The 144,179-nt window shown below is 48.3% G+C and overlaps 3 protein-coding genes across 3 annotated transcripts; all 3 read left to right on the forward strand.

Annotated features, from left to right (window-relative positions):
* Nucleotides 1–19,278: 19,278 nt before the first annotated feature.
* Nucleotides 19,279–56,856, forward strand: LOC122391336 (GATA-binding factor 3-like). Its single transcript, XM_043385139.1, has 6 exons — nt 19,279–19,387; nt 45,498–45,598; nt 46,214–46,315; nt 51,069–51,283; nt 56,467–56,703; nt 56,851–56,856. The coding sequence occupies exons 2-6, from the start codon at nt 45,520–45,522 to the stop codon at nt 56,854–56,856; spliced, it is 639 nt and encodes a 212-aa protein (XP_043241074.1). The 5' UTR covers nt 19,279–19,387; nt 45,498–45,519.
* A 477-nt stretch (nt 56,857–57,333) lies between these two features.
* LOC122391320 (sulfated surface glycoprotein 185-like) lies at nt 57,334–60,438 on the forward strand. The gene is made up of 2 exons (XM_043385116.1): nt 57,334–57,899; nt 58,238–60,438. Exons 1-2 carry the CDS (start codon nt 57,815–57,817, stop codon nt 58,675–58,677), a joined length of 525 nt encoding a protein of 174 aa, XP_043241051.1. The 5' UTR covers nt 57,334–57,814; the 3' UTR covers nt 58,678–60,438.
* A 17,618-nt stretch (nt 60,439–78,056) lies between these two features.
* LOC122391321 (box A-binding factor-like) lies at nt 78,057–118,090 on the forward strand. Its single transcript, XM_043385117.1, has 7 exons — nt 78,057–78,227; nt 85,533–87,103; nt 87,814–87,983; nt 110,564–110,698; nt 115,402–115,501; nt 115,800–116,016; nt 116,717–118,090. Exons 2-7 carry the CDS (start codon nt 85,537–85,539, stop codon nt 116,799–116,801), a joined length of 2,274 nt encoding a protein of 757 aa, XP_043241052.1. The 5' UTR covers nt 78,057–78,227; nt 85,533–85,536; the 3' UTR covers nt 116,802–118,090.
* Nucleotides 118,091–144,179: the final 26,089 nt, after the last annotated feature.

Genomic DNA, 144,179 nt, shown 5'->3' on the forward strand with positions numbered 1-144,179 from the left:
CCGCTGCTCCCGAGGGAGCGCACCCCGTAGCCGGGTGCAGTGAGTGCCTTGGGGCTGGGTGGCCTGTCCTCTGGACGGGCTCAGCCCCGGTGACTCATCACTCACTAGGGTGCCTGCCCAGACCAATCTCTCCCCCTAATTCCTATCATCCTGCCGGCTCTGAAATGTTCTCGTTAGACTGAAAGGGCCTAACCCAACAAAACAAAACAAAACAAAACAAAACAAAACAAAACAAAACAAACAAACAAAATGAAGTGGGGTCTTCGATGCCAGTTCGCTGCTGAGCCTGAGTGCGCTGCTCCGAGGCCCCTCCGACCGCTGCTGGCTTGGTCTCAACTAAGGTACGGTCCCTGGGCACTGGGAAGATGCGGGCTCAAAGGTCTTCCTATATATAGGTTTGGAGCTGGGGAGGCGGGTAACTTTATATTGCGAATTACGTTAGGTTATGATAGGTTATGTATCGTGTCAGACATTGTGATATTTATTCACTTTCGATGATAACACAAAAGCAAATATTCTAAATTGCCAGACGTTTCGGCCTCAGGGTGCCTTCGTCAGTGACAATACCGAGATACTCATACATTAATAAATTAATCAATATAATCTTTTACACCTTCAAAATACACATGACCTGGACATTTTTCAAAATGTCGGAGCCAAAATGGCGTTAAAGAAAACTAAGAAAACGTAGAAAGGAAAACGAAAAGGAGAAGAAAAAAGAAGAAAAAAATGAAACATTTAAGAATGAATCTCGAAAGGAAGAATACGACTGAACGACATCTGATAACAGTTATGCCCGACAATTGTGCTGTGTATGTTTGTATAAGAGAAAAAGAAGTGTAGCATATCAATTATCATCTTATCGAAAGGTCATGCTTTAAAAGTTGAACGCGTCAAAAATGTATATTTAGTTTTTTATAATCTCGAGTCTCATGTGCAGAATGGTTGAAAAATGTCCAGGTCATGTGTATTTTGAAAGTGCAAAAGATTATATTGATTAATTTATTAATGTATTAGTATCTCGGTATTGTCTCTGACGAAGGCATCCTGAGGCCGAAACGTCTGGCTATTTAAAATATTTGCTTTTGTGTTATCATCGAAAGTGAATAAATATCACATATGATAGGTTAGTTAATCAGGGCCTCCTCTAAGGATTTTTCACTGGGTGGGCAAAATTTTCGCTACTCCCCTGCCCAAGGGTGGATCCAGCCACTGTTTTGGGGTTCAACCAATTTCATAACCTGTTACCGGGGGGGGGGGGGGCGGGGGTGAGGCGAAATAAGCAGTGCCGTTATTGGAAATAAGATGATAGTTTGCAAAGTTAACGTTTGTCGTATGTTTTATGGTTAGCAATGCTCGAGCGATTCGTTCCAGAGTTACATGTACAGCCCTCTGCAAACTGCGTGGTAGGTAGGTATTCTTATTCGGTATTCTTGCTATTTTGACAATGCACCAGTTTTTGTGACCTTGTGACCTGACCTCGGGTCACTGGAACCTAAAACTCCAAGGCCAAGTGACAAACAGATGCTCCAAGTCGTGTCTTAAATTTGGTAGCGCTACGTGCTATAGAACTCACGCTATCAACGAAAAACTCTGGCATTCGGTTGCCGCTAAACTGTTAGTCCAATTTTCCCCTGACCTTGTACCGGGTTTGTGACCTGGTGACCTGTCCTGAAAAGACTAGAGACCTGAAATTGTCAGGACAAGTGCCAAAAGGTTGCCCCAGGGCCCAGAGGGTATGCGAAATTTGAGCGCCGCCGTTTTTACGTTATTTGTGAAAAACCTTAGGGGGTGCATCAACCCCCCTCATCGGGCGAGGGCTAACTAACATAATACATTGTAGTAAAGGCTACCCGAACCGGTAATGATTCTTGCTTATTTGTTCAGCTCAGCCGTATTTAGAGATTTAGCTGGCTTTGTCCATGAATAACAATATCGGCAGGGGCGTAGCCAAGGGGGAGGGGCCACGGGGGCAATGGCCCCCTCCCTTGAGCGCAAAACGCGCCATGGGAGAGCCCCTCAGGCCCTGGGATATTTTTTCAAACACTGGATAAAACGTCTTTTACTCGGAAGAAAATTGATATCGAAGTTTCATTTCTCTGACCTTCTGATGACCCAATGGGCCCCTGCACTCATCCGATGACCCCCGGTTTTCTGGGGCCCCTGGTCGCCTAGGGGGCCCCGGTCGCTTGAGGGCTAGTCGCCTGGGGGCCCCTGGTCGCCTGGGGGCCTGGTCGCCTGGCCCCTGCCCCCTGGTCGCCTGGAAGAACGTTTGTCACCTGCAGTGGCATAGCCAAGGAGGGGGCCAAAGGGACCATGCCAAGGGGGAGAAGGCCCTGGAAGCCAGGGGTCCTTATTCTATAGGGGCCCCTGGCTGACACAGTGGGCCCTTGGCGACGCAAAGGCCCCTGCGGCAGATCCTTTGACACAGCTGAGTAGTTATACTTTGGCCAAGAGAGCCCCAATTTTAGAGCCTTGGGGCCCTATTGAAACCAGGGGGCCAGTTGGATGGGATGGGTCCAACTTGGGTCCAACGGTGTGTAAACAGAATCAATGCGTTCCGACTGTTGGTCTGACCCTATATCGGTTTGAGGGAGCTCGGATCGGATCCACTGTCGATTTGAGGGGGCCCTATCGGTTTGAGGAAGCCCTCAAATGCCCTGAACGGGTCCTTAGTTTGTCTAAGAGAGCCCTCCGTCGGCATGACTGGGCCTCTGCAAGTGCAAGGAGGGCTTTTGTCGGTCTTAGTGGCCCTTAGGCGGCTTATATGACCCTCAGACGGCTTACGAGGCTCTTATGCGCTGTAGGGGCCTCTGACGGTCTGAAGAACCCTCATCCGACCTACGGGCCCTCAGACCGCCCTCAAAACCGACTGGCGACTCTATGAAGCTATTCGTGGGCCTATCTAACAGGGCCCATGGACTGCTTACCCCCTAAGTTCTAATATTTTTGTTAATAAATATTTTTTTCCTATTTATTTGGGCCCCCTCCAAAAAATATTGGATGCAACCAGATGGCTTTTTGGATTTTGAGGGGGTTATCTTGGGCCCCTGTGCGTTTGGCCCCCTCCTTGAGGAAATCCTGGCTACGCCCCTGAATATCGGGCAACCAGAAAACTTTTTTTGACCTTCAAACAGCATCCAGTTTGCTTAAGACCAGAAAGGTAGTACCGGACGTCCGGCCGGACCAGAATTTTTGCAATTTGCTTCTGGGTGGGCAAATCGACGCCACTGGGTGGGCAATTGTGGTGACTGGGTGGGCATTTGCCCACCCAGTGGGTATGTTAGAGGAGGCCCTGGACTTAGTTTGCGCGTATTTTGGCGGCTTTATTGATGTGTTCTTATTGATCGCAGTCCGCTACTATTTTGGTGTGAATACATAGGGGCGAAATCGATAAAACTTTTCATGGAGGTATACGAGAAAGAGGAATGAAAGAGTGGAAGCATTTTTATGTCGGTACTTTAGTTTTGCCAGTTAAATTTAGTTGGCTAGGTGTTTTGTGCTCGTTAGATTAGTATACCCATCGGCACGCTAACCACCGCGTGGCTACCAAATGGCGGGCATTCACCACTGAACCACTCGAGTAAACGGCCCCACCGTATACATAGATGCAATGCACATGTACGAGTAGAATGACAGTGGCCCGGGTGGCAGACGGGTTAACGGCACAAGGGAGACGTCCCTGCCAACCACTTGTTATACAGGGTGATCCCCAAAAAAATTGGAACCCCTAACTTAAAATGTCTATAAGTCAGAAAATTTTCACTTTGTTGATAAATTGCAAACACCATTAGAAAGAGCGTTCAATTCTCTATAAAACCAAGTTGATTGTACTTACTTATTATTATAAATATTGCCCTAGACATATGTCTATAAAATTTGTGTCACGAAACTCAGTGAAACGGTTTTGAACATACTATGCGCAAATCAGTGATTGACGGTTTGCTGTTCTGACCATGTCGCTTGTTGGAGGTTCATGAATAAAAATAGCTCATTCACGTGCTATTGTAAGGAAAGAAAAGACTGACGGCCTGCTGGGACCAGGGCCCTGTTTCACCGGTGATAGCAGCACGCTACTATCAAATTGCGCGAGCTGACGTAATGTGATGGGGTCACACTAATGACGTTTCATTATAGTCCGTGAGCTGCGTTTGGAACAGAGTTGCTGTCTCGTTGAATTGCGTTTGATACACTTGTTTGATCGCACGGCCGTGAAGATGTTAGCAGCAATATTTGATGACATCACACAGATTGACGGCGTCATGGCTTGTTGATGTTTCCATGGAAACCCAATTTGACACGTGTGATAGCAGCATGCTGCTATCACCGGTGAAACAGAGCCCAGTTTCCCAGAGACTGCTGGCCCGCGCAGTCGGAGCTGTCCCCAAGCAATTGCAGGCCTGCGTGACGGCCCCCGGAGCTCGCGTTGAGCACATGCTGTGATGAACAGCGGAAGCTAGGACCACGCTAGGACGCGTGTATCTGTTCTACTGTGTGCTTCTGTGTTAACTTTTATGAAATAAAATTGAATTTGGATGTGGTGTTATTCGCAAAAAGACAACAGATAGAGTGCTAACGGATTTCAGCGCATTGTTAAAGGGACAGTATCATCGAAAAAAAATCAATGTATGGAGCTGATTTTTTTTTTTTACTAGCATTTCTTATTTTTCTGAATCAGAAAAACATAGTTTGAGGACCGAACTTGGTGAAAAATATTGCAACCACATTTCATTTTCATGATTCATTTTCATGAGCGAACCACCACTCTATGAGCATGGTCGCCAGTTTGGAAGCATGCAAAATTACTACAGAACTGGCGCAGATAATACATTATTGACGCTACGCTTACGCGGTCGTTCTTCTGATTGAGTTGTCCTTAGGGAGAGGTAGCCTTAGGTATTGCCTATAAAAATATCACGTGACAATTGGAGGGAGTGACAATTGGTCGTGACAATTGACACTGGGATAAAATATCACGTGACAATCACGTGATAAACGTCATACATTGGAGGGAGATTGTGATTCAAGCTGGAGGAATTCTTTTGTTGAGCCGCTAGAATCCGAAGGAAACAGCGGAAATTGCCTACGACTATTTAATGAATTTAACGGTGATGAATAAGTGCGAAAAACGTTTTGGCTTTATAAAATTTGATGAAATGACCAGGGTAAAAGTTTTATTACTGGCGGTCAATTCAAAACGGCGCAAACATTTAAACAGTGAAGATAGTGAAGCACGATTCAAAGTGTAGTACACCTTTCGTACTTTGAGCGGCGATAGCGGGATAACGGTGTGGAGCTTCGAGGATCGGTCTTCAGTTCCCGGACCAGAAAGGTGGGGCCTATGCAATGTCAAATTTCATCAAAATGGTGATACTGTCCCTTTAACCCGCGCCCCACTGGGGGGGGGCTATTTATAGCCCCCCCCTCCCGTTTTTCTGCAATAACGTCCAAACCGCTTGACTTATCAACGCCAAACTTTCAGTACCTTAGGCTGCATCAATTTGACACCTTGTGTCAAAATTTGAACTTCGTACCTACTATAGGTCGGCCGGAAATGACGTCAGAGTGACGTCATGTTCGGCCGATTTCGACGCAAAACATTGAACCACGGCAATCGCTCCCAAGAGCTCAGTTCTTAAGCTAGATCTAATTTCTTTGCATGAAAGGACTCAGAATAGACTGCGCTATCAAACTGCTATCTCGGATTTTCGAAATTTTGAAAGTTTTGAAAATTTTATATAATAACATCCAAAATTTATATTTTTGCGTTTTTTTCAAAAAGTTTTTGACTTTTCGAAAAAAACGGAATATATGTGATAGAACGCATTATTATAACTAACTCTAGCAAGTTTTAGCTAAATATCTTCAAAAATGGCCAAGTTTTACGCATTATTGCAAAAAATTCACAATTATTAATTTTTCAAATCAATTTTTCAGCACGTATTTGATATCGTACGCCAATATAAATAGCACCATCGTGTTCCTGAGCTCAAACTGCATCCCATAGACACCTTTTTTGTTGAAAAATTTTAACCCTAGAACGCCTAGGGGGGGGGGGGGTTGTATCAACCCCCCCTGAGGTTTTTTCGAAGTGCACGCTTAACGGCTTGTCGTAGCGGGCTGAAATTTTCAATACCCTCTGGGGCAACCTTTGCGCATCTTTTGCCGAAAAAAAATTGATCGGGTCATGTCAGGTCACGGAGTTATGACGTCATAAGAGGTACAGCCTCCGGCCGGATTTTCACAAACTGAGTGCCAACGCCCGAAGTTTCCTGTCGGTGGTACGGACATAGGTTGATGGATCGTGATGAAACTTCCCATGCATGTTGGGGCAAGTATTGGCTATCATATGGTATAAAAAATTTGACCGGGTCAGGTCAGGTCACGGAGCTATGACGTCACAAGAGGAACAGCGTCCGGTACTATTTTTGAAAAGCGCCCGAACCACTATTTTGCTAATTCTTGTCACCTCAATGGGAATATGCAGCAATATTAGCTTCTATAGGGAGCAAATGGACCTCCCAAATCCAAAAATACAATCAGATTTCAAAAATTTAAATTTTGATTTTTCGAATTTCTGCCGCCGACTGTGACCTTGCCGACTTCCGGCGCTCCCAACGCGCCATTTTTAGAGCTAGGGAAACGAAATACATACCAAACGATAGAGAATTGATCAAGGAACACGATAGTGAAGGTTTCAAGTCGATATCTCCCACCGTTTTGCCGCAATCGCCGCCGAAAGTTGAAAAAAACTATTTTTCCGAAAATTTGACCTTTGACCGGTCAAAAGTAGGTCAAATGTTGACCTAGGACCAAAAAATCTACCACCAATCGCGAGATCTCGTTGAGAGCAATCCGTTGGTTTTTTCCGCTAAGCTCTACCACCTTCCGTTTCGAAACGCCAGGGGGGGGTCGTAACAACCCCCCTCCTGGTCGTTCGTGTTATGAGAAATGGCCTGGTCGTGCGAGGGTTAACTTCAAAATTTGACCTTTTTTGACCTGAAAGTGACTTAACATAAGCTAAATTCGACTCAAAATGACCTCGAATGACATAGACGACATCAAATTCGAAATCTCTGACCTAAATGGACCATAAAACATGTGTCACGTGACCGACGCATGATTTAATATTTTCGTGACCTGTGATGACCTGACCTTGACCTGAAAATCAAAGTACAAGTTTGGTACCCTCAGGGTAACTAGAGCATCTGTTCCCGAGTGTGTGATCCAAAAATGAGCCTGATCTGACTTGTAAGAAGGCGGCCAGAGCCCAAAACGTGAACAAGCCAAAGTGCTAATAATTTTTACTTTGACCTGACCTGTGACGTCATCGGTGACCTCGAGGTCAATGAAATTAGGTTTCGATCGACAGTTTTTCCGGGGCTATCAGAGGCCGTTTGAATTTTGACGATCGGCCCAGTAGTTTCGGAGTTAGGAGGGGGGGGGCTATGAATAGCCCCCCCCCCCCAGTAGGGCGTGTTATACGCAGACCCCAGTGGGGCGCGGGTTAACATTTGGCGATTTCGTTTGACTTAGTTTTCTGACGTTCATTCCAAAAGCTAATAGTGTGCCAATGCTTTACAACATACATACATTCACCAATTTGACGTGATTTTATAGAGGATTTAATGCTCTTTCTAATTGTGCTCGCAATTTGTCAATAAAGTGAATACTTTCGGACTTGACATTTTAAGTTAGGGGTTCCAATTTTTTTTGGATCACCCTGTATGTATGTAGAGTAAAGTAGCTGATAAGGGGAGATAGCGACAGACCCACAGGACCGGGCTCGAGTCTCTACCCCTACACTAAGTGTCGACCTCCGTCCAGCCAAAGCGCCATGGGAGGGGCAAACCGCAAAACATTACAATTTAGTGGTTCCTTCCACGCACCGTGCATAGGCGTAATGTTAAAAATTGTGCCGTTGGAGAGGGGCAATTGCCCTAATCCCCTGGATCCGCCACTGATCCAAGGAGTTTTTGGATTTTAGAGGGACTACCTATTTGTGTGGTAGGCATGCCTCATGCAAGGTTATTTATCAGCAACTGGGTCTTCAGTTTCCATTTAAACGCAAGATAATAGAACAATTTTCCTTTCGTTTCCATTGAAACAGAAGCCAGAAGCGCCAGCCAATCTAGACTACCTAAACGGTGGTTTGCACTTTGAAACGGCCGGCCCGAGCACCAATTAAGCATTTGAGGTAGGTGTAGGTACTTATCTAATTGGAGTGGGGTTGAGGGGCAGGGGCAGGGGGCAATCCTGAGCGATGCCACTGATGGCTGGCTGGGACTAGGAGCTGTGGTTGGGAGGAGAAGCATTAGTTGTGGTGACCGCTGGTGGCTGGCTGGGACTAGGAGCTGTGGTTGGGACTTGGGAGGAGGAGAAGCATTAGTTGTGGTGACCGCTGGTGGCTCGGTTCTGCCGGTGCTGCTGGTGGTGACCTCTGGTGCGCGGTATCTTGGTGTCGGTTGTAGCTGCTAGTGATGCTGGTGAGTGGTAATGCCATCTGGTGGCTCATTGCCAGTAGTGCCATGGGTGCTAACTGCTAACTCCTAATTAGGATGTCAATTGTCAGTACTGTACCTACGAAATGTTTGGCATTGGAATGCCAGCCTAACCCGCGGTAAATTGGCCGCTTGGGTACCTAATTAGACCGACTCTACCTGTAACTGACACAGGCACTCCAAATGATTCGTGAAAGAAGGCCGTTTGAATCGAAGCCCGACATCAAGTCAGTAAGCATAAGAAATACGCGTAGAAAACTCGCTTTGATGACGGAGCGTACTCGGTGTCATCGGATGCATGATCCCTCCCTTCCTCCAGCAGCAGATAGCGCAATGCACAATGCCGTTTGGCCGGAAGTCTCAGTATGGCAGCATCCAGTCACCAGTGTTTGTGGCTGCATCAGCAGACATCCAGATTGTCCGAGTGTGTGGCGCAAAGGACCGGGACGCTCGGGCACCTCCCTTCGGTCTCATGGGGGGCTTTCGGACTCACCTGGCCGCGTGCTGCGCTGTACTGCTGGGCAGCGTGGCTGCCAACCAGTGGAAGAACCACTTGGTGATCGGATGTGACTTCGAGCCTCACTTCGACACGGCCGTCAGCATGCGGTGCAACTTCTCCTCATCGGATGCATGATCCCTCCCTTCCTCCAGCAGCAGATAGCGCAATGCACAATGCCGTTTGGCCGGAAGTCTCAGTATGGCAGCATCCAGTCACCAGTGTTTGTGGCTGCATCAGCAGACATCCAGATTGTCCGAGTGTGTGGCGCAAAGGACCGGGACGCTCGGGCACCTCCCTTCGGTCTCATGGGGGGCTTTCGGACTCACCTGGCCGCGTGCTGCGCTGTACTGCTGGGCAGCGTGGCTGCCAACCAGTGGAAGAACCACTTGGTGATCGGATGTGACTTCGAGCCTCACTTCGACACGGCCGTCAGCATGCGGTGCAACTTCTCCTCATTTGGTGCGGTAAGACTGCACGAATACTCGTCATCTCTGCTAATGTCTTCCAACTTCCCTATAGACGGATGCAACTGAAAAAACTCTCCTTTTTCTGGACGGTTTATTAGCAATACTATTTTGTCATCCATTTGAACCTAGTCCTAATTAAATCGAATTAAGCGTTTCTCTTTTATAGTAAGTAACCTAATCAATTGATTTGCAGCTTGCATCGCGTAAGTCATACCTCAAACTTGTAAACTTTTAGGTTAACTGAACATCAAGTTGACATTTGACCCACCTTAAAAGCTTAACCCTCGCCCGTAAACGGCGATCTGCCACCTTCGCCCATGCAGGGGGGGGGGGGTTGGTGCGACCCCCCCTTGGCGTTTGAAAACGGAGCGTTGTAGAGCTTAGCGGAAAAGACCAACGGATTGCTCTCGCCGAGATCTCGCGATTGGTGGTATATTTTTTGGTCCTAGGTCAACATTTGACCTACTTTTGACCGGTCAAAGGTCAAATTTTCGGAAAAATAGACTTTTTTTCAACTTTCCGCGGCGATTGCGGCAAAACGGTGGGAGATATCGACTTGAAACCTTCTCTATTGTGTTCCTTGATTAATTCTCTATCGTTTGGTATGTATTTCGTTTCCCTAGCTCTAAAAATGGCGCGTTGGGAGCGCCGGAAGTCGGCAAGGTCACAGTCGGCGGCAGAAATTCGAAAAATCAAAATTTAAATTTTTGAAATCTGATTGTATTTTTGGATTTGGGAGGTCCATTTGCTCCCTATAGAAGCTAATATTGCTGCATATTCTCATTGAGGTGACAAGAATTAGCAAAATAGTGGTTCGGGCGCTTTTCAAAAATAGTACCGGACGCTGTTCCTCTTGTGACGTCATAGCTCCGTGACCTGACCTGACCCGGTCAAGTTTCTTATACCATATGATAGCCAATACTTGCCCCAACATGCATGGGAAGTTTCATCACGATCCATCAACCGGTGTCCGTACCACCGGCAGGAAACCTCGGGCGTTGGCACTCAGTTTGTGAAAATCCGGCCGGAGGCTGTTCCTTTTGTGACGTCATAACTCCGTGACCTGACATGACCCGGTCAATTTTTTTTTATCAAAAGATGCGCAAGGTTTGCCCCATAAGGTACCCAAAATTTGGCGGCGCTGCGCGCCGCCGTTTTTGCACTATTTCCGAAAAGCCTCAGGGGGGGGGGGTTGCACCAACCCCCCCCCCTACATGGGCGAGGGTTAATACGATGTGCATTGACCTACTTAAAATGGGCGCTTTTGCAGATATTTTGCTCTTTGTTTATTAGGACTTCAGTAGGTAGGTACCTAAATTACAGAAAAACAAAACAAAACAAAACAAAACTCATTGAACGACACTAGCAAAGAGCAAGCTTAACAATTTCTGAATCGTGTACCTATCCCCTAATAATCATCATAAAGTTAGTCAAAATGGCTTGAGAATGAGAACTCCGGAAATACCATATCCCACACAATATGGGTGTTCTCAGAATAAGATACGATACGATTTATAGCCAATCGTTTAATGCTCATATCATAGACCTCTGTAAACCTCTGTTTACAGAGGTCTATGCTCATATATCCAACACCCTGCCCTAAGTCGTCCACACGATCGAGAGACGTTCTGATGGTCGCTCGAATTAATTGTGTAGGCTTATGGTGCTGATTAATACAGTCACTCTATTTGAATGACCACTGAGAGGATTATACTAAATATGATAACGTTTTTGTTGCAGGTCTCGATTTCTTCTGAAGATCTTCCATCATCTCTGCATCACGTCCACATCACCGATTGTGATTCTATGAAAATATCCGATGATGCCTTTTCGCGACTTCCGGATTTGCGGAGCATCCGTCTGGAAAACATGGGCTTCCTCAGGATCGCCGAGCACAACTGGATGTTCAACAAGTGGCCTGCGGTCGTGAAGATTGCCATGAGCCGCATCTCCATCCTCCATCTGGACACTGGCGCTCTCTCCGGCTGGCGCCATCCCGGCCCCAGAATCGCCATCAGTCGGGTCAACACGTGCATCATTGCCGGCCACCTAATGGACTCAAACTCCACCATCCAGAGCCTGACCCTACGCCACGTGGACAACCTGACCATGAGCACTGAGACGCTTCTGGGGAACATCAACCAGCTGACCTTTGTGAACGTCTCGGTGGGCTCGAGCTGCACGAGCGTAGCGCTCGGTGGTCGCATCGGCGACGTGTTGTTGGACTCGGTCAGCTTTGCGGTGGTGAGCAGTGGATGCATGTATGCTGGCAAAGGCTGGGGTAGTCTAACGATCCGCTCAAGCTTTCTAGGGAGAGTCCGAGCCTTTGGCATCAACGGCAAGATCAGGGATGTGGTTATCGAGGACAGTGACATCGGCCTCATCGATCCACTCGGGATTCTGCTGGATGTAGGCTGCTTCATGATTAATTCGACACGGGTGAATGAGTTGGAATCCACGTCACTTGATGTTCGCTTTGAGCAAGCTGCAATTTTGCTTCTTACCAGTGTTAGCCTTCTTCGGGAAAATGCCTTCGTTAATCTGGTGGTAGATGATCGTTACAACGGAACACTTACAATCGTTCAGCTGAGTATAGATACGGCAGAAAACGGATCTCTGGCGTTTTCTGAGCAAACACAGATCCTCTTACTGGACGTTGCGCTCGGCAAGCCATGTCAATGCGACAGCTACCAGAGAGCTCTGCGTTTGGTGGTTGGAGATCCCAGCGACCGCCACCATTCTGACGCCCAGCTGGATGTCGTGAGTCAGGTCGCTGGCCAAGTGCGATGCAAGTCTGCGGGAGAGCTCCTCTGCCGAGAGTGTAACACTCGCCGAGACAACGGCTCGATGGCGTGCCCGCTTCCCCCGGAGACTCGTCGCACCGACATCTTCTGGAGGGCGGGTGTCGGTACCTCGGCGCTGATACTGGCGATGCTGCTGCTGGCAGCAGGCACTGCCGTGATTCTGACTGTCAGAGGACGTAGCCGCGGGGCTCTTCAGGCGCACACATCACGCAGACGGAGTGGAAAGCGTCTGAGTAAATCACACACCTCCCGAAACTCGGCCACAGAGCCAGAGTACCACGAGCTTCGCCGATTCAGTGAAACTCTCGGGGGTGTCCAGACAAGTGGAAGGTACACCTCATGGATGTCTCATCCTCGCTCACGCCCTGACCGCCATCAGGCTCTCGAGTCAAGCTCAGAATACAGCGAAATTCTTCCACGACCCTCATCGCCCATGTACTGTGAAATGGCGCCCCACGTAGTACCTGGCCTGCCACTCGTTCCGGACAACAGACGTGATCGAGGACGCCCATCGACACCGGAAGGTGGACAGCCTTCCAACAGAAGTTCTGCTGTGCTTCATCCAGAGCATGAGTACAGCGTCATCTTACCGCGCCCTCCTTCAACGATGGACTGGGAAATGACGTCGCTGTAGCATTTTACTTGTTTGAAGGATGTCTTTATATCATGAAGCCTCTATATAGACAAGTGTGTCTTGATCATAAGTAATTTTCGGATGGTGAGATAAATGTCGAATATCGATTAACTATAACGCTTAGCTTCACGTCAAATGTCGATTTTCCGATCATTTCAAGCGTTCTGTTTGCCAACGATTCCGTAGAACGTAATAAATGAAACCACCATAAATAAAGCCGTGGCTTTGCAGAAGTTGATTGCGCTAGAACAGACCCATAGTTTTCTTATTGGTTTTAGGACACTATTTTCACCTGTTTTACCGATCAGAAATAAAACAAAGCAAAAACATTTGCAAAAAAGTAAGAATTTGTTCCGTCCTCAGCTGATTCTAGCAATCACTCTTCTTGGTAACGCGAAACAGTCTAAATTCCGAACCGACTGTCGTAGAAAAAGCGGAAAACGACTCTTAAAAGCTCTCAACAAGACGGACCTTTGAGCAGAAATTACTTTAGTAGGTCAGAGGATAGCTTAAGGTCAGGTGAAGGGAAAATAATGCAAATTTCTACATTACCAGCATTGGACCGCAGTTGACGAAGAATGGATTGAGATTTATTATACAAAACGCGCTCTTAGGCTATCAAGACAAGACACATTGCATACAAAGCTATGCAAAAATCAAGGTCAAGATCAGGTCAGGTCACCGTAGATAAACTATAGAATAAGACATGTGCGACACATGTTTTATGGATCATTTTATTCTTTAAAACTCAATGGGCATACTCAATTGGTGATATGGACTATATCTGGATGAATTTCAGGACCAGGTCAGGTCAAGGTTAGGATCCATGGTTAGGTCAAGTGAGTTCAGATCTTAATGTTGATTGTTAACCCTCGCCCGCACATGGGGGGGGGGGGTGGTTGCCACCCCCCTCAGGTAGTCTTTCTGCTCTGCACTCAACATTTTTAGAGCTAGAAGGCTGATTTTTCGTATAGCTGCTTATCTATCCTTTTTCGAGGTCCACTGAAAATTTCAAGTTTCTGTGGTTTTTGGTTTCGGAGATATGACCTTGTTTTTCAGGTCATGTCATGACCCAAATGGCCAATTCTCAACATCTTGCGTTGGCTATGGGCCTTGTGAGCTTTTGACACCTTGATTTCGGCCTTTTTTGCCAGTCTTACCTCCCACCTATCATGGAACATGTTGTTCGACGATGTACAGGTGTCAAGGTCAGGGTCAAGGTCAACCTAGGTCATCTAAGATAATTGCGTTTTAGGCAAGTTGAATTTACTTTTTGTGAAGTTTTTTGACTGCATTTTTGGTAAAAGCTTCTCAGATCATGATTTCATGTAATATGGACACAAAAACAATCGGTGCACACATCAGTATACACACAGACACACACAGACATACAAACACATTTAATTGACCTTGACCTAACTTGACCTGAAATGACCTCAGCAGCAAAAATCTGGTCGGGTAGTGTGACAAAGAGGTTCTAGCTGGCTTGGCAACAGAAAACAGCATCGTCATCGGTATATGATAGGCAGCGCACTTGATATCCAACGGTGACCCAAAAACGCAACATTTTTTAGTTTGACCTGACCTGGAAGGTCAATGACTGACCTGAGAAGGTAAAACTGGGTATCATTGGATTCGTCTCTTCCCAAAAAATCTTTTTGGTCTTTACAGCTAAGCTCTATCTCCAACAGGAACGAAATGGCGCGGGGGGTGGCAACCCCCCCCCCATGTGCGTTCTAGGATGGGAAAATGGCATGTGCGGGCGAGGGTTTGTCTGATGCAGTTTTTTCGGGACGAATCGTAGGTATGGTGATCAGTAGCGGCGGAACACCTTCAATTAAGGAGGGGGGGGGGGGCACTGCCGACTTTTGGTCCCATTCTTTCCATGCAACGCCCATAGGCGTAATATTAAAATGCCAAAATCAAAGGGGGGGGGGGCACGGTGCCCCGGTGCCCTCCCCGTTCCGCCGCCTATGAATTTATGATATTTTCTTTTTCTACAATACGTATCTATAACTTTCAAATCATGTTCGAACATAATTACCCTTGCCGGCACAGGCCATTTTGCGTCCTTCGACGGCACAAGGGGGTTGGGGGGTTGGTACGAACCCCCCCTCGCATTTGGCCCCTGATCGAGCTAGAGCTTCGCAGAAAAAAACGAGCGTGCTGCCCGTCACAGAGGAAGTCGATGATATCCAATTTTAAGGTCCTAGGTCATCGGGTGACTTTCCAGGTCAGGTCAATGACCCAAAAATCGGGAAAATCGCGGGACCTTGTAAAAAGTCGTAAAGTGTGGCTGCCATAGGGTTTTCCGGGGTGCTGATCACGAATATCGTGTTAGTTTTGGTCAGGGATGATGTCTTTAAGCATTTAGCCCAGGTCGGGTCAGGTCAGGTCAGGTCAACCGGTAGGGGTCGTGACGGGCATTTATAATGCGTGTCAACCGCCTCTGACAAATTCGTAATATGTTACGAAGGCACCAAAACTACTTCGTAATTGTTCAAATGGCTGCTAAATTCGAAATCAGCTCCAAAAACTAGCCTAGAAATATGTAAAACTCGAAAAAGTGAACCAAGGTCACCAAAGGTCAATGACCTGACCTGACCTTCAGGTGACCTTGACATCCACCCTAATGCATGGGAGCAACATCAAATTACATGTTTGAACGTTTGAAACCACGAAAAGCTTGCAAATGCGCGGCTAATGCGAGCCGACATACGCCGAATCGCGATTCCGGCCAAACATGGTCTCGAAAAGTGGGTCATAGGTCAAAGGTTATTTGGGTCAGGGTCATGAAATTTTCTGGGTAGGTGTAAAATTAATCAATGCGAGGGTACTGAAAGTTTCGTTGCGATCGGCCGCTTTTTACGCGAGGTATTCGCGAGAAACCTTAGGGGGGGGGGATTGCATCACCCCCTGTGCCGGCGAGGGTTAAAGAAGGGGGCATAGCGCAGGGTCTCCCTGAATTATTCCGTGGCCTTAGAGGCTCCAGCGCGCCTTCGGCGCTCAGAGAGGGGGAGGGGCATGACCCCTTGGTTACGTCACTAAAAACACGTTGGCTTCATTTACTGAAACTATTAACCCGCGAGTTGCTGGGGGGGGGGGGGGGGTAAATGCCCCCACTTTTTTCGCCGCGCTATAAAATTTAGGTTCCTGTAGGGAGTTGATTGAAGTTTATTGTGACAAAGTTTCAAAAAAAATCGGTCGGAATTTCTTGAGATATCCAGGCCCAGTAAACATGCCGACGTCGGTCCGACGTCGGCCGACGTCGGGGTGACGTCGGCAACTCGGCATCGGCATGCCGACGTCGGCCCAACCTCGGCACGACGTCGGCTGGATGTCGGATATGCCCGCATGTACCGACGTCCAGCCGAGGTCCAGCCGTCGTCGGGCCGACGTCGGACCGACATCAATTGCTGAGGTCCAGCCGACGTCGGGCCGACGTCGGGGCGACGTCGGACCGACATCGGCCGCTGTTTTGACCGTTAAAAATAAAATAAAATACATGTTTCATGGTTCATAAAGAGCTTCTGTATTCAAAATATCCTCAGGAAACTCAAATCTTCCTCCACGCCGCAACCCCCTGATCCGGACTGGACGGGAAACTTTATCCCATTTGGGATTGCCCGTAAGCCGAGCTCGCCCGTAGCCGGCTGCGGTGAGTGCTTGGGGGCTGCTCGGCCTATCCTTTAGTCAGGCTCAGCCCCGGCAACTCACCAGTTTGTTTGTTTGTTTTGTTGGGTTAGGCCCTTTCGGTCCAATTAGACCATTTCAGAGCCGGAAGGATATTAGGAATTAGGGGGAGACATTGGTCTGGGCAGGCACCCTAGTGAGTCACCGGGGCTGAGCCCATCCCGAGCGACAGACCGACCAGCCCCAAGGTACTCACTGCACCCGGCTACGGGGTGCGCTCCCTCGGGAGCAGCGGTGCCGCTCCAAGGGAGCAGCCCTCATGAGATTAAGTTGCCTGTCCAGGCCGGAGGGGAGTCGCGGCGTGGAGGAGAAGGATTTCAGTATCCTGAGGATAGAAGCACGGAACGGTTGAACTCACCAGGGCCGGGCCCAGTTCATATAGAAAGGCCAGTCGGCAAGTGTCACTTTGCCAAAGTGCCACTTATCAAAGGGACACTTTGGGAAACGTTGGTGCAGGTGTGTAAGAGTGGCTATATGAATCCATTGTGGGGTCGCCCTTTCCAATAAGTGTCATGTAACAGCAATGGGACCAGGGACTCTATATGAACTGGACCCAGGGTGCTCGCCAAGAAGACCAATGTCTCCATCCTATCATCCTTCCGGCTCTGAAATGGTCTTGTCAGACCGAAAGGGCATAGGCCAACAAAACAAACTAAACTCGCTGTCTGGCTGCGTGGTGTAGTGGTTAGCGCAATGACCTAGCGTTCAAATGACACGTGTTTCGAATCCCATCGCCGGCTGATGCTTTTGGCGTGTTGTCCCAGTAAACATGCCGACGTCGGCGACTGGGGGGCTCGAATCCCGCCGCCGGTTGATATTTTTGGCGCGTTGTCCCAATAAACATGCCGACGTCGGCCCCGTCGGTCCAACGACAAACGATCTCGTCAACCTCGTCAAACGACCTCGGCCCGACGTCGGCTCGACGTCGGCTGGACTTCGGCTGGACGTCGGAACATGCGGGCATATCCGACGTCCAGCCGATGTCGGGCCGAGGTTGAACCGACGTTGGGCCGACGTCGGCATGTTTACTGGGGGTTTTAGTGACGTCATGATTTCTGAGTTTTCAGCAAAAAACGGCATATGTTCAAAAAATCATATAAAATCACGGAATAGACATACAGACATGCCGTAAATGCCATTTGACTGCCAATACCATGAACAATCAAATGGCCATCTTCCATTTTCGATTATCGTTCCGCATTTTCCAAAATCTTGAACTGAATCTTGGCAATTTCTCGTGACTACTTAACGACCATTTCTTAAATTGGACTTTTTGAACCAAACACGTACAAATATGATAAAATGAATGTCACCATCGTGTTCTACGCCCCAAAATTACCCATAAATCATGTGTCACAGGCTACGAATATCAGTTCTGATTTTCGGGGATATGTGCCTACCTGGTTGATCTGACCTTGACCCTGACCTATGTTTGACTGACCCTTTCATGGATCTTCCTCTTGTAGGCCTTATATGAAAGATTGTGCACCGTTTTGACAGAGTTGATGACGAGAGGCGCCCATTGCAAGGTTCTGAAGTCCATGCTATTGAAAGCCCGATTTCAGGTGTTTGACCTGACATTGACCAGACCTGTGACCTCAAAATTAAACTGTTAAGTACCTATCTGAAGCGTCTCGTCGCGTTCTTTCGTTTGCCGCCTCGTGCGTTTCGCTGCGCCTATTGGTTCTTGAGTTATCGACTGGGGGGGGGGGGGGCGTTTAACGCCCCCCCCCCAGCAAACGGCGCGTGGCAAAATACCTCAGCAACTGCCGGGTTAAACGCAACGGTACAGATCGATTGATAGGTGGGTATGCAACATTATCAGTGCAACTTTGCAACTTTCCAGTGATGCCAAGACCGTAACGTAATTCCGAATAGCCTTCTTTTTACGGGTCTCCGACTAAGGCAGCTCCTCCGGCGGATGTGTCCTCGTTCCGCCCTTGATCCTGACTTTGTCCACAGTCCGGACGTCAGTAGTCGTTTTCACGACGGCCATCTGGTACACATTTGGTGCACATCTGGTGCAGATTAGGTGCAGATTTGGTCAAATTAGATTCAGTGTGTCTCTTAGTAGCTATCAGCTAGGGCTGCACTAATTGCTTATATGCCTGCTTTGTCATATTATCAGAGAGTATCATCGATTAAAACACTGAAATAAATTCATAAAATAAAGATATTTGCTGTAAAAGAGATTAAGTGCAGATTTGGTCAAATTAGGTGCACTCGCCGGATAGCCCGTCGTGAAAACGGCTAGTATGAACCAGGTGAAATCTGTAGAGTGTAGATGCTCTGCTCTAGTAGATAATCAGTTCCAGTCCTTATCCACACAATTTTAGTTGCTATATGTGTGTCTCGTATCTGACACAATCAGCGAGTCTGAATCAGTCCCCTTTGCTGACTTCGCGGCGTCCTCCGCCGCCGCCGCTGCGCCGCCGCCGCCGCCACCGCCGCTCCGCCGCCACCGCCGCCCGCCACCGCCGCCGCGCCGCTGCCGCCGCCGTCGCCGCCGCCCGCCGCCGCGCCGCCGCGCTGCCGCCGCCACCGCCGCCGCCGCCGCCGCCGCCCGTCGCGCTCGGTCACCGGCGCCCAGCGATGACCGCTGAGGTGAGGCTCCGCCCCTTGGCGGAGGCCCCGCCCCGGCCGCGGCGCGACGCAGCCAGCTGTCGACAGCGATAGTGAGCCAGAAACCGCGGCCCGATACGGCCGGCCAGCTGCCGATACAGCCGGGTCGCCCCCGCCCCGCCGCCGCCGCCGCCGCCGCCGCAGCCCTATCGGATCGAGAGGTCAAGGTAAGAGAGTCAGTTGTAGACGAAGTCGTCTGTGGGTTATGGGTTGTGTTACTAGACGATGGACCGCGGAACACTCAGGCTGAGGTCCCAGTGCTTCCAGAGGTGTGAGACGTAGCGTTTTCTTCCTTTGCATTGAAACACTGCGGTACGTATTGTGGTGGTCTGCTCTTTGTTTGGCTCTTGCTTACTCAATAGCGATGACAAGTTAGAATATCATGAGAAAATTATGTCAACACTTTTACTGACCACGGACTGACAACGGCTTACACAGAAGTACGGCAGGGCGCATAGCATGTTTCAGCTCAGACAGGGGTGGATTGCGTCGAGCCCGGCAGCGTCGATATAGGATCGGGGAGATCGATCGTGACTCGACAGAAATGAAGGGAGAAGGAAACTACTGATCTTTATCTCGACTTTGGGCTCGATGGGTATTGCGAACCCCTCTCGTTGTCCAAGTGTTTGTTGCTTGCTCGGCTGATGCTAACCTCTGTGTCCTTCACGCATCTCCTCATGAACGTCCCTTCTTCCCTGTGTTTTTAAGTGCATGCTGATAAGAATTAAGGCAATCACGAGTGGAAGGCAAAACAAAAAGATTTACTTTGCTGATCACTAAGATAGTCAAGCTTTATCTATAAGCTTCTAAAGCAGTAAAATAATAAGTACTTTTTTAGCAGCAGCCGCGTAGCGCACTATTTTCAGCGGACGATGCGGAGACATCCACCAATCATGTTCAAACGGGCTAGCCACGTCCGCTCATCGGCTGATTCGGCAATCACTTAGCCTCTCTTACGGATGACCGTGAACCTTGAGGAATAGGCGTCATCCCGTTGCAAGTTCCAAGCCTTATATCTTTGGCTAGGGCTTGAGACTTTCTACCGTGCATCCCACCTGATAGAATCCTCACTGAACTGTGAGTTATTGAAATGGTCTTGTGAATTCTGAGTCAAACCTAAAAGCCTACCTTATTTACACAATTTGGTGAAGTACCACTATGCACTATCCTTCCACTATCCTTATCAATGTTATCTGTAACAAGCAGATAAGCTATCACATTTGCTTATCACGTATTTCTTATCGGTATAAACAGTTATAGGAGTTTTATGCGTGACGTGATAGCACGACTATCTGACCGAGCCCAATGTGTTTGCATAATCTATCGTTGAACTATCCTTAGAGTTTAGTTATTTTCAATAGCATTTGTGCTTTCATCTATATTTCATGCATGAACAAATTATCATAGGCAAGCCGTATTTTGTTGTGACTATCTAATTTTTAAAACAATGAAAAAAAAAAACATTAGGTAACTTAAATGCTCCTGAAGGCAAAATTTTCATGGATTGATCGCACGGACCTGTGGAAACGCGACTCTTTGAAAAGAAACAAGAAACGTACAGCCTTTGTGGTACTGTGGTTAGTTGCCAACATCGCAATAAGCGATCTGTATTGATGAATAAGTCTAAATACTGTTAGCGAGTATTTCCGAGGTGTCTGCGAGAAGCCTCTTCTCACTTTTAAATCAATTTCACTCTAGTTTTAGGGCCTTGATTTCACTGATGTTTGTATTAATCAAAGTTATCATTCCAACTAAACTCACCGCCTGATCATGGCACTTGGATTTAGTCCCTCACTCAGCAATGCTGCAACTGCCATTTATCCAAGTTATTTGGCAAGACGATGCCAGTCGCCAACTAAATCTAGAATTATGTCCAAATTCTGTGATATATGACGACAGTCGACGTAACTTTTAACTGGCAAACTAACAAATGTAGCCGCATAACTTCTAACTTATAGATATCATAGTTTCTGGAATGCTACACCTAAAGCAGATAACTACGAGTATCTTGAGATGCATTGGTTAGACTAATTTTCCCTAGAGAAGTAAAATGTAAGTTCTATCTATGTGAAAAAAGTAATTAAGTCACTGAAATCATCCGTTTTTCAGTGCTAAGTAGGTAGTACTAATCGGTGCAAACGTAGTCAAATTAGGTCAGTTTGGGTTCAAATGAAAGCCTTATTGTTTTACGGTAGCTGTTCAGCCTGGGCTAGAATTATCTGCAGTTCGTTATACCGAGCGAGCTTCCCAACTTTTTTTGCATACCATCGTCAGCGTTCGTGTCGCTATTCTAAATCGAGTCGTTACGAACTTCCGAACAATTTGTTACAATAGACGATTGATGAGTTTGCTGACAATGGCATGCAAGTAAGTGTACAGAGCTACCGAAAGGTCACGATATAAAAACCTTCGACCATGTGCACTTGCACTATGTGCAAAATAAAACCTTCTTCGTTATTTTGAAACCCACAAGATGCCAAAGTCAAGCGTGAATATTTATAGACGGAAGTCCCCATTGTTTAATCGAATTCCAATATCTTACTGTTTAACTACACCCAGTTTGGACTTTGATGGGGTGTAATGAGTTACCGTAGCTTGCTGTGGCTATTTGGTGGGTTTGCTCAAGCCTGTGGAAACTAACAACCGAATAATGACCATAGCCACTAAAGGCTATTTTCGCATTTGTATGCCCGCCTTTGAATGTAAGAACGATATCTATATCATTTCACCCTGATTTATGTTTGATTTTACGCAATGAACATCTTCGGCCACAGCCTGTTTAGTGTTCATGTCACTGGTGTCGACGGGTTGTTGTGACAACGCTTATGCGTCTTAGTAGCCGTTTTCACGACGAATATTAAATGCACCAAACGTGACCAAATCTTCACCAAATCTCTTACAGCTAATATCTTCATATCTTAATTCATTTTAGTGTTGTTATCGAAAATGATGCCTGCTAATTTGAAAAAAAATCGGTATAAAAGCAACTGTGCAACCCAAGCTGATAACCCAAGCTGAAGCACATTGAACCTAATTTGACCATCTCTGCACCAACTCTGCACCAAATTTGCACCACCAAATGTGTACCAGATAGCCGCCGTGAAAACGGCTGTTATTTGCATGTCCTGGTATCCAAGGAGACTTTTGATATCAATACATACATACATACAACTCCTTTTCTGTGCTGCACTGCCATAAGTTAAAAAAGTAACGTTCAGCGCTGTGCGAACGACGCCTTCGCAGATCGTCCGGAAAAGATCATGTAGCCGGGTTCTCCTTCCAGCCATGATATAAACCATGGTACATAGGTAACGCTGGACAAATTCAGCATTCGGTGACGGTTCCTTACTCCGTTTCTTGTTGAGATCACACGCCATCCGGTACCCATGTTCGAGAGTCCCACGAAAGGGACATGCGCAGGCATGCGTAACCTTATTAATGTTCCTGAGTTTGTGGAGAAGCTGCAAATTATTATGTATGTACATTTTGAATATAAGAGGGCCCGCTCGAAATAGTCTCGCAAAAACATAAGATCTCAGGTTATTTGTTACAACAAATATTTGTTACCTGCATCTGGCTAAACAGGCCGTTTCTGAAAAAAATATTAGTGATTGTCTCAGATCGCTTATTTTGAGAGAGAGAGAGAGAGAGAGAGAGAGAGAGAGAGAGAGAGAGAGAGAGAGAGAGAGAGAGAGAGAGAGAGAGAGAGAGAGAGAGAGAGAGAGAGAGAGAGAGAGAGAGAGAGAGAGAGAGAGAGAGAGAGAGAGAGAGAGAGAGAGAGATCACTTTATTAACAGACACGAAGTCCATAACTAAAAGGGGTGTTCAACAGTCACCCCGGTCCATGGTAGCGTCTACCATCCATATAACGCTCGAGACCACACCCTCCTAATAGATGAAGAGCATTTTAGGTCATTGTTGTACAGTGCAGATATTATACGATTTTCAGACATGGATAAGCGTGACATAAAGTTATATACAGCTTTGCGATACAGTGCATCATAACCATCTATATGCTCTTGAGCAAACATATCAGAAGCACTACAGAACCGTTCGTAGCCGAAAAACATCCTAGCGGCGTTGTTAAAACAGACCTTGAACTTTCTCAGATCAGACAAGTGATAAGAATGCCACAAGTGTACATAGCTGACATTTGAGCAGTAAGCATTGTAAAGACACTTCTTCACACTGTGCGTGCACATCGCAAATTTGCGGATGAGCGAGTTGGCTCTACAGCACAATGCTCGATATTGCTGGCGGATTTCTAGATCATCTGCTCTGGAGAAATCATTAGACACTTGATACCCAAGATATTTATACGTACCATAGATAACATGAACTACCTGGATTGGACACTCGTTTTTGGCGCCAAAAATAAGAGGCCACTTTGGCCTCTTATTTTTAAAGACGGCCTGTAACACTTTTGAGAGGCTGATATCTCAGCAACCACTGGGCCGATTAGCCTGCGGTCTTTTTTGTTCGGTAGCCCCATCCCTTCTGCCCCATAATTGACTTCTCATGATGCGTCTAGGTGACTGCCGTAGCACGTGCCACGTGAAAAGTCAGGGGTGTTCACTGTTCAGGGTATTTTGCATAAGTAGCGCTTTTGCGAGGCTTATATCTCAGCAACCACTTGACCGATGTACATGCGGTAATTTTTGTAGGGTAGCTTCATTCATTTTACCAAGTATTGGACTGTTCCCGATGCATGTGGGTGACCCCTTATGCACGTGCCACGTGCAATACGAAGAAGTGTCAGTTTTGTAACAATTGCAATATCTCGGTAACTACTCGGCCGATTGCGCTGAAACTTGGCATACAAATACGCACCCACCGGCAATGTATATCCATGTGCCAGAAATGGGGTGCTGCTGCACGTGCGCACGTGCAGGGCAGGGGTCGTTTCCAGATCTCGAGAACGGCTGGACCGATGGCGCTCAAATTTGGTACACGGCTAGGGACCAGTTAGAAGGGTGCCGTGCACAAGTCAGTTGGGACCCATATTGCACGTGCGCACGTGCAGGGTGCCGCTTCCAGATCTCGAGAACGGCTGGACCGATGGCGCTCAAATTTGGTACACGGTTAGGGACCAGTTAGAAGGGTGCCGTGCACAAGGCAGTTGGGACCCATATTGCACGTGCGCACGTGCAGGGTGCCGCTTCCAGATCTCGAGAACGGCTGGACCGATGGCGCTCAAATTTGGTACACGATTAGGGACCAGTTAGAAGGGTGCCGTGCACAAGTCAGTTGGGACCCATATTGCACGTGCGCACGTGCAGGGTGCCGCTTCCAGATCTCGAGAACGGCTGGACCGATGGCGCTCAAATTTGGTACACGGTTAGGGACCAGTTAGAAGGGTGCCGTGCACAAGGCAGTTGGGACCCATATTGCACGTGCGCACGTGCAGGGTGCCGCTTCCAGATCTCGAGAACGGCTGGACCGATGGCGCTCAAATTTGGTACACGGTTAGGGACCAGTTAGTAGGGTGCCGTGCACAAGGCAGTTGGGACCCATATTGCACGTGCGCACGTGCAAGGTGTCGCTTCCACATCTCAAGAACGGCTGGGCCGATTGCACTCATATTTGGCACATCGCTATAGACCGGTTAGTAGGGTGCCGTGCACCGAGAAAGTTGTGGCTCTGCGCGTGCTCACGCGCGCACGTGCACACCCCTCCGTCATATCTCGGGAACGGACTGACCGACTGCAATGAAATTTGGTGTGTGGCTGGATGCTGACCGTGTATGAGTTTTTCTCAGTCGACGAAGGTGAGGTAATGCACGTTCGCACGTGCACATCCCATAGTTCCAGCTAAAAATGGGACACGCCGCCTTCAATAAAAAGCTGGTGTGCGATTGAAGGATAACAAAGTGTCGTGACTGTGTGCCTCAGAAGGGTGTGAATATGCACGTGCCACGTGCACACCTCATAATAACGGCTTAATAACGAGCAGGCCCGATATTGATCGAAGTTGGCTTACGATTAGGGGATAAACCCCCTGAGGTTTTTTCGAAGTGCACGCTAAACGGCTTGTCGTAGCGGGCTGAAATTTTCAATACCCTCTGGGGCAACCTTTGCGCATCTTTTGCCGAAAAAAATTGATCAACCGAAATTGATCAAAAATTGGGAGCAACTACTGGGCCAGTGTACGTCAGTTCATGGAGGGCGAAACGGTCATCCGCGTCAGCAGTCTTATCTGGTGGTCTGGAGTAAAGGTCTCCGAACTACCGACCAGAATGGCACTTTCGCAGAAGACCAGAGCCCAAGGTGACTCAGCAGCCGTACTCAAGCTGAGAGAAGCTGTCGAAGAATCAGAAGACGCTGAACAAGACCAGCCGTCTGATTCAGAAAAGGCAGCACTGGGGCATATCGCCGGATACCTGGCTCGGTCAGCAACAAAAAACGGGCAGTGCAAGGAGTGCTCCGACGTTCTGGTCTCAAGAGAGCATGGCAGCATACCCATTCAAGTGAACAATGAGGACCAGGAGGACAGCATCGTCCAGTCTTTCACGAAGATGTTGGATCGAGGGCGACTCATCGTGCCGTCCTCGCTCGCCATAGAAACCACGATGCTTATCCTTAGAATCTGGAAAGAACTCGTGCGAAAAGAGGCATCAAAAAGACTTCTTTTTGAATGCTTTAGTCCCAGAGAGGCATTTGTCGACGTGGTAAAAGCAGTCACGACACGAAGCTCCATCGTCAGAGATACAAGCTGCCCCAAGGGGCATGGATTCGCCCAAAGCTTGGAACGTATGTCAAGGGCCTTGTTTAACCTGTTTGCAGGCAACATGGTGAGGGACATCAACAGCGCGATCCATGCCAAACGTGGAAACTGTGCAGCGAAGAAAGCAACAGACGATAAGAGGCGTAAGCTATCCGGCATCAAGAAGAGCTAGAGCCTAGAGGTACTAGCGCACACACGAAGAGGCGTGTGCGATCTCGCACATGTTGTCGAGAACTCAACTGAACTGTGGTAGTGCTTTCGTGCCTCGCCCTTTACCTATCCGGGCTAACTCTGGAGATAGCCTACGGACTCCCATGGACTGTGGAAACTGTCATACGGCGCCGTCCCAGTCTGGCCGACCGGGCGTACCGTAGTCCCACATGCGTGAGCGTGAGGAGTGTGGTGACCCACAATTGTGTTAAGTGCTCTTATCTTATGCCGTTGTTTTTTATACATAGGCTTAGTTTGTACAAGACGCTGGCGAAGAGGTTGGCATCGTGGGACTCTCCTCGGTTGGATGGGCATTCTTACTTTTCCTCGGGTTTGGGGTGGTCATCTAAAAAACTCTTGCCTGTTTTGGTCAAGCAGGCCAAAACGACTTTTATTTATGTGTTGTGCACCGTGCTCATACTGCGATGAAATGTGCTTTTCAAAACATGTATGTGGAAACCAGTTATATTTGGTGATTTTCGAAGAAATATAAATAAGGTGTGCATGTGCGCACGTGCATTACTTTACCTTCGTCGACTGAGAAAAATTCATACACGGTCAGCATCATGGTCACACAACAAAAGCAACAAACAGCCACACACCAAATTTCATTGCAATCGGTCAGTCCGTTCCCGAGATATGACGGAGGGGTGTGCACGTGCGCGCGTGAGCACGCGCAGAGCCACAACTTTCTCGGTGCACGGCACCCTACTAACCGGTCTATAGCGATGTGCCAAATATGAGTGCAATCGGTCCAGCCGTTCTCGAGATCTGGAAGCGGCACCCTGCACGTGCGCACGTGCAATATGGGTCCCAACTGCCTTGTGCACGGCACCCTTCTAACTGGTCCCTAACCGTGTACCAAATTTGAGCGCCATCGGTCAAGCCGTTCTCGAGATCTGGAAGCGGCACCCTGCACGTGCGCACGTGCAATATGGGTCCCAACTGACTTGTGCACGGCACCCTTCTAACTGGTCCCTAACCGTGTACCAAATTTGAGCGCCATCGGTCCAGCCGTTCTCGAGATCTGGAAGCGGCACCCTGCACGTGCGCACGTGCAATATGGGTCCCAACTGACTTGTGCACGGCACCCTTCTAACTGGTCCCTAATCGTGTACCAAATTTGAGCGCCATCGGTCCAGCCGTTCTCGAGATCTGGAAGCGGCACCCTGCACGTGCGCACGTGCAATATGGGTCCCAACTGCCTTGTGCACGGCACCCTTCTAACTGGTCCCTAACCGTGTACCAAATTTGAGCGCCATCGGTCCAGCCGTTCTCGAGATCTGGAAGCGGCACCCTGCACGTGCGCACGTGCAATATGGGTCCCAACTGACTTGTGCACGGCACCCTTCTAACTGGTCCCTAGCCGTGTACCAAATTTGAGCGCCATCGGTCCAGCCGTTCTCGAGATCTGGAAACGACCCCTGCCCTGCACGTGCGCACGTGCAGCAGCACCCCATTTCTGGCACATGGATATACATTGCCGGTGGGTGCGTATTTGTATGCCAAGTTTCAGCGCAATCGGCCGAGTAGTTACCGAGATATTGCAATTGTTACAAAACTGACACTTCTTCGTATTGCACGTGGCACGTGCATAAGGGGTCACCCACATGCATCGGGAACAGTCCAATACTTGGTAAAATGAATGAAGCTACCCTACAAAAATTACCGCATGTACATCGGTCAAGTGGTTGCTGAGATATAAGCCTCGCAAAAGCGCTACTTATGCAAAATACCCTGAACAGTGAACACCCCTGACTTTTCACGTGGCACGTGCTACGGCAGTCACCTAGACGCATCATGAGAAGTCAATTATGGGGCAGAAGGGATAGGGCTACCGAACAAAAAAGACCGCAGTCTAATCGGCCCAGTGGTTGCTGAGATATCAGCTTCTCAAAAGTGTTACAGGCCGTCTTTAAAAATAAGAGGCCAAAGTGGCCTCTTATTTTTGGCGCCAAAAACGAGTGTCCAATCCAGGTAGTTCATGTTATCTATGTACGTACTAACAAAACTCAGCATATGTCCACAGAGCAATATCGTAGGTACATGCATGTCACCGAATCTCTTTGGAAGCATGGCCATACAGACTGTCTTAGTGGAGTTAAACAAAATATCATGGTCTTTTGCATACCTCTCACATACGTGCAGCATTTGCTGCAGGCCAAAGGGAGTCGGAGAAAGTAAGACCATATCGTCTGCATAATACAGATGATTTACGCTACCAAGATAATGACACCCATAACCACATCGATTAAGCATATCGGAGAGGTCATCAGTATATACATTGAACAAAAATGGAGACAAAATACCACCTTGTCTGACACCATTTGACACATTGAAACCCGCCGATACAGAACTTCCCCATCGTACATGAAAACGTTGAGACTTATACCAGAACGCTATAAGTTTTACCAGTCGGGAGTTCATACCTCTACACAGCAACTTATCCAACAATTTCCAATGATTAACACGGTCAAATGCTTTACTAGCATCCAAATAGCAAATGAACACCGGACTATCATTGCGCAAATAATAATCTGTGATCTCCTTTAGAGCATATATCGCCATATCAGTTGAGTGACGCTCCTTGAATCCAAATTGGTGGTGACCAGTACTAAGTTGTACAGAAGAGCGGTTGAGAACACTGGCGGATCCAGGCTTGCGTTTTGGGGGGGGGCCAACTCATGCAGGAGCCAAACCTAGGGTACCCCCAAATCCTGTTTTCTCATCGGATTTAGGCCACTTATTTTTCGTCACAGCCCTGACACTATGAATTTTTTTAACTAAAAAGAAAAATATATAAATGGTAGCCCACCCGACCCATGCCTTTATATTACTTTGTAAACACTTACCATTGTTTTTATCGACCAGTTAAAGGGACCCTCCCACCTTAGCATTAGATTTGAGCTGAGATAGCCAAAATGGGGTCCCTGGCTCACAATTACCGGTTTCGGCACGCACTCACAACATCGAGAAATGCCTTAAATCGGAAATATTGAATTTCAAAATTGCAGCATTTTGATTCAGAGGGGCTAATGCTTTTGGATACCCCTCTGAATGTGTGACGTCAGCGGAGATCTAATGATTTTTTAATATTTTACTAAAACGTTTGGTAGCATGCGGTGGTATAGGCTGCTTTGCGCGCAACAAATGCCGCACTTTCAAATAAAGTCGCTAGGAACAGCAGCGGATATCCCAAAAAGTAAACAAAAATAAAAGTATAATCTCTTGAAAACCGGTGAATATTTTTCGATAAAATTTGGTAGATATTCGTTTTCGCCCTTTCTGAACCTAGCGACATCACTTTCATGCCAATTCATTAACTTTTTTGAAGGTGGGAGGGTCTCTTTAACCCGCTTCGAGTCAGTGCTTGGGTCCCTTTGCGGGCCGGGAGGTGGTAAAACAGCCCTGTCTAACTCGGCTCCTGGGCCACGCCCTGATTGAACTATGTTTCATTATCGTTTGGGGGAGGGGGAAAACGGGCCACTTTAGGCCTCTGGGAAGGGGGCATGGCCCTAAATGCCCCCTCCCTGGATCCGCCAGTGTAAGAAGAGACCATTGGAGCTGCAGTTGGGTACCTCAAACATCAGGGTACGCCCTCAGATGTATGTATAGGACTCGCATGGAGATCTCTTATGCTATAGTGTACTGAAAGGACCCAAAGGAGCCTGTCTATATGGGCTCCCGGAGATAGACGTGGGCCCTCAGGAGCCCGCCAGAGCCCCAATGAGGGATAAGTGAGGGATACCAAGTGCCTGCAATTGCATATTGCATAAGCCATAACGCCTTTACAAATCAATATATTATGCATCAGTGGCAGATCCAAGGGGGGCCACATGGGTCATGACCCCCTTGGTGCCCGGGGGCACCACAGGCCTGTCAGGGGCACCACCGGCCTAGTAGGGGCACCACCAGCCCGCCAGGGGCACCACAGGCCTAGCAAGGGCACCACGGGCCTGTGAGGGGCCCCACAGGCTTGTCAGGGGCACCCCAGGTCTGTCAGGGACACCAGAGACCTGCCAGGGGCGCCGCCGGCCTCGCAGGGGCACCATGGGCCTGTCAGGGACACCAGAGGCCTAGCAGGGGTACCACAGGCCTTACAGGGGCACCACCGGCCTTGCAGGGGCACCTTGGGCCTGTCAGGGACACCACAGTCCTGTCAGGGCCCAGGGGCACCAGCGGCCTAGCAGGGGCACCACAGGCCTGCCAGGGGCACCACCGGTCTAGCAGGGGCACCATGGGCGTGTCAGGGGCCCCACCGGCCTCGCAGGGGGCACCACCGGCCTCGCAGGCATCACGGCATCACGCAGGGGCACCTTGGGCCTGTCGGGGGCATCACGGGCCTGTTGGGGGCACTTTAGGCTTGTTAGGGGCACCACAGTCCTGTCAGGTCCCAGGGGTATCAGCAGCCTAGCAGGGGCACCCTAGGCCCGCCAGAGGTACAGGGACCCGCAGTTGCTACTGTACACATATATTACCAATTTAGAATTGCGCTATTATTTGCTAAGTGCTGGCCATTGGAGAAATGAAATGTAGCGCAAAGTATGGAGGAATAACACATGTTTGCTCCTGGGACGTTTGTTTTGTATAATTCCTCTTACCGCAACAGATATTCTTCCAAAACTACAATCGTGCTATTTTTCCGCGCCGGTTGCCTCCCCAGAGCCCGTCCTTGGTATCGCCTATAGCTTCCGTTCCCGCTACGTGAATGAAAGTCACGTGACTACTACAGGTTTACGCTCAGTACTAACACACCTAGCCCGAGGGCCGGTCCGTAGCGGGGAGGGGTAGAACGCCAGAGCTCCAGCGCAGTGGAGGTGGTGGTGGCCCGTATCATAAAGAGGCAACCGTAAGCAGAACTACAATTGCCGCAGTATAAGATTATGATCAAGTTTTCTTTAGATGTATTGATTGACAAGAAAGTGCAATGCTTATCCGATATAATAAAACGGTGTCCAAGGCCTTGGAAGAACTATAAAACATATTCAGCAACGTATAAATTTATGATACAGGCCATGACCTTTCACCTTGCCTCCGGGGAGGACCGCTCAGGAAGCCACATACCGATCGAATCGAGGCCTTGCAGCGCGGCGGCAGAGGAGAGTGGATAAACCATCGCCAGATCTTTCGTTTACTTATGTTTCCAGAAGAAGGGGGGTGGAGGGTGAGGGCTGTTTTCAACCCACTCACCAATCCTTTCCTTATTAACTTATAGCTTACCGAAAAATGCAACACAATGGTGGCCGTCACGAGATGTAGCGAAGAGTGCCTCAGCCACACCGGCTTTGAGTAAACTTTAAGCATTGGAATTCGGGCCAGTGATCCTGAAGCGATATCTTTTTTTGGTCGTGCATAAGCTGGGATGACGTCGTCCAAGTTAATTGCGAAGAAACGGTTTTAGTTTCAGAACATTTATGAGGCTAGTCGCGCCAAATAGTATACGTTTGTTGCAAAATGTCAAATAGTGATACCACAGAGTTGACGTGCTATCGTCAACAAGTGGCATCGTTAGTCATCCTGCATACCTATAAATCGATTCGTCACCGTGGTTCGAGCTCAATAGTTCTTTTCGCGGATGATCGGTTTCGTTTTCTTTCCTTTTTTGGGGGGGGGGGCGGGGGCGGTTAATGAGCAAGTAACCACCCTCCCCAGTCCCCTAAACAACAATTGTTGACAAATACTGTGATGGCCTAAAAAAATGCCCTCAATTGTGTCACGTAGGGGAGAATGAGGTAAGTTGAGCCGTTTTTTTCGTAAGCTACAGGCTAACTTACTGATCATTTTTCTGCGTTTACGGGTTGGACGGACTTTTGGAAGGACTTTTGGTCATTTGCGCATGTAATGGTGGCCAGAAATGTTTCATACCGCTTATTTTTGTACTGAAAGGCTGCGTCAAAAATCATCTTGCACGTTGCTCATCTTACCCCATGGGCGGGGTAAGTTGAGACACGTCGTGGGGAAAGTTGAGCATGGATAGAAAAAGCGAACCTCTTCTTTTCCCGGGCGCGGCGAAGAGTGGGCTCTTTTATTTACTCCATGGCATACATACTTATGGCAACGTTTTTTCCTCCATCAAAAAGTAACTGTTTAAAGCCTCCCAATAACTCGTCAAGTTTTCTATCAAGGAAGAAATCATATTATCCTTCAGATAATCTGCAAATCACTTACAACTTGTGTAATCAACAAAGAAAAAACAATTTCCTACCATTTTTATTCAGCAGAAACAAGCGCAGCTCAGTTTGGTTTTCGACAGCGGAGACAACAATGGCTTATCTGGCTCATCTTACCCCAGGTGAAAATGGCTCATCTTACCCCACCCGTGGTCATTTTCGATTAATGGCTGACACCTGCTAAGGAAAATAACCATGCACCACAGATAACAACCATCTCATTTTAAAGGCAAAACATGTCTTAGTTATTAGGGGTGATACTGCACATGTTACCGGGGCTGAGCGCGAGAACGTTGCCGTCTCACGTGAAAGACGTGAAAGACGTGAACATCGTAAGCAAACGGCACATGGAAGCTCAAGTCAATTAGCGCCATAGGAGCTGAGAAACATGGGGTGGCTAAAATTGCCCCTTGGCTCATCTTACCTCACTCTCCCCTATTTGGGGCTCTCAACTTTGATTTGTTAAAGTTTTTGTCTGTTCATTATAAAAGCTGTGAAATTTGCCGTATCATTAAACTTTTATTGAGTTTGTATATTTCACACTTATCTAAAATGAACAATTTTGTCACTGGCTTCTTTTATGAATGGAATTGGATGGTCGCATGAATGAACGAATGAATAGCTCCATTTGAGCATCAGCTGAAATCAATCCTAAAATTTAATCTACCAGTCTGCAACGAAAAGGTTTAAAATTCAGTGCAAGTTAGGTGCAGTTTCTAATCTATGCCGTTTTTTATTAAGTGTCTCATAGCTCCTTAATCTTGAGCCGCAATTCTCTTACGATTCATTTTATGTGGTGCTTACATTGTTCAAGAAGTTATAGTATTTGAGCTCGTTGGTCTTAAAAACTGCTATCGAAGTAAATTAAAGTGTTTCGGGCTTCGGCACTTAAAAACCAATCGATATTTAACCCTCACCCACTTAGGCATTTCTTTTCAGCGTCTTACATGTAGCGGAGGGGCGTAGAAACCCTCAGCCATTCGGCCCTTGATAAAAATAGCCAGAGCTTCGCTGAAAAATAAAAAAGAGCGAGCTGCTCGTGACGAGAGAAATCCGATGATTTGAGGGTCCTGGTCATCGCTAACGAGAGAAAGCCAATTATTTTTATGTCCCGGTCAATGCTGAGATCCTAGGTTACTGGATGCTCCCAACGCATCATTTTTAGAGTTATGACATCGAAATACACACCAAACGATAGAGAATTGATCAAGAATCACGATAGTGAAAGTTTCAAGTCGATACCTCTTACCGTTTTGCCGCAATCGGCGCGGAAATCTGAAAAAGTTAGATTTTTCCGAAAATTTGACCTTTGACCGGTCATAAGTAGGTCAAATGTTGACCTAGGACCAAAAAATATACCACCAATCGCGAGATCTCGTTGAGAGCAATCCGTTGGTCTTTTCCGCTAAGCTCTACGACGCTCCATTTTCAAACGCCAGGGGGGGGGGGTCGCACCAACCTGCATGGGCGAAGGTGGCAAAACACCGTTTACGGGCGAGGGTTAAAGGTAATTTGGTTCAAAGATTTAAAATTCTCAGACAAGATGGACAAATAATAAGGGCTATTTAATTTTCTGGAAAGTTGTAAAATTGATTAACTCCAGGGCACCAAAGAATCGTCGCAATCCTTCGCTTTGCCGCGATTTATTGGTGAAAAACAGGGGGCGCGGTCTACTTACATCTACTTATATGTGTGGTGAGGGCTAATATTCATTTTATCTGTGTTGATGAATATGCAACAATTTCTACATGAACTGAGACCAGTCCATAAGAGTATGTTTTTCTCACGGACAATGACAATATTGGAGAAAAATAAGTGTATAGGTTTAACATCGATGAGAACTATATGCGGCACCGTCTCGGTCTGGCCAGCCGGGTTGCCGATAAAATACACAAATGTTTATAAGCTTCCATGATGCGCTTAAAAGACTGCTAAAAGATTTAAAAAATAAAGATAACTACTTCATCGATTTTAGCGAAAGAAAACATGTATGCCTAATTACTTATTTCTTGCCACTGACGGAGGCACTTTTTTGTGCGAAACGTCTGGTTTTATTCGTATTGTTATTGTATTGTCATTCCCTGTGAGAAAAAAGGATAACTCTTCAGTTAGTAACCGTAACAGCGAAACGGCTCAATGTAACACAATTCACTGTGTATACGAAACCTATAATTGTCCCTAAGAATAATCCTATTTACAACTTTTAAAAAGATACAGCCTATACAGCTTGGGCATACATTTTTTTCTGCATTAAGATAATATTCATTTATCTCCACAGAATATGGTAAATTAGTGCTGCTGAAGTTCGCTTTCGAAGCGTCTCCTCCAGGCATTCCACAGCTCTCGTGCCATTTTGGATCACGGAACATGGCTGGGCGCAGGACAGGCCGTCTGCGAGCTTGGACGGACCACGTGACCACCTCCTCCCCTCCCCCTCACTCCCGTCCCCTTCCCCAGCAGGGCGTCCGATCTAACCGCGCCCCAGGCAGTCGGCTCGGTCCGACCCTCCCCTGGTCGAGCCACGGCCCGGTGCCGCCTGAGTTTGTGCCGGGTGCAAAACTGGAGCAGTAACTAGCGCCGGAACTAGTAGTCAGCACGACCATCGTCAGATGGCAGGAGTAAATGGAATAAGCGGTTCCAGGTTTCAGAAGGAATGGGGCAGGAAAAAGCGCTGAAAACAATGTTTTGCTGATATAGCCATTAAAAGTTCACTGAATTAGGAGAGCAGCACATCATTTTAAAGCCCTTCAGATGGTGGTTTTAATAAGCACACAATAATTTCCCAATTCGCCTCCAACGGTGTCACAGGCAAAGAATACGCTGAAATACTAGTGTGTACAGAAGCAACTGCGGGTCCCTGTACAGCCCACCGCTAAAGTAATGTAGGGTTTTACCAAACTCAACGGTTGGCTTTGACTGGCGATTGTTTAATGCGAAGTGATTGAAAAGAAGATGTCAATAGCTAAAGTTGCAGCTGCAAGGGTGACGATACATATAAGCTACATTCAAAGTTTCATTGTAGTCTGGCTAATCGTTCCTAAGCTTCAGAAGCAGAACATACCCATGACTGAAACCCCACATTACTTCTACTGTGGACTGTACCACAGGCCTGCCAGGGTCCAGGGGCACCACAGGCCTAGCAAGGGCACCACGGGCCTGTCAGGGGCACCTCAGGCTCCCGTGCCCCCCTCCCCCCCCCCAGATCCGCCAGTGATGCCACACCACGCGAAACACCGCCAACTACCAGCTGCCGCGCCATAAACACGTGCCAACAACAGTCTTTTTTTTTAGGTCGACTCCGCTCGCGCAACTTTTGACTGACCCTCACTGCTACTATATTGCTTCCATATTATGCTGTGGAAAGCTTTACTTCACCAAGTGGCTAAAAACCTCCATCAAGGTATATTTTCTTAGCAATTTTTCTAGCGTTTTGGGGGGGGGGGCCAAACAGGCCACTTTAGGCCTTTGGGGGGGGGCCATGGCCCCCGTGGCCCCCCCTGGATCCGCCAGTGGTTGAGAATAATTCTCTCCAAAATCTTAGAACATACACTGGCAATTGCAATCGGTCTGTAGTTGTTTTTCTCAGTTAGTTTTCCATTTTTTATCCTTCACAATGGGTACCAAAACAACCTTAGTTAACGAAGGTGGCAAAAACTCATGTCTAACCATCAGCGTGAGACACAGGGACAAATGCACAGCACATAAATTACCAGCATATTTGAAATGTTCAGCACAAAGATGATCATTGCCGCCTGAACGGCCTGAGGACAACTCCTTAATGGCTTTAGTCACTTCACATACTGAAAAAGGAAGCAATTCACAGTCATCTAATGAAAGCTTATGCAATACAGACACCTTACAACTAGGATTGTCAACACTGTTCAATATCCCAGAGAAATGTTCTTTCCACATATCGGCAATATTCGACTCGCCCGTAACACCATTAATCGAGGGAGCTAGAGGAGGACTACAGTTCAGTCTCCTTACTTCCTTCCAAAACACAGCCATGCTACAAGGAGCCCGCACGAGCTTGTCTGCTAAAGATTTGGCACGAAGCTCTTTCTCATTACGCAGGCAAAATCGTAAGGCATATTTAAAACGTGACCGAGCCAGTCGAAGCTGATCAAAAATATATCCACATTTAGGCTTACCCACGAATGACCATAACGCGTATAAATCATTGAGAAGAATCATTGTCTTCAACCAATTCATTCCAGCCGGGAACAACCTTCCGTGATATACCTCCCACCTTCCTACCTATGGTTTTCTCCGATGCGTTCCTAATGCGAGTAACTATTTGGTCGTAATAAGTTTCAATAACATTAGTATGGTCAAGCGATGCGCAGCCCACGCAAGTAAGCAAGTCGTCCGGTATAACAATGCTGCGCAAGTTATCGCTGACGGCCGATTCAAAGGCCTGCAAGTCACCTGAACCTAATAAACCCCAGTCCACAACCCACCTATCATCCATACATGTCGCATGAGTATCACATTTGATTTCACAGCCCTGCACATCTACATTGATAGACACGGGAAAGTGATCGGAACTTAAAATGGAATAATCTATCTCCACAGCATTAATGACCTCAGTGAAACCTTTGGTGCAGACGACGTGGTCAATCCAAGACTCCGTGCCATGTCCATCATTTACATGCGTCATCGAACTAGGAGGAAGATTCATGACATCAACGACAAATAGTTGAGATGAGTTACAGAATGACTGAAGCTCGTTGCCAAATTCAGTCCCTTTTCCAATATCGGCATTGAAGTCACCTAACACACATACATAAGGAGAACTAAAGTCATCAATGATTGTTTTCAATTTAGCTAGGTAGTACACAAAGCTGTCAAAATTCTGGTGGGAACAGCATGGCAAGTAAACACTCATGAAAAGCATCCTAGCTCCATCTTTGTTATATTCTAATCCTATAATACGGTCATCATCGTAAGTTACCGGCTTCACATATGAGGACAGGGCTTTGCGCCACAGAACTCCCACACCACCAAATGGTCTACCTATAGTTAAACCTGACGATGCATCCATTGAAGAAATGGCGAACGAAATGAAATCATCGTGAACATTATTGAGTGAGGGGAGGTCCTCCGGATACAGCCAGTGTTCTTGAAGGAAAACCAAATCTGAGTCATCGCATAACTTTTGAATGCCTCCAGTATTGCGCTTGGAGGATTGACAATTATAAGAGCTAATTTTGGTCATGGTAAGAAGAAAAAAAACAATACGGCGCAGAAGACACACAAGTCAGTACAATTCATCCCGTCCCACGAGCAGCTACCCCAGAAGTGAGTGATGTAGCTCCCCGCCTCTGGAAGAACCGCCTGACGATCAGTCCTTCAGCCCATAGCTGCGGATCGAGAATGTCCAGGTCTGCCGGCGAATTGACGATGTCGAGGCGGTAGGACTCGTAGCTGTCGAAACGAGTCGGCAGCTTCACCGCTGTCACCGCCTCCGCACCAGTCTGCTCCCGGACGTAGGAGCTGACTGCCTCCTCACCAGTGCCTGGCGGGAGTCGCGACATGAACATGGAGTAACGCCTGGACGTGGCCACAGCCCTGATTGTGCCATGTTTCTTTGCACCTATCACAGTTTTCCGGGGCGGTGGGTTCATGCGACCCGGGGCAGGAGGCACTGTAGCAGACGCCTGCGCCGCTGCCCCAGACACACCAGCACCAGAAGGCGCAGCACGAGGAACGGCACCACCATACGGTTCAGCACGAGGAGTGGCACCACCAGAATGTTCAGCACGAGGAGTGGCACCACCAGACGACATGATGCGAGGAGTGGCACCACCAGAGGGTGCGATCCGAGGAGAGGCACCACCAGAAGATACCGCACCAGCAGCCGCGGTACCAGGATCTGACAGTCCAGGAGATGCAGGATCAGGTGCAGGCGCAGCTCTGGGCGCAGGCGGCTTGCCCTTCTTGGCACTGTTGGCAACCCGCCACTCACCGTCCGCCGCGCCGATAGCGAGGTCCTGCACTACATCGGCATACGACTTCCTGATCGGCTGGCCTGAAGACTCACTCTGTGACACAGTGGCGAGTGAGGGCCTACACGCAGCAGCCTCCTCAACTTTCTTCGAAGTATCTGCCGTAACCTTGAGTATGTCTTGGATCATGTCCTTCATGGTACTCAGCTCTATGTCCATCACCTGCTGCTTTCGCATCAAATCACTCACATCTATGCAGTCGGCAGTGATTGGAGGCAGCTTCTTCAAGTTGAGGGCAACAAACTTCGGCAGCTGACTTCGGTCACACTCGATCATCATCTTCGCGATGTCTTCCAAGTTCATCTTCGTCTTGTTCATACCACGGCGATTACCAGCCTTGATAGACTGATCAACATGATCACACAGGATACTCTTGGCAGTTTCAATTTCTTCATCACTAAAATTTTCGCCAATCAGCTTCACAAGTACTCCAACAGGAATACTGTCAATTTTGCATACAACATAGCATAACAGCTCATTGATGATTATCGCCATGGCGAGGCGCGCCGAGAGCAAGATAGCGTGCAGGTTGCGAGTGCCCCAGTGACAACGTCACGTTCTTCCGGAGCGAAGCGAAATGTCAAGTCGGCAATCCTGATCTTGACGGCAACCAGAGAGCATCAAAAATGAAAATCTCTTCAAAATTCACACATTTTTCAGAGGATAAGAAAAGTGACTTACTGTATCTGAGAGGTTCCGATCTTCAGCTCTCACAGCAATTGGACCATCGCGGATCTCCTGAAGTCAAAAATATATCTTGACACGCCGAAAAACAACTTTAAAATCAAACGAAACGCAGAGCCACTGCAAAACCGTCTGAACGTCAGCTGGCTAGCCAGCTGACTTGACTTTTGGATATCTACCACAGTCATTCTTCCCATGCAACGCCATAGGTTAAATGTTGTAATAAAATACCGCAATTATTGGTAGGGCTCGAGCCCTAGCAGGCCTTTATATCACGGCACCCATTTCTTTTTCATCCTGAGTGTTCTTGGCACTCGTGACACATTATCGGGGAGTCCCGTGACCCGTGGTCTTTGGGCGCTACAAGGCTAACGCCTCACCACGCGCTCGCCCAGCGTCGAGTAATGTTGACTGGCTGTGCGTCAGTTTTCGTCACGGCGGCGCCACCGGCGTCATGGCCGCCGCGGTGCGCCGCTTTCGTCACACCCTGATAACGGATATCATTGGAATGCCAATACGACGGTGATCGTCTGATGATAAGGCACAAAGCACTGGCTCAGAGCCGCCTGCAAGATCCGTGTTCGTTGATCTTGGCTGAATTCGTGGTCTCCATTGTTAGCATCCTTTACGTGGTTTTTAGAGGAACACTTCTGAACTTCAAGTTATCCTTGTAAGGCAAGTAACTCGTACATACTACTGAATATTCCATTATTTTGTTTTCTTCGGAGGGCGTCAGTCTTCTTTCTGTACCTATTCCGTTTTTTTTGTGTTTCTTCTCAATGCTTTTGATGAAATGAAAATTGTCTTCATTTGAAGACAATTTCAATGTAACTTTTTATTGTCACTAGACGGCAAGATATTTTCTTATGCAAATTGCAAACCATAATATTCATTAAAAAATCGTATTTTCAACTTGCGCTGCCTGCCTTGACCAGCTCGTTTCGCTCTCCACCATGACCCCACCGACCGGGGTACGTTCGTTCGTTTCTCGGCCGTCGCGTCCGGCCCAGTTCCTTCCGCGGCGCGCCCTGTGGACTGTTTGAGCCTGCTCGCCCGGCCAGCCATGCGTTGAGCGACGTCACAGGGCAAATACGGATACCGCCGCCGCCCACCGCCGCCGCCGCCGCCGCCGCCGCCGCCGCGCGCTGCTCCCGCCGCCGCGCCGGCCGGAAGCCCCGTGCGACTCTGTTCCGGAGTCACAGGTGACGTCGATGTCGCGCGGACCGGTGTGGCCAGCACTTCCGGCGTGTAGCGGTGACTCGTGCTCTGTGCACCTTGTGGGCGCCTCCACCACCCAAAGCGTAAAGACCAGCCGCCACCGTCGCCCGAAACCAAAAGCCAAAGTTCGACCATCGCCGCCGTTGCTGTTGCTGGATCCGATGTTGCACCCACTAGCGACAGAGGCAACAGTAGCCGTTTTCACGACGGGCTATCCGGCGAGTGCACCTAATTTGACCAAATCTGCACCTAATCTCTTTTACAGCAAATATCTTTATTTTATGAATTTATTTCAGTGTTTTAATCGATGATGCTCTCTGTTAACATGACAAAGCAGGCATACCTAAACAATTAGTGCAACCCTAGCTGATAGCTACTAAGAGACACACTGAGCCTAATTTGACCAAATCTGCACCTAATCTGCACCAGATGTGCACCAAATGTGTACCAGATGGCCGTCGTGAAAACGGCTAGTGTGAACTTGCCGATAATGAAAATCTACACACCACTTTCACATTCCACAACCTTTAACGAATATTGGTATAAACGTGCATCTTGGCATGTGGAATGACCGTTGGTTTGCCCCCTGTGCGATGGAGGTCATCAAATGCCGCTCAGGTGGGGGTGAAAACGGGGCGGCGGCAGGGTAACGGGTGACGGTGACGGTAACGGGTGACGGTGACGGTAACGGGTGACGGTGACGCCGCGGTCTCCCTCGCGACTCGGCGGAGCCTAGCAGCGGATGTTGGCGGCACGTGGCGGCCGACCGACTGCCGGTCGTTTGCTCACCGTTTTTAGGCCGTCACCAGACGACACTGGGCCGGAAGCGACCTCAGCGGCAGGGCTCGGTCGGACGGTCGGCGGCGCCCAGGGAAAGCTCGCAGCTGCCTGCTGGCGGGTGTGCCGCGCCGCACAGCGCCGGGGCAGTGGCTCCAGCTGGCGATGCTTTGCATGTGAGCCGGGTGCAAGTCGCAGTGGTGACTGGAGAGAAATGTCAGGTGTCTGCTGAGCAGTAAGCGACAAAACGTTTATTTCATTGACGTATTCTTTGTACGGCAGTGAGCACAATTCTGTGGCCTACTTTCATATATGGCATTAAACTCTATCCAACCTATACACATGTTGTCTCCTTTGCTTTACATCAGCACTTGCATAATAGAGGTCAAATCCATTCATTCTTCAATTTCAAGTACATACATATAATTATAATGTTTATGTCAACGAATGCCACGCTCACAATTATGGCCAATCCACTGTTTTACTTTTGTACAGTATTTCATCGACTTGATATTCCTCACCCCGACCAAGGACGGGCGGACGGAATATATTGGACCGACGTTTTCTGACGCTATGATGCTTTGTTCCTCTCTGAGCCGACGCTCTCTATTTATCAGCCGGGGCGGGTCGACCGGCGCGGCGTGTTGACTGACAGGGCTGCGGAGTCGGAGTCGGAGTCGGTGTCGTTAGGAGTCGATAGTTCTGACCGGAGTCGGAGTTGGAGTCGATTTTGGAAACTGGAGCCTGAGTCGGAGTTGGAGTCACCGGGAGTCCATCGACTCCGTAGACCTGGCACGACTGCAGAGTCGGAGTCGGAGTTGGAGTTGGTCGGACTGGATAATGCTGCCTGGAATCGGTGTCGGAGTTGGCTTTTAAAAGCCGGAGTCGGAGTCGGAGTCGCAGTCACTGAAAAGTGAAAATCCATCGACTCCGCAGCCCTGGTAACTGGTCACCAGTGAGCCCCGTCGTTCGACCGGAGCGTGTCGACCGGCGCTGCTCGGTACGAGGTCCGTCGGCGGCGGCGCCGAGGCCTCCGGCCGCGTCCGGAGGCGTCGCCGACCGTCCGCAGCCCGGCCGTCGACGCGGAAGTCGTTTCCGCTCCGGGGTCGGCCCGGGTCCGGTCCGTCGCGGTCCCGGGTCCTGTTTCCTGGAGCCGGCTCCGAGACGGCACAGGCTAGGATCCGGCGCGCATATTTGCACCGTTCTTTGTTTGGGGTGGCGGTTAGTGTTTTCAGTTCGGACTCGGGAGACCTGTCATTGACCCGTGTTGGCCTGAACCAGCCCTTGAGTCAACGTTGGCGTGGATGGAAATCCTTTGGTAGCTCTATAGCAACGGCCTTGCAAAAATTTGGCAATTTTTTCTCTCCAAATAAGCCAAAAGCCTTAGCAAGTATTGATACCATACCAATTACCAACCTGCTATTTCATGTTCGTGGGTGTTAGGTAGCACGTATCTCTACAGCTTTGCAGGTGATACATTTGGCTTGCATATATGACGTCTTTGTGGACAAATTGATCATTTGCCGTTCTTCTAACAGGCAGCATTTATCTCCCCCAGGCAGGGCTGCGGAGTCGGAGTCGGAGTCGGAGTCGGAGTCGGAGTCGGTCGGAGTCGACAGATGTGACCGGAGTCGGAGTCGGAGTCGGAGTCGATTTTAGAAACCCGAGCCGGAGTCGGAGTTGGAGTCACCGAAAATCTGTCGACTCCGCAGCCCTGCTAGGTCTGCGGAGTCGGAGTCGGGAGTTGGAGTCGGTCGGAGTCGACAATTCTGCCCGGAGTCGGAGTCGGAGTCGGAGCTAGTTTTTGAAAGTCGGAGTCGGAGTCAGAGTCGGAGTCGCCGAAAATCCATCGACTCCGCAGCCCTGCCCCCAGGACCAGGGGCCCGGGAACGATTTTCAAGTTGGGGGGGCGAGCCTAAAATGCCTGACATGATGCATATGAAACGTAGCGTAGCTAGGGGTCTAAGGGGATACGCACCCCCCCCCCCATCGGGTTCAAAGGGACCTCGTGGCCCTGCGGCGCCATTTGACCGCTGAGGGTTAACGATGGCCATATTTCGACTCAGAAGGGCCCCATGGGGCTCGTTAGAGCACCTCAGGGGCCCTAAATAGCCACACTAAGATCTCCATAAGGGCCCCACGCCGACTTCTGAGGGCCTCTTGCGGCTTTTAAGGGCCCCTCGGTGGTCTCTAAAGGCCCGTTACTGGCCTCTGAGAGTTCTTACCGGCCTAATGAGGGGCCAGTTCTAGAGGTGTTATGGTCCCACACTTATTTTTTTAGGGCCCCATAACGGCAACTGTGGGGGCCCTCATCGGCGCCTATGAGAACCCACACCAGTGCCTCTGAGGGTTTCACACCCCCCCCCCCAACTCTGAGTGCCTACACCAGTGCCTATCAAAGCCCTATATATCGGCGGCTCTGAGGACCACCTGCAGTCAACACCTGCGCATCTAAAGGCCACCCACTGGTGACTTTTGAGGGCCCCACACCGGTGACTCTGAGGGCACCGCCGGTCTGACAGTACCATGCCGGTCTCAAGGACCCCACAGGACTTCTTCTGCCGGCCTAAGGGCCCCTTGCCGGTCACTGAGAACCCCTGCAGGCTTGTAGAGGGTTCACGGCAGCAGCTCTAAAGGCCCCACACCCGTCTGTAACGGCTCCACGCCAGCGTCTATGAGGGCCCACTGCAACGCTTGTAAGGACCCTCACCGGCGCCTCTGAGAGAATCACACTAGCACCTCTGAGCGCCCACACCGGCACCTGCATAACGGCCCCACGCCAGTGCCTCTAAAGGCCTCTTACCGGCGGCTCTGAGAACCCTACGCCGTTGATTCTGAGGGTGCTACCGATAACTGAAGGCACCAGACAAGCCCTTAGTGTCGCTGAGCTTTAATCCCATACCGGCCATCCGAGGGCGCCACGTCAGTGCACCCATTGCCCCACACCCCTCCCTCACACCCGGAGCGGGTAAACTGTGTTATACCCATAGCAACGATTTTACCACCGTTGCACGCTATGTATTTCTCAAAGTTAACTCAAAACGGTCAACTTATGGCCAAGGTCAACTCAGACCCAAACAAAGCGGGATGACAATAGCAGATGTTGTCAAATCGTTACTGTATCAGCAGAAACTATTCAGATGGCAAGGGAAATGCCGTGTCTTGATGTTTAGATGTATAAAGGAAACAAGAAGGAAAAAAGTTCGGAAAAGGGAGGAAAGATCCTTTCTCGCTGCCTCAATGTTGAGGGGGCGCCGCCCCCTCGGCTCTCAAGTTGGGGGGGCAAGCGCCCCCGCTGCCCCCCCCTGTTCCCGGGTCTATGCCCAGGACTTACTGATAAATATATTTTTGAAGCGAATCATATCCACTTATCTGCAAAGCTTTGATCAGAGACTATAAGACGGAATCTTTTGCAGCGAATCTAACATCCTGTGCGACCTCCCCCCCTCTACCAACCACATCCTGCTCGCGCCTCCCCTCCCCCGCCCCGCCCCCTCGGAGCTGCGGTCAGGGGCCGCCATGTCAGTGATGCCACCCCTCCCCCTCCCCCACCCCAACCAGACAGCAGAGACATCTGTCGACAAGCAGTGCAAACAGGATAACACCGGCAGGCAGTTGCAGACACTCAAGGCCACTGCGAAATGGCGGAGTGACCTATTTCATTATTGCTGGCACGAATGTCATGGTCTTGATTCCGTCATCCATTCAAATGTGCATTATTGTGGCCTGACCAAAAATAACACGCTGACATGACGGCGAATCTTTATTTCGAATCCGGGCAAATCTGAAGGGTTGGGAGAGCGAGGCCATTGGAAACCCGAAACCCTTCAGTCCCTTTCATCCTCAGACCTCAGTGTGAACTGATCCGGCTGTTAAGGTTCTTCCTCTGTCCGCGCTGATGGTCATCCTACCAAGATATAAATTATAATCGAGCACGGGCAGTTTCAATTGGAGCATGCCACTCGGGACAATTATTGAGGTCGAGGGACGACGCGGCCGAGGGTTATATCACCCTATGGAGGAGCTTCCGTTTCTCTGGTATGCTCATTTACAATTTGGTATTAACTAATAGCTTAAAGTGGTGTTGACGGCGTAGGTGCACTGTATTCACGGCACAAGACACTTTTTACGTTTCCATGGCAACACGCTGCAATTCCTTTCTACAAGACATGTCAGGGCGCTAAGGAAAGCGTTTTCCATGAAACCTAGCGCCTTGATATTTGTTTCGCTGGCATGCAAAGAACACGATTATACCATGCACATTGTGCACTCAGAAGGTATGCCTCAAGAACAAAGCAGAGTGACTTGCGCAACAATAATAACTTCAAAAATAATTCAGAATAACTCAGAAACCCAACATATCCTGCCTGTGCCTATAAAGACTAGTAACTGTTTGCTGGTGATGTTTTGGACGAGTCCAGCCTGTTGCGCCGTACTTTGATGTCGTTTTATATGCTGTATTTCAATGCCGTTCTGTCCCGTTTCAGATTTGTCGGAGGCAGCCTGACGATGACGTCCACCGCCGGGGAGACTCCAAAACTCCTCCCCTTCGCTGCCCTGCGAAATGCCACATCGGTCATACAGTCGCGTAAGTATTCTTACTCACCTGTCCGTGATTTGGAAACGAGATATCAGAGCAAAGCAAATTGATACTCATTAAAATTATGAGTGCAGACATTAGTGTACCTAGATACAGAGTAGAGTAGATTGTTGATCTTATCATTCGTTCTCGTTTCTCACATCATATATGTAAAGTGAAAACATGCAGTGATAGATAAGTACAAAATATTTACTAGGATGTTACAATAACGACATGTCGACCTTATGGAAAAGCGTAGGTAGATAAAAGTCATGTTCTATAGGCATTGTTGGACTTAGAGAGCGTACTTTAAAGCTTAAAACGCACACGACGCGCGCTTTAGCCATGGACAAATAGGTATAAGCTGGAAATTGCAAATGCGTGTGCCGCACTTGCATTGCCGTCTTTTCTCGACTCTTTCACAAGAAAAAAGCTTTTGCCTTAGGAGCGCCTTGTTATTTCCTTGCACGCTATTAATTCATACGTATAGCCTTTTTATCATTTTGTTTGAAAGCGAAGCAAAAAATATCACGCATGTGCCAATTTGCCCCCTTGTCCATTTAAGATTGAGACCCCGTTTTTTGGTTTCACTCTCTGTGACCCTGCTTCGGTCTCCCATTTCAGCCATCAGCTCCACGTCTCGGTCCTTGTACCGGCCCTCTCAGCCGCCCCCTGACGTGGCGCCGCAGCACGACGGCTGGCCGGTCATGGACGCTGCCCACCCGGGTAAGTCCTTCACCCAGGGGAAGTCGGGAGATATCTGCAGAGGTGGGGAAACAACGGTGGACTGCACTAGAGACCCAATATCACTCGTAACGATTAAAGTTAGAAGTTACATTTCCAGCGGACTGAAAAAATGTTTTTGTTTTTCACTCTGTGCGCCATTGATTGAAAACAAAGTGTGTCTCGACCATTGTCTCGCCCATGCTTCCATGTCCCATCCATGTAACCTAGCAATACGGCGCTGGGTTATTTTTCTTAACTAACTACACTGAAAGTTTTGTTTTACATTATTAGCCCTCCACCCTCCTTTGTATTCGACTGTGTCGCTTGCACTCGTTCCATCATATCCTACCCCTTTCAATCCCTCTCCATTTCATCAACTCCTATACGCTCCCATCCCACCCGTCTTATGCTAGTAAATGCACGTTGCACAATGCACAGTGCACACATCCTTCTAATACGGCCGGCTCCATCGCGGCCCGTCGCCGGCTACGCCCTCTCAGCGCGCCCGGCCCGCGGCGCGGCGGTCTGGCCCATCCCTCCCCGCCCCGTCCCGCCCCGGCTCAGTCCGCCTGATAAGATAATGGGATCGGGCAGGTGTAGTACCGAGGTGTGCCCACATCGATCGCCAGCGAACAGAGAGCGCTACACTGCCAGGTAGACGGCAATTTCAACACGGTGGTTACTAGTGATGTCAATTTCAGAAAACATATGTCCAATGTCTGTCCAATGTCCAATACTTACGTCGACTGTCCGTCCAAAAATGTCCAAGCCAGCCATTTGTCCAAAGATGTCCGACATCTACGCAATAGTTTACACTCAACACCGTTAATTAATTTGCTTTTAATGTATCGTTACCAGCTCAAAAGTGGTAATCATATCGAAAGCTGAGCTTTCTAATAGCCAATCAATGTTAAACACGATTACTTTATAAAAATGTTGAGGTGTAGCAAGCGATTGTCCAAAGTTGTCCAAAGTCTGCTGTCATTGTCCAACCGAATTCCGAATTGGACATTGGACAACATCGGAATTCCGAAGATTCAAGTTCCGATTGACACCACTAGTGGTTACATACCACTGCGTCGCTCAGATGTCAGTAAAATCGTAACGGAAAGCCAAAGGCTTGGTTTTCTCGATTCAATGATCCATAAATGTATTCTTTTTTATGAAACTGCATCAGAAAAGAGTTTTGGTCAATAAATGCACAAATAATGTGTAATTTCATGCAACCTGGGTGTTGTTTCAGTGTTAAACGTACACGTAGTGGAGGCGAAGTATACACATACTGCAGGTATAGGCTGTAATACCAGCCTATGCTTGGCTGGTATACCATTGAAATGGTAAATAAATACCATTTCAGCGAAAGTGGTAGGCCGACAAATCAAACTGCCAGCCGCGTCCGTTAGAATGAGCCCCATCACTTATGAGCATCCCCGCCAATATGGTCCCCACAAATCGTACACGGGAAAAAGAACACATGATGTCATCATTCTCACAGAGTGCCTGTTCAGAGCCTCTGTGTGCTCGATCGGAGCGAGCGCCGGCGCCGTTCTGCGCTCGGAGCCCTCCCGTTATCATTCTGAGCTCGGATCCTATCTGGCGTCGTGTTGAACAGCGTTGTTATCTGGTGTGGCCGCTTGGCCTCCATCAGTATCGTGGGCTCGAGCTGAGGGCACACACGGCGGGCCGGTGGCGACTGAAAACAAACCGGCCTCAGGTGCGCCGGGCGACACGGGAGTGGGGGCACGGGAGTGGCAACACGGGAGTGGGACGCGGGAGTGGGGACACGGGAGTGGGGGCACGAGAGTAGGGCGTGGGACACGGGAGTGGGGGAACAAGGGAGTGGGGGCACGGGAGTGGGGACACGGGAGCGGGGACACGGGAGTGGGAGTGGGGACACGGGAGCGGGAGAAGGGGACACGGGATGACGTTAGAGGGCACGGGGTAATGGAGGGACACGGAGGCGACAGGAAAAGGACACGGGTGACGTGAGAGGGACACGCGTGAACAGTATGTACCTACCCACAGGGGCATGGTATGACGGAGGAGGAAAACAAACCAGTTGGCGGTTTTGATTATCACCTTATGCAAAGAAACTCACCGTGTCAAATGTCGGGTAAGAGGGAAATGCATCTCATTTTACGGAAATTCGGGGACTTTGTCGGCATATTTTCTTTGCGGAGATACGACGCCGTCAAGTGACTCTTCACGGAAAATGCCGAAACAGCGCTATCCTCTTCCGCACGTCAAAGATTGGCGGCGCTCGCGGAAACTCCCCGATACCAGGAACCACCGGAGCTCCACTTGTCCGCCGATCTAGGGACAGTGCTATCAAATATCAGGGCACTGTCCGCCATCTGCGCGCCCGCCGTGGCTACCACCCGGTCGTGCTGTCGACACGTGTAGAACAAACAGCCCCATGCGGCGTGACGAGGATCCTCGTTTGCCGGGAAGTGCGGTCCGACGCTTGGTACGTCGACCCAAGCGTCGGACAGGCAGTAGTGTTGAGCAAGCAGCCTCTCGGCAAGTGTGGGGCATCTGATGGGGAGGGTTCATCAAGTGCAAGTTCCGAAGTCCACGCTCCGCGACGTCGTCGCATATGACGACCGTTGACCATGACATTATCACGAACCAGCCATCCAGATTCTAAGATAAAACCACTGGCGTTGGCGCTCGGCAGTCGGGTTTATTATTCCACCCCACGTTGCATCTTTTCTCGTGTTTCGTCGCGCCTCGACCTCATTGCCCGCCGCTGACGACGCGGCGACACCACCGGACGAAGTTCCGGGAAGTGGCTCGGTCTGCGGGAGAGGGCTACCGGCGCAGCCGGCGCCCAGCGGGTTTCCCTCGGCTTCCTCGGCAGGCTGCATCGCACCAGCGCAGGGGCCCCAACTTCCGGTCAAAAATAGACCAACCGCGCTAACTTTCCTCCATGTCCATGCAGGGTTTTTCTGTGATAAGACTGAAGTATATTTGCAGCTGGTTTGGAAGAAATTCATTGCAATCGTGTAATGTATTGCTGTGAAGATTTGCCCTATTTCAAAATGTGGTATTTTTAGTTTCAGTTTCAATGTTATCATGTTTACGGAGCGAGCGAAGCGAGCGGAGTCTCATACTGAATTAAGGGAAAATCCTGAGTATGAGCGGCCGGCCGGCCGGCCGGCCGGCCGGCCGTGGGGACGCTCTTCAAAAGCTAATATCTTAGGAACGGGACATCCGATTGACAAGCGGTCTTCTTTACTGAATGTCACTTGGACGTAAAAGTTCTGTGGTGTGATGGCCACCATGCGTTCTTGCCAACCACCGCACGTGGCGCGTGGTAAAGTTGGACATTTTTTAAGAACCCCCAAAATTGCAACCTCAATAACGGCACAACGGTTGGGCCGATTGAAATGAGACTCGGTACACAGTTAGGTCTCCATCAGATAATTCATCTGCATGTGTTAAGGTTGGGGTGCTACAGCACGTGCGCACGTGCAGGGGGCGCTCCCAGATCTCGAGAACGGCTGGGCCGATTGCGCTCAAATTTGGTACACGGTTGGGGACCAGTTAGTAGGGTGCCGTGCAAAAGTCAGTTTGGACCCCGCTTGCACGTGCGCACGTGCAGTGTGCCGCTTCCAGATCTCGAGAACGGCTAGGCCGATTGCGCTGAAATTTGGCACATCGCTAAAGACCGGTTAGTAGGGTGCAGTGCCAAGTTAGTTGGAGGTACCCCCTCGCAATTTCGCACGTGCAAGGCCCATCCTCTCGCTCGCTCCGTTGGTCGCCCAAAAGGCGTTTTACTGGTTTTTATTAATGTTACTGTACATTTACCTTTCCAATAATGATGCTAGTGTAAGCAAAACGAATCATGTTCAATCTATCAATTAATAATATACAGGTGTAATGATGTCATCCAGACGAATTAGCTCCCTTCTACCCGCATCACTAAGATGTAAACTCGCCTTAAATGTAGGTAAGCACTAAGCAGGTGTCATCTCTGTTTTTCATCTTTTCGATCGAGTTTTGTAGCTCCATGTGACTTTCATACCCTCTGAGCTTATGAGCCCAGCTCCAGGGGCTTACCGAGTATGGCAATGAATAGTTTCGCCTGCGGTGATGATTTCACTACTTGATATTTCGTTCCGTGACCGTTTGTCCTTCCCCGCATCTTACTTTGAGTCCCAACTTGAATTGACAAAGTACCTCCTTGAAGACGCGTTTCCGGTTTCATCATTCGGGGTTCCGATGTTCTTTCACCTGTATGCGCCTCAATCACCAGGATAAATCCGTCCTCAAAGTTGATAACGTCACTGTGACACATCGTATCTGATAACACCGCGCTCCGACGCTGCAAGATCCCGGTATATGAACCCACCTTTGTACCCATGACACATCGTAACATCGTAACTGCCTTACAGCCTACTGCTACCCAGAGAGCCGCGAGTGTGTCAACTGCGGAACGGGCAACACGCCCCTCTGGAGGCGAGACATGACCGGTCACTACCTCTGTAACGCGTGCTCCCTCTTCTCAAAGTCGAACGGCTTCCACCGTCCGCCGCTCAGACAGACCGTGAGGCGGCTGGTGAGTGCTGCTCTGCCGCTCGCTGCATCCCCGAACTGAGTTCACAGCACAGCACGGCAGGCCGCACGAGCGACCAGAGCATGTAGTGTGGTGCATGACGCCCCTCCGCGGCGCTCGCTAAGGCATGTCTCTCGAGGTAGGACCCCCGTTGGACGCTTGTGGCATGACGCGCGCCGTCCGCGGCTGTTGCAGCTGGTCCCAGCGAGCTGCAGCCGCTGACCGCGTCGCCGCCGTCGGACGCCGGGTGCCTTCTGCCGCCGCCGCCGCCGGGCACACCGCCGGCCATGTGCCTGCTGACGCCCATGGAGCCGTCGCCGCCGCCGCTGCTGCCGCTGAGCACCGTGCTGCCGCCGGCTGCCAGCGCGGGCGCCGTGCCCTGCTCCCTCAGCGAACACCAGCAGAAGGTGGTGAGCAGACCCGCCAGCGCCCAGAGGGAGCCGGAGCCCGCCCCTGCAGTTATCGGCGCAGACCGGCACATACAGACAGATAGACACGAATAGCGCTGCTTGTGCCGAGTCTCACTCATAGGCAGTGCATGTGATTGAAATGGCATGTAACAACAAAATATAATTTTGTTTTGTTAAATGATGGGCAATTTTCATACAAAAAAGTTTATATTTAATGGAATAACCTTCTGTTCAAAATTCTAAAAATTGCCAAAAGTTACCAAAAACACTTGAATATATTTCGGAGGCGTTCCTTCATCGGTTCAAGTGATAAACATTTAAATAGCGCCACATTTGCCGTTAACATATCTGATCCATGTTTTTTAAATATAAATCTCGCGTCTAGGTTGAGATGTGTCTTCTAATTTACATCGACAGAATTACCTTTACAGCGTACGAACAAAATTAGCTCCTACACTTAACAGGTTAATAGGTCATAATGTTGATACTATTCACACTTACAATGTTAATAGGTTACAAGATAGGGGGAGAGAAAGCGGGCAGGGATGAGGGGGGGGGAGAATGCTAGGCAGGTCACATCAGTACTATGCCTACTAAAAGTAAACACCGCTGCCTGACAGGATAAATAAGTATGCAAACGAATGAATGACTTGAATGAATGCACGAATGAATGAAGTATGAAAGAGAGGGGCATAAGCATATTATAGGTGAGCAGTCGAATAAGAGAGAGAGAGAGAGAGAGAGAGAGAGAGAGAGAGAGAGAGAGAGAGAGAGAGAGAGAGAGAGAGAGAGAGAGAGAGAGAGAGAGAGAGAGAGAGAGAGAGAGAAATACACACAATAATAATCGCTTCACATAAGAAGTGTGTCTGTGTGGGAGGGGGGGGGGGGGGTCGTTCAACAAATCGAAACACGTCTTATACCAGAGCCTATGATCAATAACCGTGTGGTATTCTAGCTCCTACCGGGGACCCGTAACGGACACCACTACTTGACGGTTTACACGATCGTCCATGATGCCACGTTTGTGTTGAGTGCTGGTCGCTCGTCTCTAATATGAAGAGATTCAGCAATCTTTCTCTCGCGCTCAGTCTTGCACACTTGTATTATTGCAGCTGTCACGTGTGATGGGCTCGCTTGTATGCCACGGTGATCTTCCCGGAAATGGTCCCCGAGAGGTGAATCTCTGCGTTGGTTTTTGGCGTCTCGTAAATGTTCATTGTACCGGAGTCGCACCATTCTGCCGGTTTCCCCGATGTATGTCTTCTGACAGAGGGTACACGTCAGTTGGTAGATGACTCCGGATGTGTGACATCGTCCTCGAAGACCCGCCGCGCACGCATGACAGCGAGCTCCTCCCGGGCAGGGTGGGGGTTTGAGGGCTGACCGTACCAGATGTTGTTTGATGGTGTTATCGTTCGTCCAGGCCACTCCCAGATCCTGCTGGCCGCTGCCCCTCACCACCGCCTGTACGGATCTTGTCAGCTGGTCGAGTCGGGAGAACTAGTCGGGTGATTGATGTTCTGTTCCTTTTCCTTTGGTCTGTGGATTTCATACAGTCCTCAATGGCTCTGTTGATTGTCTTGAGCTTGTATCCATTGTCGGTGAAAAGGTGTGTGATCCGTGCGATGCTACGCTGCCGTGCATCTTCGCTGCTTGAGAGTTTAAGAGCACGTCGTATTTGAGCATAGATGACTGATTTCTTGACCTTCCATGGCTGTGCGGAGTCCGCATGGATGATGATGCCAGCGGACGTGGGTTTGATGTGGAGTTCGGTGACGTATCTTCCACTGTCGTCTACTGTGATGGCAGTGTCCAGGAACGGGATGGTCCCACTCTTCTCCGTTGTTTCGATAGTGAAACGTATCGCTGGGTGTGCGTCATTGATGTGCTGTAGGTATTGTTGGAGGTTGTCTGATCCAGTCGTCCATACTCCGAGTACATCATCAATGTACCGCATATATATGTCAGGCTTGGACGCTGCTGAACCGTTGAAGCGCTGCTCGAGCTGGTCCATGAAGATGATCGCGAGCGGAGGGGCAACTCTGCTACCCATGGCTAATCCGGTTGTTTGACGGTAGTACTTGTCCCCAAAACGAAGGTAGTTGTTTGACAGACAGTGGCGCAGGAGGCGGGTGACGTCATCCAAGTCCAGGCCAAACATGTCTATGTTTTGATGGTGGAGTTCCAGAAGTTTTCTTGCGCTGTCGATTGCCTCGTTGTAAGGTATGTTGCCGTACAAGTTGGTTACGTCCACGCTGAAGACGATGCTACCGGGAGGCAACATGTACCCGGGGTATGCTTCAGAGAGTCGCCGTAAGTATTCGTCCGTGTTGGGAAGATGGGCTGGTACAAACTCCAGAAGCTGAGTGAGTATCCGTTCCAGTAGATGTGAGATCTGATCCAGCGGATCGCCACAGGCGGAGACAATCGGACGGAGCGGTACTCCCGGTTTGTGATCTTTAGGAAGTCCGTACAGTTCAGCTGTTCTCGAGCTTTGTGCAGCGTCCAAGCCTGACATATATATGCGGTACATTGATGATGTACTCGGAGTATGGACGACTGGATCAGACAACCTCCAACAATACCTACAGCACATCAATGACGCACACCCAGCGATACGTTTCACTATCGAAACAACGGAGAAGAGTGGGACCATCCCGTTCCTGGACACTGCCATCACAGTAGACGACAGTGGAAGATACGTCACCGAACTCCACATCAAACCCACGTCCGCTGGCATCATCATCCATGCGGACTCCGCACAGCCATGGAAGGTCAAGAAATCAGTCATCTATGCTCAAATACGACGTGCTCTTAAACTCTCAAGCAGCGAAGATGCACGGCAGCGTAGCATCGCACGGATCACACACCTTTTCACCGACAATGGATACAAGCTCAAGACAATCAACAGAGCCATTGAGGACTGTATGAAATCCACAGACCAAAGGAAAAGGAACAGAACATCAATCACCCGACTAGTTCTCCCCTTCATCGACGACCAGCTGACAAGATCCGTACAGGCGGTGGTGAGGGGCAGCGGCCAGCAGGATCTGGGAGTGGCCTGGACGAACGATAACACCATCAAACAACATCTGGTACGGTCAGCCCTCAAACCCCCACCCTGCCCGGGAGGAGCTCGCTGTCATGCGTGCGCGGCGGGTCTTCGAGGACGATGTCACACATCCGGAGTCATCTACCAACTGACGTGTACCCTCTGTCAGAAGACATACATCGGGGAAACCGGCAGAATGGTGCGACTCCGGTACAATGAACATTTACGAGACGCCAAAAACCAACGCAGAGATTCACCTCTCGGGGACCATTTCCGGGAAGATCACCGTGGCATACAAGCGAGCCCATCACACGTGACAGCTGCAATAATACAAGTGTGCAAGACTGAGCGCGAGAGAAAGATTGCTGAATCTCTTCATATTAGAGACGAGCGACCAGCACTCAACACAAACGTGGCATCATGGACGATCGTGTAAACCGTCAAGTAGTGGTGTCCGTTACGGGTCCCCGGTAGGAGCTAGAATACCACACGGTTATTGATCATAGGCTCTGGTATAAGACGTGTTTCGATTTGTTGAACGACCCCCCCCCCCCCCTCCCACACAGACACACTTCTTATGTGAAGCGATTATTATTGTGTGTATTTCTCTCTCTCTCTCTCTCTCTCTCTCTCTCTCTCTCTCTCTCTCTCTCTCTCTCTCTCTCTCTCTCTCTCTCTCTCTCTCTCTCTCTCTCTCTCTCTCTCTCTCTCTCTCTCTCTCTCTCTCTCTCTCTCTCTCTCTCTCTCTCTCTCTCTCTCTCTCTCTCTCTCTCTCTCTCTCTCTCTCTCTCTCTCTCTCTCTCTCTCTCTCTCTCTCTCTCTCTCTCTCTCTCTCTCTCTCTCTCTCTCTCTCTCTCTCTCTCTCTCTCTCTCTCTCTCTCTCTCTCTCTCTCTCTCTCTCTTATTCGACTGCTCACCTATAATATGCTTATGCCCCTCTCTTTCATACTTCATTCATTCGTGCATTCATTCAAGTCATTCATTCGTTTGCATACTTATTTATCCTGTCAGGCAGCGGTGTTTACTTTTGGTAGGCATAGTACTGATGTGACCTGCCTAGAATTCTCCCCCCCCCCCCCCCTCATCCCTGCCCGCTTTCTCTCCCCCTATCTTGTAACCTATTAACATTGTAAGTGTGAATAGTATCAACATTATGACCTATTAACCTGTTAAGTGTAGGAGCTAATTTTGTTCGTACGCTGTAAAGGTAATTCTGTAGATGTAAATTAGAAGACACATCTCAACCTAGACGCGAGATTTATATTTAAAAAACATGGATCAGATATGTTAACGGCAAATGTGGCGCTATAAATGTTTATCACTTGAACCGATGAAGGAACGCCTCCGAAATATATTCAAGTGTTTTTGGTAACTTTTGGCAATTTTTAGAATTTTGAACAGAAGGTTATTCCATTAAATATATTACATATAATGCTGTTCACCAGAGTGCTTCGTCATTTGATTGCAAAAAAGTTTATGATGAAATTGATTCTGAAGTATGCTAGAAGTGCTCAAAGGGTGCCCAAAACCCTGTAACATTGTGTTGGCTCCATGCATTCAAGTACAGGGCACAAGACAGAAACCATTCAACACATTTCAATTTTCAATCGCTCTGCTCCCATTCGCGTGATTGCAAATCTCCCTCCCAGCCATTAAGGTCGGTACGTTTAGCTTTATCTATTGACATGGGGCTATGGAACGACGACATGCCTCGTGCAGCTTATGCTAGTGCATATTGCATAGTTTCGGATACAGGTCGCAAAGCAGGCTGTCTGCCGATGGCATTTTAGCTGTATGGAACGCATGGTAGGCTATTTAAAAGGTTGGGCTAGATTAGCAACGCTGTATCGTAACAATGATGCCTATCGGTTATCAATGGCTATCCGGATTGCTGCTACTACGTACATACTTGTACCTACATGCTATCAGGCAATCGCAATCAATGCCATTCTGTTTTCGTACTCCATTATTTTGGTTGTCACAGATGTCATCGTCATAAACGTCGTCAATCTAATCGATCATTCAATCAATCATAGATGATTTATAAGCCATTCCCATACCCTTTTAAACAGTTCGCTGTTGACAGCCTGACATGACCTGAGCTGACGCGCTGTGATCTGACCTGCGGCAGTCCATGTCTCGACGTCAGGACCAGTCCTGTCACAACTGCCAGACCATGAACACGTCTCTGTGGCGGCGGGACGCCAACGGCAACACGGTCTGCAACGCCTGCGGTCTGTTCGCCAAGCTGCACGGACACAACCGACCGCTCAGCATGCGAAAAGACGAGATCCAGGTGAGCTCCACAGTCCACGCCAAGCTGCACGGACACAACCGACCGCTCAGCATGCGAAAAGACGAAATTCAGGTGAGCTCCACCCACACACTCACCAAGTCACCAGTCATTGGACGTGGCAAGAGGACCGCTGGAAAAAATACGCTTTGTGAGTCCGCATGGATAATTAATATATAAGATATTTGCTTTATGCACGTAAATGTTGAGGAATCTCCGCAGGCGTAAGCGTTCCAGCTCGCCACGCCTAACGTTACGATGGAATTACCGCTTTCGCGATGTCAGCACGCTTATCTGTGAGCTATACGAAGGATCGATTGTGGCTCCTGAGATATGTTGTCGAAAAAATATTAGAATAGAACGGTGCAAATACCACTGTTTGAAGCCGGCGATATCTCTCCTAAATATGCGTTTCTGAAATAGAATGTCCGTTTGGCCGCGCTGAGTTAGAAACGTGAATGTTGTGAATTTTTTTAACGTTAGTTTTTAAACGCCAAACCTTGAAGCCCTTCGTCTTTTTTTTTATTGTCAAAGCATGTCTCGATCGGTGACACTTTGCAAGTCAACTTTTGCATAACTTGTTACCATAAATTTGTCATCATGAAATATATTGCGGTAAAACGTGCCTATTATTGCCTGAAACGTTCCTAAACGTGCCTAAAACGTAGATTGTAGTCTTAGCCCACTGGCCGCCATTGACTGGAAGAGACGAGAGGGTGCTTAACGCCCCCTGCCAACCATTCGGAATTACTGGAAAGCTAATAGGAGGCAACATGATCTCATCGAAACTTTTTGTACCTTTCCGTACGTCATTTGACCTGACCTCAGAGATCATTTATTGAAATTGGGCACCGGTCGCTCCGTCTCGTAACAAAACAACGCAAACTCTTGCTTTCTCAGCGAAGCTCCCTATAGATCAGGCCGATCAGGGACAATGTGATGTGTGTAGTGGGTGTCGGGAGTTCTAAAACCCTCTCCTCTCAGCCATGGCGTACATAAAAAGCAGTAGTCCAGTGAGGAGTTATATGATACTTGTACACATAGCACTGCTAACTGCACCTTTCCCTCCTCTCTCCAGCCGAGGAAGCGAAAGCCCAAGTCGGAGGCGGACGGCAGTGGCCGCAGTCGTCGGAGACGCAACCAGGCCAGCCGCGCCACCATTGGCGTCGACATCGTCAACCGCGCCATGAATGTCGTCGGTCTGACGCAGAACGGGCTGGGCATGGGCTCCATGGCGCAACTGACCCAGTCGTCAGTGATCAACCCGCCGGGTGAGAGAAACGTCCGGGGCGAGGGACGCACTCAGTTGGGAGGCATCGGCAAGGGCCTTGTTCTCTGAGGGCTTGGGGGTTAGGGACTTTGCTATTTTGGATGTATGGAGTACCGAGGAACGAAGCAATGTGCTCCTAGATTGTTAGGGTTATGCTAGCCTGGACAAGCTTGAATTACCCATGCCATACACGAGTGATAGGTATGCTTCCTTTGTCACCATTGAAGGGTGATTGGATACACTATGTGTTGTCTTTTTTTAAAGTTAAAATTTGCAATGCTGGGCACGAAGGATTGCCATGGTTATTGGTAAATGATGGCGTCCGGTCTGTTGTTTCAGTATACTCTCGGGACGACCGAAGTCCGCCCTCCATGTACCACCCCGCCGTGCCGCCGCCGCCACCGCCGCCGCCCGCCGTCGCCTCGACACACCTGATGCTGCCGGCGCTGTACAGCTCCCATTCGGTGACGTCACCCGCTCCGGTGACGTCATATCCGTCCTCGGCACACCAGCCGCTGCCGTCCTACAGCAGCGTGAGTCGCTACCTTCAGCCGGAGCGAGGCCCGTCGCCCACCGGCGCCATCTATCGACCCGACAGTCCCGCCACCTATATGCCGGGCGCTAGCGTCTTGCCGAGTAGCTCGTTGCATATGGCGACTACGGCGCTCGATACGTTGAATGATATTCAGGAGATGGTGGCCTGTGACCTGGGGCTAAGTGAGCGCGCCCCGCCGGTGGCGGCACATTGCGGTGTCGAGCAGTACTATCAACACTATTAGTGACGCTAGGCGGCGCTGCAGTCCAGGCTTCATCGGTAGGGAACTCGCCGAGGCACTCCGAATGCCCAGTTTACCGGCGCTTATATCGGCTTTTGTGATGAAAGCAGCCCACAGTGCGCAGACCGAAGTAATCGCACTATGTGGCGCGATTATTTCTTGGATAATCACGCCACTGCTTCTTCTTGGTTGTGTTCCTAGTTGAACTGAAGGCCAAGAGTTTGGACATTTTATGATGCTGGACATACGATAGATCGTACACACAAACACTATATGAGCCATAACCATTGCCAGTGCTAGTCTGCCAGGCTCAGTGATCGTAAACAGTGGCCAGTAAAATGCGGACCAACATTTGTCGAAAGTGAAAATGTGGAACCAGTGACTTCTAGTCGCACACCACCGAACTGGCCTGCTTCGTCGTTATATTTAGACAAATGCATGTGCTTTGGGGCTATCTTTTACGCGGTTATTTATGGTTCTTGCAGAAAATTGCTTCTCGCTGTCTGCAAGCAAATCTGCATTGAGCGCTCGGAAATTGGGTACATTAGATCGCGGGGAAAGCAGATGTGTACCTACTCTGTGAAACGGCTTTCAACTGAACGAAGCACAACGTAGCTAAGCAGGCGAGAAAACCAAAGAGTGTCAACGCGTATCATTGTCGCCCTTGTCCACTAAACGAAATAATGTGTAACAACGAGGACTCGAGTCCTTTTTAAGATCCGAACTATGAGCTTGCAATGGCGACGTTTTAATTTGCGGATGGCTAGCGTCCGTTACATTCGTCTTAATTTGTGCATCTGTCTTATGTTATGTCTACATTGATTCACCGCACAGCGCACTGCCTGGCGTGCTGAAATAATAACTATAAGTTGATAACAATGCGAAATTCAGCAGGCATGTGATAAAAAACACGTTCCACAGAGTGAAAGTTCGTAGATGCGTTATAAAGGTTGTGTCACGTACCAGCGTTGCCTGTAAGTGAGAACAATTCGACTGTCTGGCTGCATCCACATAGCTCTGCGTGCCTGACAATGTTCGGTGGCCAGTTGCGTTTTTTCAACATCCCAGCACGCTAATGTCATAATAAATGTGTTTGCTTTGCATATATTCATCTCTCGCACATCTGTCATTCACGCTATGTGAAACTGTTTGGTGTGATCAAATGTAGGTAAATGAGGTCAGGCCCGCCCCCTAATTTCGTTTGATTGTGACGGATATATCCTGATCAAACAATGAAGTGCCCTTAAATTACACGCCAATTGTTATTTAGTTGGGGTTAGGCGATCACACTTATGCTAAAGCTGAGCAAATGCGTGCCTCGTACGGCCAAGTCCACGCATGCGGTTGTTAGTTTTATAAGAAAATGTATGAGTGACATCGAGCGCTTTAGCATGCATGTTAGTAATTGCGTTAGGCATACGTGTAATGGTGCTGTCAATTGGATTGTTCAAGAGTAGGTATGCGTTTCATTTTTCATTGATCGTCTCAAAACCGAAAAGCGATGAAACAAGCGATTAAAATAGATAAAACAAGCGATGTTATTGCTTGCGAGATGCCTGCTCCATAGCTGAGCTTACCTGAGCTGTGTGTGGGTATGCGACTGTGTAACGTTGTCCTCTATGGAAATGGAGCGAGAAGGCTTTTGTTCATTCGTCCTCTATGGTTGAAACTGATACGAATTGTCGTGTGCGTTTATGTATTTGTGACGGTATGTTACGGCTGGGCGAGAGTGGCTCTCCTATAAATACACATCTCATACGAAGAGAGGCATGTGTAGATATATTGGACAGGTATTTAGTAAAGAGCCAGTAGTCTACGAATATATTCAAAAAACAATTAGAAATGAATAAGCGGACCGGTTTCGTCTATCAAAGACTTCTTCAGCGCTTTTCAAAAACGTATAATAAACGTATTATATAGTACGTTTTTGTAAAAGCGCTGAAGAAGTCATTGATAGACGAAACCGGTCCGCTTATATTCATTTCTAATTGTTTTTTGAATATATTCGTAAACTACTGGCTCTTTACTACGAAGAGAGGCATTTTACATTGATAAATAAACTATCCTCGTGATCTTATCTTCAGCCCTTTTGTAGTTTCGCATGTGAAACTATTAACCGGTTTTTGGATCTACGGGTCTTTTCTCTTGATCAGCAGTGAGCTGGCGGTAGGACCGATATTTCAACGTGGGATTTCAGGTCTCTTGGGTTTCAGAGTTGCATTCCGGTCAACCCTCAGATATTTCATATCGGAAACAAGAATCGCAATTTTTTCCACTCACTTCACTGCGGAAAATAACTCAAGCTCAGGTAATGTCAATCGTTTTTATGATATGCTGTACGTATAAATATTATCGATATCCATCGACATACTAGCAATACTTTATCTAAAAAATCGCAGTAAGTCTACTTAACTCGTGCCTTATCAAAAAGCTTTGCAGTTTGAGTCGATTGGTCCCATCAATTAGGCATGTATCTAAATGTTCTGTTTTTGAACAATTACGTGTAACAAGCAAGGAATTCATGCCAGTATATACGTTGAATAAAAAGTCGCTCAAGTCACACTTTTTAACAATGGGCGCTTTGTGATGATGTGGAGCCAAAATAATGATCCCAACTCTAAAACAGATATTGTATCGAGGAGAGACAGTGCGCTGCGCTGAGTGGCCGACATGTAGCCGATTTCACAACAGGGCGTAAACTACGACTGACGCAGTTTTCTAACCATTTGGTTGCATTTTACGCCCAAACGGTTTCATTACGACACTGCGGAAATAACCATTCGCTGTTTAACACGCGCAGTGGAAGGGTTGCGAGTACTACGCCCAGTGGAAGGGGGGCGGATGGCGCCCCCCTAAGATCTCAGCTCCCAGTTGAGCTAGGAAGACGAAATTTATAGGGTAGGTGGGGGCCCTGAGGAACTCTGTTGTGTGTGAATTTCATGACCCTAGGTCAATATCTTCAAGGTCAAATGAGGTCAAATGTGGTCAAATCTGCCATATGAGCGACTTGTTTGCGTTTACACGCTGATAACTCAAACAGTTACCGGCCGATTTTCTTTTTTCTTTCATTATTCGAAAGAACATACATTTGTGAGTATGTAGGGTGAATTTCTAGTTAATCAAACAATAAATGTGGCAGTTAGAAGCCTGCTAAGGGTAAGATGTCGCCGGCTGAAGCGGGATCGGCGGACGCGGGAAAAGCGTCAATCTCAATTTTGTGTTCACTGTTCACACACTCATAACTCAAGTTTTTACCAGCCGATTTTCAAAATTCTTTGACCATAAGATTGCCTGTACATTTCTTAGTCTTCTCACCAAATTTGACGCGAATCGAATATAATCAGCGGTAAGGAGCGCGATGTAAAGACGGAATCGGGGCGAAATGCGCCCCCCCCCCCTTCCACTGCGCGTGTTAATTATGATTTCAGATGTTGATGCATTAAATACATTCAACAATGCATACAATAAATACAATATAGTAAAACACATTCAAAATAAACAAATATGTATGTACATCTGGCGAGTAACACGCCCTCCGATTCTACTAAAATCAATCACTTCTATAGAGTGTACTTTCTTAGAACGTAAAATAGGGGAGAGTGGGGTAATTTGGCCGGTGGTGTAAATTGGCCGCCCCCACCTGTACGAAAGCTGATAAAAGTGAATGAAATAACTTTAGTCTCTATTCATTTGTCATCGGTAGAATAAACTCGAGAACAAATGTCAAAACTTTCCCCTTTTAATTTTATTCAAAATTAATAAAACGCGTGAATTTCGTTAGAAAATGGTACCTAACTTTTACTTCGGTTTAAAAATTTATACAACATGTAGTATTTGGGCTGTAAGCGAATTCCAACATTATAGCGCCATTCTTGAGGGTGTTCAGCGGTTCCAAGAGCAATTTCATCTAGTTCTGTACAGCCATGACGACTTTATAGACAAACATTTTCAGAGTGGCAATGTGGGGTTATTTGGCCGGGACTAGCGGGGCAACTTGGCCGGTGCGCTCAGAGTCACTATGCTGGGACGGCCGAGTTGTCACGGTCAATTATACCATAAAGGACATAATTCATGACCAACTTTGACTACCTTGATGCCATATTTCCTATTGGACAGCTGTAAGGGCTGTGACGTCATCAACGGTTACCTAACGTTTTTTTTTTTGCTAATAAATACTTACAGAAAAAGATACAGCCGCGCAAATGGTCTCATTGTGTTCAGCTCGTCAAGGCGCATCGAATGATATACATGATGACCTTGGACTCACGTAACCTTGAGGTCAAGCGACCTAAGGTAACGTGACCTGAAGCCAACCTTTGACCTTAACCTCTCGAGGTCAACACATATGTACATGTTTCGATGCGGAATGACGAGAGAATTACGATGGTACTTTTAGCTTTGGCCTAGCTTGATTACTTCAAAAGCTATTCGTAAAAAACTGTCATCGCATCTAGAGCCGCTATTTTAACTATTTTCGACCATTGTGACGGCTAAGTCAACCTCCAAAATGCTTCAAATGCGTCGTAGGACACGCGTCATTGCTGAATGTGAAGCTGACTCGCCGATAACAAAAATCATGGCTTCAAACTAACACCGGCCAAATTGCCCCACACCCCCGGCCAAATAACCCTGCTAGTGGGGCAATTTGGCCGCTTTGCAGACCTTTGTAATACGTCACAATTTCAACCCTCGCATGTGTAGGGGGGGGGGGGGGGTCGGATGGACCCCCCATGGTTTTTCGCGAATAACTCGCGTAAAAAGCGGCCGATTGCGACGAAACTTTCAGTACCCTCTCATTGATCAATTTTACACCTACCCTGAAAATTTCATGACCCTGACCCAAATGACCTTTGACCTGTGACCTCTTTTCCGAGACCATGTTTGGCCGGAATCGCGATTCCGCGTATGTCGGCTCGCATTAGCCGCGCGTTTGCAAGCTTTTCGTGGTTTCAAACGTCCAAACATGTGATTTGATGTTGCTCCCATGCATTAGAATGGGTGTCAACTGTCAAGGTCACCTGAAGGTCAGGTCAGGTCATTGACCTTTGGTGACCTCGGGTGACCTCGGTTCACTTTTTCGAGTTTTACATGTTTCTAGGCTAGTTTTTGGAGCTGAATTCGAATTTAGCAACCATTTGAACATTTACGAAGTAGTTTTGGTGCCTTCGTTACATGTTACGAAGCTGTCAGAGGCGGTTGACACGTACTACGAATACCCGTCACAACCCCTACTGGTTGACCTGACCTGACCTGACCCGACCTGGTCTAAATGCTTAAAGACATCATCTGTGATCAAAATGAACACGATATTCGTGATCAGCACCCCGAAAAACCTCTTAGTAGCCACACTTAACGACTTTCTAATAGGTCCCGATTTTCCCGACTTTGGGTCATTGACCTGACCTGGAAGGTCAACCAATGACCTAGGACCTCAAAATTGGGTATCATCGGCTTCCTCTCGTCACGGGCAACACGCTCGTTTTTTCTGCGAAGCTCTAGCTCGATCAGGGGCCAAACGGCAAGGGGGGTCCAACCGACCCCCCTCCCCCTACACATTAGAAGCTGGCAAACGCCGCACACATGCGAGGGTCAATATAAGTAGTCACCCTATCATTTTAAGTTTACTGTCCAGGAAAGTAAAATGTATGCCACACCGTCAGCGTTGAGAAAATGCAGAAAGGTGTTGTCGATTTTTAGTTACATCGTTTTCTAAAAAAAAAGCGGCCAAATTACCCCACTCTCCCCTACACCTTGATGAAAATGCAACCAAGCTTCATGAACTCGGCCCCTGTATGCTCATCGTACCCACAACCAACTGGGACCCCCACACGGTCCTCCCCTCTCCCTGCCACGGGGAGGGGGGGGGGGCGGGGGACAGGGAGGCGGCCCGCGGCGGTGGGCCCGGAGGGCGGGATGGAGGGCGAGGGCGGGGTAGCTGGGTGAGCCTGCGCTCCTCCGGCCGCGCCGCGCTGGCACTCAGTTTCAATATTGGCCGGCCGAGATAAGTCGGGCACGCGAGATTAGTGTGTTTGCTGGGGCTCACCTGGCCGCTCCCACACGAAATATGACATCGGCGCGACGACAGCGGGCGGGCGGGCCGCCCAGCGCGAGTCTCTGCTGGGCGACGCATTGACTGTAATTGAAACAGTTTACGTCACTTATACCATCGCTGTTCTCCACTAATCGAAACGCTTCCAATTACTCACGGTTTGATAAAAGGTGAGCTTATTTCTACCTAAGATTGATAAAGATGTTCTCCTGAGCTTAAACGGACATGCGGAATTTTGCTCTGCGTTGTTGAGCTTGTCAATGTTTTGTGTCAAAATCGGCCGAGCATGACGTCACTCTGACGTCATTTCCAGCTGACATATAGTAGCTACGAAGTTTTCTTGAAGCACACGGCATCAAATGGACGCGGCCAAAGGTGCGGAAAGTTTTGTGCAAAAACGTTTAGCGGTTCAACGGATATTGTAGAAAAACGAGAGAGACTAGAGAGAGGCTCTGTAGAGAACCCCCGTCATGCGTGGATTAAGAACTTAGCATTATAAAAGAACTTCACAAGCCGGTCATTACTATAGATTATCTCGTAGAAGCTTGCAACTAAGTTCAAAGGCTCACTTTGCTCGAACGAAGTGCGATTTGCACAATGTCGCTTAGCAACTCAACTCAATGACAACAGGCATTTTGTCACATGCTTAGGACAGCAACTTTTGTCATTGCGGTCACCACTGAGGTTTCCTGCTTTATTGCAGTGCGTACGGTTAGCTTACTTTATTACGGAGCGAGCGAAGCGAGCGTAGTCTTTCCTTAGATTAACGGAAATTTCTGAGTATGAGCGGCCGGCCGGCGGTGCGGACGTATGAGCTTTTGCGAGGCTTATATCTCAGCAACCACTTGACCGATTTACACGCGGTAATTTTTGTAGGGTAGCTTCATTCCTTCTACCAAGTATTGGACTATTCCCGATGCATGTGGGTGACCCCTTATGCACGTGCCACGTGCAAAACGAAGAGGTGTCAGTTTTGTAATTGTTGCAATATCTCGGTAACTACTTGGCCGATTGCGCTGAAAGTTGGCATGTAGGAAGGCACCCACTAGGCACTGCATATCCATGTGCCAGAGATGGGGTGCTGCTGCACGTGCGCACGTGCAGGGGTCGTTTCCAGATCTCAAGAACGGCTGGACCGATGGCGCTCAAATTTGGTACACGGTTAGGGACCAGTTAGTAGGGTGCCGTGCACAAGTCAGTTGGGACCCATTTTGCACGTGCGCACGTGCAGGGTGCCGCTCCCAGATCTCGAGAACGGCTGGGCCGATTGTGCTCAAAATTGGCACATCGCTAGAAACCGGTCAGTAGGGTGCCGTGCACAAGTCAGTTGGAGGTACCCCTCGAAATTTCGCACGTGCAAGACTCACACCCTCGCTCGCTCCGTTAGTCGCCCCAAAAGGCGTTATACTGGTAAAATATGTATTTTCTTATCTGCACATAAACGTGCTCATTGAAAACATCACCGCATTTTGGCAAAATACCAGTTTAGGTTACGCATAATCAAGGGTGTGTACTTTTAGCACCTTATATACAGTACAATAATCAATAATGGATGGTATCATTGGTCGATGGATCTACCGGCATATACCTACTTTTTATGCAATAGGTACACAATAGATATAATGGATTTGTAAAAAGTACAATGGCCGTGTGTTCGTGCATTCACTTGCGCTAGGATGAAAAGTTTCGTGGATCATGGTAGACGGATTAACTGAGTGCACGCTGACAATGGCGAGAAGATCATAACTTGAGCTTAATTAGCGGCCAACAAAGTCCCATTTGAGTGCACATGGAGCCGAATGATCTTGGCATTAATTGCTTCATCTGAAAACACAAAGTTATGCGCCAAAGTTCTACAGCCGCACTGCTGCGTTCAACAACGTTGATATAGATTCTGAACCACATTTCATGCTGTTCAGCATGATTTATGAATTCTTTTGTCCACAATATTGCATTTGTTTTATCGCACTTGCTAGAATTGGAGGCTGGAGAAACGCAAACTCAGTCGCACTCTATGTCTTCATTCCGTCCATCAAACACGACTCACGAGTTCGTACCGATTAGCTACGCGCGTGCAGGCTACACGCACGCTTGCACTCGCACGCACGCACGCACGCACGAACGCACGAACGCACGCACTCACGTATTGACGTATGAGCCGATGCACTTGCGTATACACTCACACACTCACACACGCACGCATGCACGCACGCAAGTACACACTCACGAACCTAGCGCACATCACAGCCCACTTCGTGACACAGCCGCTGGTTTCCGCTCCGTCGTGTGCCGGCTTCACGGCGCAACTCACGCACGGCTTCGGTCGGCAGAGATGATATACCCGACAATCGCTCTCCACAGCCGGGATAAACGATAGCACAACACTACGCGCAATGTCCAATTATCACAGCCCCGGCCGGCCACACAGGCTGGGCTTGCACCGTACCGAGATGGGCTATCTAATCGGGCCTCTGATTTACCTGAACGGGCCGATTGCGGTGGTGACGGGCCGGCCGGCCGCTGCCACCGCGCCGGGCCGCGACGGACGGCTTTGTCCACCGCACAGGTGCGGGGCCGCCGCGGTCTCGTTCGGGCACACACGCTCCCCTTCCAGTGCTCCAATTATGGAATTGGTCACCTCGGGAGAGAAGAGGGTGAGTGTGGCCGTCTTGGAGAAAGGTGCGTGTGCCCTAATTCGGGCGCAAACAGAGTGTACTCCGGCCGCGCGCCAGCCACAAAGGCGCGAGCTGACTGCCACGTGCGCGGTCCCCTGCACGAGCCACTTCAAACACACCAATAGTAAAAACATATTTTGAAAGGGCTTATCTGGCCAGTATCTGTGAACAAATGACGAAACTGATAGGCGTCGCGCTTCGGGCGCGCGTCGCGCTGACTCGGTCGTGAGAGGCGAGCGAGAGAGAGGCGGGTCAGAGGCCGAGAGAGAGAGAGAGAGAGAGAGAGAGAGAGAGAGAGAGAGAGAGAGAGAGAGAGAGAGAGAGAGAGAGAGAGAGAGAGACCGAGCGAACACTCGAGGCGCCTGTATCACTCGATACAAATCATGACTAACTGGAGGGCTGAGTGTTGACTGGCTTTGAAGTTGTACCAACTCAAACGCACTTCTCAACCTCGAACTGAAAGAAGTATTGCGGAGATGTGTGTGTATTTTGACACACCACTCACTTTTTCTATACCTATGAAAGGGAGGCAGGAAGGGCTTAGTAATCACCAAACTAACGGATGAATGTGTTCACCTCACGTGCGTGCTCGCGCTTTTTATTCACACCTGATCCCGTGCACTAGGAACAAATAGCGCATAGACCCAGTTCTGACGTCACTTCCGGGACGATGACGACATTTCAGCACGCAAATGTGATTCAGTCTGTGTGCTGACCAGGAGTCGTTGTCGTGTAGATGACGTCGTTGCAAGTGAAGGTCAGGATACGTGACATCACCGTTCGCTCTTAGTAGTATAGTGTCGGTGGGAGCTAGTAAAAAATTGCTGTCTCCAGTCTCACTTGGCTTGACGGAGATCTAAAAACGAAAACAACGCACGACGCTGATCTGCGGTCTGCAGGTGCATTGGCCATCGCCAGAGCATGAACTGTCCTGTCAGTAGCCTGTCAGCAGCTTGATGGGACCGTAGCACTTTCATAGGTGACCTGGCTTCTGCATTGGGAAAGTAAGCACTACCTGACACCTTTTATCCTTTCCAGTCTGCAGCAACAGTATCATTACTTTTTCTGAGTCAACTGATGAGGGCTGTAGATTGTTTAGGCATTGGCAAATTACACACTACCTTCTACATTCCAAACACACAGGATGTCAACCTCATTAACACTCCGGCCCAGCGCCTTTGACGTCTGGTTCTGAAATTTTAACCCCAACAATTATTCATGGCTGTGGACAGGACGTCCCACCCTCGAGTCTTCAGTCGGCACCGTCCGGTATCACAAGTCCTTCCCTTCCGCACCCCATTCATTGGCACCTGTCCAATCGCTGTCTTACCTGGCACCCGACACGGAAGGGACGGGGGGGTGGGCGTGGACGGGGACAGGGGCACGGGTCACACCGCCACCGCGGCCGCCGCCGCCGCCGCCGCGGCCGCCGTCACCCGCCCTGCAGGTGCCCAATGCGTAGGGTTGAATAGCACGTGCCAAACTGACCCTCATAATCCTCACGAGGAGGGAGTAACGGTTAATTGTTTCATGCTTGAGGTACCATTCCCACATATAATAATGCTTTTCTCGTGGCAAGGCAGGCTGAAGTGTAATTACTGCCTCAGTACTAAGACTGATTGATTAGTGAAAAAGGATGCCTCTGTGTGGCCTCAAAGGAGGCGCCTGAATACCTAGTCCCTTTGCCAAGCGGCTGGCTGTTTGGAAACACGGTGGTAGAATGATGGATGAGAATTAGGATGTTCAAGAGGAGTTTGTGGTTGAAATGCGACTGAATAGAAACGGGGAATAAAATGCCACAAAATGAATGACAATAGCTGAATATTATTGAAGCGGCACATCTTGGTATTCTCACTTCCCAACATGTTGAAGTGATGTTTGCACTTTGAGACTTGAGTGCACTACAGTCTACAACACATTGTATTTACCTACAAATTACTTTGGAAAAATGGTATGCTGAAAAGTTCGAAAGTGAACATGGAAATGTTGAATGCATATTTGAACGATCTAGCAGGATTGCCAGTTATAGCGCAAAGCTTCTACGCGTATCGACCTTGCAATTCAAATGTGAACGATCCAAGAAATGATTTTGTAAGCGAGTTGTAACTTTTTTTACCATGCGATGCATATAAAATAAGCGTGCATAATCGCATCGGGTACACGATGCAAAGCTATTATGTTTAGCCCTCTAAGTACTTTTGTGGCGCTGCTTCAAGTTTGCCCATTTAATTAATCGCTAAGTAATTCGGTCCTTAGTGAAAAGCTGGGTCAGCTATCATCTGTGGGACCATGGCCCACGGACGGAGTCCATGGAGGCTACAGAGGGTACAGCTGGAAAGGATAGGAATGTAACGGGTCAAAGTCCGTCTGACTATGGGTACGGGCCAAGAGGGAGGGGCGGACGGGGCGGAGGGGAGACGAGGGAGCCGTGAGCCGTCTCCTCTGCCGCCGGCGTGACGGTGGCGAGCGAGGCATGACGCGGGAATACCAGTCAGACGGGTCTTCGAGCGCGGCCTTGGCTATCTCTGAATATGGCCGGACAGCTGAAAATCCTCCATCAGAGTCTGCAGTTCTCCGGCGTGACTGCAGCATCTGATGCGTCTTGTACCTAGTACCTAGGAAGGTCTGGTACGGAGCCTGAATAAGCGGTGGGGTCTAACAGAGCGTCTTGCAGCCGCGTGATCGGGCGCAGAGCCGAGTGCGGGGGCAGGTCTGCTAGTCAGAGTGTGAAATGTACATCTTCACAGCGGCGTGAAATGACACAGGTTCTGATACGGCGGTCTGTCTGGTACGAGGTCTGGTACAGGGTATGGCACTGAGTGTGGTACAGCAGCATGGTCTAACACAGGATATGGTACGACCGCACGGTCTCCAGCGGACCAAATGCCGTCGTTCTGCGAAAACCAGTTCTGTCTAGACGTCTAGACCTAGCGGGCCTCCCACGCGTTCCCTTATCTCTCTCCTCGCCTGTGACGCACACAGAGCCCAGACGGCGATGTGTGGGCCGGCCCCTCCTGCGCTCTCGGTCCCGTTTTCTGCGTGCGCCCCCGGCTGTTTCCCTGCCCTTCCCCATCGCCACTGCGGGCCCGGGCGGCGCCCAACCACGGCGCCGTCAGAAGCGGTACCACGGCGAGCCTGGCACCGCGCTAGGACCAGGGAGGGTGCCCCTGTGCTCCAGTAGCGGTCCGAGCCGCCAGGCCGGCGTCTGGGAGGGGTGAGGTGTCTCCGGGACGGGAGAAGCCAGCCGGATGGACCGCGGACTCCGTTCAGCGTCTTCCTCGGGTTCAAAGTCCAGACGCTGACCGTTAGCGGTGTGAATAACTCAGACAGTTTAAAGATGGTAAATGGAGTAAGAAGTTTAAAGCTGCAGTGCTTGCTGCCTTTCACAAAATCGTTTCGTGAGCTGTGACATTTGACAATATAATGCAGCAGTAACGAAATATTCGATGAGCTCCCAGCCCGAAAATGGAGTGATAGAAGGAGGAGGAGGAGGGTGACTGAAGAGCCGTCCTCGAGCACATCATCCACAGCGCTCACACATGACCAATCGATGTTGATGTCCATGAGCCTGACTGGAGGCGACTACTGCAGACTGTAGAGCAGATTATGTGGGTTCTGGCTGATTCCTTGAGTCTCAGACTCGAGTCTTGCTCAGGGCGAGCGGAGGCAGGCCTCCGGGGTCAGCCCGCTCTCCCAGCCGCGACTAGTTATATAGGTACGCTAGACTTCTGGCTGGCATATTTCATCAATAAATGGAAATTCCTTATCAGTCGGTGGCTGTCAGGGCCTGCGAGTCAAAGGAAACCCACTTAGATGTTTCATGTAAGCCTCATCTCAAAACTCGGAGTATTTAGCACAAACCCCTGGCCTCATGAATTGTCAGTTGTCACATCGTCAAATTGGCTGTTATAAATCTGAAATAGTTCTTAAGACATCTCGCGTTGCAGAGAATCCTCCAGCAGAAACGACCGAACACAAGCCACTGAGAATCAGACCGATGAGCTTGGTCACCGCACCAAGCATACTACTAGTCACTGCACGCCCAATTTTGCCAGACGTTCATTTACGCCTCTGGCCTTCCTCGAGGTTCGGTGAACGACTCTAAGAACTCTGAATAACTCCCGTGTTTTTAGCTCTTCACCGATGATAACTGGTGAAATACCTGACTGTCTGACTCGTCGGGTAACGAGTGACGCTAGCTAGGACTTCAACAGCACATCCTCTGCCGAGCTGCGAGCTTCACGCCGAAACGATAACGATAACGCTCGAAACGATAGCCCAATGCCCTTACCGTCAGAAGCGAAAGCCTTGAATCAGCGCAGCGGTGCCTACCTTATGAGCTATCATGTAAGTACATATATTTTACCGTTATGTAGTAATGCATAAAGAGAGGTAATGAATACGTGTGATCAGGAGAAAGCGGGTGTTTTCTGCATTAACCCGGCACCGCCTAGGCTATTTCCGTACCCACGACAGCCTGGGGGGGGGGGGAGTCGGATCCGATCCCCCCCGTTATCTCGAGAACCAATGGTCGTATCGAGACCCGCGAGGCGTCGTTCGAAAGGTCTCTACGAGACCTTCCCAAAGCACTCTTAAGATTTTAAGATTGAGGTCAACTTTCGGGTCAAGGTCAGGTCAAAGGTCAAATTCAGGGGTTTTGCATGATTAGGCTTACGGACAGCGGAATCGATAGCTGCTGCTCGAAACTCACCAAAAATGACCTCAAAGGCCTAGTGAAGGTACCATGTGCGTATAGGGGTCATACTAAGTACGGGTCAAGGTCAGGTCAGGTCACGAAAGGTCACGGTTTTCACTTTCTGCTACATGGGCGTGCGACACATGTTTTATGGCTTATTTTTCACGCCGAATCCGATGGTAATGCTTATATGTGACCCCAAGTCACTGTGCTGGTGAAAAGTGTGCATTGAAAGCATAAAAAATCGTTTATACCAATACCATAGATAACTAAACGAGGGCCAATAAAAAGTCAATTTTTAAACTTTTTATTTTTGACATAAAAATGCTTTTTTCTAGACGAGCTTTGTCCCAGGAATCTAGTGGTGCCATTCGTTTTCACATGCAATGTTCAGAAGTGCCTCTAATTCACGAAAATGCTTATGATGTCACCATGCCCTAGGGGAGAGTGGGGTAATTTGGCCGGTGGTGTAAATTGGCCGCCCCCACCTGTACGAAAGCTGATAAAAGTGAATGAAATAACTTTAGTCTCTATTCATTTGCCATCGGCAAAACTAACTCGAGAACAAATGTCAAAACTTTCACCCTCTTAGTTTTATTCAAAATTAATAAAAGGTGAATTACGTTAGAAAATGGTAACTTTTACTTCCGTTTAAAAATTTGTATAACATGTAGTATTTGGGCTGTAAACGAATTCGAACATTATAGCGCTATTTTTGAGGGTGTTCAGCGGTTCCAAGAGCAATTTCATCTAGTTCTGTACAGCCATGACGACTTTATAGACAAAAATTTTCAGAATGGCAATGTGGGGTTATTTGGCCGGAACTAGCGGGGCAACTTGGCCGGTGCGCTCAGAGTCACTATGCTGCGTCGGCCGAGTTGTCATGGTCAATTATACCATAAAGGACATAATTCATGACCAACTTTGACTACCTTGATGCCATATTTCCTATTGGACAGCTGTAAGGGCATGTGACGTCATCAAAGGTTACCTAACGCTTTTTTGCTAATAAATACTTACAGAAAAAAGATACAGCCGCGCAAATGGCCTCATTGTGTTCAGCTCGTCAAGGCGCATCGAATGATATACATGATGACCTTGAACTCACGAAACATTGAGGTCAAGCGACCTGAGGTAACGTGACCTGAAGCCAACCTCGACCTTGACCTTGACCTTGACCTCTCGAGGTCAACACATACATGTTTCGATGCGTAACGACGAGAGAATTACGATGGTACTTTTAGTTTTGGCCTAACTTGATTACTTCAAAAGTTATTCGTAAAAACTGTCATCGCATCTAGAGCCGCTATTTTGACTATTTTCGACCCCTGTGACGGCTGAGTCAACCTCCAAAATACTTCAAATGCGTCGTAGGACACGCGTCATTGCTGAATGCGAAGCTGACTCGCCTATAACAAAAGTCATGGCCTCAAACTAACACCGGCCAAATTGCCCCACACCCCCGGCCAAATAACCCTGCTAGTGGGGTAATTTGGCCGCTTTGCAGACCTTTGTAATACGCCACAATTTCAATACAAGTAGTTACTCAATCATTTCAAGTTTACAGTCCAAGAAAGTAAAATGTATGCCACACCTGTCAGCGTTGAGAAAATGCAGGAATGTGTTGTCGATTTTTAGTTACATCGTTTTCTAAAAAAAGCGGCCAAATTACCCCACTCTCTCCTATGCATGTTGGAGCTATTTTTTTACAATTTGGGGTCAAAAATCAAGATAAAAAGTTGAAATTTGGGACATCTAATGTTCTAATAGAGCTCTATAACATATATTCCGGTTTTTTGGAAATTCCCAAAATTTTGGATTTTATTAGCTGTTTTCCAAAAAATATAGTTTTTTGAATTTTTAGGGGTAAAAAACGCATATTATGGAACATCCGAGATAAGCATTTATAAGAACTCGTTGAGCTGCGTTTATTCATGTCCTTAATTTGCAATTTGCTTAAAACCTCGATTTTTGGCGATTTTTTAAACATTTACCATTTTTTGACTGAAAACGCTGTTTTTTTTAATTTTTGTAAATTTATTGGCAAAAGATACCACACCATAAATACAACACAAAACAGATATCATACAAACATGCAATGCACGCCGCACCCCCGCCCGCGCCGCCCCGCGTCCCACATGCCACGGGGCAGCGCCCCTGTCACCGGCCGGGCCTGCGACGCGCCGGCTCGCTTGAGCGGCGCGCCGCAGGCCCGGCCGGCCAACCGGCCCTGCGACATTGCAAGGGCCGGTCGACGGAAAACGCTATGTAGTTACATCACTAAAATCGATATATCTCAAAAATTTTTGCAAATTTTTCCTTAAAAATTGCACAGGAGACGTCAAATTGATGGGGAAGAAGGTATGCCAAGTTTCATGTAGATAGCGTAAGCGGTTCATGAGTTATTCAAGAAAAACGTTCATGAGTTAAGAGATGATTGCATGACCCAGGGGTCGGTCACTCAGCTTATCTACACTAAAAGGCATCACAAATGAGTTTGATGCTGATTACTTAGTCAGCAACTAGCAGCCGCATATCAAAACCTTGTTCAGACTCTGGTCCACAGCCAGTGAAGACGCCTACGGCTGGTACAGCATGCTCTTCCCCTGCGTCAGAAGAAGCGTGGAACGGTCCTGCGGCTGACGCCGGTGGTTGGCGGCTGCACCCTCCTTCCCCTGTAGGTCGATCTGGGGGGGGGGGGGAAGGCTACCAGGAAGGACCGTTATCTGCGGAGGACCGACGGAGACGCCAGACGTATCGAAGAGTGTTTCTCCAAGAGGCCAACCAGAGGCTGCTGTCTGACTGAAACGCTTCAGCACACGGCATCAGGGTTGCAGCTGTCGAGAGCCGAGCGAAGGTAATGTTCTATCTTAGCTCGTTAATAGTTATTCTGTTGTTTAAGGAATACGTGCAATCGTATGTGATGGTGGTTACTGGTTGCTGATGATGCCGAACCGTTCGTGCATTTGAATTGGCCGAAAAATGTACGTGCTAACCCAGCCTGCCTCCATGCAACGCTAATGCTAGAGTTAGAGCTGATATCTGTGAAGTTTCAAATGGAGTAGGCATCGGGCAAGGAACGGGATCATAATTCATATACCTATAGGTCGAACTGGGAATCCTTGAGCAATGCTATGATTATTACGTTGCTAAGGATTCGCTGTAAAGCAGTAATGATCAAGCTAGAGTTTGATTGGCGCTGGAATAGAGCTAGAAGCTCTAGCCGTATTTAACACTCACAGGAGAAATGTGACGCATGAATGAGAGGAGGCACGGAGACGGAAGGCATATGCCAGAGGTAACGGATGATTTTTAAATTGATGTAACTCGTGGCGGAAGTCGCATCACTGTAGCAGGCCGATATCTGAAGGTAGTTATAGGCTTCTGTGGAAGTCTTTTGATGAGTCTACATAGGCGAGAATGGATGTTTTCGTCTGTTGAGCATGACCAAGTGACAACTCATCATTCTTCAGAAAGTCTTATACTGAGACTTGAGAGTCTCACTACCGTCGCGCTTGGTCAGCTCACGTCTTTGTTTTTGGCGCCAAAACTGTGTCGGTGTTGATGACATCTGGAAGTGGATACCTAATCCTCCTGCATTCGGAGGCGGGCCGGCGGCCACGGGGAAGCTGCTCTCACTGCTCAGTGCTCAGGGATAGGCGTGTCTTTCGACAGCATATACCTATGTGTTCGGGGAGACAGGCCATCTAAAAATCGCACAAATAAAGAGAGGGCACATTGCCAATGTGTTGTCATATGCGAGTGGCTGGACCAGGCCGATTGAATCTTCGTCCTGGCAAAGGCGAAGAACACATGTTAGAGGGAGCAAGAAAACTTCAATTCAGCAAGGCCCCTCATAACTGCTAGGAAAAACCCAGAGTTCTGAAGCGATCTTAGCAACAGTTCTTCGCTTGGTGCGGCATGCTCTCCCCCCGCGTCAGAAGGAGCGCGGAACGGTCCTTCGGCCGACGCCGGGGGCTGGCGGCCACCCTCCTTCCAGTAGGCCAATCGGCGGAGGGTATGGGAAGGGGAAGGCTACCAGAGGGCCTACCGGGGGCCACCAGAAGGGGACCGTTACACTCTGAGGAGGACCGCCGGAGACGCCGGACGTGTGGAAGAGTGCTCTTCAAGAGACCCACCAGACACTGCTGGGTTACTTCAGCGCTCCTGCAGACAGTCAGGCGTCGGTTTCTTCAGCTGTCGAGAGCCAGGTCGAGGTCAGTTCTTTTAGCTGGCCAGGGAGGTGAAGCGTTGGCGAGAGCTGAGGAGCCGGCGGTGCTTCAGTAACTAGTTCTTAAAAAGCTCTGTGGAATCAGGCACTCTGGGCTCGGCAGTTACGGCACTGTGTAGCCTGGACTGAGTGAATGGTGAACAGTGCCACTGTAGTCTACCAGTCACTGTAGTCTGTACTTGATGGCAGGCAGACATGCGCATGGATCCGAGAAAATGGATCTGGGATCTGATCCCACGGATCCTGATCTCGGATCCGTCGGGATCATTGATCCAGCTCTGTAATTTATCGAGAGATCCATTGGGATCACAGACCAGAGTCTCATTTTTTGCTTGAGATCCAGTGAGATCATAGATCCTCACTTATTTGTTGTTAACACATATATCCCAAAAAAGCACTTGTTTCAACTCACAAACGTTCTGTTTTAGTGATTTTATGTGATCACACGTCATAATCCATAGTTTTGTGTCACTTATTGGCATAGAAACCCTTTAAACATGGTTTCAAATGTGGTGCATGGTGGGATCCACTGAGATCATAGATCCATGTTCTTAATTTATCGTCAGATCATATGAGATCATAGATCCAAGATGTATTTTTCACGCCGGATCTGGTGGGATCATAGATCCCAACCAGTACTTTGCTTCGAGATCCACTGAGATCATAGATCCATCACTCGGATCCATGCACATGTCTGATGGCAACTGATGATGCTGAGCCACTGTACTCCCGTGTATACCCCCGTGAACATGTGTAGGGTTGAATGTGTGGTAGGCTGCCTCCATGCAACGCCAATGACCTTATAATGTTAGGACTTAAGTTTCGACGTCAGTAAAGGTGTCCTTTTGCTCAAATATTTGACGTAACGTCTCTGCGCCCATAGGCGGCGGAAAGCCCCCTTTGATTTTGGCATTTTATTATTAGCCCTATGGGCGCTGCATGGAAAGAATGGGACCAAAAGTCGGCAGTGCCCCTCCCCCCTTAATTGAAGGTGTTCCGCCGCTACTGTCTGCGCCCCGTTAACGGCATCTGGCGACCTGAGCGTTCTGCAGCCGGTACAGTCGCCGGCTAGACTTTCACTGTCCATTGCCCATGGGTCATCTCTTTTTTATCAATATGACTTTGCAAATATGACGATGGGCTACCTGTCTGAACACGGTGAGCGGAAGGACAGATGCCAGTTATGAAATCGTGGGATGCCGTTTTTTGAACAGTGGTGGAACCAGGCATTTGGCGCCAATGGCAAATGGTTTCCTGCCCTGAAGGGCCAGGGCAGAAAATTTGCCGATGAAAATTTGCCTCGATGAATCGATGAAAATCGATGAAAATTTGATTTTTTTTTTGTTAGTCAAAAAACAGTACGTTGTTCTGTTAGTCTCCGATGCCGAATAGTAGAGCTAACACCGTCGATTGCGGCAAGGCCGCCCGCTTTTCGATCACCTCTTTGTCTTATGGCGCCAATTCGGAGCGGCGTCTGGCCTCTATCGGCTCCACTAATCCCCCCTGGGACCGGCTCGTGCTGAGTTCGCTCCCTCTGCCACCGGCATGCGGTGACGCCACCCACCGCTGAGCTAGGGTCATCAGGTCCACCGCCCCGCCGTCCGCGGCGCCGTCCGCGGCGGCGGCGCGGCGGCGGCGCGGCGGCCATATTTGCTCAGTGATAGCGCCCTTGGCGCTTTAGTGCCGCCGTAAAATTCAGCTGATTTGCGGCATATGCGGCTCAGCCCTGCGGCGGCCAATCAGCGCGCGGCGTTCGCCGGCGCTGTGTCACGTGATCGCCGCCCATTTTGCCGGCCGGCCGGCGGCGGCGGCGCGCGGGCGGCTGAGATTAGTGCTAATTGATCGCCTGGCCCGTGGTATCGCGGAGAGAGCTGTATCTCTGAGGACACGCCTGTATCTCCGGTGAGTGGAGCGTCTTGCACGCTGAGAGACCCCGAGCTGGTGGTGCCTGGAACTCCGCCCGGACCAGAGTGGTCCAACGCAGCTCCGTGGCGGCGTTAATAAACATTTGCAGTCGGTATCTGAGCGTTATCCATATCTTACTCAGTTTATCGTATCGTACTTTTCGCGTGTATCTCGCGTCTATCTCCCTCGTTTTTATCGACTGTTCCAGCACTTCGCTGCGACAAGATATTCTATATCATGCCGAGATATTCGGCCTAACTATCTGCCCTGTCAGTGGCGCGCGAGCCGGTCTATCTCAATGGAGATGATTGCAGGAACATCTCTGATTTCGAGCCGTGAGATACCGGCTGACAGAGCTTCCGTTTGAGTGGGAAGTAGCTGACAATCACACATGCTTGAACAATTATCTGTTGCTTTTACTTCATTGCCAAGATGATTGAGATCATAATGATCTTCGGAAATACCGGGTTCTTGTAGCGCGTTGGCGAGTGACGTGATCGGGGTGAAACGGCGCGACCGCACTAAATAATATGACTGCTGCTGTACTATTGAGGCAAAACGCAAGTCCAGCAGTGATGCATAAATTAAATAGCCGTCGACATTAAATAATCATGCTCAAGTGATCTCAGTTTCATAAAGTGATAGCCATTTGTTTGGTTCGATTCCAATCATCTTTTCCCAGTTGCGTGTCACAAAAATGGTCCAACCATTTCATCTGTCCAACACTTCCCCTCATCAGAAAAAGATCTTTCACTGTAAGTTTTTTTTTTGAAGCTATGGTCTATAGATTGTTAATATTACATACGTAGGTGATTGATCTAACTACTGCCTGAGGTCTGTGCACGTGCAGAGCACGTCGAACGTCCATGCACTAGACGTTGCAAGAATTTCGAGGCTCCAAAAGTACAATTCCTATTGACAGTGACACTGCATGCAACATGTTACCTTTATTTTGGTTGTTGCTAATTTCCATTCAGTTGCGACTCTATATTAGGCACTGTTTATATTTTATATTTTATTCCAAAGCTGCACATCAAGCCAAATCATTATTAAAGGCCAACTAAATGGACGACCATGCAACAAAACTCAGCGTGTCACATTTCATTCGGTTAGATTGACACAGTTGATTTCGCAAAAAGAAATGGCGTCGTTCCCTCCTAAGAAGCACTCAGACAGTATCGATTGATTTCAACACCATACCTTCTTATTTCTTACCAAGAGATAGTCCACACTTAGCTGTCACACTTCAGCTGCAAAAGATCATATTTGACGTTATTTACCCTCTTTGGACACGCATGAAGGGTTGATTAAAACATGTCATTTTTGGCGAGTGACTTGCTCAATATGTTAAACGGTTGAGTAAATATGAATGTAACTACTGCTATTATTGAGCTGAAACAGATTCGTGATAAAGTATAATATTTGTTATGACCTTTTCCTCGAATTAAGAAATGTAAAAAAGTCGAAGTGATGAATTCTAATGAGTGAATTTTCGCCCACAGGGCATCGTCAGACATATGCATATTTGCTATAATAGCATATTTGCTTTTTGCTTGTCTGACGATGTCCTGTGGGCGAAAATTCGCTCATTAGAAATTATAATACATCACATCACTGTCGACTTTTTTACATTTCTTAATCCGAGGAAAAGGTCATAACAAATATTATACTTAATCATAACAAGATGTTCCTCGCGAGAGTACTCAACAACATATCATCTGGAACAGATTTATCTTGGATGTAAAAACGATTAGTTAAAACAAATCCACATCTTGGCTTTTCCGGTATTACGTCAGAAAATGTAATGTGAAACATATCAACGCTGAACAAAAAAGGCATAAAGGTGGATAGTCAATAGTCATGGTACGTAACAGAGAACACGTCACGATTACATCATCACATGGTGAATCCTTTTCAATGGGCTTCTTAGCAAACAAAGAACAGCCCAACAATAAACAAATATCTTATTGGCGTTGCATGGAGGGAGGCGTATATCGGAAACTTCTTAAGATTCAATTACATATTTTTTTTTGTTAATTTTCACAGTGATGTTCTGGTGAAGCGTATAAGGGGGAACGTGCTGTTTATTGTGCTGTGCGTGGTGATGATTTTTTCTTACGCATGCTTTCTTGTTATATGCTACCTTTACTCATGCTTTCGCTATTCTTCGAATGGGATTTATTGTTCCAGCCTAAATGGCGTTCTTGGGCACTCTGTGGAAAGAAAGGAGCTCTTGCTAGTCAAGTTATCTGAAACAGACCTATCAAAAATGGTTCACGTGTTTCTAAACTATCAGTTCCGTGGACGTGGACTCAGCTTTTCGCACTTTTGATCAGCTGAAAATTACATAGGCATATTGCTGCTCAAAAGCGGCTGCCCGATGTCTAGCTCTTTCAAACGTGCGCCATTTAACATTTGTCTCACCGTTTTTCTTTGTAAATTAGATCCCGTATCAACCGTTTGCTTTGTTTTAAGTTAGCTTTATCTGGGAAGCTTGCCGAATTTTCATGTCAAACATAACGACAAAAATTGTGTCGTTTAGAAATTTCGGCCGTCCCAGCCAAGTGCCCAAGCGCTCGCCGTGTAAAGATGCCACCAGCGGAACCAAATAACAAGAGCGACCTGGTCACGCTCCTGGAAGAGCACGACCATACTGCGCACGTGCCCGCGGAGGTGCTGCTGTCCGCTCCGGTGGACCGGGCTCCTGCCGATCCCAACTGGTGAGTGGGCGCGGCACCGGTGACAGCGAGACCGGTCAGTATCACCTGACTGGCTAACTGGTGGCAAAACGGCGATATTGCAAATGTATCCATATAAAAGATGATACAATATGCGCATGATTGTTAACTGTTTGTCTTTTTGCTTATGGTTTGCGATTATTTATCCAACAAAATCGTCCACTTATCACCTACGTTTTTCAAATTGATATCGTTATGATAAGGCTCACGTTCAGTCGCTGAACATATTTGTAAATCCAAACCGAAGGTGGAACGGCGCCTGTCATCGTTCACTATCGTGGAAGTAAAATTTCTTTAAATCAGTTATAGGAATTTATATATCACGCCCACCAATTCGGCGCTGACTTAAATACTTCCAGCCATCGATAGATATCGTTTCACAGCAGCGCTGTTTTGGTTTTGTCCGGGTCGGTGAGTGCTCAGTTTGTCCGTCAAGGGTCACGGGTGTTCAGTTTCGTCTGTCCTGGCTAAAGGGTTAGGCTAGGGGCTCTCAGCTTTGTCTTTTTGCCTGGTGTGGCTGTCTGACATCATGTATTACCTAAGCTACCCTACCTCTTCTAAGAATGTTGCCGAAGTGTTAACACAAAACACCTCTCTTTTCAATAAGTCATTTTATTGGAGCGTCTGTGCCATTTAATGTTCCTATCCCAAAAACGTGTCGGCTGTCGGCTCTTTTGCTGGAAAACCGTAAAACTACATACTTATCCTATATTCTCGAATGTTCTGACTTCTGTTACATGTTCCCGCAATAATTGCGAATACTCGGCCAGGCACAAAAACACAAAGCTTTATTTTAGGTCTAAACCGATGCCGACCCTCCCGGCGGGACCATGGGTGCCACCGGCCGCGCCGATTACCATGGGCCCCACGGTGCTCTGGGCCCCACGGGCCCGACTGGGCAGTGCCGGGCCCAGCGCCGGGGCCCCGCCGGCACCTCAGCGGATCAGTAGTGCCCCGCTGCCCGTCCTGACGCTGGAAGACATCGACGAGTAAGTGCAGGTTTAGGTTTAGAAACCCACACGACAGCGACACCGCTAGCTGTCAAATGGGTGCGGGCAGCAGTAGCACACGCTGTCTCACGGACGGAGACAGCTCAGTAGCAGCGGCTGTTACATGGGCGTGGCAAGCCCCGGAGGCCCGACAACAATCTGCGCCGGGAAAGCGTCGTCGGACAAGCAAGCATGAATTGACGGAACTGGGCAAATGACGCATGATGGAGGCCACACCAGGGGAGCATGTGCAACCGTAGACTAGTATGTGCACGCAATATGAGCATGATATGATCCTTTATAGTTGCCTACCTTTTCAGCCTTCATATGCATCTTTATCAGAGTAAGTCGTTAGTCGATTTATATAAAGTACTGAGATCGATGTGAGTATTCTGCGATTTCGCCGCTGTACATATGTACAGGACAACACTACACCGGATGACGGTGAAGTTCGTCAAAACTTTCACCACTACATGGTTGCATCATGTTGTATGGTCGCTCTGACTCTAGCTGAACCTGTGCCCTCGTGGCCAGCTGCAGTGAGGGGGAGTGGCTTCAGCATTCTACTGAGTGGCGGTGGCTGAGTGTGACTCAGGCGGCGTCGGTCGCCCACTCGGCGGGGCCTCGCCAGAACCAGCCGGCCGTGGAATGCAGCGTCCCGCCTGGGGCGGGGATTAGGGCTGGAGGAGGGGAGTCGTGCCCCGCTACCCAAGGAGTCGGCGACATCTGTGGAGAGCGACTGAACTAGAGCACGCTTCTATTTGAAACTGAAAACAGCGTTTTGCGGTTCTAGTGTTGATTGTTTGAAGCCGTCTTCATAATCATGGCTTTGAGCAGAGCTTCCTATTTAATTTTAGGTCTCGTTGATGAAATGTTGGAATGTCCTAAAACTTTAATGCGTCACTTAATGATCGGCCAATTCCAAGACTAGTGTTAGCTCATTCCTGTACAATTGTACTGAAGAACTGGTGTACTTACATCTATTGCAGCTGCACTTTATGATTGTCTCAACCTCTCAAGACAGCTCAGATATTGTTACATACATGCTCTCAACCAAACTTCGAAAACGACAATTCGTTTACTTCGCATTTGGCTACAGAAATTAAAAAAAAAAACACTTATTTTCAACCCGGTGACCAGCAACAGCCGGCTGTCCCGTCCCTCAGTTTGCAAAATAGGAATGACTAAGTGGGTTCACCGGCGGGCGGGCGGGCGTCCCCCGGCCCCAGTGAGGCTCTCCCACGTGAGGCGTCCTGAAGCGAACTTTGCTCGGCGTCGGGGGAGGGGAAGATAAGAGCCTCGCGGTAGATAGCGTCATTGTGAACATAGCGCAAAAATGGCACCGCAAGTATTGAGTAACGGTTTTTCACAACTGGCGGCGCACGTCTCAACGAGTCAAAGAAGAGAAAATAAATCATTTAATACTCTGACTGTTGTAATTTCGCCTGACCTTTGACACGCAACTTTGCTTACCTCAAATATTCAAGACATTAGACGACTGCTGCCTGTTGGTATTGTTCTTTTCGTACTCCACCTTGCGGCTAGAGTCCTACGTGGGCACTCTATCCTCGCTCTCTCCACTCTCCGTGCTGACATACTGTGCCGTCCAGCGTTGGTGTTCCTCCGCGTGGCCCGAGGGCAGGTCAATGACCAGCTGGGGTCAGTGCCGGGGTCGCCGCCGGCTCGGACGGGCGGCGGATGGGGTCAGAGGTCATAGTGGTCAGCCCATTGTCAACTGAGCTCATCTGAGCGACCAAGTGTGTGCTGAACGACGGATTTGATCAGTTCATGTTTGTGAAAACAGTTCATACAGATTGAGCCTTACTTTGCCGAGTGTGCAATCTTAGACAATTGTTCTCCAAGCTGCACCGTGAAAATGGGCTCTAAGTTTATTGCATGGATTCGAAGAAAGAAATTCCTAGCTACGAAGAGACTGTCGAATGCACGCCATTGGGAAAAGTGAGTTGCTATGAACGGGATTTGGTGTCTATATAGCCTTACTTAATTGCCAAATGAATAATTCAGAACTTGCTACAGATTGCTGTTTCATATTTGAGTTCGTAACAAATTTTGCTCGAACGCTGGTAAACGTGAGGACTCCTCTTACACCTTTGTAAACGACGTCTTGTATGCTACATATAGTTTCGCCAATCGTCACATCCTCGCTGCCCTGGTGACAACCGCCCCAGTTGTGTCACCTTCTGGGGCCTCTCTGTTCCGTCACCACCTAGTGAGTCAACACCCTCCCCCTCCCCCTGCCCACAAACGGTCGGTCTCAGTCGTCACGCTGCGTTACGGCACAACGTGCACGCTTTTCACACCGGCCAGCTAAGCACGGCCTGCCGAGGTCGCTCCAACTGGGTCACTCGTTTCCAGCCCAGACGAGCTGGCCCGTTCCGAGTCACCGGCCCGGTTCCGCCCCGCCGTTCCGCGCGGCGGTTCCGCTGCGGGCTCCGCCGTGGGTTCCGCCCCGCCCGCGATGTGACCGACCCCAGCTCGACAGCCGTCCGCTCACTTCGCTCGAGTTTGCCTAAAAACGGCATGTGCCGAGTGGTGTGAAAGTGAGCCATGGCCTCCACGCGCCGGCTCGTTTGTTGACGGACCGTCCCACGCCCGCGCCACCCCGCCCGCCCGACCCCAGTCTCTGTGTGTGTGTTTGTGTGTCTGTGTGCGGAGCAATAGTCAACTGGCCCACCAAGGCTTTAAGCCTTGAAGTGGCGGGTAACTTGATCCGACATTATTTGAAGTCCACTTCGGATATATTTCACAAACATATCATAGGCAACAAATTTGCTATGGCTAAACTGGCTCCCCTTCCTTTCTCCATGTGTGAAGCAATCAGCGCAACTCGATTATTAATTGCTCATGGTCATCAACGCTTCATCGCTTCGTGTTAGCCATAGATCACCGCTTATGCCTGCATCCTGCTTATGCTACCCTGCCATGGCTTTGCGTAGCTTTTTGCTTCATCCCTGTTTATGTCAGCTTATCGCTTTAATCGCGGCCAGGGGCCCGTTTTTTATCGTTTCGCTGCTTGTGATTGGTGTGCTGCGATATCGTTGAGCCCGTCAGTAAGGTGCCTCTGAAAAAATGAACGGGCATAGCCAACGCTTTTGCTGGGTCGCTTTGCTTTGCCATCAATTTTATGTTGCCTATTCCTGTTTATCTGTTTTTTTTTTTTGTAATGACGAGTGTTTCTACACTTTTTAAATTCTTTTAATTGATTGCCAGCGTATACTTATCCATTAGCAAAATATCTAAGGAGCGCTATTACTCGGTATTACTTCATTGCTTAGTGTTCATCGTTCAGTTTATGAAACTCAAATTGCAAAATATTGTTTTGTTTTCTTTGACCAAATATCAGCCACTGGCTCATCGACAATAGTGTGAAATGTTCTCCAATGACAGATATTTACATGCTTTATAGTTATTCAGGACATGCCCATGTCTTTGTCTAAACGAAACAAAATTGTTCCAGTGGGGCCTCTTAATCAGCCTTCGAGGCGCTGGCCGCTGCCTCTTACCCGATCGGTGTGATTACGTCCCTCTCCCCCTCCCCTCCCTCTCATTCGCAGAGTGATGGCCGACTCTCAGCCGAAGGGGCGCTGGTCGCCGACTTCAGTAACGCTGACGGAGCCGCCTCCGGAGCCGGAGGTAGCGGTCAACGCCGCGTCTCCGGCTCACAGCGCGTCACCTCGCCAGTCACCTCAGCAGCAACAGCAGCAGTCGCCGCAGCAGCAGCAGGAGCAGGGCCAGTCTCCGCAGCAGCATCAGCAGCAGTCTCCGCAGCAGTACCAACAGCGGTCCCCGCAGCAGCATCAGCAGCGGTCGCCGCAGCAGCATCAGCAGCAGTCTCCGCAGCAGCACCACCAGTTGCAGCCACTGTCTCCTCACCACCTGCAGTCGTCACCACCGTCGGTGCCGTCCGAGTCACCACGTCATCACCACCAGATGCAGCCTGTGTCGCCGCACCAGCAGATCATCCAGTCAGAATCGCCGCAGCAGCAGCACCAGGCCCAGACGGGATCGCCCCAGCAGCACCAGATCCACGGGGGATCACCGCACGCGCTGCAGATCCAGACGGGATCGCCGATCCAGCAGCAGCAGATGACGTCAGGATCCCCGCGTCATCAGATCCAGGCGCGATCTCCGCACCAGCTAGCCGGATCTCCGCACCAGCTGGCCGGATCTCCGCACCATCGTCACCAGCTGCAGTCGGGCAGCTCGCCGTACCAGGAGCAGCAGGAGCATCTGCAGCGGCACCACCAGCTGCAGCAGCTGCAGCAGCACCGCGAGCAGCAGCTGCAGCAGCAGCAGCAGCAGCAGCCGCCGCTGCCCGACCCCAGCACCATCATGGACAAGCTGCCCTCCTACGACATGAACCTGAAGAAGGAGGTTGACGCGGACATGCCAGTCTCTCACAGCTCGCACGTCACGCACGGCTCTCATGGCTCACCACACGTGGCACACACGGGCTCTCACTACTCGCACGGCGGCTCGCAGTACTCTCACTCGTCCGGTCACGGCTCTCCGCAGTTCTCCTCGGAGACTGTCACCATCCACGGCTCCCACGGCAGCCAGGAGGTGGCCTTCAAGACGGAGCAGCTGCCGGTCGAGCCGGTGCTGGTGGAGGGCACGCCGCACATCGTGTACCCGAGCTCGGCAGGGGATGATATGGAGCAGGGCGCCATGGCCACACTGCGGCCCATCACTCCCTCCATGCCGGCCCTCTCCTGCTCGGCTGCTGACGCCGGCCTCAGCTACTCGAGCCTGCAGAACGGCGGTACTAGCGCCGGCTCGCCGCTGCACACGTACGGTACCTCCGTGCAGCCGCTGCTGAGCTATGGCGGCGGCGCCTCGGCCAACTACTACACTCAGGCCACCGGCGGCTACACCAAACACGAGCGCTACGCCGGCGGCGGACAGGAGTACGACCTGAGCCCGTACACATCCGCGATCCCCGACTTCCAGAGGATCACCGGCGCCACGAAGGAGCACGAGATGGCCTGGGCGGCGTGCGGCGAGTTCGGCGCTACTGCGCAGGCGATGGCCGCCGGCGGACAGGGCGGCCTCGTCTACCCGTCGGTCAACTGGTCGACGGTGAACGCCGCCTACGTCAGCAACGACGTGCGAAAACTGGACCTCAGTGAGTACAGGGAGAGTGTGTCCGGACTGGGGGAGGCGAGTCGTTTCGGTAGGGTTCAATTAAGGCAGCAATGATTAACGAATAACTCTGTTATTTGATATTTATGATCAGAAACTTAGCAAAATACGGTATCTTTTTAGAGGAGGTGTGATTCCTCATTTGTTCTAGTTTATTTGTTCTTTATGCTTCCCCAGCCGTTTGTTTCTGGCTTCTGCCGATACATTCTACAAGCCTAAAAAGTAAAAAGAATAAGTACGATATATGATACCCCGTTGCTCCGGTGAAATTTTTCTTGAGCCTGGAGTAAACGTTGGATTATTTCGCTCAAGTCTATGGCAGTTATCGATGCTTATTCAAAAACAACATATCATTTGGCTTTTGTTTTAGGTACTGTTATACCTATAATGTAATATATTTGTACTTGTATTTTATTCATATTTGTTATTAGGCGCTCTTGAAATGATGCATTACAGAATTAACTTTTACCAAGTTCGCACAGTATATACTTATGAAACCTTGGACAATGCATTGACAAAAATAATGCGAAATATTGTCTTTCATTTTGAAGAACTCCATCACGCAGGCCATGTAACAACAAGGTAAGTGATGTGACATCTTTGCTACCCCCAGGTGACCCCGCTAACCAGGAGAGCTGCGCGAGTGTGTCGACTGTATCTGCCAGCTGTGAGTGACCTCCGTTTGACCCCCAGGTGACCCCGCTAACCAGGAGGGCCGCGAGTGTGTCAACTGCGGCACAGTCAGCACCCCGCTGTGGCAGCGCGCCTCGACCAACCACTACCTCTGCAACGAGTGTGGCACATACATGAAAAACTACGGCACCAACCGGAACCCTCCGAAGGCGCCCGCCGCTAAACGCCTGGTGAGTGAGCTCCTGTTCCTGGGGACCACCGGTGACCTCAGCGACACCAGCGACCGAAGGCGCCCATAGCGCCCGCAGCGCCCTCTAGGCCCCGTGACCTCAGCGTCCACAGCGCCATCAGTGACCCCAGCGCCCTCAGTGACCCCAGCGCCATCTAAGCTCCCTGAACGGGGTGCTTGTGCGTCCCACTTGTGCTCCTCTCACCCATAGTACCCGTAGGGTCAAGTAAGCCCTGAAAAATCATGAATGGGAGAGTGGGTGACCGACGGTAAACTACAGATAAGCGAGCAAGAAATGCAGCCGCTGATTATTATGTTACGTCGGATCGGGCGTCCGACGCCAAGCGGGTGTATTCAGAACTAATAGTTCGTCTGCCGGCCGGGACAGTTCTGGTGGCGCTGCAGGAGCGATGTTGTGCAGGGGGCGCCGCTGAGCCGGAATGGCCCTCCCCTGGCCTTCGCAGCCTGTCCAGCGTCGATTGTGGCCAGGACTGGTCCCTGGTCCGCGCTGGGGCTTCTTCAAAGAGATGGGTGGAATAATAAACGCACTGTGATGTATTTGGCTGCTCAAACACTTCAAATATTTAGTTATCTTCTGAATTCCTGATGTTCGAAGAAACGAGATCGTTGGGCCTTACAAAATCTAACCGTATGGTTGATTTATTTAGCACACAAGGCTACGTATTAGCCGTTGGCAAGCGCAACATTTATTCGCACCCTATCTCATGATTAATTTTATGATCCGACCACGCAAAGTCATTTATTATATAACGAGTTACGAGTAGGTAGGCTGGATCGAGGCGGAAAGACATGTTTCATTTTTATAAAGTCTGATGGCCAAGAGTTGCGAACGAAAATTATAATTAAAATCTAAATCTTTTTGTATTTCAGACGTTTCGACAACACTGTGTCATCGTCAGTAATTGATATAAAATGTTTCCTGAAGTCACAAATCACATTTTAAAAATAACATCAGCATTAAGAAATTACACATGGTAATGACATTTCGGTGTTTTTACATTCGATCACGTTCGTTCCTCACAAGCGTGCTCCGTTTCAGCAAGGATAATCTGGCTGTCGCTGCTGCCATCGAATAAAATCCCCCTCTTGTGTTAAGTGTGTTCTTGGTCTTGATGTGTGCAGCCTCTAGTGCCCTCTTGATATTTTTGTTCATACCTTTCCCTAAAATTTCAGCCCCTTCCCACCTTGGTAAGTGCCCGGCCTCATCCACATGAACCACTATCGCATTACTTAACACGTGCCCCCTCACGTCTCTTCTGTGTTCCCCGACACGGGTACCTACTATGTATTTCAGACCCCATGAGACCCTGCTTTTCGGCGATAATTTCTTCAATTTTTGTCCAATTAGCTTGAAATTTTGACATTAGACATTTCAGCTCAAGCGCCAATTTTCATCAATATGGTCTCTTAACAAAATATCAATATTTAGAGCACTTGTCATAGGCTCGTAATGCTAATAAGATTTTGCACCCGGATAGAGGCTCGTTCGCTACCGCAGCGGATTGGATGGGAGCGCTGGCCAATCACGTGGCGCCGGGCCCAACTAAACTCCGCCCACTGGCCGTGACCGCGCTGGGTCTATGCCGGCTCAGTCGGCGGCAGCACCGCGGGGAGGTCGCACGGGGGCCGCGCGCTGGAAACATGCATGGAATCAACAGGAAGTGTCTGAGCGAAAGTTTGCTCTTCATTTGTGGGAGTTGGTAACCGCTTCTCTTTTTTGGTATATTAACACCGATCCAGCTCAGAATATGAAGAATAATCATATTCATAATGAGGATATCAACCTCCCCAGAACCAACCTTAAATAGAGAGCTGAGTCATGCATTCTGAATGAATGCACATTCTGGCGCTTATCTCATGGTCAGGTCGTGCCATTGTTCTGTCACCCATGGCATGCGATGCCTCTGCACTACTCGAAAATATCGATATTGTTGCTTCAATCGCTGCGTTGCGTTGTCGTTGCGTCAATCGCTGTTTCTGAAGACGCTGTTATACCTATGCAGAAAGCAACGGAGTAAGGATGATGAGTTGCGAGCACTTCCGATTGCCTAAGACATCGCTCTAAGAGCTGTGTTCGTAATTTGGGAAGCGTTGAGAAGGGAGCAGAAATGTGATGTGCGATTTATTGCGCATGGTAGAAATGTGACATCAGAATAAGGGAAACAAGCGCATTGGCTATAGATGGCTATAGTAAAGAAATCGCGTCTTTTTGTGAAACTAAAGGCTCTCCAATAATGAGGCAGTAGGCTACTTACTTACAGGTATTTTAATTATTTGTAGTTCAACACGAAATCCTGGGATCAAGTCAGTCCGGTGACCTCAATCTAGCCAATTATAAAATGGGTTAGTTCTGAAGGTGTTCATGATGCACCGCAATCGCATGAATCCATCTCAAGCATACGCATAAGCATAATATATTTCATATTGCAACCACATTTCTTAAATGCTACGGTGTAGGTAACTGTTTATCATGTCTTGCAAATTTGACGTAAGCTGACCGACGTCTTCCATCAGTTCACAGTCAGTTGACATCAACGTTTTTTTAATGACGTTAAATCAAGCAAAAATGCAGTCACTAGCCCTGAACTTACTGAACTTGTAACTTACGCAATACCCATATCTTTATTGATTGACATGGTGTAGGCTAATTTGCGATAAATGCCATAACGAAGGCTAGTGTGCTAATTACGAGCGTTAGTTTCTGCTGTATCGTTATTACTGCAACGGCAACCGCAAGGAAGCCACGTCCAATGCGAGCTGCCGCGGTCCGGCATACGGCCTCGGGTCCGGCAGCTACTGCCCCGTCGGCTCCACGCATCCGACTGACCGGCCAAGGTCACCGCTCCGTCCGCCGGGAGGGCGGAGCTTAATGGTCACGTGTCTGTGACGTCACACCTACGTACGGATAGCCTCTACTCCACTGACGGATTTACGGAGCTGATTTTAACATTACGAGGCAACGACAAGTACCCTAACAATTGATATTTTGTTGAAAGACCATATTAGCGAAAATTGGCGCTTGAGCTGAAATGTGCTTTGCGAAAATTTCAAGCCAATTAGATAAATATTAAATAAATTATCGCCAAAAAACAGGGTCTCATGGGGTCTGAAATGCATCTATGCATTTCAGACCCCATGAGACCCTACTTTTCGGCGATAATTTCTTCAATTTTTGTCCAATTAGCTTGAAATTTTGGCAAACGATATTTCAGCTCAAGCGCCAATTTTTGTCAATATGGTCTCTTAACAAAATATCAAAATTTAGAGCACTTGTCGTTGGCTCGTAATGTTAATCAGTTTTTGCACCCGGATAGAGGCTCGCTCGCTACCGCACCGGATTGGATAGGAGCGCTGGCCAATCACGTTGCGCCGGGCCCAACTAAACTCCGCCCACTGGCCGTGACCGGGATGGGTCTATGCCGCTTCAGTCGGTGTCAGCACCGCGGAGAGGTCGGAGCGGGACCACATACTGGAGACAAGTGAAGCTGGCAAAGTTGTTTCGGGACGAAAGCCCAAAAAATTATCCGTTTGAGGGCATTTGGTATCCTCTTCACCTTATTTTGGTATTTAACCATCGCCCTGGCAGGGCATTTTTCATAACACGGCCTGGCAGCCAATCGCGAGGGGGGGGGTCGATGCGACCCCCCCCCCTCGCGATTGGCTCCTATGGCACCTAGAAACACCAAATTTGGTAGGTAGGTGGGCCCCCTGGAGTTCTCGCCCCTGTGTAAATTTGGTTGCTCTAGGTCAATATTTAGGGGGGTTTTGGGGGGTATAAATGTAAAAATTTCGCTAAAAACAGGTCAAAAGTTTTTCGCTTATTACTTTTGATCTAATTAAGATAGAGCAAAAAGAAAAGCACCAGTGAACTCAGCACGTCAAGGCGCGTCGAATGATATACATTTTAGCTTGCTTAAGTGTACTTAAAGTTTTTCTTAAATTTTAAGTAAACTTAAATTAATAACTTAAGTTAAAGTTGACCAAATGGCATCATATTGCATATCATTCGATTCGGCTGATCACCAGGAACACAATGATACCATTTTTGAAGCTCTAGCGTCATTATATGCCAAGTTATTGGCAAAAACGTCATTTGACCTCAGTTGACCTCATTTGACCTGACCCATGGATAAGTACACCAAACAAAGAAGCACCAAGTGACCTGCTGTTAAGTACTGTGGTTTCAAAGCACAAAAGTGATAAAACGAAGCGGATATCTCCAGTATTTTCCGAATTTAGTATTTTCCCATAGGCTTAACATTACGACACCATGACCTCTAACTGACCTCAGGTCAGTGACCTCAAAAAACCCGAACTATATGTTATACAACTCGGTGAACTTAGCACATCCTGAAAGTTTGAAGGAAATCAGTGCAAAACTGTGAGTTGGACAGGTGCAAAAAGAAAATTGAAATTTGACCATGACCTTGTACCGGTTTTTCTGACCTGGTGACCTGACCCAAGGTCACCCGGACCTGAAATTTTCAGGTCATATGTAAAAAGGTTGCCCCATAGGCTGTGCCAAATTTGGCGGCGCTGCGCGCCGCCGTTTTTACGCTATCTTCGAAAAACCTTAGGGGGGGGTCGCATCGACCCCCCCCCCCCTGCCAGGGCGAGGGTTAAGCGTCGAGCCAGCTCAGAATATTCAGAATGATCGGAATCAAGGTAGGATCTATTGGAACGGAACCGGCCGTAGAAGGAAAGATGGATAGACTCTTGGACTCTGAACATTTATTTAAGCCGGAGTTGCACCTATCTCATCGTCAGGTTGGGTCAGGTCACTACCCGATTACCTATAAGATCATGTGCAAGCCTGTGCTTAACCCAAAAATATTGATATATTTGGCAGTGCCAATAAATGTTTCTTAGGAAGGCGCAGAAAACAACAAAGTAGGATGAAGAGTCTCGGGCACGGCCGATTGCCTGGGGCATCGCTCCAGCGAAACGACCGTATTCGTGATTCGTGAAGCGGTGCGGGGCGCCGGGTGGGGCAGAAGCGTAATGTGTCGTATGGTAGAAATGGCCTTTATCGCGGTGTCATGTGTGTGATATATTGTTAAGAAGTGCACAAAAAGAAATAGCAATGTGGCAGGCGGACGTTGGGCACTACACGAGAACGATCATCAATAAACTCGCATCTTTTTTGTAAAACTTAAGTAACAGTAGGTATGTCCATGGGTGGAGAACCTGCCCCGGCCACCCCGGCCGTGGCCGGGGTAACTTTCAGCCTACCCCGGCGCGGCCGGGGTAACTTTTCCACTCTTGTAAATCCTAGAAGCTGTCTCGAAACGAGAAAAGAAAACTCGTTCTTCAAATGTTCACTGCCATGGGCGTAATATTGCAAATCAGGTAACTAACTATTTGCTTAACATACCATAATCTCCAACCCCAGGACCCGCGTGTGGTCGCCAATGCCAAGACTGCTCTCAAATCGGGTTCAGTTTCGAAAATTTGGCGCGTTTTCGGCGCACTTTTTCTGAAACAATGCTTGACCTCGCTGCCTTCGACTGGCCTGCCAGTGCCAAAGACCGCAACCATACCTGTTTAGTGTTTATAATAGCGTACTCGTCAGGATGCTCATAAACACCGAGCGTCCGTTGCGATTGCTTCGAAATCGGACTGTTGTAACCGGGACGCATACTCTTGCCACGCGGAGTCCAACGCTCTACCGACTGAGCTGCGAGACCGGGACCAGTCGATATTCCTGGATCGACTCCCTGTTTGTTTTATAGGAGGTTGAGCTGCCCAACATTGAAGAAGGCTGCGTAAGGGGTTTGCTTATGATGACTGTTGACAACAATGTGAGCATATCGTCTTTCCGACTATTGGTCGCCGGCCGGGGTAACTTTTTCAAACATTCTCCACCCATGGGTATGTCCTCAATGGTGAGGAAACTATCTCTAGGCTTTTACTTTTCATGTTTGCATTTCAACACACAAGCTCTGGGGGCAAAGTTAGTCTGGCGACCTCCTCAACCTAAGTCGATGATCAAATGGATTAGTCCTGAAGGTGTTCAATGCTTAGTTGCTCCGTGATGATATAAATCGATCACGCCGGCATACATTCCTAATCAAATTTCATATATCAAACACATAGATTGCAGCATGTTAATGGTGATTCTGTTTTGCAATTTTGACGTAGTCTGACGCGATACATAATCTTACGCAATCATTTGAAATCAACAGCGTCTTTTATGCGCGTTTTTCACAAGCCCCGAATCTTGTGTGGAAATATTTATTTTTTGTGACTGAACAAGGTGTACGTACATTTGTGATAGATACAATTAGTCGAGGGCTTCAGCTGGTGCGTTACTTATGCGCGCTATTTAGCTCATTCGATGAAATTACGGCTGCAACGACAACTGCACGGCAGCTACGGTCCATGCGAGCCGCCCCGGTGCGACAGCTACTGCCCCGCCCGCTCCACGCAGTCGACTGACCGGCCAAGGTCACTACCCCGTCCGCCGGGAGGGCGGAGCTTAATGGTCACGTGTTTGTGACGTCACACCTACGCACGGATAGCCTCTACTCCACTGACGGATTTACGGAGCCGATTTTAACATTACGAGGCAACGACAAGTACCCTAAAATTTGATATGTTGTTAAGAGACCATATTGGCGAAAATTGGCGCTTGAGCTGAAATGTGCATTGTGAAAATTTGAAGCAAATTGGACAAATATTGAACAAATTATCGCCAAAAATTAGGGTCTCATGGGGTCTGAAATGCATAGTAGGCCCCTACCTGTCTCGCCTACATATTGTTTTTCGCAAACAGCGCACGGTATCTGATAGACTATGCTACTTTCGTGATCCCTATCTTCGTCGCGTGCACCTTTTAAAATATCGCCACTTTTGTGTCCCGCACTTATCACCGTCTTGAATCCGGCCTGTTCAAGCTGTCGTGCTACCGTATCCACCTTTTCAAAATTGGGAATGCAAAATGCGCGGGCTTCCTAAAGTTCACAAGGCAGGTCGACCCATGCGACCTATTACGTCCGGCGTGGGAAGTGCGCCGCACCGCATAGCAAAAATCCTGGCCAAGCCTCTTACTCGTGCGCTAGGCTCGGTTAGTGGATGCCACGTCAAAAATACATCAGAAATGATGGAACGGTTAAAAGGGAAGGGCTGGGGGGATCCGTGCTATCGTAAGTTATATCGGACGTGGCTGCGAAACTTCTCTCGGTACGAAACTTCTCTTGATCGGAAGAAAATCGGAGGGATGAAAAAGAAAGAGGGGCAAATCGGAGCTACGTTGTACCACGGAATATATAGTCTACGACATGGAATGGACAACACGAATTTTTCCTGTAACTGCTGAGTTTTTGGCTACCTGGCAATTTGGGTGTGCTGCTGTGGTTTTGGCACTTCCGTGCTGATGGACGAGATGAGTTTTATCTAATTAAATTACTTAGGCTGGGGGGATCCATGTGATCGCAAGGCACCTCGCAGTTGCGATCAAACGTAAGTTGAATCGGAACAGATATTGGAGGGATCCATCACATCGTAGGCTAAGTAGATACGCAAGTTGTATCGCAAATGGTGAAGATACGAACTAACTTTACGAATCTTCTCGGTCGATCGGAAGGCCGATCGTAGCGAAGCTTTACCTCTTTCTCAAGAGAAAAATATAAGAAATTTTCCAAATTTTCACAAAACCGAAATATATGTTAAACAAATATGGTTGATGAACACGTGTGCAAAATTTGAAGTCGATTTCTTCAAAAATGGCTGCGCTAGAGCGTTTTAAATTTACACGTTGAAAACGGTCACTTTCACGTCATTTTTGTAATTATTTTTTTTCAATTTTTAAATTTAAAAAATGTTTTGGGCAATTTTTCGCGTTAATTGCGAAAATCTGACCAAAACATGTATCGCACCATCAATGATCCGATACGCCATCACAGGCCGCGCCGCGGACAGGTGGGCGCGGCGATACCTAGGCCGCGTGGGGGTTACACTGGTGTTCGGAAAGGGCTATGTCAACGCGAGGCAGGCCGCGGGGGAGCCGGTTGCGGCGCCGGTCCGTATTTGTCGGCGCCTAGCAGTGCAGCGGTGCGTTTATGGCGGAGGGAGGGGAAGCGGTGTAGTGTCGGCAAGGCCACACATAGGAGAGGGCACACGGGCCTCCCCCCCCCCCCCATTCGAGTTGGGGCCCCTAATCTTTAGACCGCCGAAGACCATGTAAAATGAACTGAAATAATGATTAAAAAGACCGGGAGGGCCCATCTCGTTCCCCAGCAGGCCCATACGAGTCCATAAATGCCCAGTAGCGCAGCCAGGGGTATTGTGGTGAAGTTTCAATGGCCCTCAAAAGACCTCAAAGGGCCCACAGATGGGTTCACCGTGTCCTCAGATGGTCTCGAAGGGCCCTCGGTTAGCGTCAAATGGCCCTAATCTGGTGTCAAAGGGCCCTCAGATGGCCAAATGAAGGGCCACAAGATGGCCTCAAAGGGCCCTCAGATGGGTTCAAAGGGCTCTCAGCCAACGTTAAACCTACCTCAGAAGACCTTAAAGGGCGTCAAAGGGCCCTAAACCTGCGTCAGAGGGCCCTGAGCTCGCGTCAAACGACCCTCCGAAGGCCTTAAAGAGTCCTTAGCTTGTGTCAGAGGGCCCCCAACTGGTGTCAGTGAGTCCTCTTCAGCTGGCGCCAAAAGTCCATCTGAAGGCCTCAAACGGTCGTCAGCTGGAGTACAACGGTCCTCAGATGCCGTCACGCGGCCCTCAAAAGCCTCAAGGAGCCCTTATATGGTCTCAAAGGGCCCTCATTTGGCCTCAAAAGGCCCTCCGCTAGCGTTAACCGGACTTCAGAAGGCCTTAAAGGGCCCTTATCTGGTGTCAGAGGGCCCCCAGCTAGTGTCAGAGGGCCCCCCGGCCCTCAGTTGGCGCAAAATGGCCATCAGAAGGCCTCAAACGGTCCGTAACTGGAGTCCAACCGCAACGGTCCTCAGGTGGCGTCAAGCGGCCCTCAAAAAGCCTCAAAGGCCGCTTAGAAGGCAGCAAAGGGCCCTCATATGACCCCAAAGGGTCCTCTGCTGGCGTCAAACGGACCTCAGAATGTCTCAAAGGGCGTCAAAGGGCCCTGAGCTCGTGTCAAATATAAAAGCGCCCTTAGCTGGTGTCAGGAGGCCCCCAGTTGGTGTCAGCGTGCCCTCAGCTGGTGTCAGGGACTAGAGAGCCCTCAGTTGGCATCTACTGGCCATCAGAAGGCCCCAAACGGTCCTCAGATGGCGTCCAACGGTCCTCAGCTGACGTTAAGAGGCCCTCAAAAAGGCCTCAAAGACCCCTCGGCTGCTGAAGAGGCCCTTAGCCTCAAAGGAAACTCAAGAGACGTTAAACGGCCCTAAAAAGGCTTGAAAGGGCTCTCTGCTGGTGGCAAAGGGCTCGCATATGACATCAATAACAGCTTTGTCAAAAACGGACCTGAGAGACCTTGCCGGTCCCTGGTTATAAGGGACTCCTGTCTCTTGCAGTAACCTGAGTGGCAGTGTCCCAAAATTGTGTTTTGGCTTGGGTGTCAGAGGGAAAATTCCTCTCCAAAAAGGGGGATAAGAGTGGAAAATCCCCCAGTTAGATAAGGCCCAAAAAGAGTGGAAAAGAGATCAATGGCATACATTTATGTATAATGAGGTAAAATGTAATATGTAAAATGACCAATACAAATGCTTATTCTCAGTAAAGCTGGGAGTGGAAAATTGCTCTTAGATATTTGAGACGAGAGTGCAAAATGATTTTTGTTTGGATGTCGTTTCCCACCCAAATCGAAATATTTTGGGACACTGCTGAGTGGCCCACGTTTACTGAGGGGCCCCTGGTTATTGAAGGAGTCCCTGGTTACTGGAAGGACCCCTGGTTATCAGAGGGTTCCCTGGTCACCTGGTGGGTCCCTGATCAATTGAGACCCCCCGATCATCTGAGCGCCCCCTGATTGCCTTGGTCTTGGCGTTGGCGTACAGTTTAAAGTCGTCGGCACACTGCGGCCTCCTCTTTCTCAACAAGTCCCTCTATTTCTTCTGCAGCGAGGGCGATTTCGTCAAAATACTCCTCCATCGCGAAGCCTCGTGCGCAGACGCAGTCTTCGGGGCGCTCGCTGCGCCAACTCTTGACAACTGACGGGCTCCAAATGGAACAGATGGACTCCGAAACGAACGTGGGAATGCCGACACATGATCCCTCCAAATTTACAGAGGAGGAGATGTCCCTGACAGCCCCTTTGCAATAGGGGTCACTTTTACACTATAGACGTATGGGGAATTCGACCTTATCGACATGGTACTACGAGGTCAGCTGATCTGCTTGGCATTTAAATCGTAGTAAAACTGGCATTTAAACGATGCGAAACAACTGACGTACAACGTAGCTCCGATTTGCCGCTCTTTCTTTTTCATCCCTCCGATTTTCTTCCGATCAAGAGAAGTTTCGTACCGAGAGAAGTTTCGCAGCCACGTCCGATATAACTTACGATAGCACGGATCCCCCCAGCCTTATTGTTGTAATGGAAATCAGATGGAATAGTAACCTTTTGCTCATAACTAATGTAAGCCAAAAACAAATCCATTTGTTTTTGGATTTGTTTTTGGCTTACATTAGTTATGAGCAAAAGGTTACTATTCCATCTGATTACCATTATAATCATAATCATGCTCAAAAAAACGTTTCACACCATACAATACTTATTGTTGAATAAAGTTAGACGTTGTTTTCAGCATAGTACACATTACAAGAGTGAAAAGAAATAACCTCATGCTTAACCCTATTAGTGGCAGGCTCCTGGCTACCCCCTATTAGTGGCAGGGGGGGCTGTTTACGACCCCCCCTTGATATCTCGAGATCTAACCGGCCGATTTTCAAAATTCAAACGGCATTCGATTTCGCTCAACGAGATCTACATTTCTAAAAAAAAATAAAATTAAAAAATGTCAATAGGGGGGTAGAGGGGGGTAAAAACGGGCAAATTGCAGATACATTTTAGACTGTTTATCACGGCCAGGTTTCTGAACCAATCTTAACGCAACTTTTGCCGATCGATAGAGAATGAACCAGGAATTCACATGGATCCTTAAAATATGCATTTTCAAAAATCATAGGCGGATACAGATCATTGAGATTGGGGGTACACAAAAAGTATAGTAAATAAGGTTTTTGTTGGTACTGTTTCTAAAAAGGGTGGCAACGGTCTTGTCATGTTACAATTTTCTTATGAGAGAACGACTAAAATTGTATTGGTCATGCATAGGCGGTGTCAGGGCACCTATGTTGGGAGGTAAAAAATAACCCCCCTTTTTGGACGCCTGGATCCGCCTATTATAGCAAAAACGTGTCAAAAGAGGATGCACAATAACTTTGTATATGTTATCACATGATACCTTTCATTCACTGTTCGTAAAACTGGTGCAGCATCGTGATCTTCGCCCAAATGACTCGCTTCACGAATAGGACCCCCAATTCCCAGTGCTCTGGAGCCGCCCCTGGTAGAGTTATGAACTTGAAATTTTCAGGGAATGTGCCCAATTTAGTTTTAGGAAAAGTCAGAAAATTTCAGCATCGTAGCTTCAGCGGTTTCGGAGATATTCCCGAAAAACCTGAGGGGTGGATAAAAACAACCCCCCCCCTGCCACTAATAGGGTTAATCGAAATAAAAATTATTAATCCAAAAAATATTTTCGTGAATGTCACTTCGGTCGGTGACATTCACGACCCGGAGGATGCGAAACACTTTGCTTAGCTTTCCCATCAATTCTGCATGTTAATCTACTGACGAAATGACATTCACGAGAATATATTCTTGATTAACAATTTTCATTTCAATTTAATGAGCGTGAGGTTATTTTTTCACTCTCATAAATTAAATTACTATTATAAAACTCTAAAACTATGCATGTGTTAGGAAGTGTCACACATGGATGTATGTGAGTCTGTCTCTGTTGGCGGGTTGTTGCTCCGAAACTGTGCGAGTTGCGCCGGTGAAATTTTTAGACAAAGTCAAAAGTCTGCAAAAATTGTTTGTATTAAAATTTGGAGCGCTCACGACGCTCCAAACGTGGCCGAAAGACTCATCACCGTCCGGCCGCCCGGTCCTCCCCAGCAGGTGGTAGCCAGCTGGTCAGGCCGCGCCGTCCTCCGGCACAGGGCCGGCTGACAGCGGCAATTCCGCCAGTGCGCTAGTTCGGCGTCTTCCCGTAGGCCTCCCGCGCATGACCGGCCGGACCTCCACCGCTCGACAATTGGGTACGGTAGGATAACACCTCTTACGCTGCCCGCTGATGTCTGAGCAGTCGTCTGCCGTAGGTATGACCTATTAGTCACCGGTGCTGCAGCTTTGCTAGTTTCTTCGTCGCCGCAGTCTTGGGGCGCTGAATCGTCTTGGTAGCTTTTCTTTTCACCAAGTTTTTGCACATGCGGTGCAGCTCCATACGCATGTATGTTGCCGCCATGATGCTTAGCACTGCAGGATGGCACATCTCTTGCGCTAGCTGCCGGGCCTCTTTTGTTTCCAGTGCACAGCTGACCAGCCGTTTGCAGATCTGTGCTTCGTGAAAAAAGTGTTCAGCTTGAGCTCGGAACTGTTGATGGCACGCTATAATGAATGCGTCGCAGTCTTCTGTAGGGCGCAGGAGGCTACCTACGTCGGTAGTACTGATGGATGTATACGACTTTAAGGCCGTAAATATCTCTGAATCAACCAGAGGCATCGCTTCCTGTTTGATCACTACTGCCCTGCACCTGTCGTAGCTGATGCGGGCAGTGCGAAGGAGGTAGCCACAGACGTAGGTTAATACGTTGCGGGTTTCCATTTCCACTGGGCAGTTCCCCGCTGCTCCAGACGGTGTGTTAGGGGACGGGCGCGGTGACGCTGTCACTGGCTGTTCGTTGGTTTCCATCGTCACCTGCCTCAAAACCGCGATCAGCCTGTCTCCGTCGTCAGCGCAGTTTGAAGTTGCTGGTACCAACAGGAGGTCATTCAGGGACGCGTGCTTATACAGATGTCGAAAGTGGATAGGATCTGGGTTGTCCGTCCCCCCACCTCGCTGCCGCACGATGCCAAAAAAGTTTTCCAGCGCGTCTTGGTTCAGGCGGCGTGTGCACAAAAATGTGCATCCAGCGGCCTGACACAATTTCCATACTTCTTGAACCCCTCTGATCGTCTGTATCAGACCACGCACGGAATCGATGCTGGCGCCGTCTCCGACCGTCCACCGCCGAAGCCAAGCTTCGCCGTCTACGAGAATTTTGATATGTTCTTCTGCTGTCACTGGGTGGATGCTCGAAATCGCACGACGCATAGAACAGGTGTTGAACCGGGTAGAAGAGTTCAGGACATCTAGCAGGTTGTTGAGGCGCAGCAGGAAAGTAGCAGTCGGGAGTGATGATCGCGGGAGTTTGTTGAAGGTTGCATACATAGTAATCGCTGCTGATACTGTTCTGCTCATAACTTGTACGGCGTAGCGAACCTTCATCTTCTCGAAGCTGTTGGGTCTGATATGTCGTTCAGTTAGTTTCGGTGCAGCCCGTGGAAAAGAAGCGGAGTCAACCTCAAATAGTGCTTCCAGATATCTCCACGAAGATAGCTCACCGTCAACTTTAATGTCGTGTTTCATGAGGGCGTTTCGAAGACATTTGAAAAGGTGCGGCACGTCATACAAAGCGATAATATTTCGCCCATCTACCGTGAAGACGCCGCTATCGGCAGCTCCGAGCAACCTGTAGGTGGACTGATTGTTCGTGCCCATGTCACACGTTGTTGCCAGCACCGTCAGTCCAGCCTCAGTCACACGACGGATGCACTGTACCAGCAGCTGCTGCTGCACGGTGGCTTTGGTGGTTCCAGCGCTCAGGAAGAATCCCAACGGCTGCTTCCAGCGTTTGGTGATGCCCCGCACCATCATAACCAGCGCATGGTCAGCACAGGCGTTCGAGCGGCCGAGGGGGCCGTGATCAGCGAAGCCCTCTATTATGTCGTCACTACGCTGGTAGGCGAGCCGAGCCTTCAGGTGAATTTCGTCGAAGGCAATGACGCACAGTTTGTCCTGGTCACTGCTGCCGGCGAACTTCTCCTTGATGAGGGCGAGGATGGCGTCGTGGAAGCCGGGTCGCATCTGGATCTTTTCCATTTTTCTGCGCAAAGTTCGGGGATGTGGGAGGACGTAGCGCTTTTGAAGAAACCGGTAGGACCTAGGACCTTGAAAATAGAGTGCAAGTGCACGGGTCTCTTCCTCTCCGGTGTACCGCCGCAAATCAGGTTTACCCGGACGTCGAGCCATGAGGTCAGGGAATGCTGGATGCGGGATTGCTCTCAGTAGTTCCTTGTTCTTCTCCTCCAGCATTTGCAGTTTTTTCTTTTGGCGGTAGAAGCGAACCTTCCATTTTGTGGCCAGCTTTCGTTGACTCCTGGCAATCGCATCTGTGGAATAGAATAAAAACTAGTCACGACGATTGTTATGTACAGTCAGTCGCAAATCGTACAAATCGTATCAAATCGTACAAATCAAATCGTATGTACAGTCAGTCGCAAATATACCCTTAGGTCACAACCCTTGTCAGAAGAACAATGCTGGTGCAAATTTCAAATGATTATCACTATTGAATGAATCATCATGGGCTATTTTAAATAGCATATTTTAATGCAAACTCGGGCTGAAAGTCTAAAAAATGTGCTGAAGGCGAGGGCCGGATGGGTAAAAGCAAAAAAAAAAAAACGATTGTCTGTTAACCCGCGCGTAACTGGGGAGTAAATGAACCCCCTCGATAATTTTTGCAATGACTTAGGAAATACATATATCAGATGTGGACCTGCGACTTTCATTGCCTTATCCTGCATCAATTCTACGTCTTCTGACAACTACTTTCAAGAAAATGACTTTTTAATGACGGTATGTTACGTGATTTCTGGTGAAAAGCGGCCTCTGTGATCTTTTGTGACCCGTCCCTGACTTTGACCCTGCTCAAAATCACAATTTCAACTTTGCAATGGTTGAACAAATTCAAAATTAGTTGCAACTCAAAACTTTTTTGTTACAAGTATGGCCTTGGTCCATCATAACAAATGCTCCCGTTTTGACCCTTTAACTGCCCGTGATGTCATAGTTGAATTTTACAATACTTCTAAACGCCATAAGGGTATTTTTTTTATAAATTTAGCTCGAATGTTTGAATGGGCGGATTGACAGAGACGGAGCCCACACTAAGCAGAGCTTGTTGCGTAGACCACGACCCCTACCGTCCGATCGCGCAATTCCGGGTAACGGGAGAATTTAGATGCCAAAGTTTCACGTACCCTTCAAAGCCGGACACGGCCTGTCCCACTCTACTGACTTCAACTGGCTGCGGCTGCTCCCACCAACTGCAGACCATCCCAGTATGGAGTGTCAACTATCGAGCGCCGGAGCGACTCGAACCCGGGCTCTCATTACCGGGAGTTCAGCGCTCTACCAACTACGGGACAGGCTTAGTTGTCCAGTTGTAATCTAATTGAGAGCTTTTGATTGCCGCCTTCTGCGACTCTCTGCGACCAATGATTTTAAGATCAATAATGTTACGACCAATAGTTCCGAATCTAACGGCTTTCAAACTGCAGGGCATGCTTCGGCCCTGTCCCTTACCTACCAGTGAAATGCGCGCGATCTTGCTCGACAGCGTCAGCTGGTACCGCGGTCGCCGCATCGACGGGTCTGGCTGGCCCCTCGCCGGCATCAGGGGCGACAGGAAAATCGCCGTCACTCGTCGGTGTCGGGGCAGGCTGGTGTGCCTGGACCGAGCCTGACAAAGGCAAAGCACGTGTCTGCATGAGGGGTAACGAGCAGCGAGTGCCATGTACCAATTTCCGGCTGAGCCGAGCTCCACTCTTCAACCCTCTGTTAAGTTCAGAAACAATAAATAACACTTCAACAACGCTGTCCATTTTCTTCACCTCGTTTAACAAAATCGATTCCAGCTGAAAAAAAACGCTTCCTGGAGCAGCGATTCTCGTACAACGCAATTTAGAGTGAGCATCTGCCAAACTGCACGATCATTTCAATGAAAAACTTAGCCGTTTTTTTTTTTTGTTGGGTTAGGCCCTTTCGGTCCAATTAGACCATTTCAGAGCCGGAAGGATGATCAGGAATTAGAGGGAGACATTGGTCTGGGCAGGCATCCTAGTGAGTCACTGGGGCTGAGCCCATCCCGAAGGACAGGCCGACCAGCCCCAAGGTACGGGGTGACCCGGCTACGGGGTGCGCTCCCTCGGGAGCAGCGGAGCAGCTGCTCCCTTGGAGCGGTGCCGCTCCAAGGGAGCAGCCCGCATGAGATAAAGTTGCCTGTCCAGCCAGGAGGGGGTTGCGGCGTGGAGGAGAAGGATTTCCGTATCCTGAGGATAGAAGCATGGAACGGTGTGAAAACTTACCGGCCCCTGTCGGTGTCTTGGTCACTTCCATGTAGGCGTCAGCAGCCAGCAGCTGGTCCAGGGGGCTGGCGTCTACTACGATCTTGTCCGCAGCGGCGGTGACTGGCGCATGGTGGCGACACTGCGACGCAGTACCTGGAGGGAGAGACGAAACACCATTCAGTCTTCGGAGTGTGCCTTCGGTTACTGTTTAGAATAAGCGGTTGAAAAACACCGACGAATGTGCTGACATGGTAGTCAACAGAGAGGAAAGAAATGGCGATTCTACTGCCGCGACATTTTCTTCCGCTAGATGGCAGGAAGAGCGAGCGCCTGAAGTTATGCTGTACCGCAAAGCTTAAGAGATCGAGAATCGCCGCCAGCAGTGCGGAAAATGGTTCCAGATATAGAGCTGTTGAAGGAGCTGCCATTCGTGGTTCCGAATCCAACGGCTTTCAAACTGCAGGGCATGCTTCGGCCCTGTCCCTTACCTACCAGTGAAATGCGCGCGATCTTGCTCGACAGCGTCAGCTGGTACCGCGGTCGCCGCATCGACGGGTCTGGCTGGCCCCTCGCCGGCATCAGGGGCGACAGGAAAATCGCCGTCACTCGTCGGTGTCGGGGCAGGCTGGTGTGCCTGGACCGAGCCTGACAAAGGCAAAGCACGTGTCTGCATGTCGTAGACTATATATTCCGTGGTTATAGCTAAACCGACAAAACGATCGCCTCATGGAAACTTAGCGATCGATAACAGTAGCAGTAGGTATGCATATAGGTAGTAGGCATAGTCCTTAACACGTCTCACCAAAAATCCATTAAAGTGGATTAAGCCGCTGTTATGAAAGTTGGCGGTCATGGTTCACAAGAATGAAAGCTAGGCATTTCGTACGAATAGAAAAAAATGTCCTGGCTTCGCAGCAAACATCTTACCCGAAGCGAGGATGGCAGTGGCGGTGCTGGAGGTGGAAGTGGCAGGCGCGGCGCTGGGAGAGGCCGCAGTCCCATTCCGCAGCTTGTCACTGGTGCCAGCAGCGGCAGGGCACTGGGGCTCCTCCGGAGGTGGTGCGGCCACTTCAGCGTCCCAAATGGGAGACATCTCCACCGCCGGCTCGGTAGCAGTACCAGCAGCGGCGCCCTGCGGCCCTTCCAACAGTGCCGGGGCCACACAGGAGGCCGATGCCGGTGCCGTCTGCACCCCGGACCGTTCGTTGGCGATGGCGGCGACGGCGACAGCAGCTAGCATCTCCAGCGGCGACAGATTAACGCCCGCCTCAGAGGCTGCCAATATGTCAGCAGCAGCCGTCGCTCTAAGCGGCGCTTGCGATTCGCAGTCTGCATTAAGGTTTTCTGGACGTCCAGGGCGGCCCACCCCGGCCACGGGCAGCCACGGATGTTTTCGTTGGCAGTGCCGTGCCGCATTAGCTGCGCTAAACCACTCTTTACAAATTTTACAGTAACGCGTTTTAATTTTCATTCTAATTTTAGACCAATGTTAAAACGGTAATGCAACGAATATGTATGAATGCTGTAGTAACAATCTGCGCTAAACTTCCCAACAAAATATACGGTTACCATTTCAAAGTCACAGTCACAACTTCATTTGGTCACGACGAAGATGAATCATTCAATGATTGTTAAGAAAATCTATATGAAAAATTTATATGAAAATTTATATGAAAATGTAAACCCACGTGGAAAAAAATTCATCCGCATCCTTCACTAATAGCGATATTCATCCGGCAAATCCTTGATTTTTGGTTACACACGTGGCAATGCTAATCGAAGCTCCTGTCCATTCCATGTCGTAGACTATATATTCCGTGGTTGTACGTAAGTTGTTTCGCAGCGTTTAAATGCCAGTTTTACTACGATTTAAATGCCAAGCAGATCAGCTGACCTCGTAGTACCATGTCGATAAGGTCGAATTCCCCATACGTCTATAGTGTAAAAGTGACCCCTATTGCAAAGGGGCTGTCAGGGACATCTCCTCCTCTGTAAATTTGGAGGGATCATGTGTCGGCATTCCCACGTTCGTTTCGGAGTCCATCTGTTCCATTTGGAGCCCGTCAGTTGTCAAGAGTTGGCGCAGCGAGCGCCCCGAAGACTGCGTCTGCGCACGAGGCTTCGCGATGGAGGAGTATTTTAACGAAATCGCCCTCGCTGCAGAAGAAATAGAGGGACTTGTTGAGAAAGAGGAGGCCGCAGTGTGCCGACGACTTTAAACTGTACGCCAACGCCAAGACCAAGGCAATCAGGGGGCGCTCAGATGATCGGGAGGTTTCAATTGATCAGGGACCCACCAGGTGACCAGGGAACCCTCTGATAACCAGGGGTCCTTCAATAACCAGGGGCCCCTCAGTAAACGTGGGCCACTCAGGTTACTGCAAGAGACAGGAGTCCCTTATAACCAGGGACCGGCAAGGTCTCTCAGGTCCGTTTTTGACAAAGCTGTTATTGATGTCATATGCGAGCCCTTTGCCACCAGCAGAGGGCCCTTTCAAGCCTTTTTAGGGCCGTTTAACGTCTCTTGAGTTTCCCTTGAGGCTAAGGGCCTATTCAGCAGCCGAGGGGTCTTTGAGACCTTTTTGAGGGCCTCTTAACGTCAGCTGAGGACCGTTGGACGCCATCTGAGGACCGTTTGGGGCTTTCTGATGGCCAGTAGATGCCAACTGAGGGCTCTCTGACACCAGCTGAGGGCACGCTGACACCTACTGGGGGCCTCCTGACACCAACTAAGGGCGCTTTTATATTTGACACGAGCTCAGGGCCCTTTGACGCCCTTTGAGACCTTCTGAGGTCCGTTTGACGCCAGCAGAGGACCCTTTGGGGGCATATGAGGGCCCTTTGCTGCCTTCTAAGCGGCCTTTGAGGCTTTTTGAGGGCCGCTTGACGCCACCTGAGGACCGTTGCGGTTGGACTCCAGTTACGGACCGTTTGAGGCCTTCTGATGGCCATTTCGCGCCAACTGAGGGCCGGGGGGCCCTCTGACACCAGATAAGGGCCCTTTAAGGCCTTCTGAAGTCCGGTTAACGCTAGCGGAGGGCCTTTTGAGGCCAAATGAGGGCCCTTTGAGACCTTATAAGGGCTCCTTGAGGCTTTTGAGGGCCGCGTGACGGCATCTGAGGACCGTTGTACTCCAGCTGACGACCGTTTGAGGCCTTCAGATGGACTTTTGGCGCCAGCTGAGGAGGGCTCACTGACACCAGCTGGGGGCCCTCTGACACAAGCTAAGGACTCTTTAAGGCCTTCGGAGGGTCGTTTGACGCGAGCTCAGGGCCCTCTGACGCAGGTTTAGGGCCCTTTGACGCCCTTTAAGGTCTTCTGAGGTAGGTTTAACGTTGGCTGAGAGCCCTTTGAACCCATCTGAGGGCCCTTTGAGGCCATCTTGTGGCCCTTCATTTGGCCATCTGAGGGCCCTTTGACACCAGATGAGGGCCATTTGACGCTAACCGAGGGCCCTTCGAGACCATCTGAGGACCCGGTGACCCCATCTGTGGGCCTTTGAGGTCTTTTGAGGGCCATTGAAATTTCACCACAATACCCCTGGCTGCGCTACTGGACATTTATGGACTCGTATGGGCCTGCTGGGGAACGAGATGGGCCCTCCCGGTCTTTTTAATCATTATTTCAGTTCATTTTACATGGTCTTCGGCGGTCTAAAGATTAGGGGCCCCAACTCGAATGGGGGGGAGGCCCGTGTGCCCTCTCCTGTGTGCGGCCTTGCCGACACTACACCGCTTCCCCTCCCTCCGCCATAAACGCACCGCTGCACTGCTAGGCGCCGACAAATACGGACCGGCGCCGCAACCGGCTCCCCCGCGGCCTGCCTCGCGTTGACATAGCCCTTCCCGAACACCAGTGTAACCCCCACGCGGCCTAGGTATCGCCGCGCCCACCTGTCTGCGGCGCGGCCTCTGATGGCGTATCGGATCATTGATGGTGCGATACATGTTTTGGTCAGATTTTCGCAATTAACGCGAAAAATTGCCCAAAACACTTTTTAAACTTCAAAATTGAAAAAAAAAATAATTACAAAAATGACGTGAAAGTGACCGTTTTCAACGTGTAAATTTAAAACGCTCTAGCGCAGCCATTTTTGAAGAAATCGACTTCAAATTTTGCACACGTGTTCATCAACCATATTTGTTTAACATTTATTTCGGTTTTGTGAAAATTTTGAAAATTTCTTATATTTTTCTCTTGAGAAAGAGGTAAAGATTCGCTACGATCGGCCTTCCGATCGACCGAGAAGATTCGTAAAGTTAGTTCGTATCTTCACCATTTGCGATACAACTTGCGTATCTACTTAGCCTACGATGTGATGGATCCCTCCAATATCTGTTCCGATTCAACTTACGTTTGATCGCAACTGCGAGGTGCCTTGCGATCACATGGATCCCCCCAGCAGGACTTCGCGAACAAACGGCTGGCAAGTCTGGACGTCAAATCCCTTTTCACCAATGTACCGGTAGAAGGGGCATTAGACGTAATCAAAGAGGTGGTGGACACAATGGATGAAGGAGAGTTGCCAATTCCAAAACAAGACTACGTTGAAGCAGTGTCACTCTGCATGCATTTCAACAGCTTTAAATTTGAAGATGATGAATACCTTCAACACTCTGGCCTGGCGATGGGGTCACCCCTCAGTCCCGTCGCTGCGTGTTTATATCTCGAAATGCTCGAAGAACGACACTTCTTAAATATCATGGGCCAAGGAACCGTATGGTTACGTTATGTCGATGACGTGATCATAGTGTACCCAGAAGAGATGAAACTTGAAGAAAAAGTGCAAAGTCTCAACCAGGTAGACGCTCAAATTCAATTTACGGTGGAAAATGAAATGAACGGTGAACTTCCTTTTCTGGACACATTCATAATCAGAGAGGGTCGAAACTTGAAATACAAGGTATACCGGAAGCCATCGTGCAAAGAGGACTACATACACTATTTTTCTGGACACAACGAGAGGTACAAGAGGGGCATTGTAATAGGATTTTTCCTGCGCGCTTACCGAGTGTGCAGCCCGGAATATCTCGAGGACGAGCTGGAGCACATTTTTGAAAGATTTCAGCAACTCAAATATCCAAGAGGGTTTCTCATTTCTCAGAAGAAAAAGGCCCAGAAGATTCGTGAACGAAACACTAATGAAAGAGAAAACGCAAGAATAGAAAAATCGAGTAGATTGCTCTGCATTCCCAATTTTGAAAAGGTGGATACGGTAGCACGACAGCTTGAACAGGCCGGATTCAAGACGGTGATAAGTGCGGGACACAAAAGTGGCGATATTTTAAAAGGTGCACGCGACGAAGATAGGGATCACGAAAGTAGCATAGTCTATCAGATACCGTGCGCTGTTTGCGAAAAACAATATGTAGGCGAGACAGGTAGGGGCCTAGGTACCCGTGTCGGGGAACACAGAAGAGACGTGAGGGGGCACGTGTTAAGTAATGCGATAGTGGTTCATGTGGATGAGGCCGGGCACTTACCAAGGTGGGAAGGGGCTGAAATTTTAGAGAAAGGTATGAACAAAAATATCAGGAGGGCACTAGAGGCTGCACACATCAAGACCAAGAACACACTTAACACAAGAGGGGGATTTTATTCGATGGCAGCAGCGACAGCCAGATTATCCTTGCTGAAACGGAGCACGCTTGTGAGGAACGAACGTGATCGAATGTAAAAACACCGAAATGTCATTACCATGTGTAATTTCTTAATGCTGATGTTATTTTTAAAATGTGATTTGTGACTTCAGGAAACATTTTATATCAATTACTGACGATGACACAGTGTTGTCGAAACGTCTGAAATACAAAAAGATTTAGATTTTAATTATAATTTTCGTTCGCAACTCTTGGCCATCAGACTTTATAAACATGTCTTACAATACTGAACATGTTTCATTGAGGCAGCTGCCACCTGTTCCATAGGTAACATGGAGCTAAGCAAAGCCATGCATGCAATTCTAAAGTTATTCAGCAACAGCTCATTTTCTCTCTTGGTTTCAATCACTTACTTTTCTAAAGTGTATTTAATTATTTGTGTAAAGCATGGTCAAGTGCGTTTTTTTTTTAAGAACGCACCCGGACTCGCAAACTGCGTGAATGACTTCTGCCCTGCCTACCCCGTCTATCCTCTCTCTCCCATCGCTCTCATCTGTCGAAGAGCTGTCTGTCTAACGTCAGCAGTCGGGTCTGTTCCAGAGTAACCCGGCGGCGGCTCGCCGCGTCGGACTCTCGTGCGCCAACTGCCAGACCACAACCACGACGCTGTGGCGCCGTAACAGCTGTGGGGAGCCGGTGTGCAACGCCTGCGGGCTCTACTTCAAACTACACCAGGTCAGTCCCCAGGTCAACGACTCGCTCACTGCCGAGAGGGAACGGGCAGTGGGCACAGGCGCACTGCACCGAGTCATCAACATACTGCCCTGCCCAATGGGCACTGGCATACTACGCTGAGTCGGACCCAGTGGGTGACCCAGTGGGTCAGTCCCCAGTGACCAATATGGTGCACCGCCTCAATTCGTGGGCACTGACATACTGCACTGGGTCAGTCCCTGGTCAGTGGTCAACAACACAAAGCACTGGTCACTATCTCAGTCATTGGTCATCAGCATGCTGCACCGGAATATTTCTTGTCTCCCAAAAACTGCAGCAAAATTGTCAATGCCACACAAGTCGAGAGGCAGTTAGTGACAGTATGTGCTCCTAATTCGGCTCGAAAGTTCCGTACCCTTTTATTTGTGAACTAATTTACCGACGTAATTACATGATGACTATTTTTACCGCTAAGGCACGCTATTCTTTCACGATTTTAAAAATCGCCAGTGATCTATCCATATTCTAGGGAAGCTTGATGAGCCCATTCATCCCGAGACCCGAGTCCTGCATTCAGGACGTCCAGCGGAAGCTTTTTTTAGCAGAACATTCGAGTATCCATTATCCAAGCCCCAAGGATATTTTTCTCATACCTTTTGACAGCGACCTTGGACTGCTTAAAACAGGATTGTTTAGGCTAAAAAGGCGTGCATCTAGGAGCGTCGAGCGTGCATGTTCGCAGAAAAGCCATGAACACTGAACATGCAAGAATCATGTTTTCGTCCCGAACCACCCACAGTGGTGCTTGTAAAATAACTTTACCGCCATGGCTCAGTCTTGGTTGGACTATTAAAAGCTGCGATATTGCGAACATTGTCAACATTACTTTTAACAGTGACGACCGGCTGCGTTAACGGGTGAAGAACTGTGTTGTCACATCATATTGTTTTATCATTATTTGATTTTAAAGCAGGATATCATTTTTTTATCCGAATAACGCATTCAGTTATATGTAGCAAGGAGAAAAAAGTGGATATCACAAAAAAACTTACGATTTGGCATGGAGACATGTATGATCTAGCACCACTTACACCACATATGTTTCGCCCTTGACCAACGTGACCTTCCAATGCGATGTCCTTGGGTCCATGGGTCTATAATGTAATTGTTCAATGCTCGTTCTTGCGTCGTTTGAACTCTCCTAGCATGATTTTTTTTAGTCAGGTCTTGTATGCAACGTGTCCGAAAGTCTGCTGCATTTACAATTTTGACTGCACCAATCTCTAGATGATCATGAATTGACCTCTCCCTTCTGAGGACCTCGACTGAGCCTCATTGAGCTCCCACAGGACACTTTATCAGCTTAGGCTTCCAGAAAACTATCAGCAAGCCTCCTTGGCGATGCTCACCGAAATCCATGCATTTCGGTTGTCTTTAAACTCAAACCAAAATCAATTAGCGTAACAACCGAAAACCTGCAATGGATTTGAAAGAAGATCGGAAATAATAGGATTTATGCTTCACCAGTAAATATCACTGTGCTCGCTGCGTCAAACTCTAATCAGGACCGTTTCGTCCACACCCGATAATTTAACACGTCCATGGCGGCGCTGGACGGAAGTTCGTTCGAGTCGCCGCCGATCGCGGTTTGATCTGAGGAGCACGCCATTCGGTGATAGAAATGGCCGCCACAGGCGACTGGTGACTGGTGATGGTGCCAACTGATGAGACGCTCGGTTGGTGCAGGTTGGCTCCGTTCTCGGCTGGGGAGAGATTTGCCTTTTCTATGACGATAGTTTGTGTGTTCAGGGAATATCCTCGCATTCTCTTGTAATTGATGACTTCACGATATCTGCTGCTTTAGGTATTCAAAACAACTTATAGTTATAGTTAACGTCATTTTAATACTTAAGTTTTCATAGTTGCTTGGAACACGAAACCTTTTGACTTCACCGTTACTGCTTTCATCCGTATTTGACATCGCTTTCCAAGAAGCATTTTGTCACAAGGTTCTGCGGTTTTCAACATGTCTGAATTTCATTTTTGGGTTTTTGATAGGTCCCATTGCTTGTCTTGGTTTGACAATGCAACGGCATCCTTTGAAGGCACCATATTTCAACATAAGCCTGTCTAAATTTTAAAGTATTTGGGCTGGCTTCAACCAGCATACCGATGATTACTTCTTTCTGTGTCTAAATGTTTATTCGTTTTCTATAACTGCATTGCAAGGACGCTCTTCGCGTAAAAGTCGCGTTTCTTTTTTTGTTTTTATGTTTTTTTTCATTTTCACCTATTTCATTTATGTCTTCTATGCCTGTTGTAGGCGATAGTTCTTTTTTGCAATGTTTCATTTGATAATTGCTCAGAATTTATGAAAGGGTGATCACAGCTGTAACAGGCGCAGACCGACAGGACGGCTACGCTCTGAACAAACGGGCCTACCGAAACAAAATGAAAAAGTAGCATTAGCTTCATCCATGTGTCGTACACAAGGTATGTTACTGAATAAATGTTTTGGCAATGGCATTAAAATAGTCTGTAGATCACCAGAAGCCATTTGTGCTCTACAAAATCCCCGGAGAAGAGGCAGAACTTCACAAACCCCTTCCACGCACGGCCATGCTGCGCCGCCGGACACGAAGACTGCAACGCTTCCCTGGAGTAGATCACGATACGCGTGAAGGCGTATCTCAGTAGCTGGCTGCTCACTCACGGCTTTTTCCCGGGCGACTCTAATGGCCGAGAACCGAGCTTGGATGTCACAGGAGCGGCGACGATAGGTATCACGCAAGAAGTGAATTTGTTCGCCTCCCTCCCTCTGATAGAGTGGCGATTAATGAAAAACACCGGCAGCGCTGGCGATAACCGCACGCCCGCCCGGCGGCGACATTAGAAGACAATTACGCGCGCCAGGCTGGTCCGCCGGGACGTCGGCAGCTCGCGCTCCGGCCGTCCTCCGCCGTCGAGTCGCCGCCGTCGGGTCGCCGCCGATTCCGATAGGCATCGCTGGCGCGTCACGGCCGGCCCAGCGCGTGACACGCAGTGTGACGGGTCGTGACTCCGCGCCGCGCCGGCCAGCGCTAATGGGACCGGTCTGTTTGGCGACCGGGCGGCTCCAGGGGGCGGGGGGGGGGGGGGTGACACGCGCCTGGGCGGAGATTGGGAGCACCTAGCGATGGAGAGCGATGAACAGCGATGGAGGTCTGATGGACGGGCGGCAGGTCGGAGCCCGTGGTGGTCACAATGGGGAGATGAACTGCAGGAGTATGAGCAAAGTGAAGTAATCAAAGGTGTAGAGTCGAATGCTTTGATAGAGACATTGGCCATGGGGTATGATGATGATATCAACATCTGCAGCAGGGTACTTACTGGCAACTAGACCCAAATTATGCCCAATTGCTTTATGTCTATACAATTTCTGGTGATGTGCGACTTCCTTATAAGGATGACTTTCTTTTCATTCACCAAACTGAAAATTGTACGAATCTTCCAGTTTATACCAGTTCATACCAGTTTATACCAGTTTAAGGACCATTCTGTGCTTTGCCGCAGCCAGCAGCACGCCGCACATCCTAAAAACCCTGCTCCAATGGCACAGCTCGTCCTCTCCACTGCCTGACTCAGGTGTAAGCTAAGTGGAAGGGCTTGTCAAGGCGCAGCTGTGACCACCAGCCCCTGTGCTCCATTTCATTTCCCCATTGAGGCAGCTTCAATCGAGCGTGAACGACTGCAACTGTCGCCTGAACCCCCTTGCGCTGACAGATGACAAAAACAATCGTCTGTCTTCACCTGTACAGGGTTTGCAGCTTCGGCCCCTCGACGGGCTTATGTTGTCGCATGTTGTCTGCAACAGACGGCAGTGTACCGGTCCACCATTTTAGCAGACGTCTGGCAAAAGAAAATGGCCGCCACTTTCTTAGTGAGCTTTGGGAGATATTAAATCATATTTTTCGTTTTAATTGAGTAAATGCTGACACGGACTCTCTTGGTATTCAGGAAATCGCATGCGAGAGCCTATTCAAATACATTAGAATTCTGCGCGCATCAATCGCATGCGGGAGGCGCACTAGCATTAAGGCACTAGCCTAATGCGTGTTTCACGAAAAATCTGACACTTTCTTGAAAAGAAAATAGAATTCGGATGTTTTTTGGGGGGGTTTTGAAATTCTGAAAACTTGATTGCAGTAGAAGCCTATATTTGAGTAGAAGACTGCAGACTCAGAGTGCAGGCGTCTCCTTGTTCGATTAGGCTACAGTTAAATATGTACGAAGATAAATTTGGGAGATGTTATCACATTTTATATGTATGCCTACTTATGTCTGGGCAACTTTTATAGAGAATCACTACATACAAAACTTTAACACTCCATGATTCTATCCATTATCCTATCATTTATGATCGCTCTTGAGAAACTGTTTGTTAGCTTGTTTAGCACTTGCTTTATTAACATAAAAAGTTATGTTTTGTTTATTTCGTGTTGTCTTTATTTGCACATATTTATCATGACATTGGCCATCGGAGTTACCGATAGGAATCGGAAAACCCTAAAACATAAAAAAAGAGAAACAGTCATCATTATAATCACTTATCATTACCAACAGCAGCGGTTTCATCATCATTGTCATCGTCATCATCATCATCTCCATCATTATCAGCAGCAACATCCAGCGCCGCCATTAGCAGTCTCAGCTCTGACTAAACTCACGTCTTGTGTCCCGCACAGGTAAACCGGCCCCTGACCATGCGGAAGGACGGCATCCAGACGAGGAAGCGCAAGCCGAAGAACGTCTCCGGCGATGCCAAGAACATGATAAAGTCGCACGGTGAGTTCACGTCATCACACATCCCTGCATGGACTAATTAAACTAATTGACGTCATGAAACCGCGCAGCACACTCCTGTTGTTTTAACACGCTCTGAAATGTTTGTCTTGACATTATATAACGTGTCATTCGTGTTCCGAAACTTTTGCATTTGCTCGAATCTTTGCTGACTTTCTTCCCTATCTATCGTAATGAAAACTGGCTTCTCTGGCTCTTGTCTCTCTTTCTAGCACACAAACCTCTTAAATCTTTTCGCACTCACCCACACTCTCTAAACGCTCCTTTTCTCCCGTCACAGCTCGTCAGAACGCTCTGACTGCTGCCACCGTCACCAACGCTCTGGGCAGCTACGCAACCAGCGACTTCTACGGCCAGCACTACTGTGGTGACATGTCGGGGGCCGCCGCCCTGCTGCAGGGCGGCGGCTCGGTGCCCGGGGGAGTCTCGGCCGCCGCCGCCGCCGCCGCCGCTGCCGCCGCCGCCGCGTCGGCCGTCTCTCACGGTACTCACAGTCGGTACGCACTAACAGCACGCCACGAGAGACGCGGTGGAAGTGGGAGATTGGTTCGTGGTGGGGCACCAAGGTGCACTAATCGGTGATGGGTGCCGTCAGTGGGTGATTTTGGACTTGGGTGATGGTTTATTTGGTGATGTGTTTGCTGACTTTCAAAAGTGGAATAGTTTTCGGACTAGCTCGAAAAAAAAATATTAAAAAAAAATTGATTAAATATTTTGGAGGCGACCTGGTAAAATATCAGTGAAGCTCATACTCTCCTAAATGCATTTCGCCGAAAGCGCAGTAGTTAGTTTCAAAAATTATGCATGAAGGTGATTTGGTATGTTGTAATGTCCGAAAACTATTCCATTCTCTGTGTCCGCTTTGGTGGTGGTTCTACCGGTGAAGGCTCATTTGGCTTGGCAAATTTGGTTGTGTTGTTCCCTTCTTTCGAAGTGACGCTCGAATATTTTTATCTTTATTGAAGACCATTATCATGTGAAAACTATCTACATTATGATTCAGCTTATGTTTATTGTCCAGTTGCCAACTATCGTTGGATATTTTTTTCCTTTCAAATGCAACTTGCACTGCCAGAAGCGTCATAAATTTATTATGATTATCCACCGTCTCCCACGTTCCACCGTTTCCCTGTCTCGCTCTAACGCATTCTTCGATAACATAACGTTTGTATTCACATCAGCCCGTGCTTGTTTCAGCATCATGTATGGCGCCCCCGGGCTGGAAAGTATGGGCCTGAGCGGGATGGGGGCCGACTCCAAGCTGGACAAGCCTCAGGTGTGAGCTGCGCCCGCGGGCAGCGTCTTCCACCGTGTCGCCTGGTCCCGTGCCGGGTCGGCGACGGGTCACCTGAGTCGGCGCTGGCGCCTGATGTGGTACACAGGTGACCTGGGCGCACGGTGGAACTGATAGATGGGTATAAGTGCATTAGTGGATCGCCTCGGTGGTCTCATCGAGCCATTGGTGGAGTAGACCGACATCAGCTCTCGGTCACTGTGAGTGTGTGTTGGTACGGGTCGGCAGAGCGGGCTTATTTAGCTGAATCTTAAGGTGTGTGAGGGCATTCATTGCTGCACAGTTGTGCTGTGCACTATCATGAGTGGGTGTGTCACATGTGTGAATGTACGCGGGTGTGATGCCGACGGTACCAGTGTGACGGTATGAAACGCCAGGCGCCGTCTGTCCTGCAGTGCCGCGGGACGAAGCGTTTTGATGCAATGTTCATCATGTTTGGTTAATTTTCCGGAAGTTTCACTCCAACCCACGCAGTACGCACCCTTCCAGTTTCACAAGCGGGTCGAAACTTGTGCCTTCGCGTGTTTTAGAAGACAATCGGCTGAAACGTTGCACTATTACTATGGTGTGGATCTATGGTAGCTACTGCTTGCATCCCGCTCATTTATACCTTACTCATACCGTACATTTGTAGTGGTCCCTTTATCTAGCATGTGGTGGTATTCATACATTCCAAATGCTATGAATTGGCGAGTGCTGATATGCGTAGAATAAGCTGCGTCACGGGGCAATGGCTGTCACACTTATTGGTAAACCGCGCAACTTTGCTGCGGATTCCATGCCACTCAGGCAAAATGCTTTAGTCAATGAAAAGTCTCCTACCTTCAGTGATGAAATGTGATTCATCAGTCGGTTGCAAATTTTATTAAATGCATTTCGAGCTAGTGATATCTGGAAATTTTTATTGAATGCATTCCGGACTTGTGATATTTTATCCTGACCAAGCCCAGCAGTGGGCATCTTGGCAGGGCAACTGATATTGCCATCAACACCATTCCAGCAGACTTATCATGTGACAACTGCATTTCGCCTCTGTGATCGCTTTGTGAATAGCTGCTCGTGACCGCAACGCATCGGCTGAAATTGTTTTCACGTGTGCTTATTTTACCGATGATTATACGATGGGCATTTTTCATGTTCGCTGCCGGTTGCACTAGCGTATCTATTGCGATGTTGGCGCGACATGCCTGCTTTTGGACGTGCTGTACCGCCGAGCAGTGTCTTCGAAGACCTGTAGGAGGCGATGTGGTCAGACCCAATACAGCCGTGCCTATCAGGCGGAGTCTTTTTGGTAGTGGAAGGGGTGAATGGAGCGCTTGTAGTGGAGTCGCAGAGCGGTTTGGGAGATAAATGCATCGATGCATGTATTGAATGGGCAGACATAATTATGATTCATCACTTGGATGATATGTGTTGTCATGAAGTAACGTAATCTGTTTTCCATAAATTGCCAAAACACTGGGTTGAATTGAGCGAATTGACAGCTTTGAACAAACACTTTACATACGTTATTTCGCAGACGAGATTTTAACTTTGGTATGGTATTTTTAGTGTAGTGTATAAGTGCGTGTTTTTTAACCCGCGCCCTGGTGGGGTCTGTTTATAACGCGACCTGGTGGGGGGGGGGGCTATTTTTTGCCCCCCCCCCCCTCGTATCTCCGAAACTACTGGACGGATCCGCAAAATTCAAACGGAGTTCGAAAGGCCTGTCAAATTTGTCGCAGGAAACCAAATTTCATTGACCTCGGGGTCACCGATGACGTCACAGGTCAGGTCAAAGATGAAATGTTTCTCCGGTCACGGGTGTTTTAGGGCTATAACACCGAGGAAAACGCATTTTGTCGCGAATCAGCGGTAGGGCGTCAGTTGCCTAGTAGATATGTTGCTATTAGAGGTCACTGGCAATACCAGGTCAGGTCACAGGTCAGGTCACCAAGGGTCACAGGTCAGGTCACATGATCCCAACTTTACTAAGGTTGTGTGATACATGTTTTATGGCCAATTTTTCATTTCCAACTCAATGGTGTTGGTTATAAGACTATCAGGTACGGCTAAGGTCACTTTCTGGTGAAGTTCAGGTCAAGGTCAGGTCAAGGTCAGGCCAAAAAAGGTCAAATTTTAAAGTTGATAGTTTTGCATAAAATGGGTATTGATTCGATGCAGCTCGTCACGGGGAGTCTAATGGTGGTCTTTGTTTTGCGCTACGGGGTCTAGAATTGAGTTTGAAAATTTGACGTCATCAATTTTGAACAGTTTTTTCGCTATAACTTCGCCAAAAAAAGAGGTATCAATCTCAAAGTTGGTATGTGGATGGAAGGCGGTAAGGACTATCACATATATTCCGGTTTTTGCGAAATTCATAAAACTTTTTGGATTTTTCGGTAATTATATCGAAAAAATCTATTTTTTATTTTTGGGGGTCAAAATCCAAAAATTTCAAAAATCCGAGATGGCAGTTTTGTAGCCCTGTCCAATCTACAGCTTAAATGTCCTTATCATTTTTCTGTATTTGCAAAGCTATAGGCCTGACAGCTCTTCCCGCGAAACCCTTTTTTGGGTCGAAAACGGCAGAACATGACGTCACTCTGACGTCATTTACGGCCAACCTATCATAGCCATTGGAAAAATTTTTGGTCACAATGTGTAAAATTGATGTCCGGGAGGGTACTGAAAGTTTGGTGACGATCGGCGCAGCGATTCTGGAGATATATCGAAAAGTCTGGAGGGGGGGGGGGGGAAAATAGCCCCCCCACCAGGTCGCGGGTTAAGAAACAAAAAGGGAAAGACTGGATTACTTTTAAATGGATGAACAGTTTAGCCCTAAGCCAGCATCAAATCGAAGTTTTTGCTAAGGAACCGGCTACGTATTTGTCCCGGTCTCGGAATGCTTGGTAATGTGGATGAAGTTCAGTACTGGAATGCTAAAGCTATCGGCAGCCTACATGATTGGCTGGTTAGTGCTGCTGACCGATTTTAGCCGAATTAAGTGATTATTATGGCCTGCACTCCCCCACCACCACCACCCACCACCACCAAACCCGACAGAAATTACGAACGTAATAACAGCCAAATTTCTGGACCTTGGTTGAACAGTGAACTCTTTCCAATTGAATCAGCAGTTGCGTAGGTAATAAACTTATGTAACAAAATCAACGGCATCAGTGATCCCGGAATCTCCACTCTCGCTCAGGCAAACTCCTTTGTTTGACGGCTGACTTGGCCTTAGGATCGTCTCATTCATTTGAGGGAGTTTTCATTCATGATAGAATAGTGTGCTGTGCTGGACCAACATAGATATCAACATATGGATGTATGTTTGTTGAGACAGTGTAGCAGTACTTGCTTTTTTAGGAATTATTCTTTGATCGAATAGCATTGAATTTGAGCAGCTACTATTGAAGTAAGGCTTCGGAGCAGCTCGGTCGGCTGAAAGAGTGTATCAGTTTTAGTGCTAATGACACCCATTGATCGTATCACCGCAAAATCGTCAGAATCATGTCTTTCTTCCCATGAGGAGACAATTTACCCACAGACCGATAGGACAATCTCGGTGGAAATCGAAATTAATCGCCACCTCACGCGGCCCGTGCGATTCGCGGCAACACCGCGTATCTGCTCAGTCTCGACGGCCAGAGACTCCATCTCGCTATCTCCTGCCGATGATATGCTTATCTCCAGCGCGCGTGCCGCCGCCCGCGCGCCGATTGGTCGCCGGAGAGCGGCGGCCGGCGGTGCTGGCCGCTGATTGGCTGCGGGGCGGGGGGCGGCGGCGCTGGGTCTCGGGCGGGTCGAACCGGTACCTCCAGTGAGCCGCGAGGCGGTGCTGGTGGTGCGCGGAGCGTGGGAACGGCGACCGAGCCAGGTGAGTCCCCCGAGCCGCGGATATGGCCGTCTCAGAGGGGATGGGGGAGTTGAGCGGGGTGGGTAATGGTATGTGTGGTATTGGGTGGTATGTGGGTGATCTGCTGTAATGCTCCTGTAAGTACCCTACATTTTCTCCAACCTGTCACGCAACATGTTTAGGGGTGACCCTTTTGAATTCACTATGCACCAAAAATATCAGCAAGTTACGCTCTCCTGCAACATGGGCCATTCAAGCGTTTTTGACTAGCGCCATCTGGATCGACAGACCATCTGGATGGATTGATTCAGCGAAATAAGATTTTCACAAAACCAGAGATGATTTTTCTTTGTCATAATGTTGTCGCTCATTCTACATAGTTCTCATTAATAAAGAACACATTCTAGTACTAGGTGGTACTAAGTTTGGCTGCCGCATCCGGCATCATTATCTTTGTGGGCGTATGTTCCGCAAATTTTTAGGCCAAGCATATTGCTGTTGACGATTCACGGTGTGCATGGTGCCACTACAAGCGTTCGATAAACAACAAGTGGAACATGTTCAAACCCTAGCTACGTCATCCTGCTCCTTCAATCACAGTCCCAATGGGCCTCGGGCGTCGCATGCATTGCATAGTAACACGCCATGCACTGTTACAAGCCCGTCTGTATTGCAATGATCGCCGAGCTCCAAATCGTGTTGACGTCCGACAATGGCATGGTTTGCCGGCCTGGTACGCTGGTTTCCAGGTGCGACCTGCCCCCGGCTCTGCAGTAGCACTGTGCAACTGATGACCCGCTGTCATAAACTGCGTCCAAGTGCCAGTCAGCAATGGCATTTTGATAGGGCCGATGGACTGGCAGACGGGAGAATGGTACGGTTATAAAAGTCGTCTCTTTCAACGAGGTGATTGGGCTTGATTGATGGTCGGAGCTGCTTTAGTAAATAGGTGTCGCAGTGTTTCAATGCGCGCTGACGAGCCTGATAACATGAATCAAATCATATTACCGCCCATTGAGCTAGAACATGAACTTGGTTCCCCGAGGCTCGCTTCCGACTCAAGCACTTGGTAATGCGATACAATTGCTTGGAATGGTGCATTTTAGGTCACAGTAATGTATACCGAATTAGCAATTCAGTGGTAGTTTCTTGAGTATCGGAATGTGGTTTTTCCTAGATCTTAACCCTCGCCCGTAAACGGCGATCTGCCACCTTCGCCCATGCAGGGGGGGGTTGGTGCGACCCCCCCCCTTGGCGTTTGAAAACGGAGCGTCGTAGAGCTTAGCGGAAAAAACCAACGGATTGCTCTCAACGAGATCTCGCGATTGGTGGTATATTTTTTGGTCCTAGGTCAACATTTGACCTACTTTTGACCGGTCAAAGGTCAAATTTTCGGAAAAATAGACTTTTTCAAATTTTCCGCGGCGATTGCGGCAAAACGGTGGGAGATATCGACTTGAAACCTTCACTATCGTGTTCCTTGATCAATTCTCTATCGTTTGGTATGTATTTCGTTTCCCTAGCTCTAAAAATGGCGCGTTGGGAGCGCCGGAAGTCGGCAAGGTCACAGTCGGCGGCAGAAATTCGAAAAATCAAAATTTAAATTTTTGAAATCTGATTGTATTTTTGGATTTGGAATGTCCATTTGCTCCCTATAGAAGCTAATATTGCTGCATATTCCCATTGAGGTGACAAGAATTAGCAAAATAGTGGTTCGGGCGCTTTTCAAAAATAGTACCGGACGCTGTTCCTCTTGTGACGTCATAGCTCCGTGACCTGACCTGACCCGGTCAAGTTTCTTATACCATATGATAGCCAATACTTGCCCCAACATGCATGGGAAGTTTCATCACGATCCATCAACCGATGTCCGTACCACCGGCAGGAAACCTCGGGCGTTGGCCCTCAGTTTGTGAAAATCCGGCCGGAGGCTGTTCCCTTTGTGACGTCATAACTCCGTGACCTGACATGACCCGGTCAAATTTTTTTTATCAAAAGATGCGCAAGGTTTGCCCCATAAGGTACCCAAAATTTGGCGGCGCTGCGCGCCGCCGTTTTTGCACTATTTCCGAAAAACCTCAGGGGGGGGGGGGGGTTGCACCAACCCCCCCCCTACATGGGCGAGGGTTAAAATGAACAATTTTTTCACCACGCTTACATTTATTTTTAAATTATTCTCATCACCAACAAGCTTATGATAAACTCTCAAACTCGTTGCTGAGGTAAACTATAGTTCGTTTTTCTTAAGTTTGCCCCTCACTGTAAACGTCTTTTTGAACACAGCACGAGAATTGCTAGCTGAATTACTGAGAAAACTGGTTGGCGCACATTGATTTCACCAGATTTCACAGACGATCAATTTTACCAAATTCGTTTACTATTTCACAGACTCATAGCTCGTATTTACCCATACCTACAGCTCCACAGTGATAGACGACTTCTCAATAATTATGTCTGAACTAATTAATAAATTGCACGGCGTTTAACATTAACGTTACATCGTCGGTGTTCAAAACTTATTTTGAAAATATTATTCATATCTCCAATACAATGTGCGCCAACCAGTTTTCTCAGCAATTCAGCTAGCAATTCTCGTGCTGTGTTCAAAAAGACGTTTACAGTGAGGGGCAAACTTAAGAAAAACGAACTATACCTATAGTTCGTTTTTTTTTTCAAAAGGACGCTGGCTCCAAGTATGTTTTTCGAACAAGCACGTGTTTTAGCGAGCAAAACGAGCAAAAACTGAACCTGAGAAAATCGAACGTCGACTAATTTTAACATGTGATTTCTTCCTGATAATTTCCATATGGGCGTTTTGGAAGCAGATATGATAACAGCGGTGACGTCATGCTGTCGAACATGTATTTCAATTTAACTTATGACTATCATGGACGGAACCGCTCACTCGATTATAAGCTCGGCAACAGTGAAAAACTAAGTTTCACTCAAATTCGTTGACACTTGTCCCACTGCACGGGCATTTGGGTGCCTGCTGACACCAGTGACGTCATCATAGTATGTTCATTTTTAAGAAACAATTTCCAGCTACTTACCGTGCAAAATTTGAAATCGATTATTTTTCGGTAAGAAATTCTTGGCCAGACACTGAAGCTGCCAAAACTCACGTGAGAGCTTTGATATTGAACTTTGAGCCAGCGTCCTTTTGAAAATAAACGAACTATAATAAGTGTAAACAATGTCAGGGTCTCCAGCGACGTCCGATGCCGTTTTGAGCCGGATTTTCACCATCAGTCGCTCCGACTCAGCAGTCGAAATGTCTCCCTCAAATGTTTTATCGGGCAAATTCAGCAAAAGGACAACGTCGAAAGTGACGCCGGTCGGGCTGAGCGCACTAAATTGACGATTTCAACGTTTATCAGTGCGTACATTTGCGGATTCAGAGCAGTGGTGGAGGCATTTAGAGCAATTCCAGCAACAGTATATGCCCGAAATTAAGGAAAATTTGCCGTTTTTCTAGGAAAAAAAAAACAAAAACAAAACAAGCCGAATAATTTTTCATAAGAAACGTTTGGTTTAAAGTTTAAACTGCACAGCAGCGTATTACCAATCGTAATCTGTCGTTATTGTTGTTGATTTTTAAAGGGATGGGGTAGGGAGTTTCGATGAACTTTTTGGTTGGGTTGCCCCCTATCCCGCAGCGTCTAAAACCGCGCTTTTGGATCTTCCTGTTAATGCTTTGAGTCAACGAACATCGTTATTTATGAAGATAATTGGCCAAGGACCATATATGTAGATGGGCAATGTAAAATTCAATCAGCTATTATCTTAGTCGAGCAAGATGTCATTAAGCATTATCACAGTAAAGGCTGGAATGTAGACCACTCGCCCGAGTTCAGAACTTGGTAAGCTGGTAACTGTTACCATCAACCAGTGCAAGTGGGACAAGAATGATGTCACATTTATTACAATGCGAGATTGTCCTTCAAAACATTGCATAGATACATCACAGCTTCACACACTTTTCCCCATTTGCAAGGTCGTTCTCAGCTAACTCGTGTCGGAAAATGCTTGAGATAAGACGGGATTTGCAGATATTATCTGTGGTCAAGACGTCAGTACTCGTTGTTGCCATGAAGGTTCTAAGAGCGAGTGTAATCATTGGGCATTCAGCAGTATTGGCTAGCTTTCCATCAATCCGACATACGCGAACGCACCACACTTTATTAGGAATATGCAATACAGTTTAATAACTTTAAATGACCTATTGCCCCTATGCGGATATGGCAAGAAGAACAAAGCCATTAAACAATAGCGCAATAGCCTTTGAAAAAAGATACTTACAGATGCTTAGTGTCCAATAAACATTAGTTGAAACAGCAAATATTTGATTTTGGAGATAAGCATGACAAACTAGCAACAATTCCTATCGTCATCGCTTGCTTTCGTTTAGTGTTAGTGAACATATGGATATCTTTTTGTTTTTGCGTGCTTGACATAGCATCACTCGGATCGTTTTTTTTTTTTTGACAAATTGATTTGCGTCAAGGGAAACGGAAAATCAAAGAACAGCCGGCTAGCTTACAACTGACCCGTGCAATCATCCTTATCATTTTTTGCATAGATGATATCTTCCTGGCAATTTCTAGGGCCTGTTATTTCTACATTGTACAATGTACTTCGTTATTGTAATTAGTTTGACTCAATCATGAATACAAAAGAGGGGTATTTTTCACAACAGAGTAGCATTTTGATATGTTTATGGTGTGCCAAGGCTATCGGAAAATATCAGGCAGCGACATACAATAACAAATTAAGTAAACTATTTACCATCAAATATTTGGTTATCGGTTGCCGATGCTGTACCAGCCTTTCACCCGGTCCCATTTGTCCATGTTTAGTCGGGTGGCATGGCCACGTGGTAACAGACAGCCCAGTCAGCTAGACACCCTGATATCCAGGTCAGGCCATGACCTGATCACTGTGCCCGGGCCACGGCAGCCTCGTGTGATCAATGACCCGTCCCAGGTCACCAAACGCTCTCCTGACCGGTGACAGAGGCCAGTCAGAGAAGACTGGTAGAGTCTGTAATCCGTATCACTGAATCATTGACCGATACCGCCTCGACTGACACTTCTCTGTCATGTCACTGTTCCCTGTGTCATGATGACACTCCTCACCGGTGATACCACGTGGTGACACTGCGCGGGTCAGTGTCCGCGATTGGAGCGGAGGACAGGGGGTGAGCGGTGACACCCCCGCTCGGGGCGGTGATACCCCCTCCAGTCGCCCAGTGGCCGGTACAGGTGGCCGGTAGGCGGTATAGGGTGACGCTGAGTTGGCGAGGGGTGCTGGATCCAGGACGAGGGGGAGCCAGGGTGACTGCAGGCAGGAATGGCAGGACGTCAGGGCATGGTCAGGAATAGAACTTTGTGGCAGGGTGGAGGTCTAATACAGAGCTCTACTCTGGTTCTTCTTTACATTATTTTCAAACCCAAGGCCCTAAAATGACCATAAAATTATCTTACCGAACTTTTATTACCTGCATGCTTCATTGATATGACACATAATGTCTAAAAAAAATCATCTGAAAGTTATATTCTCGGGTAAAACTTTCAAATGAAAAGTACTATACATTTTCCTGACCGTCATGCCATGCCCTTCACTTCTAACTAGCTGAAACTAGTTTTCGAATGTTACAGACGACCATGGTGTTAACTTGATGTGGGGTCAGAATTCATTCGTAGGTGTATTAATTCACAGAGTAAAGACTCAAATGTAAATTCGACCTTCAACTAATGTGACAGCTGCTTGCTAAAACTTTGCTTCTAAACTATTCAATCTGACAAACATTTTCAGAAAGAAGACCTTTGATGGTTAAGGCAAAATTACATATAACCAGTACAACGCCTTTTGGGGCGACTAACGGAGCGAGCGAGAGGGTGAGCCTTGCACGTGCGAAATTTCGAGGGGGTACCTCCAGCTGACTTGTGCACGGCACCCTACTAACCGGTCTCTAGCGATGTGCCAAATTTGAGCACAATCGGCCCAGCCGCTCTCGAGATCTGGAAGCGGCACCCTGCACGTGCGCACGTGCAAAATGGGTCCCAACTGACTTTTGCACGGCACCCTACTAACCGGCTCATAACCATGTACCAAATTTGAGCGCCATCGGTCCAGCCGTTCTCGAGATCTGGAATCGACCCCTGCACGTGCGCACGTGCAGCAGCACCCTAACTCTGGCACATGGATATGCATTGCCTAGTGGGTGCCTACCTACATGCCAACTTTCAGCGCAATCGGCCAATTAGTTACCGAGATATTGCAACAATTACAAAAGTGACACCTCTTCGTTTTGCACGTGGCACGTGCATAAGAGATCACCCACATGCATCGGGAATAGTCCAATATTTGGTAGAAGGAATGAAGCTATCCTACAAAAAGTACCGCGTGTAAATCGGTCAAGTGGCTGCTGAGATATAAGCCTCGCAAAAGCGTCCGCACGGCCGGCCGGCCTGCCGCTCATACTCAGAAATTTCCGTTAATCTAAGGAAAGACTACGCTCGTTTCACTCGCTCCGTAATAAATAGTAAACCAATAATGCAATGAAAAGTGTTGAATTTTATAGACGACACGAGATTTCAAGCGAAATGCATTTGGAACTTCATTTGTTTGTTTTTTCTTCGTTTTTTTTTGCGTTTAGGTTAAATATTTACATCACTATCCAACCTGTCATGGTGACTGATCAACATAAGGACAATATTTGTTGATCAAGTAGAAAGTACAACGCAATAACGCAAGTAATAATGCAAGTGTATAACGCAAGTAAAGCGCCTATTGGGAGAAGAGCGAGCGAGCGAGATAGATAGTCCTGCACGTGCCGTCCCCAACCGTGTACCAAATTTGAGCGCTATCAGCCCAGCTGTTCTCGAGATCTGGAAGCGCCCCCTGCACGTGCACACGTGCAGCAGCACCCTAACCGCAACACATGGGAATTTATTGCGTGGAGGGTACCTACCTGTATATCGTTATACTTCTTAAAAGCCGCTTAAGAAGTCATTTGACTAAACCGGTCCGCTATATATGTAATTGCTTGTTGAGAAATCATGAGCATGTCTGCAAACAGCACCAGCTTCCAGATCGCCAGACATATATAATATTTCCATGGCATGCATAATGCTACTTAGCTACTGAATGTTGGAGTGAAATTACACCATTGGCATAATTTAAATTTGAACTAACGTAGCAATATATTCTGAGGGCCAGTGCACATGTTTAAAGGTGGGCTTTAGACGTATCGAGACTGAGCGCTATCTGCACGTGCAATATTTTTTTTCAGCGGAAATAACAATTGCGGACCATGAACGATATTTGTATATTTTGGGGAACATGTTCCATTCTTGGTTCTGAAAGTTTGAACTATCGAGAAAACCACCAGCCTGCTGCGGTCGTCAGATATGCTATCCAGTGTTCATTTTATATGAAAAATTTCTTTATTTTGTCTTGTAACTAAATGCAGAGTTCACATTCCGAAGTTAGGCGGAATAATCAGCACAACCCGAACTGAGCTAATTTCCGATGTCGATCATGTGCAGTTGCATGTTGCGCCGCTAGAAACAAGAATGATGAACTTTGGACTCGGAAGGGCCGCTCCGGCATGCTGTCATAGACCCAGGTTGCGTAAGGGAGAATCACAAATCTGAGCCCTGTCGCCAGTGTCAGCCACCGAGCAGCACTTTCAAAGGTCATCCGGAAAGGTTGGTCGCCTGTGTGCGCCCGCAATGGAGCCATTCACAGATTAGAGACGGCGGAGGGCGGGCCACTATCGCGGGTGTCTCGGAGACGGGCACACGGGGACGGACTCGCGCGCCCAGGGCGCTGACCGCTGACCGACCGCCGGCTCAGACTGCTGAGCTGACCGAGCTCAGAGGCAACGCAGCGCTGATATGGTGTCACAGGCTCATCGGGTTATTTTTATCGCGAGAGGAAGGCAGGAGGGTGTTTCACATTGGTTCGACTATTCGGGAAGGCGTAGTCTAAAATAGCTTGGGATGATAATGCATGATAGTCGGAGACACTTGAAAAATGTCAGCTTCCTGAGCGCTCAAGAAGCTGAGGTGTGACGTCAGCGATGATCAAGCAGCTGGTTATGTGACGTCAGAGCCAGATCGTCCCAGAGGCTTCCATGTTGGGGATTACGATTTGGTATATATTTTCGAAAACAAATCGGCACGCTTTTAGACAGATCTGATTTCTGAACACCTGAGGATGAGTACAAACTGTGTAAAATTGAGCAAATAATGGTATTTTTCGCTGTTGAGCATCCAATCTTTTAAAAGATGCTTGCAGTTGGGCTTGCGTTGGGAGCATCCAAGCTGTCTGTGAAATCAGAAACATAATTGCCGTTAAAAATGCAAATAATTGTTCTATTTCTTTTCACTTTTGCTGACAATCGTACAATAAAAGTACGATGCTGCCCGGCTTCAAAATGCCGGTTGAAGCATGTTTAATAAGGACGGCTTTTTGAGGCCGTTCGGCAACACCTTACAGTTGACCAAGAGCAAAAAAACGGCTCAAGGTAGTCAAGGTTGATAGGATCTGAAGTCATTCATGGTATATTGGGCCATTCCGACGCGTTTTAGTGGAAAAAAACAGGCAGTTGATTTTTCCCCCATTGACTTATAATGGAGAGGTTAAGAAATTGGCTTAACCCGCGCACCGACGGGGGTCTGCGCCAACTTCGTACCGACAGGGGGGGGGTCGGATGACCGCCCCCCCCCTGAGATCTCGAGAACAAAGCAAGATAGCGACAAGCGGTAAACGGCAAGGGATACGCACGGACAAGGTCTACAATTTTTACAAAGGTCATTTTCAGGTCAGGTCAAAGATGACGTCACAGGGGTAAAAAAAGTCAAAATGGCGGCGCTAGGTATGGAGAGAGTTTTTCTCGAATAACTTTCGAACTAGTCAATATAGGAACAAACTAAGGGCAGCATCGTGATCCTCTCGTCAATCCACATCGAATGATATATATGTTGACCTCGAAAGGTCAAGGTCAAAGGTTGACCTCAGGTCACGTGACCTCGAGGTCATCATGTATATCATTCGATGCGTCTTGACGAGCTGAACACAATGAGACCATCTGCGCGGCTGTATCTTGTTCCTGTACGGAGTTATTGTCAAAAAACCGCTGGTGACCTTTGATGACGTCACGTGACCTTGCAGCTGCCCAACAGCAAAACAGACCTCGAGGTAGTGAAGGTTGATCGTATATGAGGTCATGTATGGTTTATGGGGCCGTTCCGACCCGTTTTAGTGGTAAAAACAGGGAGTTGATTTTTCCCCCATTGACTTATAATGGGGAGGTCGAGAAATTGACCTGACCTTAGGTCACCGATATCAAAATTCCGAGAAATACAAATTGTAGCTACTAATGACCTTATAACATCCTGTGACTTTCAAAGGCCTCCGACATCTACTGTAGCTCTGGCACGGTGACAAAGTTGCAAAAAAGTGACTTGAGGTTGGGTCATTCAAGGTGACCTGGTGACCTGACCTTAAAAGATAGGAGGTTCAAACTTGCACACCATGTGTAAAATTGATGAGAGAATAGTCGTACCGAATTTCGCGGCGCTACGCGCCGCGGTTTTCCCGCGCTATTCGCAAAAAAAACCTCAGGGGGCGGATATCCGCCCCCCCCCCGTCGGTGCGCAGGTTAACCTTAGATCATCGATATCGATATCAAAATTCCGAGACATACAAATTGTAGCTACTAATGTTCTCGTTACATCCTGCGACTTTCAAAGGCCCCCGTCATCTACTGTAGCTCTGACACGGTGACAAAGTTGCCAAAAAGTGATTTGAGGTTGGGTCATTCGAAGTGACCTGGTGACCTGACCTTGAAAGATAGAAGGTTCAAACTTACACACCATGTATGTATAAAACTGTAGAGGAAAAAATCATGCCAAATTTTTAGCAATTCTAGACCACGCAGCGCAAACCAAAGAACACCATTAGACTCGCCGTGACGAGCTGCATCGAATCAATACCCATTTTACGCAAAAATATCCTTTTTGAAATGTGATCGTTTTTACCTGGCATTGACCTGACCTCCACCAGGAAGTGACCTTAACCCTCGCCCGCACATGCCATTTTCCCATCCTAGAACGCACATGGGGGGGGTGGTTGCCACCCCCCCCCCCCCGCGCCATTTCGTTCCTGTTGGAGATAGAGCTTAGCGGTAAAGACCAAAAAGATTCTTTGGGAAGAGACGAATCCAATGATACCCAGTTTTACCTTCTCAGGTCAGTCATTGACCTTCCAGGTCAGGTCAAACTAAAAAATGTTGCTGTTTTGGGTCACCGTTGGATATCAAGTGCGCTGCTTATCATATACCGATAACGATGCCGTTTTCTGGTGCCAAGCCAGCTAGAACCTCTTTCTCACACTACCCGACCAGGTTTTTGCTGCTGAGGTCATTTCAGGTCAAGTTAGGTCAAGGTCAATTATATGTGTTTGTATGTCTGTGTGTGTCTGTGTGTATACTGATGTGTGCACCGATTGTTTATGTGTCCATATTACATGAAATCATGATCTGAGAAGCTTTTACCAAAAATGCAGTCAAAAAACTTCACAAAAAGTAAATTCCGCTTGCCTAAAACGCAATTATCTTAGATGACCTAGGTTGACCTTGACCTTGACCTTGACATCTGTACATCGTCGAACAATATGTTCCATGATGGGTGGGAGGTAAGACTGGTAAAAAAGGCCGAAATCAAGGTGTCAAAAGCTCACAAGGCCCATAGCCAACGCAAGATGTCGAGAATTCGCCATTTGGGTCATGACATGACCTGAAAAACAAGGTCATATCTCCAAAACCAAAGGTCACAGAAACTTGCAATTTTCAGTGGACATCAATAAAGGATAGAGGAGCAGTTATACGAAAAATCAGCCTTCTAGCTCCTAAAATGTTGAGTGCAGAGCAGAAAGACTACCTGGGGGGGGGGTGGCAACGGGGTGGCAACCACCCCCCCCCCCCATGTGCGGGCGAGGGTTAACTCTTCCTGATGGTCTTATACCTAACCAACACCATTGAGTTTGAAATGAAAAATTGGCAATAAAACATGCATCGCACAGACCTAGTAAAATTGGGTTCATGTGCTGACCCTTGGTGACCTGACCTGTGACCTGACCTTGTATTATCAGTGACCTCTTATAGCAGCATATGTACTAGGCAACTGACGCCCTATCGCTAATTTTCGATAAAATGCGTTTTACTCGATGCTATAGCGTATTCCCTAGAAGACCCGTGAGTCGTAAAACGTTTAATTTTGACCTGACTTGTGACGTCATCGGTAACTCCGAGGTCTATGAATTGGAATTCCTTCGATAAATTTGATTGGGCTATCGAATGCCGTTTGAATTTTGCGGATCCGTCCAGTATTTTCGGAGATATGGGGGGCAAAAAAGTGCTTCCCCCCTCACCGCGCGGAAGGTGGCCGGGAGGCCCACCGCCTGCCGGGTTATCATCATTTCAAATTGTTAGATTTAGATCACAACAGAGTTTCTCTTCCATTGACTTTTAGTTCATAGTGCATTACTTGTTCTGTCTTTTTCTCTGAGCACCACCCTTCACGCTCCAGTCCGTTTGGCATTTTGACTCGGCAGTGCCTTTGTCAAACCAACAAAGCGCCGGGCGCCTGTGACGTCACAGGCCCAAAGTCAGCTGAGCGGCGGGGCAGCGGTGCTGACGGGGCGCCGGCGACCGGGGAACTCGTCCACTCATCACGGCTCCGACTCTGGCCGCCACCTCCAAGGCCGTGCTGCGTCTTCGAGCTGGAAATATGCCCAACAGCCGGGCTGGCTCAGCGTTCTGGCGAGCTGTTGCAGGGGGCGGCGCGGCCGGCGGAATAGGGGGGGGGGGGGGGGCAGGCGGGAAAGGTGGCCGGAACGGGAGGCGTAGGATTAAAAAAAAAATCAGAATGAAATTACAATCAAATTAATTGAAAAAAATGGGAAAATATCGTTTGCCCCTGTCATTCCTTGCGCGAAACGCAAACCAAAATAAGCTTTGTGGTAGCTTTTTTTTGGAATAGAATGACCTATATGTAGGCACCTTTTTACCGTAAGCATGGTCCAAAAATCAAACAACTTTCTAAGCGCTCGCTGACATCCGGCGACTCTCACCTTTTATCAGCTGTCATCACTTTATCCAGCAGTGAGCAAAGCGTCTTACGACTGTCATGTTTCGCCCCGGCGTATCTTTAGTCTGGGGACCATGCGACTTGTCCAAAGTCACTCTGAACATGGCGTGCGCTTCATCCCAGCCTAATGGCTGCCTAGCAACTGCCAGCAGACGCCAAGGAAGTTGGGCCTCGAATGACGGTGATAGCTACATTTAGTTATGCTGGGACAGTTATCACACTAGTAGCGCTTTCCCTACACTCCGTATATTTGAAGTACCTATATTCGTGAAGTGCGCATAAATTTGATATTTTCCGGAATATCCAACACCACTTGAATGCGTTTCCAGAGTGGTGCGTTTCAAGAGCAAGCTGGCAACCAGCTCCCTTGAATGCATATATTTTTTTTTTTTGCATTGCCGTCCATACAAAAATATCGTCGAATGTACTAGGCATGCCCACAAAGCGCACCGCAGCGGGGAATGCGCAAGTACTCCTCCATACATACACCTGCCTGCCTACTCTGCCTACCCAACACAGACGTCAGTGGCCGGCACCCGGGCTGTGGCTGGCTGGTCTCAGCCACGGAGCGGTACCCGGCTGTTGTGACTGCAGGCAGGACCAGCACTGGTGGCAGACTAAATATGAGGGACGTGCCGTGCCCCGCGGGCATAGGGCAGAGGTCGTGGGGGACCAACACCGCCCCAGGGCCAACCAGCTTCCGGTCATTGTTGACAAACAGAGAGAGAGGGAGGGAGAGAGAAGGAAAGAGGGAGAGAGAGAGTGAGAGAGTGAGAGAGAGAGAGAGAGAGAGAGAGAGAGAGAGAGAGAGAGAGAGAGAGAGAGAGAGAGAGAGAGAGAGAGAGAGAGAGAGAGAGAGAGAGAGAGAGAGAGAGAGAGAGAAGAGAGAAGAGCTACCCAGTGCCCAGGCTGAGCATTTATGAGCAAGTAGACCGAAAACTGAAAACGGGCGATAAGCATTTATCTGCTGGTTGTCAACAAACAACATCCTGAACAATGTAGAAAATAAGAAGACAATCGTTGTCTTCTTATTTTCTACATTGTTCAGGATGTTGTTTGTCATTTCCTTGCAAAGCACTTAAATGACGTTATTGGTTAATGAGCCAGATTTCATTACAATTCTTGTCGCTCGTCTGGTGTTTCCCATTACCTGTATATTTTTTATTCGGACTGGAAGAGGCGCCGTCCCGCTCTGAGCTGCCTAGTGCCTGCCCGTGCGCTGTCCCGCTCTGAGCTACCTACCCGTGCGCTGTTCCGCTCTGAGCTCCTGCCCGGGCCCTGTCCCGCTCTGAGCTACCTGCCCGTGCGCTGTTCCGCTCTGAGCTCCTGCCCGTGCGCTGTTCCGCTCTGAGCTCCTGCCCGGGCCCTGTCCCGCTCTGAGCTGCCCGTCCGGGCGCATCCCGCGCTCTGAGCTGCCTTCTGGGCCGCCGTCCCTCTATGAGCTGCCTAGTGCCTACCCGTGCGCTGTCCCGCTCTGAGCTGCCTACTGGGCTGCCGTCCCTCTATGAGAGCTACCTATACCCGGGCAGCGGAGGTCGCCTCTGATAGGTGAAGGACGTGGCCCGCCGCAGACGGCGGCAGTGGCGACAGCGCGCGGCAGGCGCCAGACAGAGACAGCCGCTGTCGCCAGACCACTTAAAAACGCCGCCCGCTAATGAACTCCATCATAGCAGGGCCACTGATAGCGCCACGGCTTGGCCGGATCTAAAGTTGGCGACCGTGGGGACACCGTCAGCGTGGCGGAGATTTTAGTTTTTGTTGTCTGGTCGGAGCTTTAGACTATGCATTTGAAAATGAGTTCGATAGTAGCTAACCTCCCGCCTATTTATGTCAATTTTGCGATATTGCTCGAGTTAAATCACGGTCAGTCATCAAATTATATCGACTAATTGTCTGCGGGTACGATGTCGGCGCGTTTGATACATTCCATGTCGGTGCCCTGATCGTGTGTGACCGCCACCTCATCCATCCAGGGAATGGGTCACACTGTGGGGGGTCACTCTAATGGAGGAGCCAGGTCCAGCCGCGACAAAAACTGACCGCAAATGAGCCAGATCGCGTGCCTTATTGAAAGGTGTCGCTCATATTTATATGCGAGTAAAATATACGTGGCGTTGACAGTTTGTCTGTAGAAGATTTGCCACTCTCCGTAATAACTTTTTTACTTCCTCTGCATGACAAAATGAAACAGCTTATCAAAATGAATTACAAAATGATGCGGCCTATATAGAAAATGTTGAATACTGGCAAATGTAACGCTCGTTATGAGTTAGTGGTAAATTAGTTATCGGAAAATCAAATAAACATGGCTTACTAACGCAACCATGTCATATTTTGGCTAGACGCACCCACTACATATGCGACCTATCTTTTCTAAAACCACCCACGTCTAACTGATAATGCCCAAATACCCTATCCATTGACCCCAGCCCATCCAGCAGTGTGTCACGGGTCCCTCGCCGGTCCACCCGCCAGTGCTAGCACAGCACCCGGTCTGACCCGCTGTGTTGTCTATGTGGCATTGTTTACTACACAGGCGCATCCCACAACAGCTATTTGACGAGTCGACACCAGCCGCCCCCTCCCCCGTCCCGTCGCGCCCCGCCCCCGGTCGACCTGTCATGTATTCACAGACCGCCCTGTCACCAATGGAGGCCTTGGGGTAGAGCGGTCTCACTCTCGATATAATGCATGAGAGGCTGGATGAATATGAGTGATGAAATCACAATAAGATCTTTATTTTAACCCTCGCCGGCACAGGGGGGTTGATGCAACCCCCCCTAAGATTTTTCGCGAATAACTCGCTAAAAAGCGGTCGATCGCGATGAAACTTTCAGTACTCTCGCATTGATCAATTTTAAACCTACCCTGAAAATGTCATGACCCTGACCCAAATGACCTTTGACCTGTGACCCCTTTTCCGAGACCATGTTTGGCCGGAATCGCGATTCGGCGTATGTCGGCTGGCATTAGCCGCGCGTTTGCAAGCTTTTCATGGTTTCAAACGTTCAAACATGTGATTTGATGTTGCTCCCATACATAAGGGTGGGTGTCAAGGTCACCTGAGGGTCGGGTCTGGTCATTGACCTTTGGCGACCTCGGGCGACCTCGGTTCACTTTTTCGAGTTTTACATGTTTCTAGGCTAGTTTTTGGAGCTGAATTCGAATTAAGCAACCAGTTGAACATTTACGAAGTAGTTTTGGTGCCTTCGTAACATTTTACATAGCTGTCAGAGGCGGTTGACACGTATTACGAATACCCGTCACAACCCCTACCGGTTGACCTGTACTGACCTGACCCGACCTGGTCTAAATGCAGACATGTGCTTGGATCCGGAAAAATGGATCTGAGATCCGATCCCATGGATCCCGATCCGAGATCCATTCAGATCATAGATCCAACCCCTCAATTTTGTCGAGAGATATACTGGGATCATAGATCTGACCCTTCAATTTTGTCGCTAGATCCACTCGGATCATAGATCTGGCTCCCCAATTTTGTCGTGAGATCCATTGGGATCATAGCTCATAGGTGCTCAAAATGTTAACAACTTTCTTTCATAAGAAGTTATGAATACCAAAGTATGGTTAGAAACAAACAATCTTATACAAAGGCCATATTAGTAAAGACATCCAGTTACATTATACAGAATACAAAATAAAGGAGGCTCATGACGGTCACAACTTGAGAGAATTGAGTGACATGAAGATTGTTCACAGTTCACATACCAACAGGAAAGTTTGCATTAACAATTAACATAGAGGTAAGTCAAAGTAATGACTAAATGAACAATACATAACTACTATGCATTTCAGACCCCATGAGACCCTGTTTTTCGGCGATAATTTCTTCAATTTTTGTCCAATTAGCTTGAAATTTTGGCAGACGATGTTTCAGCTCAAGCGCCAATTTTTGTCAATATGGTCTTTTAATAAAATATCAAAATTTAGAGCACTTGTCGTTGCCTCGTAATGTTAAAATCGGATCCGTAAATCCGTCAGAGGAGTAGAGGCTATCCGTACGTAGGTGTGACGTCACAAACACGTGACCATTAAGCTCCGCCCTCCCGGCGGACCGGGCGGTGACCTTGGCCGGTCAGTCGGCTGCGTGGAGCGGGCGGGGCAGTAGCTGTCGCACCGGGGCGGCTCGCATGGAACGTATAGCTGCCGTGCAGTTGTCGTTGCAGCCGTAACTTCATCGAATGAGCTAAATAGCGCGCATAAGTAACGCATTAGCTGAAGCCCTCGACTTTGTAGTTATCACAAATGTACGTACACCTTGTTCAGTCACAAAAAAGATATATTTCCTTCCACACAAGATTCGGGGCTTGTGAAAAAACGCTCATAAAAGACGCTGTTGATTTCAAATACTTGCATAAAATTATATGTATCGCGTCAGACTACGTCCAAATTTCAAAATAGAATCACCATTAATAGGATGCAGTTTATGTGTTTGATATATGAAATTTGATTAGGAATGTATGCCGGCGTGATCGATTTATACCTATCATCCCGGTGCAGCATAAGCATTGAACACCTTCAGGACTAATCCATTTTGTCATCGACTTAGGTTGAGGAGGTCGCCAGACTAACTTTGCCCCCAGAGCTTGTGTGTTGAAATGCAAACATGAAAAGTAAAAGCCTAGCGATAGTTACCTCACCATTGAGGACATACCTACAGTTACATAAGTTTTACAAAAAGATACGTGTTTCTTGATGATCGTTCTCGTGTAGTGCCCAACGTCCGCCCGCCACATTCCTATTTCTTTCTGTGCACGTCTTAACCCGGCAGTTGCTGGGGTATTTCGCCACCCACCGTTTGCTGGGGGGGGGGCGTTAAACGCCCCCAGCCGATAACTCGAGAACCAATAGGCGCAGCGAAACGCACGAGGCGGCAAACGAAAGAACGCGACGAGACGCTTCAGATGAGTACTTTAAAGTTGAATTTTGAGGTCACAGGTCGGGTCAAGGTCAGGTCAAACACCTGAAATCGGGCTTTCAGAAGCATGGACTTAAGGACTTCGCAATGGGCGCCTCTCGTTATAAACTCTGTCAAAACGGTGCACAATCAATCATATAAGGCCTACAAGAGTGTCAGCTCCATGTAGGGGTCAGTCAAGCATAGGTCAGGGTCAAGGTCAGGTCAACCGGGTAGGCACATATCCCCGAAAATCAAAACTGATATTCGCAGCCTGTGACACATGTTTTATGGGTAATTTGGGGCGTAGAACACGATGGTGACATTCATTTTATCATCTGTGTACGTGTTTGGCTAAAAACGTTCAATTTAAGAAATACATGTATCATGGTCGTGAAGTAGTCACGAGAAATTGCCAAGGTTCAGTTCAAGATTTTGGAAAATTCGGAACGGTAATCAATAATCGAAGATAGCCATTTGATTGTTCAAGGTATTGGCAGTCTAATGGCGTTTACAGCATGTCTGTATGTCTATTCTGTGATTTTATATGATTTTTTGAACATATGCCGTTTTTTGTCGAAAACTCAGAAATTATGACGTCACTAAAACCTCGATATCTCAAAAATTTTCCGACCGATTTTTTTGAAACTTTGTCACAATAAACTTCAATCAATTCCCTACAGGTACCCAAAATTTGGCGCGCCTGCGGCGCGCCGTTTTTATGCTATGGCCCGGCGAAAAAAGTGGGGGCGTTTAACGCCCCCCCCCCCCAGCAACTCGCGGGTTAACAATATAACACACACATGACATTCTACCATACGACACATTACGCTTCTGCCCCACCCGGCGCCCCGCACCGCTTCACGAATCACGAATACGGTCGTCTCGCTGCAGCGATGCCCCAGGCAATCGGCCGTGCCCGAGACTCTTCATCCTACTTTGTTGCTTTCTGCGCCTTACTCAGAAACATTTATTGACGCTGCCAAATATATCAATATTTTTGGGTCATGCAGAGGCTTACGCATGATCTTATAGGTAATTGCGTAGTGACCTGACCCAACCTGACGATGAGATAGGTGCAACTCGGGCTTAAATATATGTTCAGAGTCCAAGAGTTCATCTATCTTTCCTTCTTAGGCCAGTTCCGTTCCAATAGATCCTACCTTGATTCTGAATTCTGATCATTCTGAATATTCTGAGCTGGTTCGACGTTTAACTACCAAAATAAGGAAAAGAGGACATCAAATGCCCTCGAACGGATAATTTTGTGGCTTTCGTCCCGAAACAACTTTGCCAGCTTCACTTGTCTCCAGTATGTGGTCCCGCTGCGACCTCTCCGCGGTGCTGACACCGACTGAAGCGGCATAGACCCATCGCGGTCACGGCCAGTGGGCGGAGTTTAGTTGGGCCCGGCGCAACGTGATTGGCCAGCGCTCCTATCCAATCCGGTGCGGTAGCGAGCGAGCCTCTATCCGGGTGCAAAAACTGATTAACATTACGAGCCAACGACAAGTGCTCTAAATTTTGATATTTTGTTAAAAGACCATATTGACAAAAATTGGCGCTTGAGCTGAAACATCGTCTGCCAAAATTTCAAGCTAATTGGACAAAAATTGAAGAAATTATCGCCGAAAAACAGGGTCTCATGGGGTCTGAAAAGCATAGTAGGTACCTACCACATCACAATTCATGTTAGAATCTACATAATGATATTGAAAGGACAATCTTGCATTAGACAACCATTAGGCTTTCCAGTTTCCAGCTACCACAATTGATTGATAAACAATAAAAGATGATACTGACACATGTGGCTTGGTTAGGTAAAGGTATTTCAATCTATTGAAAGAAATATTTGATAAAATAAACTGAGATATAAACAAAAGTATAAAAATATTCAAAGGCCTGCGGAAGCGATGGGAAGCGAAATATCAATTTAATGGCCTTGGATATTTACCGTAAAATGATTGTTCAGTATCTAAATAGAACTCGTGCCGTCATTTCAAATAACAAATGAGCTAGGCGTTCTACCTTCGAGTATAATGAAAATAAATAAAAAATCAAACTGGAAATTCAAAAGTCTGGAGTTTTTTTTTAAGAATGTTCATTTTTTCTGCCTCACATAATTTTACGATACGATTGTTTGTGAATATCATCATTGTAGCGTTGAAGTTAGTGACGTAAACGTAAGCTGAAACGATGGCCCTGAGCGGTGTGCGCCTTGCAGCTTTATTTTATTCACTTTTTAAAAGAATAACAATATCTTACGTCATTAGTTTGAAGGTCCTATTACGGGGAATCTTTTAGAATCATTACGGTTTTGGTCAAATTAAGATTTTTCATTGGTCAAACGATAATGACGTAATAAAACCATATTACCAAAACGTGAGCTGTGAATTTCGTTTGTCTTTTTTTTTGGAGGCTCTCTCATAACAAAAGCACAGCATGGCACCACAAGTGGCACGATGCCAAAAGTAGGTAATCTGAAGAAGTTGATGCCATTTTTGAACTTGAAATTTTATTAGGAAAGTATTAGAGGTTGGTTGCTATTCTTACTAAATCGAAATTGTGTTGCACATACTAATAGCTCATACGAGCATTCTGGATTGGGATTTCATACCTGGCAGAAGTGGATTGCTGGATTATTTTTAACAAAACTGACCTATTTGGCTTCCAGGTTTGATTTCCTAACATCTGTCCATAGGCGGCAGAACAGGGGGGGGGGGGGTGGCACCAGGGTACAGTGCCCCCCATCGATTTTGGCATTTTAACAGTAGCCCTACTGGGTTGCATGGAAAGAATGGGACCAAAATGAAAATCTGCAGTGCCCTGCTGCCACTGCATCTGTCTGTACTGTTTGTTCATTGAATTAAAGTGGCTGTAGCTTGTTGATAAGATTGTCATCAGTGCTGTCATGAAAAAGTTACAATTGGTCACAAAAAGTAGCAATATGCATGTTCTTGGTTTATTTTAAATGTAGTACAAATGTTGTTTATTTAAATTCAAATTTAATGATGATACCTAATGATTACAAGTGGTCTTAACCAATAACCATGTCCACAAGTGATAATTCTCAATTGTATTGCACTGTAAGGTGTACAATTATGTAGGATAAGGGTTTCATTAGCTACATGTTGTCGTGAGATCCATACAGATCATAGGTCCTCCACAAATTTTTACCCGCTGGATCCACAGAGATCATAGATCCGACCCCTAAATTTTGTCGAGAGATCCATTCAGATCATAGATCGAACCCCTGAATTTTGTCGAGAGATCCACTCGGATCATAGATCCAACCCCTCTATTTTGTCGAGAGATCCACTGAGATCATAGATCCAGCTCTCGGATCCAAGCACATGTCTGTCTAAATGCTTAAAGACATCATCTCTGATCAAAACTAACACGATATTCGTGATCAGCACCCCGGAAAACCTCATAGAAGCCACACTTTACGACTTTCTAACAGGTCCCGATTTTCCCGGTTTTCGGGTCATTGATCTGACCTGGAAGGTCACCCGATGACCTAGGACCTTAAAATTGGGTAGCATCGGCTTCCGCTCGTGACGGGCAACACGCTCGTTTTTTCCGCGAAGCTCTAGCTCGATCAGGGGCCAAACGCGAGGGGGGTCGTATCAACACCCCCCCCCCCCCCTGTGCCGTCGAAGGACGCAAAATGGCCTGTGCCGGCGAGGGTTAAAACAATGCAGCAAAATCTGATGCTGTTGAGCGTTTGTGCGAGAAACCTTAAAAGTTTATTAGAGCTCTGATAGGCGGTAGAGCTCTAGGAGTTTATTGCAGCTCTCGAGGAACATTATCAGTATATTGGGAACATTAGACGAACATGAATTGTCTTTTGTTTTCCATTCAGGTGGAGATATGTGATTGAAATATAAATCTCATTGTTGTATTGGTAATTCTTACTTTTCGAGGAAAGCCTATCAAACCTGCAATCTGCATATCAAAACAACTATTTATCTACCAAATGAAATGTCTTTTTGCTGAAAATTATATAACTATTTGCGCCTGGTGGACTGATATTACCGCGATTAGCCCTAGATGATCTTGGTATAAACCAGTATAACGCCTTATGGGGCGATTAACGGAGCGAGCGAGAGGGTGGGCCTTGCACGTGCGAACTTGCGAGGGGGTACCTCCAACTGACTTGTTCACAGCACCCTACTAACCGGTCTCTAGCGATGTGCCAAATTTGAGCACAATCGGCTCAGCCGTTCTCGAGATCTGAAAGCGGCAACCTGCACGTGCGCACGTGCCAAATGGGTCCCAACTGACTTGTGCACGGCACCCTACTAACTGCTCCGTAACCGTGTACCAAATTTGAGCGCAATCGGTCCAGCCGTTCTCGAGATCTGGAATCGACCCCTGCACGTGCGCACGTGCAGCAGCACCCCAACTCTGGCACATGGATATGCATTGCCTAGTGGGTGCCTACCCACATGCCAACTTTCAGCGCAATCGGCCAAGTAGTTACCGAGATATTGCAACAATTACAAAAGTGACACCTCTTCGTTTTGCACGTGGCACGTGCATAAGGGGTCACCTACATGCATCGGGAATAGTCCAATACTTGGTGAAGGAATGAAGCTACCCTACAAAAATTACCGCGTGTAAATCGGTCAAGTGGTTGCTGAGATATAAGCGCCGCAAAACCGTGACCACGGCCAGCCGGCCGGCCGGCCGCTCATACTCAGAAATTTCCGTTAATCTAAGGAAAGACTCCGCTCGCTTCGCTCGCTCCGTAATAAAAATGTGTTACTGGACTGGTGATGAAAAACTGAAGCAGATCGGTTCTCACATCTGCGTAAACATAGAGTTAATTTATCGATTCTGAGATCACCCAACGTCCTCAAGCGTGGAAAGGATTGATCCGTATCTAACCAGCCAGACCCGGCCGGCGTAGTTTGCCTCATGGATCGGCCAAATATGGAAACGTGCGTAATCGATTGAACACACCAGGCTATTAGCGCATCACGGTATGCTCCGGTGAAAAGGATGCTCGTTCGCCCCCCCCCCCCGCATTTTAGGAACTTGTTAGGATGGTACTTTGATATAGATAGACAAATTGAATTATAAGTGGAAAACAATGGGAACGTTTTTGGTTATATTACTTTAAGTTGGCCAACTTAAAGGAAATAGTTCACTTTTTAACATGGGTTTTGAACTGGAATAGCAGTTCTGTAGCTTAGGCTGAGACGAGCATAAATCAGGAGATTTTACAGCCCAACGATCACCCTAGGCAAAGATATTCTATTTCTCGTCCCGAAAAAGGTGTCTTGCATTGAGGATGTGTGCCTTGCATATATTTCCATCCAGTATGAAAAGAGCATGGGTCCCGAAAATTATTCAGAAACTAGAGAAATTATCTACGAGAACTCTAGAGAAATTCTCATACTGATCAATTAGGACATTCAGGGGAACATTATCAGATCGAGCAGATCGCCCAAATGCCGGTGGCTGCGATAATTTCTCTGTTTCTGAAGAATTTTCGGGACCCATGCTCTTTTCATACTGGATCGCCTGTGCCTTACAGAAACTGAAAAGTTCTTCCTATATCAAAATATAGAAAAAAAATCTTTTGTTATAAAAAGGTTTTATTTTCTTTGCTGATTATTTTGAATATAAAAAATCATAAATCGTTGCAAAAAAAAATAATTTCGTGAAAGTGAACTATTTCCTTTAAAGTAACTTAAAGTAATACAACCAAAACTTAAAGTAAAGTAATATAACCAAAAACGTTCCCATTGTTTTCCACTTAGGATGGTACTGAATACGTTAGGGTGAATATAGCGCTGAGCACTGGTTGTTCAACAAGGCCGCATGGCGGCTATTGGAGAGAATGCGTTCGCCATTGTCTTTGCATTGCCCGACTGACGATTGCCACCTGCATCGTTGGCATTTCCGAGTCCCGTAAGCTGGAATGGTCGCTCTCGAGACCGATAATGATTTAGTGCTGGCCAATGGTGATTTAGTGCTGACGGCTCACCAATTGGTGAAGCTCGCAGCGTTTGTGGTGAGTGCGCGCAGTCTACGGACTAGTCACGAATGGAATGCATCTCAGTTTCCGGATTTGCTGAGGCATCTTATACCACTGTTTTACCACAGATAGAGCGAAAAAAATATAGATGAACAGGCATGCGGATCTTTGCAAAGCGAATGCGTCCGGCTAAGTGGTTTTGGCGACGTGGTGCTTAAAGTTTCACAATGTCGGTTGTGTTACATTACGATAAGGTCTCGTTAATCATTCACACAAAAGTAGAGCTGTACTGAACAATTTGGCTCGGCTTTCAATCATCCACTGGCATAACAATTGACAAAACCAAACGCAGAATATGTCTGTGATCAGTCGAACGCTAGAGCACTCCCAAGTTATTCTGCAGTTTTGAAAATGAATGCGAACGTGAGACAGCTTTCCTACTTGATTTATGTTCATC

The sequence above is a fragment of the Amphibalanus amphitrite genome, unplaced genomic scaffold (genome assembly GCF_019059575.1).
Source record: "Amphibalanus amphitrite isolate SeventyFive unplaced genomic scaffold, NRLGWU_Aamphi_draft 000432F_arrow, whole genome shotgun sequence".
NCBI lineage: Eukaryota > Metazoa > Arthropoda > Thecostraca > Balanomorpha > Balanidae > Amphibalanus > Amphibalanus amphitrite.

Coding starts and splice junctions, on each gene's coding strand:
- LOC122391320 (XM_043385116.1), top strand. CDS start 57,815: ATGAATGTCGTCGGTCTGACGCAGAACGGGCTGGGCATGGGCTCCATG. Junction 57,900..58,237: donor GTCAGTGATCAACCCGCCGG/GTGAGAGAAACG, acceptor CTGTTGTTTCAG/TATACTCTCGGGACGACCGA.
- LOC122391321 (XM_043385117.1), top strand. CDS start 85,537: ATGGCCGACTCTCAGCCGAAGGGGCGCTGGTCGCCGACTTCAGTAACG. Junction 87,984..110,563: donor CGCCCGCCGCTAAACGCCTG/GTGAGTGAGCTC, acceptor GGTCTGTTCCAG/AGTAACCCGGCGGCGGCTCG. Junction 110,699..115,401: donor TCTACTTCAAACTACACCAG/GTCAGTCCCCAG, acceptor TGTCCCGCACAG/GTAAACCGGCCCCTGACCAT.
- LOC122391336 (XM_043385139.1), top strand. CDS start 45,520: ATGACGTCCACCGCCGGGGAGACTCCAAAACTCCTCCCCTTCGCTGCC. Junction 45,599..46,213: donor CACATCGGTCATACAGTCGC/GTAAGTATTCTT, acceptor CTCCCATTTCAG/CCATCAGCTCCACGTCTCGG. Junction 51,284..56,466: donor GCGAACACCAGCAGAAGGTG/GTGAGCAGACCC, acceptor GACCTGCGGCAG/TCCATGTCTCGACGTCAGGA.